The sequence below is a fragment of the Chelmon rostratus genome, chromosome 15 (assembly GCF_017976325.1).
Source record: "Chelmon rostratus isolate fCheRos1 chromosome 15, fCheRos1.pri, whole genome shotgun sequence".
NCBI lineage: Eukaryota > Metazoa > Chordata > Actinopteri > Chaetodontiformes > Chaetodontidae > Chelmon > Chelmon rostratus.
The window spans coordinates 13,238,015-13,343,419 of NC_055672.1; the positions used below are offsets into that span (position 1 = coordinate 13,238,015).

At 42.1% G+C, this 105,405-nt stretch overlaps 6 protein-coding genes and 1 long non-coding RNA gene across 10 annotated transcripts; 5 read left to right on the forward strand and 2 right to left on the reverse strand.

The window, feature by feature from the left end:
* Positions 1 to 10,688: 10,688 nt before the first annotated feature.
* Positions 10,689 to 13,900, forward strand: LOC121618049. The gene is made up of 3 exons (XR_006007430.1): positions 10,689 to 11,018; positions 12,459 to 12,564; positions 13,093 to 13,900. It is a non-coding gene; the product is annotated as an uncharacterized LOC121618049 (long non-coding RNA).
* A 5,121-nt stretch (positions 13,901 to 19,021) lies between these two features.
* On the forward strand, positions 19,022 to 34,617 carry grhl1 (grainyhead-like transcription factor 1). Of its 2 annotated transcripts, none has more exons than XM_041953296.1 (16): positions 19,022 to 19,198; positions 21,317 to 21,506; positions 21,793 to 21,866; positions 22,531 to 22,664; positions 22,751 to 22,986; positions 23,602 to 23,684; positions 23,979 to 24,132; positions 24,251 to 24,362; positions 24,778 to 24,872; positions 26,915 to 27,158; positions 28,086 to 28,213; positions 29,852 to 29,880; positions 30,104 to 30,189; positions 32,271 to 32,356; positions 32,818 to 32,882; positions 33,249 to 34,617. In XM_041953296.1, exons 1-16 carry the CDS (start codon positions 19,179 to 19,181, stop codon positions 33,361 to 33,363), a joined length of 1,851 nt encoding a protein of 616 aa, XP_041809230.1. In that variant the 5' UTR covers positions 19,022 to 19,178; the 3' UTR covers positions 33,364 to 34,617. The 2 variants fall into 2 exon arrangements, with proteins under 2 accessions (XP_041809230.1, XP_041809231.1); XM_041953297.1 differs by lacking the exon at positions 19,022 to 19,198 and adding an exon at positions 19,252 to 19,477.
* An 8,970-nt stretch (positions 34,618 to 43,587) lies between these two features.
* On the forward strand, positions 43,588 to 47,485 carry LOC121618303 (Krueppel-like factor 11). Its single transcript, XM_041953725.1, has 4 exons — positions 43,588 to 43,757; positions 44,656 to 44,919; positions 45,444 to 46,416; positions 46,666 to 47,485. Exons 1-4 carry the CDS (start codon positions 43,719 to 43,721, stop codon positions 46,965 to 46,967), a joined length of 1,578 nt encoding a protein of 525 aa, XP_041809659.1. The 5' UTR covers positions 43,588 to 43,718; the 3' UTR covers positions 46,968 to 47,485.
* A 2,080-nt stretch (positions 47,486 to 49,565) lies between these two features.
* Positions 49,566 to 52,036, forward strand: dnaaf2 (dynein axonemal assembly factor 2). Its single transcript, XM_041953724.1, has 2 exons — positions 49,566 to 51,522; positions 51,635 to 52,036. Exons 1-2 carry the CDS (start codon positions 49,675 to 49,677, stop codon positions 52,034 to 52,036), a joined length of 2,250 nt encoding a protein of 749 aa, XP_041809658.1. The 5' UTR covers positions 49,566 to 49,674.
* Positions 52,037 to 52,197: 161 nt separating this feature from the next.
* lrr1 (leucine rich repeat protein 1) lies at positions 52,198 to 58,128 on the reverse strand. Its single transcript, XM_041953726.1, has 5 exons — positions 57,599 to 58,128; positions 56,015 to 56,113; positions 54,460 to 54,712; positions 53,211 to 53,685; positions 52,198 to 53,108 (listed from the first exon to the last, which is right to left on the reverse strand). Exons 1-5 carry the CDS (start codon positions 57,779 to 57,781, stop codon positions 52,853 to 52,855), a joined length of 1,266 nt encoding a protein of 421 aa, XP_041809660.1. The 5' UTR covers positions 57,782 to 58,128; the 3' UTR covers positions 52,198 to 52,852.
* A 1,873-nt stretch (positions 58,129 to 60,001) lies between these two features.
* Positions 60,002 to 65,485, reverse strand: LOC121618739 (transmembrane protein 151B). 2 transcript variants are annotated; one of them, XM_041954312.1, is made up of 3 exons: positions 65,416 to 65,485; positions 64,783 to 65,268; positions 60,002 to 61,766 (listed from the first exon to the last, which is right to left on the reverse strand). In XM_041954312.1, the coding sequence occupies exons 2-3, from the start codon at positions 64,906 to 64,908 to the stop codon at positions 60,135 to 60,137; spliced, it is 1,758 nt and encodes a 585-aa protein (XP_041810246.1). In that variant the 5' UTR covers positions 64,909 to 65,268; positions 65,416 to 65,485; the 3' UTR covers positions 60,002 to 60,134. The 2 variants fall into 2 exon arrangements, with proteins under 2 accessions (XP_041810246.1, XP_041810247.1); XM_041954313.1 differs by having other exon boundaries at positions 64,783 to 65,433.
* A 64-nt stretch (positions 65,486 to 65,549) lies between these two features.
* Positions 65,550 to 79,422, forward strand: rpap1 (RNA polymerase II associated protein 1). Of its 2 annotated transcripts, none has more exons than XM_041953502.1 (27): positions 65,550 to 65,584; positions 66,355 to 66,554; positions 67,076 to 67,224; positions 67,477 to 67,569; positions 67,820 to 67,973; positions 68,103 to 68,267; positions 68,436 to 68,663; positions 69,808 to 69,923; positions 70,077 to 70,175; positions 70,431 to 70,532; positions 70,611 to 70,778; positions 70,993 to 71,172; positions 71,317 to 71,451; positions 71,777 to 71,947; positions 72,395 to 72,552; positions 72,817 to 72,987; positions 73,089 to 73,284; positions 73,583 to 73,692; positions 73,849 to 74,044; positions 74,351 to 74,497; positions 74,821 to 74,963; positions 75,296 to 75,728; positions 75,994 to 76,112; positions 76,207 to 76,438; positions 76,524 to 76,700; positions 77,371 to 77,427; positions 78,620 to 79,422. In XM_041953502.1, the coding sequence occupies exons 2-27, from the start codon at positions 66,359 to 66,361 to the stop codon at positions 78,767 to 78,769; spliced, it is 4,245 nt and encodes a 1,414-aa protein (XP_041809436.1). In that variant the 5' UTR covers positions 65,550 to 65,584; positions 66,355 to 66,358; the 3' UTR covers positions 78,770 to 79,422. The 2 variants fall into 2 exon arrangements, with proteins under 2 accessions (XP_041809436.1, XP_041809437.1); XM_041953503.1 differs by lacking the exon at positions 65,550 to 65,584 and adding an exon at positions 65,805 to 65,845.
* The last annotated feature ends 25,983 nt before the right edge of the window (positions 79,423 to 105,405 follow it).

The following is a 105,405-nucleotide window of genomic DNA, read 5'->3' on the forward strand; positions in this document are numbered from 1 at the left end:
ATTTGTGAGCCACTACGTTATGTCAAGCCCTCTGCTCAACCCAATACAGCACACCACCAGCAGGGCCGAGATCGCCCAGTCCTGGCCAGAGGGGCTTTTCCAATGCAGCGAGCAGTTTGGCTCCAGAGCCAGAGTGATGATGTCAGCTCACTGCATGCGGGTCACAAATTCAATTATTCACTAGCATGCCTCTTTTTCAGATCAATATATGGACAAATAGGTTTGAGGTATATTCCAGTGCAGCGGTTAAAGCTGTATAGTGCATTTGCTGTGCTGTTCTGGACCACAAGTGCTCTTCACATACATTATGTTTGTTTTCTTGTGCAAACACATCTTAGAGAGTTTCACTGTGGAGAAAAAACAGGTTTTTTCCATGACAAAAGGCGAAGGATTGTAAACTGTTTTCATAATTTGCATATTACCTACAAAGCCATAGCACAGTTGACTGGAAACCTAGTAAGCTGATGAACCAGACGTTCACACAGTACAGTGCCTCTGTAGCCATGGCATAATTAGTATGGGCCTCATGAAATGGTTTAGGGGTTGGTGTTAATTATTAAGCGGCGGAGTCAGTTCTAGAGCTTTGAGGGCAAACAGCAGCAGAAAGGTCAACCAGGAAGCAAGGCACTGAGCTAATTTCTAATGATTAAAAAGCACCCTGCTATCATTCCCATCTCATATTTTGATGCTTCTGTTCTGTGATGCAAATGGTCTGTCACACTTTAACCATCACACACACCCACATGCTCGCAAAACCACTCGCATACACGCACATTCTCGCCCACGGTTCTTTGTTCCGCAGTAGCTTACAGCCCTGGGCTGTAGCTCGTGTAAAACAGAGCAGGCCGTCACCCCCCCCCCCCCCCCCCCCCCCCCCCAACTATTCTAACTGACAGTGCACTCTGTCTTTTCTGGGTTGCCTCTGCATGCCTCTGGGGCACAGATTGGCACAGAGATAAACTTAGCGACAGCTAGCCAGGTCAGACTGCAGCCCTAATGGAGAGAGAATGAGGAAGAGTGAGCAGGGATACCGATTGTACCACAAAATATGAGACACAGCAGGTAAAACAGGTAATCTTTGATGCTAACGTTACAGTCTGGTTTGTTGGCTTATTAGCATTTTACTGAGAATAGCAATGGCTCAAATGTAAAAAGGCATAGGAATAGGCAGTTTGGGAAATTATTATCTACTCATTCATTGAGAGTTGGATGAGAAGAGCAGCTGGTTAGCTTAGCTCAGCACACACACTGAAAGCAGGGGGAAACTGTCCAAAGGTAACAAAGTCCACTTTGTCTAAAGCTCATGATCAACACACTTCGTGCAGTTTGTTCAAAAACCAAAGTGTAAAAACAACACTCTCTACAATGGCTGTTTTTAGGATGGATACAGAAACTTGCCAGGAAACCTCACAGTGACGTCAAGAAAGTTACTGCGTGCGGGCAGGATATAGCCACTGGTAAAAACATGTTTTTCTAACATCAGTTTTTGTACAACCTAAGCAAGCAAGATATAATCTTTTAATTTGTGAGCTTTAGTGCCATTTGCATTTTGTTACCTTTGAATAGAGCCACGCTAGCTGTTTCCAGTGTTTGCGCTAAGCTAACAAGCTGCTGCCTGCAGCTTCATCTGAGGGTCTTCTCAACTAGGGCTCAGCAAGAGTGAAAATAAGCATTTTTCTCAAAATGTCTGTTGTCTGTGTCTAATGTCTATTCCTTTAGCTCACCCGCTGTGTGCTTTTGCATGTACGTGTGTGTTTTTGTGTGTTTGTAGAAAGGCGCATTGCCACAGCAGTAGTAACACTAACCCACAAACTAAACACACATTCAAAAGAGATATTGGCATAGCTCCCGATCCAGCCTCACCTCTAAACTAAAAAAAAAAATGGCGTATTTAATACAATGAACTATTAATAAATAAAGGGCTGACCATGAGTGATACACCACAAAACAGGCAATAAATATAAATTCAAACCTTGAAAATAACAATAGTAAAAACACAACCCCTATCTCGTCAAACAAGCAAGTATCACGTCTTCCAAAAGTTCCAGCACTGTGGCCGCAAAAGACCTTCTACATTGTTCTGTGGGGCATCTTGGCATCCAAAACCAGTCACTCAACACACCGTTAGACTGCTAAAAACACCAAAGAGGGGATAATGTTCAAACTTGTTTCAAACTCTCCAAAATTGTCTCTTATGAATCAGAAGTCAAACCTGTTATAGAAGTTATAGAAACAGCCCTTTTAAAAAACAATAAATACTTAATCCTGTCCATGTCATTGGTGATATATGAATGCCACGCAGGCCTCCACCATACCATGGCCCTTTAGCTAAAGTGTTTGTTGTAGATACCGATGAGCTGCTGATGTGTCCTCCAACATTACACCTCCATTAGATATGATATGAGAGAGAGCTATGCCATACTGTGAGCATCTCTACCTCCATGGTTATGCATCTATTTCTACCACGGTTCAGTATCATTGTATTAATTAATCTGCTCTCTCTTCCCTCTCATGTCACAGACTCCTGCTCTTTTGGCTTTCTTACCTCCTGCTGTGGTCTTATCACCATAGTAATGTGAGCTGCCTGCCCACGCTTTCTGTCATCATTTAAAAAACAATGGCTCCATAGAACAGGATTGAAAACAGAGACAATATCCTGAGAGTCTAAAGTAAACTTTCAAACACCACTATAATCACACAGCTTCCCTCCTGTGTCACTACAGTTTACATATGATGAATTTGTGGTTGTTAAAGAAGAAGTCTGCTGAAAGCTCCTCACATTTCACTATTTCTATTAATCGGCCATGTTAAATGCAGTATATTTGGAAATGGGCATGGGGCCAGAACTGGTGTAAATATCCTGTGGCCACAAACACACAAAGGATATCCCTGGAGGAAGTACTGCCATACTGTCTGCTACAAACAATGCTTCAACAGGAAGTGATTTATCACCCAAATATGGAAAAACCAATAGAGGATGCTTAGTGCTTAGTGGTACTATATACATTTAATCAGTTTTAGAAAATTGCAATCATTCTGACTGTAAAATACATATTCACAGCAGTGCAACAGTAACAGCACTATGGTGTATGACAGTTTCGGTTAATTTAGTTTTTAACTTTAGGCTATCGTCTGCTCTGAGCTGATTATGCAAGACTATCAGAGTCACACAGATGGAGATGGTCTTCAGCTTCAACACTTGTGATGAATGATTTCCTTCCAGGCACAAAACTGTCGACACAATGGCTCTGTTTCACTGAGGGAATCTGGCTAAAAGGCTGAGAAGACGGCAGAGGAGAGAGAGAGAGAGACGGAGAGGGGGGGCCTCAATCTGTGTCCAGGCCTGAGGTCACGTTCTGCTCTGATGACGAGCACTCTGCTCTCGTTTCTATTTTCTCCTCTCCTCTCCTCTCCTTTCCTCTCCTCTCCTCTCCTCTCCTCTCCTCTCCTCTCCTCTCCTCTCCTCACCCAAGGTGACCCTATGTGATGATGCAGCAGAGAGCTTTTGAAAAATGGCTAATTTGCACCAAATTCTGCTCCTCTGCAGTGGTGGAAGAAGTATTCAGATACTTAGAAAGTAACCAATACCGCACTTCAAAAACACTCCTACGAGCAAGAGTCATGCATTCAAAGCCGTACTAAAGTATGTAAGTATTATCAGCGAAATGTATTGAAAGGATCAAAAATAAAAGGACTCATTCTACAGAAATGCTTTGTTAACACATGATGTTATCAGTTTATATTACTGCTGCATTCATGTGTATGTTACACTTTACTCCTGTAGATGGTTGAGCTAATTATAACTACTTTATATAGTACTGTGTAGTTTAATCTACAGCAATGCATCATATTCTAAAAAAGCATCATATACTTGTCTTGTTGCTGGCCATGGGAATCATGTATCTCACATTACGTTACAAGCTTTATGAAGGTAGGATTTATTGCATTTGTATTAGACTGTATTATGTCAGCTAGTTGTACCCAATAAACCGGCAGCTGAGTGTAAATTCATTGCTGTGGACGACTGTAGCAGCTTGTAAAGCTAATCTCTGCATTTCCTCGTGAAATCACACTCAGAGCCTTAAATGGTATGCATCCCGTCGTGATTAATGTCTACAAACCTGCCTCCCTCAGTGTCTCTTTTTCTCTCTCCCACTCCCTGACTTTGACTGTTGCCATGGAGACCAAGGGCAGTAAGAAATAATAATGATAAAAAAAAAAAAGGGTTAACATGCCCGCTGGCATCCCTGTGTGATCTCTGGGCAGTGAGGTCATGTGGTGCATTCAGCAGAGAGAGAGAGAGACAGAGAGAGAGAGAAAGAGACATATGAAGACACAGGCACAGTCAAACACAGGCAGAGACAGGCAGGATTTGGGTGAGGGGAGGCAGACAGAGGAAGGATGCCAGGAGAGTGTGTCATCGCCGACTGGTCAGTAATCTGGCTGGCACCTGGTACTACACACACACACAAAGAGAGAATGACAGAATAAAGGGTGAGTCTGTGTCTTCATTGTGGCTTCTTGTGTTAACAGTGGAGCTTTTTCTCTCTCTAGTCGTGAGTCTTGATGCAACTCCGTCAGTGCTGTTTACATTCCACCGTGACAGCTGTCCCAGGGCGTTAACTGGGCACCAGCAGAGACAATGAGACAAACCAGACAGAAACCACGGCCGCAGCATGTGTGTGACTGTGGGTGGGCAGGTGGGGTTAACAGAGAGTTTTTTCTATTCATGAATACATATAGTATCAAGTTAAATAGATGAAATTCTGTTAAAGAAACAAACAGAGGGAATACAGAGCCATGTGGTGGTCTACCTTAACAAAAAAGGCAGCAAATGGCATGAATACATGAAAACACCAAATGACACACAGGTCGTATGTGTTCTGACAGCTTTTCTGTTTGTGTGTGTAGAGAAAAATGAGAACATATATTATATATGTACTCATTTTTCTCTACTCTGATGCATTATATATTATGCATTATATAGTATATGTACTCTTTTTTTCTCTACACACACACACAAACAAATCTATATATACATATATATATTGTGTATGACAGTTCTCTGTCTTGGTTCAAATCAGAAAGGGCACAGGCGCTAACAGTGACGTGTTGTTTCTGTCAGTTTTTGTCATTTTTTTCTGTCATAGTGTGCATCATAGGCTGTGAGGCCGCCCTTTTAAAAATAGATTTTGACAAAAAAACACAACCTTTGACTCAAGATGCTCTGATTTCTTCAGAGCCCTCAATCTTTTCTCGACTAAGCAAAGACAGAGGAAGACCTTGATGTGAGAAACTCCAGAAAAAACTACTGTATGACTAATATTTCCAGGATAAAGAACGATGAGTATAATTTTTAATTTTACTGACCAAAGCAAGAGAAAATACTTTTACATAATTATGATGAAAATGTATCAGGTAGAATTTGTCCTTATCAGGCCTTATAAGGTCAAAGGACCCAAATACCATATTTTCCCAATTAAGAGAAGAAACAAAATAAAAATGGCAAATTCTCAAAGTAACAATCTATGGTTTTAACACATTTTGTTTTCAGTAGTTTCAGTAGTTCTGTTAAGTTATCACGAGAAAATTAATTTATTTATTGGATTTAGTTGATACAGATATAGAGATAAACATTGTTACAGTAAAAGGAGGATTGCAGCACATTTGTAATTTGCAATAAATGTAATGTGTTGATGGGAATCATACTTGGTTTGGCTTTTAAATTCAGGTTTTAACAACTAAGCAAGCAAATTAACTTAACAGAAGACGAGACTAGACTGTATAAAAACAGCCTTTGGCATGTGTATATACTGCAGGCCATTATTATGCATCAGAGTTGGCCGTCAGGACATAAGAAGCCAGCTGAGATTTTATACCTGGACTCAAACTTGTTGTGTGTACAGCAAAGTGGACTGCATCAGCCTTGTCATGGTGATGAATGCAGCCTCCTCCTTGCAGGAGGGACCGTCCCCATCTTCTTCGCAGTGTGATTCCTCTGGATGCGTTTTGAGGGGGTTGCCATGGTTGCCAGCAGTACACCAACGTCTTTCAAGTGCAGAGGTTTTGGGAGGGAGGGGAAGGACGTGGGAACATCTGTGTGTGTGGTGAGGAGGAGGAGAGGAACAGCAGGGGAGGGGTGATGTTTTTGCTGCACATCCTGTGTTGCCTTCCTGTTTTCTGTTACCTTTCCTGTCCATCCACCTCACCCCCCTTCTGTCTACTGTCTGTCATATATGTCCTACTGCCTTACCTGGAAACATGCAGCAGAGCGGGTTTCCTCTTTAAATAGAGGAATCATTTTCAGACACCAGAAGGTTTCAGGCTCCACAGAATAAGGAGAAAGCATGCACCACGGTGCTCCTGTTCAGGGGTGTAACCTGTGATACTAAACCCTTTCTTTTTTCTTTTTGTTGCTTTGACTCGGACACAAACAGATCAATACCAAGCCCCTTCCTCACACTCATCGAGATAATAGAAAGAGAGAGAGAGAGAGAGAGAGGAAAGAGGGGTTACAGAGAGGAGCAGCCAGCAGGAGCAAAACTCAGCAGGGGAAAGAAACGGGTGAAATATTCATGAGAGAGAGAGACAGGAGAGCAGGAAGGAAGGAGACAAAGAATCAGACACAGTGCAGCTCTGCATGCATGGCTGTGTGAGTGGAACAACACTCATAAGAGGCCAAACATCTTTCATCTGCAGCGGCGGTTGCAGCCACAAATTTCCATATCCAAGCGCCTCTATGCACACCGTCCTACAGGAAGACATTTGCATGAAAATAGAGGGGCCAGGAAAGGTTGAGAGCACATAAAGCCCTCTTCAGCTGTGTGAGAGTTGTGCCTCGCACGCGGCGGCGCAGATGTGCGCGCGCGAAGGTCAGCTCCTTCGCCGCGGGCGGAACAGAACAGCGGGCGTGTCGGAACAAACGTTCGAGAAAGATCAATGCTGCACAACCTGTTCCTTTGAGAAGGGAGGGGGAGGAGCGGGTTTCATTACTGTTCGTGTTGGTTTCACGTACATGTTATCGCATGCTGCCCTCTCCTGGCGTGTGGTGTGCACTGCTGCCTGCAGACAGGGGTCGATCATGCTGATGCGCCCAAAAACACGGTGTATCGTTTAGTATGGATCTCAGTACTCTCAGCTTCATCACCCTCTTCTGCGTCTCCCAGTATCTTCCTCTCTTCCCGTCTCATCTTCCCTTTATCGAACAGTTTATCAGACTTCTGAACCTTTTAATTGATCACCACTGATGCTGCATTCAGAGCTAATGAGTGGTGGGAGACATAGTCATAATTAATTACTTAATTACTTAATAATAATAATTATTATTATTCAAAAACGTTATTTATATAACACAATTCATGCATAAAACACAAAGTACTTAACATAAAACCAAATAATAATAATACTTGATAAAACAATAAAAATAAGGGAATTAAAAATTAAGTTAAATCAAATACAGTAGAATTAATACAGCAGGGTAAGACAAGATAAACCAGCTGTCAGGTAAAAAGAAAAGACACTTCAGGTTAAAAAGACATGTCTAAAGATTTTGTTTGAAGGTGTCCACAGATTTAGAAGCCCTCTCTGTGCCTTTTAGTTGTGGCCTTAGGAACAGTCAAGAGGTTTGGGTCAGATGATCTTAGTGACCGAGCAGCCACATATGTCTTAACCATGTCGGACAGGTGGGGATACGACTAAAGTAAAAGCAATTATACTATGGTTTGAAATGAAAATGTCTTGCATTAAAAACTTAAGTGTATAAAAACATTAGCATTAAAATATAATGAAAATACCAAAGGTAAAAGTGCAGAAAGGCCCATCCCAGAATAATTGATATGATATTACTGGATTATAATTGATTAATGCATTAATGTGTTCATCAATGTTGCAGCATGTAAAGGTGCGGCTCGTTTGAATTACTTGAAATACTGCTGGGTGTCTATAATAATCCAATAATCCAAACTGACTAAAAATGTCATATAAATCTATGTGAGTAAAAGCTATAATTTTTGCTTACTAAATGCAGTCAAAGAAAAGTATAAAGTAGCATAAAATGGAAATACTCAGGTGAAGTATCATTGTTTCCAATGAGGAAACGTTGCAAAAGTTCACCTCTTTTCACCTGTTTGCTCTCGTCTTTTTTGCCCAGTAGGTGACTTCATGAGCATGTTGGAAAAGTGCAAGCACACGCATGTAAACAAAGCAGATCTTCAAGGTTGACATTCATCATGCAATGTTAATTTTATTTTATCAATGAAACATGTGGCCCTTTTCTTCACATACAGCTGCATACGCCACAGGATCTGACATACATGAGCAGGAGGGATACATTTAGAGAAATACATATTTACTGTAGTCAGTGATCATTATCCTGGTGCATTTCCACTAAATATGTCCAATACAACTTGAAATTTATACATGTTAACAAGTTTCTAAATCTCCCACATGTCCCAGAATATGAGAGCTTGACCTCAGTGTCACGAATATATTTCTAAGATCAAATCAGAGCACACCCCACACTAAAACGAAACACCAAGGTGACGGTTTGCCTAACCCAACCTGGAAACCACAGTGATTTCTCTGCTCCGCCCTGGGATGGACCGAGGACAGAGGTGTTGCTGGTCTGACTGGTCTGAGGCTCAGTGAACAAAAGACGTCGATGTGAAGAAGTTTTTTTAGCAGCAGTTTCACTCCCTCTGACCCTCACACATCAAAGCCCGACACGTGATGTTGAGACAGCTGAAGAAAGTCAAGGTTAGAGCAGTTTTACTGATGCAAATCAACGACACAGACTGTAAAGATAGCAAAAACCTGATTTTATCAGTTACATATTAGAATTAATCATGACAAAATACTCCTCTTAGAAACACTGAGTCATGAAAGAAGCCCTCATCTTCCTGCAAACATCTCGATCTTAGTAACTTTAAAAAAAAGTTTTTAAAATGTTTATTTGTGCACAGTGTCCTTGATCAGGTCAGAATATATTTCATTTCCTTGTTATTCAGCACGGCTGCACTAATGAAGAAGTGGCTTCCATTATTGTGTCATATTACCACTAATCAACTCTATATATTCCTCACATAAATGTAATGTGTCAAGGAGTGTCATCACATCCTCGCCTGTTTCTCACCCCCCTCAGGCTCGGAGGTTTGGCCCCGGTTCAAGTGAAACTCCCCTGCGCTCTCCTGCTCTCTGTCGGGGCCTGATGTTAATTTATTTATTTACTTATTTTGTCTCGTCACTTGCTTCTAACCTCGCTTTTGGAGTTTCTCAAGGGGTTGGGATATGCAGGATGAGGCAAGGTCTGCTCGGTGTTGCACCATACTCTTTGCTTTTCCGTATTTTATTTGGGGGGGACAAACAGATTTCATCACAGCAGTTTCTTCCTAATATGAAGATCACAGTAATCGCCAAGAAGCAACGGTTGGCTTGAAGACAACAGAAACTCCTGCAGGTTTATGCATGCCCAGATTCTGCTTACTGTATAGCCTTAGTCTCTCTCCCTGTGTGTGTGTGTGTGTGTGTGTGTGTGTGTGTGTGTGTGTGTGTGTGTAATAAATCAAATCAATAATCCCTGAGTGAAACTTCTCCTCTGTCACTTGCTCGTCGCTCCTCTGTTTTTGTCTTCATATCTTTTGGTTACTGTGGTTTGATTTTCACTTTTTATGTGTAAAATGTCTCCTGGTTTCAAACAACTTCTTATTCTCCTGCATATAAACACGTCTTTAGAGGGATTTGACCTCTAATAACTACAAAATAATAGACTTTTTAAGGTTCAAGGTCAACCAACACAGATGACCAAAACATAAGACATACAGTAAATTACAATAAAACCAAAGATTAAAACAGCACACAACTCTGTTTCCAAAAAACCCCAAACACAGCGTTTCTTGACATATTCTCAAATGAAAACAGTACAAAGACAATAGATTTAATGTTTGACCTCATCAGCTTCTTTGATTTTTGTAAATATCTGCTTATTCTGAATTTGATGCAGCAACACATTTCAAACAAGTTGGGACAGGAGCAACAGAAGCCTCGTTAAGTTGTGGAATGCTCCAAAAACACCTGTTTGGAACATTCCACAGGTAAACAGGTTGATTGGTAACAGGTGATAGTATCATGATTGGGTATGAAAGGAGAATCCTGGAAAGGCTCAGTCATTCACAAGCAAGGATGGAGAGAGGTTCACCACTTTGTGAACACATAATAAAGGATGTTACTACATGGGACACTTTGTACGCATTCAGTTTGTTGCAAATGATTGCATTCTGTTCTTATTCATGTTTTACACATAATAATAATAAAACTGTCAAAACATCCATTCCAAAGCCAAAGCCAAAAAATAAAGTTTCTGTTTGGACTCTTGAATCTTCTGTGGGATCTTCAGGAGGAATCAGTGAAACAGAAAGAGGTACTGATGACACTCCTCTGTACTAACAGGCCGAAAAAAGAAAAAGACATCATGTGGGTACAAAGTCCCCTCAGTGAACTTGAACATTACTAATGGCGTGTAGTGTTCATGCATCAGGGCCTACACAGGGAGCGGTGTCATCCTGTCAGATGTGAAAGTAAAAAATAAAGACACAATTTATCTAAGAGGGCTCACACCGGAGCTCCAGCCAGTGAATGTCAACCTGCTGTTTCAGACCTCAGAACATTTTCCAGAAACAACCGAGGGTCTGCTTTGGTTTCCTGCTTCCTCTTGAAGACACATTTCAGGTTTGACAGCATATCTCTTGAAAAAGGATTGTTGAGGAAGGATTCCTCAACAGAGGCGTCAACAGGTGCGTCTCTCAGTGTGAACGCAAGTGTGTTTGTGTGTGTGGGTGAGAGCTAACATACGTGTGCATGCATACCTGCAGGTGACATCTCCCATATTTTAAACTTTTTCCTTCTCTCCTTCACCCTGTGATGGCTGGAAAAAGGCCAGCTCTCCTCTCTGTCTCTGGACTGAAACAACATTGCAGTATTACTGCAGTGTGGCAAAAAAGAAAGCACCTAAGTACTACGATGAGGTATTCTTACTTTACCAGAATATTTCAATTTTATGCTACTTTGCATATTTACAAATGAGCTTGTAAAAATGTATTGTATAGTTTTACCTGACAACATGACATATGTTTACTTATATATGTATTTTTAGAATTTCTTATCCTTTATATTTCTTTTTTCTGCATTTAACTGAATGTCTTGTATGTGCATGTGACAAAAACATAGGGTGCATTTTTAAACCAATAGATATCACCAAGTCCACAGTTTATTACTTATATTAAGACAATTATTTTTTCGTATTACAGGTTTTCTGAAATGTTATATTTAAATATGCACAAGATACATTATCTAATTAAATGTGCTCTTATTTACATACGTCTTCAGATCAGAAATCTGGACATGAAACAAGGTTAAAAATTCTTGTCTCATTTTGTTGACATATCAGATTCAAATGTTTTTTTTAGCACAAAGACAATTATTTTTGCATAACGGGTTTTTGAAATTGGATGCTTAAATATGTAAATGAGTCATTATTTATTAAATGTGTGATCATTTACATACGTTTCCAGGACAGAAATCTAAAATAAATTCTTGAACGTGTATTTTGGACATTTTTTTACCTGATAAGACACACCTGACTACTTTAGGTAAGTAAGTAAAATGTTGACTACAGGCCTGTCAGTTGCAGCGAAATATGCAAGTGAAATACACAAGTATACAAATGTTAATTCTATCTATTCTAATTTTACACTATAGTCTTGCTATTTTTACTGAAGTCGAACAACTGATCACTGCTTTTGTGCAATAGAAAGTGAGGCGGCAGTGATTGCTGCTCATGCAGGCGAGCTAGAGTCAATCACAACAGAAACAAAACTGGACTGGGAGGAATGGGAGGCTGCAGATTGTAAGTGGCAGAGCATGTTTCGCAGTCTCCCACGCTTTCTTCAACAATAACCGCCTTCAGTCAGAAGTCAGCTCACCTCCACCTCGCTATTCATCCTCCGTGTGAAAAATAAATAATGGCGCACATTGTTTCTGAGGGTGCCTGTAAGTCACAAGACCAAGATGAGTAAGCCTGAAGAATGATGAATGAATCAAGCAAAGAAAAGTTTTTTGTTTTTTATTTCTGATTATACTGAACCTTGGGTGCTTTAATAACTCAGGCAGTGCATGTAATCGATATTGTCAGACATGTAAGAGTTGTGAGCATCCAGCAAATCAAGCAGATCCTGACAAACCACTACCTTTGTTTGAGGCCCGATGAGAAGATTGAAGGATTTCAACCAATGAGATCTTGTCTGATCAGGATCTTACAGCGCTCACACTTGTTCACCTCTTTACTGAAGCACTTAAACAAGTGCAGAGTCCAACAATAGCAGAAAGGCTTTGCATCTAATAGTATCTAAAACTGAAAAATGTGATCGAAGATGATGATAACGAGCCGCCTTCTTTCTTTTCTGCAGGTAAATTCAAACAATTCTGTCATCGTATCTCATGACTTCCATCTGCTTTGCTCATGAAATTCCTCCGTTTGTACTTCAAATGAAGGTGACAACATTTCCCATGATGGTGAGTCTTAAAATAATGTGCCGAAGTGTCCACGATCACGCAGGAATGCTGTTTGTTCTGTTTGGCAGCGTTCCTCAAACAGCCAACACAAAGTCAGCCTGGCTGCTTGTAAAACGCTCACACTATGAATACAACAGCTTGTAAGGTGTCACTTTCTGTGGGATTAAACATACATCAAAATAGATCTTAGCTCAGGTGGTGCAGTGGTGCTTGGTCCAGCAGAGAGGAAAGTGAGCTGCGAAGATAAAACATGAATTTCCCTTGAATTCACAGTAATAGAATATGTTTTGAGTGTATTCTGGGTACATGCCGCCTACAAACATCCTTCTACACGTACCCATGGAGATGTCTGGGCCTGTAGAGCTGCTCCACAATACAGTGCTCAGGTTACTGTGAGTGTTTTTGTCTATCAGGTGGCTGAATCCCACGCTAACGGCTCACAGATCATCATCTCACCTCTGAAGGATTCGTTCGGTAAATGAAGCTGAATGATGTAAACATTCATTCTTCTTTTGTACAACACAACAGATCCCCTCCCAGATGAGAGCCTGGCCGACAGACAGGACTGTCAGTATGAACCTGAAGTGTGAAGTGTGTCACTTATGCTTACTGGATCGTCATTTTAGAGCAAAAAGAGCGGAAATGCATTGATATGTGAATATTATAAGCAAAGTTACCAGTGAGAATAAGAGTGATAACCTTTGCACTGGTGCTGGGTTCAAAAATATGGCACATTTTATGGGACGGGAAAAAATAACATATATTTTGAATGTTATCCATTTCACATTTCTAACATTTTTATGTACTGTAAGATAAGGTGCATCCGCTCCTGCATCATGCTTTAATAAATGTCATGCTATGCTTGGGTTGCGGTGGGAGTTTGGCTTTTTTAAAATGTATCAGTGTTTTTTATTTTTTGTTTCTGTTGGTGTCGATGTGGAAATGTACAAAAGCAACAGTGGGTGAAAATAAAGGGAAAGAAAGTGGTGCTTATATGCTGCTACAAGATATGTGATGGATGATGAGATGTTTATGTTCCTTGGAAAAGTTGGTTATAAAAAGATCCTCCCCTCCTTTTTTGCAAGCAGATGACACAGTATCTGTCAGCACACCATACCTCGAAGAAATTCAGTTTAAATTGATGGAAAAAGAGAGAAAAATCCTCACAATCGAGAAGCTGAAATGAGAGAATGTTTTGTGTTTTACTACTTCTGTCAATAGACCAATTGTTATTTGCACCATCTACTTGTGTCTGCGAATAATAACGGTCCCTTTAATCAGACTGAATGGTCAGTTATATCCACAGCTCAGGGCTAAAACATCAGCAGTGTTGTAAAGCAAAACACATGTACACACACACACACACACACAAACACTGCATCAAGAATCCCGGAATCCCATAACACCTGGAAAAAGTACTGACCTGTTTCCTTCTCAGTGTGTGTGTGCGTTAAGTGGTTTGGGAGTTGCGGAGCAGCATGCGGGTCTGCCGTGCCCTCAGTGTCTGTGACTGTTTTTACTGTCATCAGTGGGAACAGTGTGATACCATCTAACCCTGGCCTCAGCAAAACACTGAAAAACATCACGAAACCATCGAGCTGCTTGGATCAACCCTGAAACGCTTAAATATCCTCCAATTAAATCTCCTAAATTCATCTAAGACTGAGTGAGAAAGTCCTAACAGATGAGGCTGTAACAGCAAAAGCAAACCACAAGCAATCAGTTACACGGGAGCGATGACAATCCCACAATGTCAATAAATAATATTTGTGGATCAGCCTCATCTGTCACAGAGGTAGAGTTGAGCAGATGTAAACGATAGTTCCACACAGCTCACATCATTTCAAAGCTCTAGGATGTCTGTTAACATTCGGAGAGACAGCGGCATGATAATGATCATCAAACACATGACAACACTGTCTCATTGTTCATATAGACTCGCTCCCTGTTTACCCGAAAACAGCAAGCCTCACCGAACTTCAAGCCCGAGCTGACAGCGGTCCAGTGTGACTCAAACAGACCTCAATACGGTTACAAGCGCTCTCGGCTCAGACAAGTGCTCACATGCTAGAAAAGTGGGGATGGATTTGCATCTTATTTCCATCCCGGTTAGATGCCTGGAGTGAGGTGGGACGGCGTTAAAAACCAACTGTCTTCTAGGATGAGAGAGGTGGAAAAGAGGGATGAGAGAGAGGACGAGGGGGGCTTTATCCCACTAACTAAACTGCCAAATGACAGAAAGCATCCTGGAGGGTTTGAACCGTTGGAAACTGCTGGCATCGGCTCCACATGCATCTGGGCTGCACATTGGAAAGCACTCGTGGCACCTTTAAGATGTCCACTTGTCAGTGTTTCATTGCAGCGCTTTTCATTTTATGTGTGTGTCTCTCTGTCACTTTCAAACAGTCGTGAGATCATCCCTGTGCCTCAGGCTGTTTAACACCAGTAACTACAGCAAGCCTGGCCTGGGTGTTGGTTCCCTTCTGCCGGAGAGCAGGCTTTAATTAAAGTGACAGCAAAAAAAAAAAAAGGCTGAATGAATTCCCCCTTTGCTTTGACACTAAAGTGTTTCTACTAGACAGGAATTATTAAACTCATCTCTTTTTTAAGGGTTTAAAAACCTCTTTTTTTAAGCAATTAAGTATAACAGTACATAATATAACACCTGTCTAGATCACAAAGTGTTTCACAATTAAAAAACAAAAGAAGATACGAAACACAGACAAAATAAAAAAGTAATAAATAAAAGAGAGGGTTTTGAGCTGCTTTTGTCCGCAGGTCTTAAATTCAACAGGAGAGAGTTACAAGGTTTTAGAGCCACAACTTTGAGTCTGGAATAAGGGAAACCAATAAAACCTGATCAAAGGGACTAAGAGACCAAACGGGTGATATAAGGCTGGAATGGGTTTAAAAGTAATCACAAGAATCTAGTGTAGACACGCTAAACTAAAATAATGATTCATCATCTCCATTTCAGCTTCAGACACAACTTTAGAAAAGACTGGGAAAGTTGTGGAGTGTTCCAAAAACACCTGTTTGGAACTTTCCACAGGCACCAGTTAGTTTTAGAAAGCTCCACACTACCTGTCTGACCTGTTTTGCCAATATGAATTTATGATGTCAAGAAAATAAAATGTGCTGTATGAATAAAGCTTTGCTTGATAAGATATATCTCTAAAACATCTTAATGTTTGCACAAGGCAAAGAAGACGGGACCCAGGGCAGAACCCTGGGGTACACCACCAGACAGAGATGCACATGAGGATGAGGGAGGTAGAAACCACTCCAGGACTGATTCTGCTATACTGACCCAGTGTTTATCAGCTGAGGTCCACAGTATCTATCTACTCCACTATATTTCAGCTTGAAACACTGTCCTGTTTAATTTAAGACATTTATCTGACAGCTGTATAGTTACAAGTTACAGATTTAGATTCTACGTTTGATAAAACATGTTTGATTATAAAACACAAAGCTCTCTTAAAGATTAAACCTGCACTTTGCAGCCTTTTTGTGATCCCTTAAAGAAAATCAGTGTCTGTTTGGGATCTGTTGTCACGTTTCACATATTCCCCTCTAACCTTCACATGGTTTTTATTTAAATAACTGTTTTAGGTCCGAAGAGGTGAAGTTATGCAAAGCTTCGCAAAAATCAAAGATAAGAGAAAAGTCCAAACAGTAAATACAAATTTGTGTCACTAAGTATATAAAATAGTACCTTCACCTTGAGCAGCTACAACTGTAAAATGCTACATGGTCACTGACGCATCAGTATTAACAGTCTAATTATATATATATATATAGTCACAGGAGATGTTTTTCTGCCGAATTTGTACTTTTGCATTTTTTAAATTTTGTTGATTTTGAACTTTTTCTTCAGTAGGATCTTGAGTTCATGCAATGTAGTGCAACATTTTTTGCATTGATGTATTGGTGCTTTCTTTGTTGTCTGCTGTATGTTAATTCTACTGTATCTTCCCGAGAGTGAGCAGGTCTCTGATTTCTCTAATCCAATGCTTTGATCCATACTCTCTTTCTTTTGTCTGTTTTCCCCCATCATTTGGCCTCTCTGCTCTTTGTCTAGTCAGCATCTAACCAGACCCACCATCAGCAGCCCAGCCACATATTCCCAGTCTCTTCTCACACACACACACACACACACACACAGACACACACACACACACACAGACATCCTTGTATCCCTCCCTCACTGTATTATCCCATGTCCTCCATGCAAACACAAACAAGCTCCAGAAGAAGCAGGTGTCCTTCTACTGGGATAAATAAACAGTAAACCAGGATCCAGGAGCAGGAGGTTGTGTCTGTGTGTGTGTGTTGGTGTGTGTGGTACAGCGAGAGAGAGAGAGAGAGAGAGAGAGATGGGGGGAGGGGGGATTACTGTTAGTTTCTGTCTCAGTGTGTGTGTGTGTGAAGGGGGAAACTTTGAATATTGCTGATAGCATCTTTTAAGCCCCCTCTGTCTCTAAGCTGTTTGTTTTCACTCACTGTGTTTCTTTTCATTCTGTGTTTTTGGGTTTTAAGGTTTATTGCACATTTATGTTTATTTTATCACAATCAGCACAAAGCTTGTTGTAGATAGTTAAAAAGAATGGTTCAAGTACAGCATCTCAGAGAATCCCAAAACATATGACAGTTATTCCCACTGCTATTTTATATTCCACTTGTTTAAAGTTGGCAGGTAATTTTAGCTTTCTATGCCAGACTTCCATAGAAAAACAGTAATGAACGATTTTTTTGTTCCTGCTTCATGCTACTTGATTGTTAACCGTTAAGAGTACCGCCAACCTGATTTGGTTGCCATGCTAATTCAGCATTTCATTTGCACACTTGTAATGTTTTTTGAGGTTGCAGGCCTAAATTTGCCTGCTTCTCACCTCCAGCTGTGCAGGCTGATGCTAATCTGCCCTCCAGGACAATGTAAACAACTCTGTGTCATCATCCGGTAACAGTGACACAGGTGGGTGCACCTCTTCATGAAGTTTGACAAAGGTTTACTGATGGAGCTAGATGAAAAAAATGATTCTCATGTGAAGGAAAATGTTGCTTCACAGTGTCTTTAGATAAGTGGTTTTCTGAAAAATGTAGGGTTCAGACTCACGGCGTCTTCCAGGGATCAATTTACCTGCTTTTGCATTTTATTCCATTTGACTTCGTTTCATCATTTTGTTGTTTGAAATTAGTTTTCCCATGTTTTCAGGCTCACAGAAAACTCAAAGATGTAAATCCCATCCCAGCTGTGAATTGTTGCAATTACAAATGTTTAAATATCAATTTTTCTGTGGTGAGTTCACTATATATAAAGTCACTGATTGCCACCACAAACACTATAAATATCTACTATATACTCTACTCTATCTTCTAACAGTAAATAACATATTCATGTCCTTGCTCAGAAAGTTTCAGAGTTTGATATCAGGGCTGATACTGACCTTTTTAAACAGACTGAGTTTCACCCATCACATGACAGATCCACTAAAGGATGGGTTCAAATGACTGTAATTAAAGAAGATACTCACTTGATTTCTCTGCAAGTCAAACTGCTGATGCCTCATTTTAGCTTTAGATAAACTTTACGATGCATTTCTGCTGCGCAGAAGCAGGACTGTGGATTTTGTGGTTTATATTTTTCACTGGAATCACATCAGAAATGATTCCCTGAACAGGAAGGACGATCACAGCAAGTAAAACCTGTTTCAATGTGCATCTGATGATTATTTTAAGACAGAATCTAAACAGCTTCTTTGTCGGTGTCATTACAAACTGAGTCATTTTGGTGTCATCTCTGGTCTCCTGTTAAGTTACATGAAAATTATTTCAGTGACTTCTCGGATTTCACAATTGGAGACTTGATATCCGAACATACCGATTAGTTTTATAGCTTTTTGTTTCTCATTTGAGGGAAGTCATCCATCCATCCATCCAAACTACTGAACATAGAGCATTCATGTTTAACATATTACTGCTCAAGCACAATGCTGCAGTGACCATGCCCATAAGAAGGTCTTTCTTACTCCTCCAGTCCTAAAATTAGCTCCAAAACCGCTGGACTGTGTAAATCCATCAGTTCTGATTCATTTCCAATACTTCTTACATTTTTGGATCCTTTTTATTCTGTAATCACCTTTTTTCTTATTTTTTTTACTTTAACCTTTTTTTATTATTATTATTTTAAAGAATCACACATCACACTGCATAGGCTATCCAATTTTTTCACTATAACAAACCCTACATGATAAAATCACAGCTGTTAAACCCTGTTCTTCCACTAGTTCACCGTGAGTCCCTCCGCAGCTCCAGGTAAAGGCACCAGGCGAGCCAATCACAACCTCAGCGAGGGTAATTGACAGCGCGGCCCCGCCCCTGCCGTCCACCTGTAATCCAATCCGCGGTCCTGTCACAGGTAAAACCGGCCTCAATTTCTCAGCTTTGCCCCCAAAAAGCGAGAAAAGCCGACAAAACCCGTTCTCTCAGTAGGGGACACCTTGTTTGTGCCGCGGCCCTCATCCAGCGTTAGCGGCGCAGGTTTCCACCACAGCAAAGAAGACGGATCGGATTTTCAGTACCAACTAGAAAGTCCAGTTCGACCGACCGAGATGTCACAGGAGCATGACAAGTAAGTTGTCCTGACTCTCCACCTTTAGCCTACACAACGGGGGCAGCTTGACTCTATAAGCTTGTAATACTGACTCTAAATATTTTGTGGATTTTCACACTATTTTTGCACCTTTTTTTATTTTTTGAGTTCATGGCAAAGACGGATCTATAAAAGCTCGCTGTGGTCCACCTCTGACCTGCAGCTGCTGCCTGATATTTAAACAAAAAGAATATCCCTGTGATGTTTGTGTAGCATTTGAAGCGTTATTTTAGGATTATTATGGCTTCTCTTTTGAGGGTAAGTTTACTCTGAGACTGGCTGCCAAGCGGGAACGTGTATCACATAGTTTCCCATGGTGTAGCGCCGCTCACTCCACCTGTCATGTTCCAGCCTGCACAGGTGTATCTCCACCTGTCGTGCGAGCTGAGGCGCCTGTTAGAATAAAAACCGTCCCGTGATGGCGATGGGAGGTTTAGTGTTTGACTTTGCTTTAAGCTCCAACAGTTCTGCGGGCAGTCTTAATGATGTTTGTTCAGGAATAAACACGGAGCTCAGCAGGGAGCCGTCAGCTGAAGGGAAGCTGCCCCCGCTGACGGCTTTTTATGTGCAAGTAAGAGTTTTGATCAGCATCTTTAAAATAAAGATGAGTGTTTCTCATGCTGGTGGAAGGGCTCAGCCTATATTCTGTATGTTTTTGAGGGCAACGACAAGGAGACTTTTGAGGGGAGTGAAATTGTACACCTGCTAGGCGTTGGCCCGACTACTTACACAGACAATGTAAGCAAGCACAGGGCTATATGAGGTTATATATATATATTTTAACTTAAACAGCTCAAATGTCAAAAATAAAGACTCCGTGCACGCTTCTCTAGCAGAGAAGGATGTGTTTTTTTTTTCATGCTCCTGTGCATTAAAAAGTGACACGTCTGTGGATTCATGCTGCAAATACTGACTTTATTCCCTACAGGTAAAATCTAATTTAAATCTCTGAAAAAACAACTCTTTTTGTTGCTGTTGTAGTAATGGATTACATGTCCTCATTGTTTTATTGCTGGTTAATACAGCATCTTATCAGGTTGCCTTTTATGAACAGCACAATTAGATATAGGATTACTAATTATCACTTTGCTTTGACCACTGAGGGGAAAAGAGCTGTATTTGTTGTAGATACTCGACGTGGAAACTGGGCCAGTCCGTTTACACTTTATGATAATTGCTGTGTTGTGGCAGAAAATCAGCAGTTGGATTTGGTGGCAGGATGATTGAAGACGTGTCGTAGGGGTGTGTAGTTTCCAAAGTTTGACGAGGAAAGCTAATGAGCTACATGAAACTTTAATCACAAGAGCTTGACTTTACTTTGTTCTAGTCAAGGCATAACACGTCTCAGTAAATATAAGACGAGCAAACATTAAAATTGACTGTAAATAGGCAAGTTCAGTGTTGAAATGTTCAGTATGTTGTATTTTCATTCAGTAAACACATTAAGATGGCGACAAGCAGATGAGACACACGAAAATACAAGCTGCTGCGCTCTTATTGGTCCAACTCAGTCCTGTTTATGAAGCTATGACTCTCGAGGCCTCACGAGATGGAAGAGGAAGGAGAAAGACGCAGGCGATGACTGTGCATTACGACGTGCTTCTCATAAACAGGTTCTCTTACGAAAACAGCAGCACCGCGCTGCTTAAACACAGGAATGTCGCCGGGTCAGATGCGTCACTTGCGGTCACCTTCTCAGCCAATGAGAGATCCTCGAACCAGAGTCATCACACTGGACGAGCCTGTAGAGCATCTTTTCCTCCTCGGTGGTTCGATGGCTGAGATTTGTTGCATAATCACAGAAAAGCTTGAACAACTGGTCTCGCAGATTAAGAGCATTGACATGGTGGATCTCTCGCTCTTGTAACCTGTTTGTCAGTTTTGGCTGAGATTGCAGGCCTTGGCTTTCTGAACTCATGTGAAGTCAGTGAGGTGAAGTCTGTTGATCCTAGATTCTATATCCACTCTTATAAATGTCTTTCATTTGTGTCCAAACAGTATACTTGAAGTAACACCTCAGTCAGCCTACTTTTTTTTATTAACATCTTAATAAAATGTTTGTACACAGTCACTTATGAAACTCTTGTCCTCCCGCAGTAAGCGTGCAGTCCTGGTTCTCCAGAACGAGCCGGGTTATGGCGGCCAGCGCCGCTCCTTCACCACAGAAGACGAAGCTTGGAAATCATTTCTGGAGAACCCGCTGACAGCTGCCACCAAGGCCATGATGAGCATAAATGGAGACGAGGACAGTGCCGCAGCTCTGGGCCTGCTGTATGACTACTACAAGGTATCAGAAGAAACTCAGAAATCATGTGACCACACAGGAAAAAACAGTCCTGCAACTCTAAAATCAAAAGTGCAGAATCTCATGTCAGGGGATTAGTTACCAAATCCTTTCAGGTTTCACCTATATGATCTTTGTCCATGCTGACATCCGACCATTAACCAACATCTGCAAGGCAGAGCCAGCGTCATGTAACTGATCTAGCTGCATATATAGACAGCAGGATGACCCTGGTTGTTGGATGTGATGTGGTCAGACGCTGAGCGGCTGTGTTTGCACTCCCGTACAGGTGCCCAGGGAAAAGAGAACAATACCCCAGAGCAAGCCTGAAGCACTGGTCTGTGATGTGGATCCTAACAAAAGGTAAGCAGCAGCCCTCACCTAATACCACCCCGCTTTAAAAATAAAAGCACAGCAGAGGGGAACCACCGCATGAAGGGAATGGAGAGGTTCAATCTCTTGCACATTCTCTGAATTTAAGGGCTGCGTTTGCAAGTGCAAGAGCTGAACGCAGCACAGAGTGCAGCTCATTTGTTGAAATATATTTAAAACTGGAGGAGCACCTTGTTTCTCCAAAGGGTCAAAAAAAGCCTTGTTTTTAGAGTCTAACCCAACAGATTTGTTCTTTAGTTGGAGTAATAACACACGTTTCTCAAGGCTATGCTGACTATACTGACTAATTATAGTCAGTATAGTAATTAATTATCTAATGAGATAATGGGGTGTAGCACCTGAATCCAAGTTTAGCGCGTACGTATTAGTTACTTAAAAGTAATTAATCAGTCACTTTACTTGTCCCCAAAGGGCAATTGGTTGCGCAGCAGTGAAACAAAAAACACAGCATAAAAACATACAGCACATGAACTATGATAAAACTACGAAGACTCCTGTTCTGTAGTTAATAGATTTAAATGAGAGAAGAGACAGCAGAGCTTCACACTGGATGAATATCATCATGATAGTGATAGTATTTACAAAAACAGTCACACTTTAAGTCCAACATATGTGCTGTTTGTCTTTGTTGCAGACACCAGATCCAGGCGGGCCACCCCATTGCTCCACTTCAGGAAGCTGGTATGGAGAACAGGATCCAGGTCCTCAAGGGGCCCTTCAATATTCTTCAGCTGGCCCCAGACAAGAGGAGCCAGTTCCCCTCACCAGGTCTGTTCACCTTCAATAACACAAGCAAACAGGAGCGGCTCAAAAACACAAAACCTGATTGTCGGTTTTCTGATTTTACCTCTCAGACACGACCGTCACAGTTTCCATCGCCAGCGGGCCAAACTACCCCTCCATCAAGACGGAGGTGCCCGGCCACGGCTTCTCGGTGACCATCCCGAACAACTGCGCCGAAACCGACAGCCACGTGGGCGTCTTTGACCGCCAGCTCAACCACGGCGGGGTCCAATTCAGCCCCAGCACCCAGTCCCGCACGCCCCCCGACTCCACCTTCTCCGAGAGTTTCAAGGACGGTTCCCAGGAGGTGTGTGTTTCGATCCCCCTCTTTCTAAACCCCGCTACTGCTCTCCCTGCGACCGCCCCCCTCCTCCTCTCCTTCACCTTCCTCTCCTCTCAGATCTCTCCCATCAGACAATAGGATATTCACCTGATCCCATGGAGCCAGCGGTGGGCTCAGCCTTCCCTGGTTTTATTTGAACATGCCAAAATAGCAGCCAGTGTGTTATTATGCCATTGTCTCACCAACACAATAAAGTGCTGTACTGTTCTCCTACAATAGCCAAAGCCCTTTCTCTGTCCTCTCTCTCTATTTAACCTGGAGGGGAATTACTTTAGAAAAGAGTAACCCAACAAAACCCCTGTACAGGAGGGGGGGTGGGCAGGAGCAACATGATGGAAGATAATTAAACTACCATTTAAACACAAAGAAATTGGGGATGAAGGGGAAGAACAAATTAATTAAATCCACACAAAGTGGTGGAAGAAAAGAGGAAAAACAGCATTTCATGAAAATCATTCCTCTGGTGAATTATAGGAAGAGGCTGTTAGTATGAGTCCTTAAAAAGAAAAGGAGCTGTTTAATATCCTCTTTTTGCTGCACCTCACTTCACACGTTATCTGTCTTCTTTGTGTGCTGCAGGTGTTTTCCTTCCCAGGGGATCTCCAGTTACGTATGTCCTCCATGACGCCTGATGAGTACCCTCAGTTTGACACCGTGCCGGGGTAAGTCGCGCGGCCGCCGGCCTACCTCCCGACTTCCACCACCATTCAGCTTTTGACACAACACCGCAGAATGGCCTCTTTCATCACAGTCGCAGGGGAGACACCAGACTCCCCCTCTGTGTGAGAGAAAAGAGGCTGCACACACACACACAGGCGTTATCTGACAACACACTGATTTTAGGTCACGATTTAGCTGCGGCAGCTACATGAAGGTTTTTGAATGCTGTTGGTGCCACTTTCGATGTCTTATTCCTGATGTTTACTTAATTCTGCCACGATCTCATCGTATTTTAGGAATAACTTTGAGTACACCCTTGAGGCGTCCAAGTCTCTGCGTCAGAAGACAGGCGACGGCACGATGACATACCTCAACAAGGGCCAGTTTTACCCAATCACCCTCAGGGAGATTGACAACAAAGGCATGCAGCAACCCATCACCAAAGTCAGGGTAAGAGACAGAAAGAAACCTGAAACAAGCAACGGTTTAGGATTTATGGACTGTAACCACATGTTGAATATGTTTACAGCATGTTAAATTGACATTGTGCGTGTTAATCAATTGCCAGAGTGTGGTAATGGTGGTGTTTGGGGAAGAGAAGTGCAGAGATGATCAGCTGAAACACTGGAAGTACTGGCACTCCAGACAGCACACTGCCAAACAGAGGTGTCTGGACATTGGTAAGAAGTCTTTCATTTTTTAAACTCAACTGTCAGTTACATTAAAGGGAATATGTGCACTGTTTGGCAGAGCGAGAGTGCTGCAATAAAGGGTCAAATAAACCCAAGTGTGTCTGAGACACTGTTGGTGCACAGATGGAGGTTGATTTTAAAGCTGCAATGATTCATGCCGGCTTTATGATGGTTTGGGCTGATTAATCCTCCTGTGTCTGCACTGTTAAGTGGCTGGTTGAAAGGGCAGCTTAGCTGTAACGGACAGAAAAAGGCGTGTGCTTGTGCCGTCTCTAAAACCCAAGTGTGTCATACAGTAACAGTGAATGAAAATAAAGTTTTCTTGAGATTGCAGTCTGATTGCATTTCCTGGTTGGGCTCACCACTACTAAATTGCTGACTAAACTCTCGTTCGTTGTCACAGCTGACTACAAGGAGAGCTTCAACACCATTGGCAACATCGAGGAGATTTCCTACAACGCCATCTCCTTCACCTGGGACACCAATGAGGAGGCCAAAGTAAGACAATAAAAGAAACACCTACACACACATAATCAGACGTGCTTGTGCGAAAGCTACTGTTAAAACAGTGTTTGGCCCACAGGATCACTGGTGATCCGAGGTTTCCATACACTTCCTTGTCCTGAACTCTTAATATGAGCCTTGAACTTTTCACATCAACGCACTTAAGCCAAAAGTAGACAACTCCTTCTTCTTGAAGGTGCCGTGTGGTTTTTGCCACAGACCAGAATGAAGGTCTCAGGTGTTGACACCCCTTTGTCAGTGATCAGCAGCCACTTTGTTCGTTATGATCCTCCAAAACAGTTGTTAGTGAAAATAGGTGCTTGAATAGAAGAGCGAGGATGCCGTCACCTCCTCTTGTGCGTGCAGTCTTGTTGCGTAGAGACATGGAAACGTGTGTGTGTGTGTGTGTGCTAGTCTTCCTCCCTTGTGCGCATACATTCTTGACTGGTCCAACCAGCCTGTCACCCCTATTGTGATGCTGCTCGTTAAGGCATTTCTGCACAGCAGACAAAGAGCGCAGGAATGAGGAAACTCAGCAGGAGGGGGACGAGGACCGGATTGGACAGTTAACAAATTAAAATCCTGTTCAACGAGAAGGAGAGGTGACAGAAAGAAGGAGCTCCTGTCCCGTCGTCCAGTCTTGTTTTTTTTGTTTGTTGTCGACCCTCATCTGGCTGACTGGCAGTGATCCAGACGACCGATGGGCTGACAAACACATGAAGAGACTACATGGCACCTCGGCTCACCGGTAGCGTCTCGCTCTCTGTAGGCTACGCTTAACATGAATAAAGTCAGACGCACAAACTTCTCACTCGCTGGCTCGCACACACACACACACACACACACACACACACTCACACACACACACACCAGGATGTGGGTCTAACTGTCTCCTGACTCGAGGCCTGTGTCCATAGGATGTTCATCCTTGTGTGTGTTCATGACTTCGCTGCTTGTGTATTTTTGGAAGCCACGCCCTGCCACGCTGTTTGAGCGTCTCATCAATCATCAGTGATGATTGGTCTCATCGATCTGTTTATTGACAGATGAAGGTGTGTGTATGTATGTGTGTGTGTGAGCAGGTGTGTGTACGTATGCGTGGCTCGCCCCTGGGCTGATTGCTCTGCAGCATATACGTATTTGCGGTGTATTTGCAAAAGGCAGCCCCTCCCTTATGTTTGCCTGCTCTGGGGCAAGTTCATTAAAACATCTTTTGCTGACAATGGTTTTCTTTTGATGATTCCTCTTTGTTTAAAGGTGCCAGAAACTAAACATACAAGAAAAATGACACAGGCACTTTTAAAAATCTGGAATGTTGGAATAAAAATATAGATTTTATCCCACTTGTTCAATTCCTCATTCCGAAACAAATGAGATGATGTGTGAAAGCCCTACATCAGCACTTTTAACTGCTTCTCTCAGCTTGTCTCTGCAAGATATATAAATAAAGTTATGTTACTATAAATAAAGCAGAATGGATAGACTCCAGAGGGTTTTAAATGTTATGAAGTTATGCATCAATTCAAAGCACAAACAAATTCACATTCTTCCTTTTCTTTTGCCTTTTAATGATATTCATAATATCGGGGATATCTGCTGCTTTTCCCCTCAGATCCTCTTTGTAAGGTGTTTCAAAATGCTCTGTTATTATAGTGTGTTTTGTTGACACAATGATTACCAGTTTTCAATGCGAGCACCAGAAGGACAAAGGAGCCTGTGATTGCTAGCATTGACCAATAGAGGGCAGCACAGAACACTGAATGAGACACCTGCTGCAGGAAGTCTTCGGTGTTTCACAGTGATGCAAACTGACAATCAGAGTTTCTTCGTGATTTAAAAACACATTGAAAAGTTAGATTAACGCTAAAGTTAAAGTTAAAGTTGCTGTTGCCTTTAATGGACAAAGCTTGTTTTATGTTTCATTTCTCCAGCTTTATACAGGCAAAGTTGGAAACTTTCCCTTTGCTTTGAGCACAACTTTTTCCACCTTCTTTGTCTCATTTGTCATGTCTTCTCCCTCCATCCTCCCGCCGCAGATCTTCATCTCTGTCAACTGTCTGAGCACAGACTTCTCCTCTCAGAAGGGCGTGAAGGGTCTTCCTCTGAACCTGCAGATCGACACCTACAGCTACAACAACCGCAGCAACAAGCCCATCCACCGTGCCTACTGCCAGATCAAAGTCTTCTGTGACAAGGGAGCTGAGAGGAAGATCCGAGATGAGGAGCGGAAGCAGTCCCGCCGGAAAGGGAAGGTGGCTGAGCTCAACCCCGGCCTGGCCTGTGAGTCACTCAGCTCTTTACCTAACCTAACGTGCACAAGCAGGGGCTGAAACTACCGTACGTGCTGTAGCTAATCCCGGAGTTAAAGTGTATTAGTGTACAGTACAATCTGTTAAACTTCATAACAAAACAAAGTCAAAGTTAACTCGACAAGTTCAGACACAACTGCGCTGAGAAACTACAACTACAAAATGTAATTCCTCCCCCGGTCTCCATCTCACCCCAGATCACCTACACCAGAGTTATATGATGATCTCTTTTTGTCTTAAAGCTGCACCAATCAATTTTTTTTTTTACATGAACAATTCAATCAAACCACTGTGTAATGTGAAAGTGGACGCTCACAGCGTGAGCATGTACCCACACCGAAATATCACTCCCCCTCATCTCCGTGGAGCGTTTGAGCTCATTTCAGCTCATCGTTCTGTTTTTTGTTGCCCACGACTTTATGGCTCACTCACATCATGGTTGTCAACATCATCCTTCTGTCCAGGCACATTAGATGGTGTTTTCAGGAAAAAGCTCTGAAAACCCCACTCTAAGCTATCCGCCCAGCACCAAACAGCTATGTTAGCGTCTCTACAGTGGACATAGCAGAGCATTAAGTGGCTAAAGAGCCTCAGGAGCTACTTGAAACCCAAACAGAACTAAAAATAGAGTGAATATTGGTCTTACATTTGCCAGGTGCTCAGAAATGTGACTCTAAATAAATGCCAGTGTTGCTCAGTGTTCACTGGATGTGTAAATAGGCAACTTCTTGCTAATGTGTTTGCTGTAACAACTTTATAAGGTGATAATAAGTCAATGTTGTGTTTACGGCCTGTTTCGCTTCCCTGAAGTGGCTGTAAAAGCACATTAATGCAGGTGTAAAGACTTTAAAGATGTCCTCCTTATTAAACTGCTCCCTGCTGTGTCTTTTCCACCCAGTTGTGGATGTCAAAGTGCCCATTCTCCAGAAGCGTAATGACGTGACCATCTTCAAGATGATGACGGACTTCGAGACCCAGCCCGTCCTCTTCATTCCTGACATTCATTTCTCTTCCTTCCAGCGCCATGTGAGTGAGACCCAAAACCCTAAATACCCACCGCAGTTGTTTAGTACAGCATGTCTCGTCAGTCTTTTCTGACCATGAACATTGTTTTTGCTGCATTTATGTACCCTTTGCAGCGTCTTAGGTGGTCCATAAACAGTTTGTTGATTTCAGCTTCCACCCACTCGTCAGCCAGCTGGGTCGAGGTGACCTGCATGCTTAGCTGGCAGGAACAGAGAGTTCTAGTTTGCAGCTTTGATAGGAGTCCTACATACTGATGGCTGTATTTCAGACTGCTTACTCACAGGATGAATCATTTACCAGTGACTCAAAACAAACCGGGGTGGCTCAGAAAATAGTACCTGTGCTGCCACTTTAATTTGTTCATATGCTCCGAGGAACATAAAGAGGCAGATTTGGAGACAGAGAGAGGACTGCAGTGCTGTGAATGATGCGTAGGTGCTATATCAGGCGTTTGATAGCACACTTTAAGCATGCGTGCAGTTTGGCAGGTTTTTATCAGTGCTGGCTCGCAGCAGCCCTCCTCAGTGTGACTGAACTCTGAGCTTTGCATCTTCCAGTCAGGACCAACATGTCACATGACACTTACAGAGGCGTGTGTGCATGCACACCTGGCAAAAGAAGTCACTTCTGCATTTCAGGCACTTTTAACATTCTCTGCAACATTAGAAAAATGACTACATGAAAAGCGGTGAGAAATGTCTCTGGTTGTGAGTTTTGAGTGACCCCTGCTGGTCAAATCATGAGTGCAAGTGACAAAAGGTACTCTGTCACTTTCTCTCATTCTCACTGAGTTTACCTTGCTACTAGCGAAACTGAGGGAGGGACAGGAGGTTATTTTTGGTGCTGCAGATGACATTGAACCTGACTGAACCGCTGTCAATTTCTGATAAACTCTGGGTTTTACCCACCAGCTCAGAATAGATTTCTATTGACAGGAACGCCTGCAATCAATACAGTCACAGGGCAAAAGGCTCCAACCAAAAGCAGCTTTCCAAGAATTAGAAAAACAAGATGTACTATTTAAAATAAGTGATTTTCATACACTGTTATTTACTGTATAAGCAAACAGTGCCTCCACAGAGCAACTTACTGCAGTGTAACTGAGTAACAGAGTTTAAAATATCTATACATTTAATAGGTAACTATTAGGATCAAGAGGCCTGTTATTATTTGATTATTTGACAGATCAATATGTCAAGTCTCAAAAACATGTTTTTTCCTGTCATATAAGTGACTTTGTGACATCTGAAATGATTCTGTGACCAAACTGTGCAATCTTTGCTCCACATATAAAACTAGACGGCCGAGTGGCTGCTTTTTGTTGACCAGGCTCGTTTCTCAGTGATAAGGAGGCATAAAAGGGTCAACACTGGAAACTGTTTGGACTGGGTTGTTGACTTTTCCTTTGACCTGGTTGATTTAGCTGCCGACATGCAGAATTAGAACTGCTGCAGTTGCACAAGTTGCACATTTTAAACATTCACTTTCATTGCAGGATGTACACTGAAATCACATTTCATATGTATTATTGCCGTAGATGTTGGGTGCCCAATTTGAACACATCTGTAGCTGACACTAGTAGCAATTTAAGGTTATCTCAGTGATGGTTTAATTTCTCTATGTCTGTTTCTTCTGCAGCCCTTCGCGACAGAAGATGGAGAGGAGAGGTGAGCTAATGGGTGCCCTGATTTCACACTTGCTCTCTTCACATTTTCTTTTTAGAAGCCTTGAATTGAGACAACCTTTGGCACTTTCACAGTAAAAGGGATACAAGGTTGCTGTTTCTAGGAAATGCCTGTGCTTGTGTGTGTTTTAAAGCCTGTTAGCTTGTTGTTAAGGGCGTTAAAGCAGTGATTTGTGTGTGTTTGTGTGTGTGTGTGTCCACTGCAGCTCGGGCATGAAGAGATTACCCTTCAGTGATGATGAGTTCGCTGCGCCCCCAAACAAGATGGCGAGAGAGGAGGAACCAAAGAAAGGTAGCACATATGTGTGTGTGTGTGCGTTGCAGTAGTGTGATGCCTTTCCTGATCAGGGGTCTTTGAGTGATCTTAGGCAATAAATCGGTGCGTGCGCACATGCATGTGCATGAGGGTATGTTTGCTGTGATCAACCCCTGAAGACCGCCCCACCAACACACCCACACATACACACTCTCTCCGCGGGCCATGTGATTATTCCAGGTCTTTCAAAACACACACGTGCCCAAGGCCTCCACTGACCCAACAAAATACCAGTGATCACTACGTGCACACATGCAAACAAGCCTGTGCCCTTTACCCCACATCCCAGTCACAGGCCTACAGCTTGCTTTTTTCACGACTAAGATATGTAAATAAATGCTGTAAGATGTGTTACAGCTAGAAGAGGAAACTTTTAAAGAGCTGGACTTCACCTTGACATTTTAACACCACCAACAAAGATTTGCACCTGCAGTGAATTTTCAGGGGGGTTCTCAGAAAAATCTCTTCTTACACAAAATAATCTACATTTTTTCAGATTTTCTCAAATGTTAACTTATTTATTGTGAAATAGTGCTTCACCTCATCAGGCCTGTAAAAGTCCTTCAAAACAACAGTTTCACTCTTTGGCAGTCATTGAACTGCTCACATCTTATGTCACAGTATAGAACCTTCACCTGTGACAAGAGGTCACAAGCAGACATGACTACATTTTAACAGATCGCTTGCCAAACAAGACGGGATCTCGTGTTTTAAATGATGCTGCAGCTTGAAGCTGAATCTCGGAACTATTCAAAGTTATTGTTATATATTAAAAATGAAGCACGATTCAGCCAAAAAGCAAAGCCAACGTGCCACCTAAAATTTACTCCAGACTAAGTTCAGTTAAAGCTTCAGGTGGCGTTTCATGATCTTTCCACGACAGCTGTCGTGTTCTTTCCATTTGGACAATTGGCAGCCTTGTGATGGTTTGAATGGTATCGTGCTGACGTCCGACAGAGAAAACTGCGCATCATGTGCTGACGGGCCTCCTTTAAATGACTCACAGTTATCCATTGTAGCTCCCAACCACAATGAGCAAAACCGTGGCTATATACATGTACTGTAGCATCTTGAATCAGAACACCACCATTGAGAAAAGTACCATACTGTACTGTCTGACCTCTTTTCTGATAGAGTGCTGCATTAACAAGTCTTAAAATCCAGAAATGAGTGAGCATTGTTGTACTTCCTTTCCTTTCCTCATCTCAAAGTCAGTGGGTTTTTGGAATAGATTTTTGGTCAGATGCCTAAAATAAGGTGGTTAACACAAGCTTAAGAGTTTTTAGCATTCTGTTCCACGACCTAAAATACATCAGCGATTCACAGCGGTTGTAACAAGTGGCTAAGTGAGACGACAGGGGTTGTAAGGCACGTTAAACTTATTTGCATCAATCACAGAAACTCATCTACTCATTTGCAAAGACACTCTATAACAACAAGTTTACCCATTACAAGGTCTGCTGAAATCCAAACTCCAGTGGAAACATCCCATCAGCTTTTTGTCAAGAGAACCAGGGACCGTTGACCTACAAAAATCTATCTTCTTAAAATAGAAGGGTTCTTGACAACAGAAGGAGTATTTCTTGTATTTATATCACAATTCCTGCAACAGATAAGAAAACAATATGAAAAACTGTATTTAGAGAGTAATCTATTTTGAGAAGACTGAGTGTAGTGAATGAGAGTTGGGTCTGTCCTTCCATTTGTGTGTGTGTCTTTACGACAATGTAAGATGAGTGTGTTTTGTCTGGGCCCAGTCCACCTCTTTGAGTCTGGATGAGAGCCCATGCAGTCTGGCAGGGGGAGTATTAAATTAGAATTGCCTGCAGCGTTACACATATCTGTAATTGCACTAATGGATAAAGTATGTGTGTGCATGTGTTTGCATGTGTGCAGACCCACACACGCGAACCAAAACCATCATTCAAGCTGTTCAACCTGACCCAAATACGCGCTTTTAGGCTTGTGAGTGACTTTTGGGTTTTTCTGTCCAGTCCATTAACACACCTGTTTGCTTTGACACCTTCCTGTCTCTTCTTTCTCTTATCACCATGCAGTCCTGCTCTACGTGCGCAAGGAGGCAGAGGAGGTTTTTGATGCTCTCATGCTGAAGAATCCCACGCTGAAAGGCCTGGTGGAAGCTGTAAGTTGTCCTCAGTTAACTGGACTGATAATGGCTAGTATTGCACTAGCCATAATTAGGCTTATTAGCGACACTGACCTGGGAATGACGTAGGGAGGAATGAGAACAAGGAGGGGAATGGGCAAAGAGAGAGAGAGACAGGGTGTGTGGCACAGAGGGAAGGAATGGGATGAAAAGCTGTGGACAAGAGGAAGCATAGGCGTCCGGGGGAGAACGGCGAGGTGGAGAATGTAGGGAAATAATTCAAAGGGAAATAGAACAGAGAGGCAGGTGTAGGTTAATTTCGGGCCTGAAGGCAGACAGAGAACAAGGATCATGTACAGTAATTGCTGGAGAACCAACAGCAGAAATTCTGAGCTATAACAGGTGAACCAGGTGTCTGTAAAGGCTGAGCCGCAAAAGCAGACTGGTTTGTTCAAACGTTCAATAATTTAACACTGATTTGTGTTTTTTTCATCCAGATTTCAGAGAAGTATGAATTGCCTTTGGACAAAGTTGGAAAAGTCTACAAGAAGTGCAAGAAAGGGTGAGTATGAGTGTCTGTGAAGGACCAAATCCGTCATTAATGAACAACCAGATCAATTAATTCTACTCATGCGTTTGCTCTCATCCTGCTGATTAATTGGCATTTAGTTGGTAACTTATGCGTCAGTTGCGCATTAGCAATCATAGGAGCTGCTGCTTTGATGCACATCAGTCAATCATAAGATGTAAATATTTCTTTACAAGTAAAAGCTAAAACGATTACACAGTAGATAGATTTATCGGCTTCTGTGTGTGTTTATCAGTTGATTAGATCATTTCCAAATTAAGTTGAGATTTTAGTGTTTCGTGTTTTGGGGATGAGGGTGAAGGCAACAGGTCGCTAACAGCCACATCTGTCTTATAATAGGATTCTAGTCCACATGGATGACAACATCATCAAACACTACTCCAACGAAGACACCTTCCAGATCACCATGGAGGAGCTGGGCGGCATGTACAAACTCACCCTCACTGAAATCTGATTGGGCGGGAGGAGATGACATCATCAGCAGGATGCGGGATGAATCAAATGGAGCCGTCAGGAGTGGTGGTTTACACGTCTAGCTATGCAGCCATTATGGACTTGATGTGAAATGTAAATCATGTTGTCTTTGTGCTGCATTAACCGATTTTAAAAGTCCCACAAGAGGTATTGAAAAGGCCATAGCTCTTAATACACCACATTAGATATGTAAGTTATACATTTTGATTCATTTTAAAGCCTTTTTTGTGCATAGGAATCAACAAGTGAGGTCAGGTTGGATTGTTATGACACCCTTTATCTTGTATTTAGTGAGTTGCACCTCAAATATTTGTGCCTACTTTTGTACATCGTGCAGAGTGTTTGTGGTGCTGCTATACCTCATGCTATGCAAGCAGCAGTGTTTCTCATATGTTTGCATTTATGAGGAGAAACAGCTCCCTTCCTAAAGCCATAGCACTGACAATTACAATCTGTAAAGCTGGGTATTTAGTGCACAAAATGAAGACGGCAAATTATTGATGGAGCCCCAGTGGCTCAGTGTATTAATAGCAAACAGCGTGGCAGTATTTAGTGAGTAAAAACTTCTTCGTCTGTCGTACAATTAGGGGAGAATATTGTACAGTAAATGTTGTATTTTTTAGCATCGGATACATGTTGTTTGAGTGAAATGGCTTAAAAGATATTGTTTCCTAAATAATGGCCTCTTTGTAAGTATTAAATAGTTACTAAATATATTGAAAACAATGCGAAAACACAGCTACCACTCTCCTGTGGAGTCGTTCCCTGAATGTGGATGAAATAGGTCAAGAAAGTCCAGTACAGTCCAGGCAGGCTGTTCTGGAAGTGCAATATGGTATTTAGGTTCAGACACATCCAGAAAGAAAAAATCTCCTGTATTGCCATAACTACAGTATAAAATACATACTAACTGATAAAATGGCTTTTTTTAAAAAAAATGGAAATGTTGTATATATCCACTGAAAAAAGGATCAACATGATCCACCCTTTTTTATCTCAGTACTTATTGTGTATATATTTATTAAGAGAATGGATGTGGGTCATTGTTTTTTTTTACCATATATAACAAAATTTCTATTATTCCTAATAATATAATGTTTTTTTTCCTTTTTATATGAAGTTATTCTAATGTTACATGTCAAGGGACAGAAAGTTATTTACATGTCTTTAATTGATGCTGTTTTTTTGTAAAGGATTTGCTGCACAAGGTGCCCAATAAAGGCTCTCCAGTCTAGCTGTTCTCTGATGCTTTTTCTTTCTCACCACACTGTTGTCGCTTTTCAAACCTAGCCGACATATTTCAAGCTTTCCATCTTAGAAAAGATTTGTAATCTATGTGCATGGAATGGTTTCATTAAGCAGCAGGTCTGTCGGTGGTTGATGTTTTGGATCTGTAGCAGGGATCAACTGTGCCAGTGTTTTCTGTCCACGGTGACAGATGTCTGGGCATCAACCCTCACCCTGTGGACAGGAAACAGGTGCAGAGAGGGTGCTCTGTCGGAAACCTGGCCACAAATGTATTGATTTAGAAGCAGGCCCTCGATAGTATCTCAAGCTGTTGACTGTTCTCTAGGGATAGTGATGTCACCACTTTGGTCCAGACTGAAACATCTATGAGATGGATTGCCATGAAATGTCGACACAGACATTAATGCTCCCCAGAGGATGAATCTTAAAGACTTTGGTGATCCTGTGACTTTTCCTCCTGCGTCACCATGAGGGCGACTTTTGTGATTTTGACTGAAACAGCTATTGGGATGGGTTGCCCTGAATTTCAAGTCACCCTCATGATTAATTTTAACATCTTCAGTGATAACTTTGCATTTGGCGTCAACATCAGGTCAAACTTTACGTTTTTCTAATAATTTGTTTTAAGACCTCACAGAGCAACGCCCTCTTCTGTACACCACAATTCTATGAAATAGCCTATTAGGCTAAATTTGACCCCCGATGGACGAGTTCCATTATTTATGATGAATCTGAACAATGTTTTTGTTAACTTGGTCACTTCTAAAGCTCTAAAGTGTTCACATATTGCAGTTTTGCTCAAGAATAACACTGACAAGTTCCATTCCTCCCACTTCTGCCTCTAAAAAGCGATTGTGACAGCGTGAGTGCATTTCCTGTGCAGCACATGGGGCTGTGAAATCAGTACGATTGTTCTACAAGCAGCATCATAAAGCATCAGGCGTGCAGGTACAGAAGGGCCTGAAGAATCACTTAGTTATACTTTAACCGGCAAGCCACGCCAACGTTGCCACGCTGCCCTGACGCCTTTAAGTGTGAGGCCATCTGGTCCGTCTCCGTTTTGCCGTCTCCGTCGTTCCCCTTGTTGTTTTCTCAGGCTTATTCCTGAGATGTCCTCGTTTAAACCCGCAGTTGGTGTCAAGATGGAGCTTCTGTCCTCTGTTTAGATGACTCCGAGTGAGGGCAGAAAACTGGCCGGGCTCACAGCTCAGACATATGGTCTGTCTTTGTTTTCCATCCTGTTAACAGTGTGGTCAAATTGGGTAGAAACTTAATGATTCCAGTTGAGTGAATGATAATTATAAAGTAAAAAAAAAAAATAGAATTGTCCCAACATTGAAACTCTACTGATCTCTCCTGATCAGTCTGCTTGTTTATTTTTATTTGGACGATTTAGTGCTTTTTTTTCCTTTTAGGATTTATAACTGCAAAAAAAATAGAAAAGGTGCAGTGGGTGATGGTATCTTTTTATTCATGGCATTATTGTTTTGAAATCATTGCATTTGTTTGTATTAATCAAATGTTTCCTTTTTCTTAATCTCCCTAGCCTCCATTTTTGCAATCAATACATGCCCTAAAACTACCGAACCCTTGAGTATGATCTTGTGTCGGGGATACATGGCTGCTTTGCACTGCGGCTAATACCTGGAATGTCTGTACACAGAGGCAGTGGTATGTAATTAAGATAATGTGCAGATTCCACTCTATTTTGTGCTTAGTTATAATGCTTTCATGAGCGGACATACAAAAATGACTTTTCAAGATCATAATCTGGTGGATTTCTTTGTCTTGTTTTGATGTTTTGATGATGCAGCTCAGATCTCTGTAGCTGGAGACCTTTTCTAGTACCATTCAGTGGCTTTCTTGGAATCTTTTAATTTGCTGCAGGAAAAATCAGCCCAACACTGAAAATTCAGCTCTCTTAAACTGATCGTCGTTGATTCACTGTTGTGTCATGTAACATAGCTGGAGGAGAGTCGCGAAACATAACTGTGCCTACAGAACACAGTATGACATCACTCAGATTCAGATGAGGCTGATTCATCATTCAAACTGCCTGTAATTTCACATGTTTTCCACGAACAGAAGTGTTTTTTCACTGTCTCTGCAGTCTTGATGGTGTTACATGATATCCACATCTGACTCCCTTTAATTTGCGCTACAGTGTTTTCAGTAAAAACACATGACTCATTTTTAATGTCACTGCTGTCGAGATCTTAACATCTCTCCCTTTTCTGAGGTTAAATGCTGCACCACTTTTGGTTCTGCCCTGTCAAACTGTGCACTCTTATGACAGTATAGTCTAACCATGGCAGACTTTCATCTCAAACGAAGTTATTATGATACGGTACAGCTGGCGCCAGTGAGGAGAGTCCAAGAGGTGTGATTTATTGATTATATGAGAAAATACCTAAAGTCACACTTTATATATTTTGGAGTATGAATATACACAATCTGTGATTATATGAGAAAAATATTTTAATTTATAATAGAATTTATGTCAATATATTGCCCCATAAAAACCCTGCAGCTGGTGTCATTGTGTTTCTGATCAATGCTGCTTTGTGAATGATTAACTGATTGCTGTGCTCATTAATTCACGAGTGATGAATTTCAGTGTGACTTAGGGGAAATTGCTCCCGCTTGTGCTCTAAGTTTGTCAACTTGACATTTAGTTTTCACTCTTGACAAGTGACTTCCAGACCACAGTCAGAAACCACAGTGGGTATCCACATCTTACATACATTACTGAGCAATTTGCACAAAGTTTCAAGCAAAAATAAGAAAAGCAGCCCTGCAAAAGTAGAGTTACAGATGGCTCGATACAGATCTCAGATGCCTATCACACCAGGGAATATTGTGGCCATAGTAAACAAACATTCTGACAGAATCTCTGCAGCACAGTGGACATTAGCTGCTGGGACTTCTGACTCACTGGCCGATGTGATGCAGTCAGTCTCTGTAGCCGTCCTCAAAACTGTCATACCAAGACCTGAGGAACAGAAGTTGGGGAGTGCATCTCAGACTGTAATAAGTACAGGATTGAAGATCTACAACGCACAGCTGGGAAACTCACTCACTCACTCCCAGTTTTGCTGCCGCTCCTCACGTCCTATATGACGCCTTGCATGGTGAGAGTGGAGATACACTGACAAGACTGGTGGAGAGGGAGGTTTTTCACATAACTACATTTTATCTGTGATCATCAGGAGCCCTGATTGACCGGAGGATCCTGGTGTTTTTGTCAGTTCCTCCGTGTCCAACATAAGGTCTCTTCGTGGCATGGAGTGTCAGGCTACCACATGGAGACATCTAGGTAAAGTGAACCCCCAGAAATCTGAAATTTTCATATATATAACTGATGACCTACACATTGTTGACCTTGGAGAAGTTGTTAGATGGAAAGTAGAGTAGCAAAGTTTCCAAGACCCAAATCTGAGAATCGCAATTGGACCAGGAAGATATCACCCACCAGTGTAAGAAAGCAGAAGCCTTCACCACTAAAATTTGTAACTCAAAAATTAAAGTTAAACCTGACAGAGAAACCTGCAGCACATGCCAACATAAAATAGGAAAACATCATGTCCAGTCATGAGATCAAGAAGGAACTGACTGAAAAGATGCACGATGACTTGATGGTTAGAAAGACACAAGTGTTACCCTTGGTTTCATTAGGAAGAAGTTTCTCAGACTCATGAGTCTCTTTGAGCTGAGTCATCTCTCAGCTCAAGGAGAAGGAGGAGGATGGCACTAAGCAAAGCTTTTCTCCTGAAGTTCCGTGTCTCATATTAGAGGATTCAATAACAAAGTTTTGCAGCACTTGCTACTCTGGAGGGAGAAGAGGCCATCAGATAAACCAAGTGTTGCTGCCTATGAGAAGTTAACAGTATCAGATGACAGGAATGAATGAAGGGAAATGACCAGAGCTCTGGTGAAGGGTAATCTCAATCAAGCATCAGGAAACATTTGCATCATCAGTTGGAGGACGTCAGTGCTGTCAAACCTGGGGCTGGATGAGAGAGCTCTGTCTGCTGTCATAGAAGCTGAATACATGTTGGCTAAACTCGTCAAAAACACGGTTAAAGACCTAAAGCTGGGATTTGGCTCTTGAGAAGAAATGGATAAAAAGAAACAATCTCTAGACAATGCTATTAAGAGGTATCTAAAGATCCATCAGCAGCAATGGCAGAAGCTATAACCACCTGCTGCCTCTGTCATCTCATTCAGCGTTCTGACAGTGAGCACTTTCTCACTGGCCCCCTGCTTCTGTCAATTCTTGGAGCAGCTTTTCACACTATAGCCGCACAGCAATGCTCAGGGTTGGATTCCCAGCCTCCATCTTTGCTGTATGGAGTTTTTATACTCTGCTGGTTGATAGGGTTTACTCCGGGTGCTCCGGTTTAGCCTGCCTCTAGTTCCTCATGTTGCTAGGACAACAGACAGCGAGCTCGCAGCACAGGAGTCAGTGTCTCATAGCAACAGATTGGCTTTAGAATATCATTCTGACCAATCAGGAGCCAGATGCTTGGAGAGGAATTCCTGTTGTCACACCATTCTAGTGTGCAGGAGGAAAAGGGTGGGGCCACATGTGTTGTGTGGTACACAACGCATCCTTCAATGAAGACTTGACGATAAGACAGACTATATGACACACAATTTACTTCATCAAGGAAATTTTGTCATTCCAGCCACAAGCAGTCATTAATTATTTTCAATCCAATTAAATACATAACATATTTACAAAATACAGTTTGAGCAGGAACGGGAAATAAAAGCTTTTCTCATGTCTCTGGGCTCTTTCACAGTACAAAATTAAAATTACAATACGATCTGTTAACCCTTGGTAAAAGTCTAAACCTCCACTGACTGTGAAGTGTGGGTAGAAGTCCATTATTTACTTCTTCGTCTCTCTTATTTTTCTTATTAGTGATAGTTTGTAGTATTCACGTGTGACTTCGTTGTAAAATGTAGATAGAGATAGAGATAATGTGGTAAATGGATTTCTGATACATTTGATGGCCACTTTGCGTCTTTTAAAGGTGTACAAAGATAGATGTGTTGCTGTTTGGGAACTGAAGTAAAGGCTGAAGTTTTCCTTTAAAATTCCTTTTCATGCACTTCACTCCTGCAGTTCTGTATTACTCAAACAGAATACGCATACTTTCCACCCATGCATAATTAATACACTGAGGGCAAAAACAGCATTCTGACATACAGAAATTAGTGAGTCAACACTATAATATAAATATACACAAACTACACATTCTTTGGCTTGTCATTGAGTATACATACTTTTTTTAGACCACAACATGGTTTACCTTGACATTAGACGTCTACAATAGTAAAGCATTGTCGTTTTTCAGCCCAGTTGCCAGAATACATAAAATGTATACTTTTTTACTATACGTATCAACACATGATGTGATATATGATGTGAGTTTTTATCATTAGGATGAGGAGGGGGTGGTGGTGTGACAGCTAGGACCACTGCCAAGGAGCAAACTACTGTTCCTTCCACATTTGTCGCAAAAAGATCGGGTATTTTTCACGAAAAGTCAGGACATTTTCAAGCTGTGTGTTGATGTCAGGACATTTCGTGTTTGTGGCAACAAAACTGGGTATTTTAAGCTAAAACATGATCTTTTCCTAACCCTAACCAAGTGGTTTTGTGCCTAAACCTAACCCGGCTGTAACCATAGCGATGCCACAACGTAAAATTGACACATAAAAACCATACAATTTAAACATAAAAAAAAAAAAACATAAAGTTCCAACATATCTGTGCTGACAATGATTCTGGTGATTGGGTTGCTTTTTTTCTGTTAAGTGGTTCTTTATTAGATGTGACATTATTAAGCACAGAGCAGATTAAAAGTTTTCCTATAGGAAGAAAGGTATGAAGAAAGGAAGCATGAAGGATCCTTCTTTGAGGTTTTCCACACAGCCTGGGCTGAGATGTCTTTACTTGTTGTGTCCTTTCACCCAGATGCCAGCTTGCAGTGATGGTGGGGAGGAGCAACTGACTGACAGTGTTTTCCACAAGTTCAACAGGGACCACAAAGCATTCTGGATATTTGGAGAGCATTAGCTTGTGAATGAAAACTTATCCCCAAACCGTGTGATAAAGTAGTAAGAAACTACATTACCATCAACAATAATTTTAGCAAACAAAAACAATATACACTCCTTGATAAAAGAGCATCGAAACGATTACACAACACTACAGCATTACTCTTTCTGTTGCACTCAGGTGTTTCTTCATTTGTTCCTGTCCTAACAAATGTATAAAATTATCAGTTTTACTGTGATTATGATGGTAAAAAGCTTCAGTGAAGTTATTCCAGTGAACACAATATGTGTAAGATTATTTTGGATCAGTCAACCTTAAGGACCTGTTGAATAATCACATCTATAGCCCTTGTAATGATGGGGATGTGACTTTTTGGGAAAACTCAATGCAATTTCTGTAACTTTTAGCTTTATTATAAATATTATGTAACATAAAACCAGACATTAACAATCCTGTTTAAGTATGTCTTTTATGAATGTAAAACAGTTTATAAGAACATGGATTTATGAACAACTCAAGACCTCGTGGTACTCCTCTCAGCAATCCGAAGAACAATTTCAAGTAAATAGCAATACAAAACATTGTAATAGGTTATGGACAAATCTGCTATTTAACATAAAACATTTTAGATTTTGAGTGGACACCTGTACTTCCTGTGGAAGTGACAAACTTGTCTACATGACACTGCCCACGGCTGCCTGTCAGAGCTCAGGGGCTGATACTGAAATATCGTCCCTGGGTGGTATATTTAACCCTGCCGGGCAGCTCCCCCCGTTTTGAGTCCGCTCCCAGAGTTCCTGAGTTGGGGGAGTTGGCCGGACAGGGAGGTCTGCATGTGGAGGCCTAGATAGGGCCAGCGTAACCTTTCCTCCAGATTCCCTAACTAAGTTGAAGCGGCCTGCCCCACTTATATCACAAACAGGCTGCTGTACTTAGGGCCGGGCTGCCTGTCATGCCTGCGTTCAGCTCGTTTTCCCCGTAACTCCTCCCTCCTCTCTTCTCGCTAGCTGCTGGCACTGGAGCTGCACTGCCACAGCTCCATGCCCTCATTGCTGCCTGAGGTCATGCTTCTGTGAATCATACAGAGGCAGGGCCCCTGATAGCAGCCAGGTGCTGCCAGCGCAGGGCTGGCACACCTTCTACACTCCCTTCAGCTGCAGGCAAACTGCAAACACCAATTTACCAATGTGACACGAAGATTTTGTCATATAGAAGCAGGAAAGATTAACAGAATATGAAATATTATGGGTCTGACACGGTTTTTACCAAAGCATCTTGGTTATATTGAATTGGTAAGATTTCTGAAATCATGAAATCAGAGTCTTTTTCATAGCATGGCTTCCAGAAATCCGTTGGCTAATTTCTTTCTTTGTCCAAATGCAGTTGGTGATGTAACACCATATGTAGGTCAAGAGCAGTCTAAAATGTACTTGTGGGAATGATCTCATTGAACTGTTCAGACAATAGGCCACAGTAAAAAAAAAAACAGCACAATATACATTAGCATTTACGTAAAGTTAAAAACTATATTTAGCATCAGGGCAACAAAGCACAATATGATTTCCTCTGCACCAAGGACAATAGGCTATCAGTGCAGTTCATCTGTAGATTAGAACTATAGTAACAACTTTGAACACCTATGAAAAACATCTATTCAAATATAACAATAATAATGTAAATAAATAAAAAAAATCTAATGCACTCCAAATGGATATAAATGGGGCCTAGACAAAACAAGTGTCAAGACCATGAGGAATAATGGGGTACACCAGTAACGAGTTTAATAGGTGGCCTTATGCGTGATCTGATTCACTGTGAAAATACAAAATTAATGAAAAATCTGTTTTTGAAGGGATACAGATACATTTCCATACTGGTAACACCGTTAAGGAGTTACAGTGTCAACATAGATAAAACAAAGCACTTTCCTCAGTGTGTAGCTTTGTGCCTTTGTGTTCCTGTTACGAAATGTTAAAGTGATGACAGCTAAGCAACTGTTTTTCTCCCATTCTGTGAGAAAGCTGCACAAACAGCTCCAAGAAACAAGACAGAAACCTGCGCTTCATCTGGCACTCGTGTTGCATTAAAGTATTGTGGAAAAACTGTGACAATTTTGCAATGCAACATTGCAGACTGTGAAAAATGGGAAGAAATTATACAAAACCCCATATATGAGCACGCCACGTGTGTAAAATTAAATTAAATTTAGAACACAGAAAATTATTTGAAATACTGAACATTATGGAAGTTTACATGTAAACTTCTACTATACATTGTATACCTATTGAAATGTTTTATATCCTGTCCTGTCCAGTAAAATAATTTACATTAATCTCACTAAGACACGCAATTTAGTATTTTGTAATCCGAACTGTAGGAGCCACAAAACGTTCTGACAAGATAAAACAAATAGGTATATATATATATATGGCTATAATTGCAATGTCTCTTTATCAATGTGTCAGCAAAGCTGATTAAAAAAATAATGCATGACAAATAGATATGTTTATAAATCTAAGTTTCTTTCTGAATGACTTATGAAATGTTGCATCGAGCCGTCAAGAGGTTTCGGCAAGTTATTCCCACACCGCTTGAACGCAGCATAGACTGGATCGACCTTTCGCCCAGTTCAGCGGATAGCAGTTCATCGGGTTTACCCCGACACTGCTGACTCTCACGGCCACGCCCACCAACGGCCACGCACCCTATTTCCTCCAACAGTCCAGCGGGCACGCACTGTTCACGCGCTCTCTGTTCCACCATTGGCTGAAGCTCCGCACACACTCAATTGTGATAGGCCGAGTGTTGCCACCCGCCAGTGCGTGTTGTGAGTTTTGTTTTCCTTTTTTTCTCCTCCCCATGTTTTACACACACAGCTGAGAGAAAAGGGAGCTAGTCAGAGAAAAAAACGACCTCAACCCTACCCCGGTACAGGCAGTAGCACTGGCAACCGCCGTCTCTTTGTTCTAGACTGGCTTTGACAACAGAAAAGTGATATTTAGATATTTTATTCCTCCATGCCATCGCGAAAATATACAGAGATGGACTCAAACGGGGTAAGACAATTTTTTTTTAACTGTTACTTAAGCTTCAGCGCGACATTTATTTTGCAGTCCAGTAACATTCACTTGTTTACTGAGTGATTATGTTTTTTTTAGTAGCGTGAAGTTACTCAAGCTAAGTCATCCGCTAAGTTCAAAATTTAACAGTTACCGCTATGCTCAATTTTATTAATATTATTTTGTGTCACGTCAGCGTGCAGTGATACCAAATCGTCCACATTAAATGAAAATGTAAACACTTTTTTAATTACACATTTGTGTAGCAATCTTGCTTGTCATTGTGTCCTCGAAAGGTAAAACCCGATTTAACAATGATAATGTAAAACTATAATCTAATTTAATTTAAACATGTACGGAAGCCTGTCAGTGTCCACAAGTTGTTTCATCCGGTTGAGTTACTGTGGAGGAGCATTAATATGCTTTGTTTACTGTTAACATTTATCATAAAGTTGTAATGTAAGAAGCCCACTTCCTGATGCAAACCCGCTTTATGGGGATTTCACATGGCTCATCTCGGCAGCACGTCACTGTTTGGTCTATATTTGGCAATGGGAGGCGTCCTGGCTCTGAGCCAAAGGCAGTGCATGCTGGGCTGGGGTGTAGTCACCCACACCCCCTCTCCCTTATTGGCAGCATCTTGCGGTTTGGCCGGGAACATTAGATTGAGGAACAGTGACAGAGCAGATTGTAACTGGAAACATTTTTTTTTTCCATTCTGGTAAATAAGTATAAAAACCCTCCCATCGTTTGCATTTATGTCGTGGTCAGATCTCAATCGAAGTTGAATCACCATCATGTAGTTGAAAATAACCAAATAACCCAGTGATGTGGCAGAACTAAAGTACTTTCATTTTGCTTCCTCTGACTGATGTTTACCTATTGCTCCTTTCAGGCCGAGTTTACAGATCATTGTGGCTCCTACTCCAAGAGGAGGAGGCACGACAGCGAACTGTCTGTCTCCAGTGGAACCTCTGGCTTGGAGTACACAGACCTGGAGGCAGCTGAGGCGCTTGTGTGTATGAGTTCCTGGGGCCAGGGTCACAGGCCGAACCCCTGTAAGCCGAGACCTCTCACACCAGCTTCGGACTCCTGTGACTCACTCCTGCCACCAGAACTTCCAGAGCCCCCAAAGGACTTTGTGTCCCTCTCTTCCCTGGTAAGAGACTTATCACGCTGTAACGGCCAAACCATTGAATAATATGTGTGTCGGTTTTGCAACATTGACTTCAGTCCCATCTTGATAACAGAGCTGGAAGCAGGTACTGAAACCATACAGCTGTGAAACTATTGACACAACTGATGTTTGATTAGCACACATATTCCTGAGAGTTTGCATTAAACCCTTTGTCATGTTGATATGAATGTGCAAAGATAATCTGGGGTCATGGTTTATGATGTGAGACTGGGCCAGGTGAGAGGTGCTGCAGCAAGAAAAGCCTTGATACAGTAAGGTGGTCTGACCTTCACACAGAGTTCCTCCTCTCAGGGACAAGGTCATAAAAATCACAGTTTATAGCTCAGAGTGCTCATTATTGTTATGTGTAACTGTTTACCACCTGCGATACTTATCTGTGCAAACACTGTCCCATGTAACAGCGGAGAAGCACTCCATGTTATTACAGTGGTATTGGGATACACTGGCTAATTCTTCTAATGTTTTTCTCTTCCTTCTCTTTACAGTGTATGACTCCCCCTCACAGCCCCAGCTTTGTTGAGACTTCAACGCTCCACTCAAGCTCTGGCCTGGCTGTGTCCTCACAACACTGTGGTTCCGGGCTTCATCAACCTGTCCTGGCACCCATTGCTGAAAAGACCCCCTCCCTTCCCCGTCTGCCACAGCCCTGCAGAGCCATGGCGACCAGCGTCATCCGCCACACCGCAGACAGCAACCTCTGCCAACACCACATTCCAGTGGCCCCTAATTCAGAGAAAACTAGAGACACAGTAAGGGCCGCAGCGGTCTGCCAGCAGCAACAGCAGCAGCAGCAGCAACGCATTACAAAGACTGATCAGATAAGCACACCTCCATCCCCTCCTGCTCCTCTCACGCCCACATTACCTGCCTCAAAAATAGAGCAGCCCAGCAGCCCCTCAAAATCCTGTTTGGACAGTTTCTCCACCCCTACTCATGTCAATACCCAACCACAAAACAGCCCACCCACTCCCGCTGCTCCTACAGCCCTGTCCCCGCCTTCAGTCACCAGCCCTCAAATCATCTGCCAGATGTTCCCTGTCAGCAGCCAGTCAGGTATAATCTCAGCCTTCATCCCCGGCGCAGTTCAAACATCCAGCACAGGCATTCGGACCGCCACCACATCCATCCTCCCCCAGCCCGCCTCAGCTAACGGCGCCCCTGTCCAGCAGTCCCTCATTGTGGGCTCGGCAGTGCCCCAGGCCACTGTAATGCTGGTTCTCCCCCAGTCCTCTGTCTCTCAGGCCCCTCACTGCCCTCAGACTGTCATGACCCTGGGCAACACCAAGCTGCTACCTCTGGCCCCAGCACCGATGTATGTGCCAGCGGGGCCCAGCAGTGGTACAACAACCACAAAGATGGACTTTTCCCGCAGGAGAAACTATGTCTGCAACTTCCCAGGCTGCAGGAAGACATATTTTAAGAGCTCACACCTCAAGGCTCACCTAAGAACACACACAGGTGAGATTTTCTGCATATAGAAGTGATTGGTTGGGTACTCGAAAGGATGTGGAACAAAACGTGACCACAGATGAGTGTTTCATCCTGTTTGTAGAACATTTCTTGGCCTTGTTATCCTTGATGGGAAGAGAGTGAGCTCATTGTTGTACTATCTCAGACACGGCATGGTGTGGTGTGAGGTTTTTATGACTTCAATGTGACTCACTTGCTGACTCCTTACTCTGCCGTTTCTCTGTTTCCCTCTCTCAGGTGAGAAGCCTTTCAGCTGCAGCTGGGATGGCTGTGATAAGAGGTTTGCCCGCTCTGATGAACTCTCGCGCCACCGGCGAACACACACCGGCGAGAAGAAATTTGTGTGTCCCGTGTGCGACCGGCGGTTCATGCGCAGTGATCACCTCACCAAACACGCACGCCGTCACATGACCACAAAGAAAATTCCCTCCTGGCAGGCCGATGTTCGGAGCCTGAACAAAATGGCTGCTGGCAAAACACCTCCCTCAAAACCTGGCCTTGCCACGCTAGGCATGCTGGTGCCTGCCGGCTCAAAGTAGACAATGAACACTGCCATCCTACCCACTCCCAAGATACCACAGGGAGCAGCCAAGCACACAAGGCTGCTGCTATTTTACTCATGGGAATTAAAGAAAAAAACATGCACTGGACTCCTTTTTCCTTTAAACTGCTCATTAGTACATGTATTTTTCTCTAAAGGATTCTTTTGTTTATTATGATATAATTGATAATATGTATGCACTCTCACCAAAGCCTTTGTATGAAGTTTGTCTTATACATTTCATCTTCTCCACCCCTGCGACAACACTTTTGATCAGTATCATCACACTTTGGTTGTGTTGATAGTGATATATATATATATATTTCTCTATGTGAATTTATTGTTTTGTGTATTATGAAATGCATTTATTTGTCATATTTGGGAAAATGTTAACATGAAAAAACATGTAAATATGAATATTATTCATCAGTACTATGATTATACCATGATTATATCTCCCTGTCTAACTTTTTGTATTATTTAATACATATTTGTAATAAACAAAAGATTAAATGAGTCATTTTTTGTGCTTTTTATGACCTTTCCATTATCAAATCCCAAAAAAAACAAGGTGTGGGATATGAGTGTAGTCAGCAATCTTTCCCGGTAGTCTTATGTAGAAATGCAGTGAGTAGTGACTGCCCACATCCTGTGTGCATCACGCTGTTACCCCTCTACTCCCCCTCCACCACCCTCTTGGTCCACTGGCTGAATTAATTTCTTCTTTGGTGTTTGAAAAGCACTTTTGGTGAGACCATCTGGGGACATTGTGTTCTGTTCATTAGCTCAGAACCAGAGTGCCAGACGAGTTAGAGCGGACAAGACGAGATTTGTTTCCCTTGTGTTCAAGCTTATTAAGTGATCATTTGAGCCCAGTCACCTCTGTCACAAGGGAACAAGGAGGCACTGGGACAGTGATTCTTGTATAATGCACCACTGAGTCTTATTTATTCAAAAGTCTCTTATTGGTCTGGTGTGATTTATCAAACACCGCTTGTTCTTGTTGCAAATGAAAGTTGTTCATAAAGCATATCCTTGGGCATATAAATTAACATGCAGTGTGAGAAAGAAAATTATCAACTGGAGAAACTGGGAGGATGCATGTGGATGTTTTATTGAGTAAACAATAAAAATGAACCATTTAGATGCTGCTGAACAAAGAGCGGTTCTCTGTGCAGCCTCCATCCTCCCATTCTCACCTACACATTCATAAGCAGTGGTCCCATACCTAGTAACAGCGTACCCCTTCCAATCAGACAGTGAGAAATATGAACTGTTGGGGGTGCGACCAATCACTTCTCTTCCCTGCATACCCGCCCCTTTGCCTTACTGACCGACATATTCACTGGCCGTGTGCCACCTGAGCGGCGGTCTACAGCGACACCTAGTGGTGGATTTATGTCACTTCACCATTTACACTAACTTTAGGGAGCGTCTTAGTTTTTCACAGAAGATGTTTTGACATGTTTAGAGGAGTATAACAGCAAGATACTGCAGGTGATCATAATGCAATTCACTTTTGGTGATCATCGTCAAAAAAATGGTACTCCTTTTTGTATATTTTTGTATGGCCTTTGCCAACATTGCTTAAGGAACTCAAACTTCATTCACCTGCAATGAAATTTTGCTTGCTGTACTTAATGTAACAACAGAATAAAGCAGGGAGTTTGTAATTGCATATGAATTAAAAGGCATATAACAAGAAAGATATATAAAATCACAGTTAAATTCATGTGACATATGTCACTTGTTTTGTTCAAGTTTTTTGTGCATAAACTTATAGGGTTATTAAGTTATTAATGTCAAAAAACATACTGTGTGCATCCAAAGTCCATTATATTACCACAGACACATTACCCTCGATTCCTGTCAAAATGACCATTAGGGTAGTGGTTTTGACATAAAGCTTGTTTTCAAGACAGTTCACTGTCCTTGACTTTTTAATTACACTAATAAATAAGAACCCCAAAATTAATTGAAGGTGGTCTCAAAAATAATGCAAAATTTTGTATTATCTTTCATGAATAACCAATTTAACAATTTAATCGAGGGTTAGCATTAATCAAGGAGATATTAAAATAAACGTTTAATTCTAATAACAATAAAAAAATGTGACTGATAATAATAAAAAAAAATGTAACTGAGCTGCTTCCTGGTATTGGGCATGCTGGCTCACTTTCATGTTACTGGGTTACTTGAATCTGACATTTCAAACATCTTACAATTCACAGCGCCATAGATAAATTTGATCTATTAGATGTATAACAAAATTTAGCCACTGTAGAATTTTTTTATATATTCCTTTCGTTTGGTCATACGACATTATGTACATGTTTTGATTCTTGTTTTTATATTGATAAAAAATAAAATATTCTCATTTATTAGTCAAAACCTGACGGAACAAAGGCACGAAAAATGTTTCTCAGGGAAGTGTTTCCTTGTTGCACTGCACCGATAGCTCTCGCGTTGCTATGGTTACATCAACACAAGCCGGACGATTTGCTGCCAATTTGAGGTCCAAAACGAGCTAAGACACACATAAAAGTAGATAAAACGACCGCAAATTCAGCATTTTTGTTTTCGTCGAGGACAGCTTGTAACACCGTTTGAACTAAACGTCTCTCCTGAACTGTGTACGAAAGTTGTGTGGAAAATTGCGTCCGATAATTTCATCCGCCTGCTCAGTTCTCCTCGTACTCGTCAGCATGGAGGTCGGAGACAAACTGAAAGAACTGAACATGACAGTGGAGGAAATGGACAGGTTGACGAAAGCTTTGAAAGAGGAGAAATTCAGGGAAATGCTGTGCGATTACGCACAAGAATTATCAGACCCCGAGAACCAGAGAAGGTATGAAGAAGAGATCAAACTTTTGGAGCAGGAAAGAGGAAACATGATTGAATTTATTCACCCGGAACCATTTAGGGCCCTAAGGACGAGTGTGAACGGCAAGCACAAGTGTTTTGTCAATATCTGCGGCAATGAAAAAGTTGGAAAGCCTGCCAGTAAATGGGGGGTGTCGGAGGAGGGCCGCAGAGGACAGTGCTGGTCCCTGCCTCACAGTCTGCACCCAGGGAGGCAAGACACAGACCCAAAGGGGAACAAGATAATGATCTATGATGTTATTTTCCACCCTGACACTCTCCACATTGCAAGCAAAAACAAGGGATTCATGGATATGGTGGACAGCACAGCTATTCAGGGAATCCAGGATGGTTTTAACGTGACTCTGGATAAAAACAATGTGAGAGAGATGAGAACAAAATATAAAGGCACCCCACAGCCTTGTGTCATCCGAAAACCCATACCTGGATATAAAGCCAAGGAGCCCTCAGAGAAGCCTGACCCTCTTACATACCCATACCCAGATGACAAAAGACCTACCACATCCTCGCAAACCAAGCCTGCAGAATCACCTGTGACAAAAGGCAGCACCGATGCCGGGCCAAAAAGCTTCCAGATGCAGCCTCAGAAAACCAGAGAGCCAACCGAGCCAAACTACACAGTAAAATATCGATCCTTTATTGATCTACAGGACTTCAGGTGTTCCAGAGACTCAGCTCAAAGCCCCAGGCCCAAAGAGATAGTGGTTACCATTGATATGCCGCTTCTGAAGGCGGTCACGGACGCCAGCCTTGAGGTGAAAGAGAGAAGGCTGCTGCTGGAGTCTGACAAACCAGCATACAGACTGGAGCTGCTCTTAGCCTATCCTGTGGATGAAGATAAAGGGGAAGCAAAGTTCAACAAACAGAGAGGACAGCTTACAGTCACACTTCCTGTTCTTCCTTCTAATGATGCACTTGATTTTGCTGTAAGGCCTGCTCCAACTAGTGGTAGTGATGGTGAGAAGCAGGAGGAGAAAAGTGAGGTGGAAGAGGAGGATAAATGGAGGGGGAAGGAAGGCCAGAAAAGTAAGGAGGAGGAGCAAATAGTTGTTGAGGAAGAGAAGGAAGCAATGAAGGAGAGAGAGACCGAAGAGGAGGATTTGAAGCAGCAGAACAGGGTGGAGAAAGGTGAAGAGGAGGAAGAGAGAGGTCATGAGAAAGGAGAGAAGATGAAGGAAGGAGAAAATAGTGAAGAAGAGGCAAATTGTGTGGAGGAGGAGGCGGAATGGAAGAAGCAGATAGGAAAAGGTGGAGGAAGTGTGGAGGTGGAGAACGTGAAAGAACGGAAGCGGGAAAACGAGATAGAAGTTGGAAAACTAAACCTGCAGAAAAGACAGCCACACGAGGACACAGGAATAAGTAAGCATAACATATTGAGGGAGGATGGATTTGACAGAGCGGCAGAGAACAGGGACTCTGGAGTAACAAGTGTTCAGTGTGACAGTGTTGACCAATGCATGGACATTTCTCTTCAAGAAACAGACTCACGTGTGGCCGCAGCTGAAAGAGAAAACCAGCCTATTTTAATCACTCCCGAACATCCGTGTTGCATAGCAAAAGAGGGAGAGGAAAATCTGAGCTCTTGTTTGGCATCAACACTCAAAACGAAGACTTCAGACATCAAAGAGCAGACTGAAAAGACAAAAGAGACTCACAATGGAAATCTGAAGGTGAGATCGGTTCTGACAAACCTGAACCTGACTGTGGTGTCAAAGAGGAGGTACAAGTGTGTGTGTGTAATCAAACTAAGCTGTTGTTGTAACTTGTGTCTTCCTGTTCTAGGTGGAAACAGATGCTGCACTTCATCACAGATCTTCCATGCCAGCTGACACTCAAAGCCAGAGTGACATAAAGGTCTGTGGCATTTCCCAGGGGACCGAGGAGTCCAGCAAGATGCATGAAACAGATGACGCAAACAAGTCAAGCAGAGGGGGTTCAGGCAGCCGAGCTGGCCTCTGTTCCGAGGAACTTGCCACAGGCTCAGCAGAGGAGGAGAGGGAGAACATGGACGAAGATGACCTGCCGACAGAGCAAATCTTCCAAACTCCAGAGCATGACGATGACAAGCCTCCACCCGTGTTTTTACGGGAAATCGATAAAGACGGAAATGCAAAGGTCATCAGCAATCATTCCACATCTGCAGGGTTCATCTTCCAAAACTCCCTGATGTACGAGCTGGACTGAGTGCAAGAGTTCAGGGAAGGTTGAAAACAAAGGGATTTTGTTGTGTATTTCTTGTTATATCACTTAAAAAGTTTGTCGTGTGTTCAACAACATTAAATCTTTGCAAAACCTGACACTTCTCTTCGCTCAATTCAAACTCGTAACAAACATGACACAACTGATTTCAGCCTCCCACAATAACCTACTTAGGACAACATAATTCATACTTTTATTTTATTGAATTTTTCACATATATATAAAAGTTGTGGGTCATTAGCGCAGTAAAAACCAACTCCCTTTAACTCATGGACCCTGAGGCACTGTGTTTGGGGAAAAAAACTCCAATTTATCTAGTTTCTTTATTCCCCTGCTGAGCAGAAGTAGGTCAGAGGGGGAACCTGCAGTCTGATTTAAGAGACAGAAAGAGCAGAAAAGACTATGTGTGACACTTAGCAGCGGCACAGAAACTTCTGTGTCAGTACTGCTGTGAGTTATATAAAGTCAGTGTCACTCGGTTACATTGGAGCAGGTCCAAAAAGATATCTAAGCTCATCTCTTAGACGTTTTTTGATGTGTGGGAAGTGCATTATAAGTTGAATGCAAGTGTAAAAGAGGCAGCTTGAAGCACTTTTAAAAACAGAGCCTAACAGTGTCAATACTCTCCTTTCATTTTAGAGCATTAGCAGAAAATTGCACCACTGGGCTGTTTGCTACTGTTGATTCCTCTCGTCTCATCCGATACCCTCCTACTGTATCTCACAACTTGCAATCTATTGCAAAATCCACACAATGTCCAGCTGCCGGTGTTTCCCGTCAAACAAAAGAGTTCCGTCATCCTCATCTGATTCCTCTCTGGAGGGAGCTGTCTAAAAATTCGGAGTAGCAAGAGAGGGAGCAGAAGTGCTGCTGCACCGGAGCATCTGTGCCGCCCATGTCGTCCACCAGGACCACCGTGTGAGAGACTTGGTGCAGATTCATGCTGACCGCCGTCTTGATGTAGAAGTTGATGCAGATGCGGCCGCAGTCGCAGGTCTTGGCTACTTCGAGGTCCCGACACAAGTGGGCGGGGATAAGGTGAGGTCCGTATGGTATCCTGTGAGGTGAATCAGAAAGAATACAGTTAGGAGTTTGCTGTGAGAACGTATGAAGCATGGTGAGGTTACAGTATGATATACTGAGGATGATGAATTCTCACCTGAGGTTGGCCACAGCTCTGGAAGCCATCTCTTGAAGTGGAAGGGGGAATGTGAGTTTCATTGTGTGGTCCAGAGGGTTAGGTTGGATAAACGGATTTCCAAACAGGTCCAGGTTCTCCAGACTCAGCTTGCGGAAGTCACTGGGCAACACAGCCAGCTGGTTATGCGCTGCTGACAAGAACCTCAGCTTTGAGAGTCGGCCGACGTGGAATGGCAAACAGACAAGCTCATTGTCGTCCAGTTTGAGGTTCACTAGTTCTCTGAGCTGGCAGAACTGAGCTGGGAGGGACTGCAGGCGGTTCTGACTGAGGTCGAGGAGCTGGAGGGTCCGCTGCAGGGTGGACAGGCAGAGGGCCGTGCTGAAGGCTTCCAGGTGGTTGTTGTGGAGGACGAGCTCAGAGAGGCAGCTGAGGTCACCGATGGTGGCAGGGAGTTTCTTGATGTGGTTGTTGCTGAGGTCTAGCTTGCAGAGAGCTGTAAAAACAAAACCAAAGACAAATACTACCACTTAAAAGGGGTACTCCAGCTGTTTGCACTTCTATAAAACAGGGACTTGCAAGAGATACATTAAAAAAAAAACGGTCAAAATCGAAGCAGCAGATGTCGAGCCGTGCTGATTTTTCATCCCACACTCTTGAAACACTGGATCCTCTATTTCCCATCATGCAACTCATCAGGGCTGTTTTCTCAAACTCTGTAAAGCTCAGTCACAAGTTATGACAGAACTGCTTCCTCAGGTGCAGTGGTGGAATGTAACTACATTTAATCAAGTACTGCACTTGGGTACAAATTCAAGCTACTTGTACTTTACTTTATATTTATGCTCCACTACATCTCAGAGGCAAATACTGTACTTTTTACTCCACTATATCTGTCTTGACAGCTTTAGTTACTGGTTACTTTTCAGATTAAAATTTCCATACCCTTCATGCCCAGTGAAAACCATGCATCTCCGTATATGGTGATTTTGAATTTGAGTTTTCCTGATAAACTGAAGGATGGGTAGTAATAGTAAAACACTGACAGGGACTATTTTCTTCACAGTGTGGCATTACTACTTTAAAGGATCTGAATGTGTCTTCCACCACTGAGTAGAACTCCCCATGATGAATCAACTGACCTCCATGGAGTGCTCTTTAAACTTCTTAAACATTCCACTTATCGCCGCTCTGTAAACATGTCTATTAACATAAAAGAGAAACTCGAAATTTCAGTATGTAGCCAACAACCCCCATCAACTCACTCTACCTTTAAGGGACAGCATCCGCATGTCCACCCGAGACAGTTTGCAGTAGGAGACCTGCAGCTGCTCCAGAGAGTAGGGGAAGCTGGAGGTGAGGGGGTAGTCCTTCTTGGACACAATGGTGAGCTTCTTCTTGGGTTGCTCTACGTCCCTGGCGCGAACAGGAGTGAGCGTGGAGAGGGGAAGGCTGCTCGTGTCACTTCCTCTATCTGCCAAGCGAGCGGCTGACAAGAAGTTCTTTAAGCTGTTGGCATCGGCCTACAAATCAACAAATAAAAGTTAAAGGTGGATCCACAGATGAATCGGTAACAAAACCGGCAGACTAAAAGCATCTCCTCAGGTGGCTGCGTGTGACCGGATTCCTTGAAATATCTAACCTAAATTCACTGGCCTGGAATATCTTGACACACTTCCTTTGAATAAACATGATGAGCTTTTACTGTTGGGAATATAAATGTGAGAGACTAGGGATGTAAAGATTAAACCGAATTTTGTGAATACCTGTACAATCCAATATGGTCCAAAACCAAGCAAACAAACAAAAAAAATCCAGTCACTGAGGTGTTTATTCAAATTATGGGTATTTATCAGGCAGCAATTTCTTGCGGTGGTATCGTGTTCCACTCAAAAATGTATTTTTCCTCCTGTTCCTACTGAATAAATGTTTGAGCTTCACTGTGCAGAATGATGTATGCACAGAGTTTGACACTTGAAATCTGCCTTCAGTCATCTACTGTAAGTGAAAACCTTCCACTCTGTGCTCATTGGAAATCCAATTTTAAGGGGCATCACAACTAGTTTGGAAGCCAATTCTGCTCCAATACTCAACTTTACACAAGTGTGATGTGGAAACTTGAAGCCTTCAGTGCACACCCGCTGAGGATTGACTTTTCAGTAAAGTAGGAGACATCTTGTGTCCAGCCGTCAAACATTGGAAATGAAAAATAATTACATATTCCTAGATTCTGGGATTTAGATGAGGGAGAAGGAGTAGATGTCATTTTAAGAGAAGATGACTAAAACTTTTGTCATTGAAAAGTCCTATCAGAAACAAATTACTATTCAAAGCAGAGTCTTAAAACATCAGCAGATAGGATCCTGAATTGCGACCATGTCGGCTAACTGAATTTTGGTTTACACATTATTTTCCCTGTTTACCTGCCAAATGGTGGCGTTAGTCTGTTTGTGGGTGTGTGACTGCATTTCTGTCAACGCAACACGTTGAACTATGTTGGAAACTAGGTGAAAGGTTACCACTGACTCAAACCAGCCAGGAGGGTTTCACAGCAGCTGAAAACAATGAGGCTGCTATGGTGTCTGTCCAGGCATCCGCTGCAGTCAAAACAAGCCCATGTGTCTGTCTAGTTGATACACAAGTGAGTGGACAGCTTGACTCTTGTCTCAGAGTCTTGTGTGACAAATCTTTCACGGAAATAAGAATGAAGTTGCTTCATAATAAACCTGAAAATCATGTTCTGGGAAATAAAAAAACAACCAGTTTTTGCTTTTAAACACTTTTATATACTCAAGCTGTAATTTACACCATGTTGGATGTCGTACCTTGCTCAAACAAATGTCAACAGCGGGTTCCTTTAATCTTACAGTGGCCTTGCCTTCCTCCACAAACCAAGTGAAGAACTTCTCTATGTTGTCTTTTAGCTGCAAGAGAAAGTTGGCAAATGTCAGTGATGGAAAAATACATGACACAACATCAGGGCGGGTATGCGTCAGCATTCAACCAAGAGTGATTCACTCTCTCAACAAGTAAAGACAGGAATACTGAAAGCATGTGGACCTTTTTCGTTAGCATCTACAGCTGTGACCTTTTAAATCAGAAGTAGGCGCTTCTGAGGAGTACCTGAAGGCAGCATTTCAGACCGTGAAAACAATACTTTTTCCAATCCAGTGCTTTGATTATGATGAATAATTGAAGAAGTTGATTTTTTATGAGACTCAGGGGAGGGGAGAGGAGTTAATTGAAAAGCAAAAATACAGCCAATACAACTTGCTGCAATGATTGATACACTGTCAATTTTTAAAAGAAACTGTGGAAGCAGATCTGGATGTTTTGTTGACAAATGAATAACAAGAGCTCTCATTTTCTGCCTTACTTAACTAGAACTAAGAACAATGTAACAAGTAATTTGAATGTTTGACATCAACCTGAGCAAACCATATTGTGCATCACTGTTAAGTCAAAGTAAATTTCTTTGCATTGAGGTATTTTTTCTTTTTATGTGTACTTCAAAAAGAAAAAATACGAAATATTTTTTCTTGACAGTCACAACAGCACTTTATACAGCACTACAAACATTCACACCAATGGATGAGGAGAGAAGGAGGTATAGTAGTTCTCTTGCTTATGTTAATATGTTAATGTGTTAATGTCTGACTCTGACAGCAGGTCAGTAACTATATGAACAGGCTTCATGTCTTAATGGTTCTTTACTTTTCTTATCCCTCTTAAGTCCCTGTTAATGCACACTCTTAAAGTCAACCAGAGGGTCGTTTCAGGCTATTTTAGGCATTCTGTTTAAAATAGAAAAAAAAAATAGGGCTTTTTGGCACAAATGCACACTGGGATAGGATCCAGTCCCCTGCCTGGATGGATGAGTGACTGAAATATAAATAAATTCTACATCAACAGACCCTCAAAATGACAAAAGTTTAAAGACTTGTGAGAAATAATTGTAAAAGGAACTGTCACTTAAAACACATTATAGACTGTTAAATACATCTGCATGTTTTAGGACTAAATTTGGCATTATATTCAATATGCAGCTAGGGCTGCAAATAATGGTAATAACTCTTGATTAATCTGTTGATGATTTTCTTAACTGATTAATTTAATAGTTGACAACTAAAGGAATACATGTTTCATCTTTAAACTGTGTGCACTTTTTTATTTAAATAAAATTTAATCAGCTGTTCTTGTATCTGTATCTGATGGGTAGCATTTGATCTGCTGTTTTGCTGGCTTTGAAATACTGCGACCTACATTGTGATTAACTCAACTTCATCAGAAGCATCTTGCAATCGGGCTCATTTGGGGAAAAACAACAGAGGCTAAAGGATCCATCTCTGAAAAACAGGTCGTTAACGTTAAGACAAAGAGCAGCAATAATAACAACAACAGACACTGACCTTGTACTTTGAGCCTGCTCTGTCTTTGGCTGTGCAGATCATCATGTAAACGTTGCTGCGCTGACTCGTCTTGTCCAAATGCTTCCCGATGGAGAGCACCGCTCTCGTCCCTTTCCCTCGACTTTTCATCCCAAACGAGGGAAGCATCCGATTCACCACCTCGACATCACACTGCAGCTTCATGGCAACCAAATACTAAAGGGTGAAGTCCGGCTCAACGCCGAGTGAGAGCGAGCTAAGGGCTCGAATGCATACCAGAGAGGGAAACTTCCGCGAAAAAGTAACGCTAGCTAGTAAGTCAACGCGCCGGAGCTAGTGACACAACACACATCCGTGCTCGTCACGGATGTCAACAGAGCACACTTCTCTACATCTGAGCGGCTGGAGAGGACACTAAACACAATCTACAGCGGGTACCGTCACGCTTTAGTAGGCCACCGCGGTTAGCTTCACAGTATCTTGACAAGCCGTACAGGTCCTGGGTTGTTGTCAGTTATCAATTGGTCGGTTAGCTGCCCTTAGCATGATCTCGCGCGCGTGGGAAGTGACGTCGGTGAAGCGCTCGTTAACTCGGCCCGTGCGCACACTGAGCTGCAGGGGGACAGACCCCCGTTTGGACTCAACTTGCTTTTTAATGCGCAATATGTAATAAATGAAAGCCATGAGGTCGTCGTCCGACAAAAGTAATGATTAAAAACCATCGATGAGTCTTTAGTGATCTCCAACGCAGTCACATTTAAGAACAAAGAGGTCTTTGAGTCCACCCCACAAGCTGATAAAGTTTTGCAAAGGCCACCCGAAGATGTTTGTTCTGAACTCACGCTTCTTTTTTCGGAGCTTTCAACAAGCTTTCAGCATCCTTGTCATGGAGATGTTGCTCGTAGAGATGTCTCCATGACAACCAAGCAGAAAGCCCATCTGCTGAGGAAGACTGTGAGATTCTGCTGAAGCTCTGAAATAAATTAGTAATGGGATTTATTTATTTATTATTTAAACTTTAACTTTGGGAGGTGAGACTTTTACTTGTAATGCAGTATTTTTGAAGAACTGATTTTACATAAATAAAAGCTCTTCTTCCACCACTGATGAAATCGCTCTTGATGTTAAGTGAAGGTTCATGGCAAATATGTGAAGCAACCATGTCTAATATGAATCATTTCTATGTTTGGGTTTCTGTACAAATGTCAAGTTCATGTGTATTTTTAAATCTTTAAGGAAAACTAATGGCCTTACCTACATGATCATAGACTATATTGTTCCTATCTATAAAACAATGAAAGGTTGTATTTATGTGACCTTATTTAACTTGCTTCTCTTCGTCTGCTCTTTTTCTTTATTTACCTCCAGTATTTTGGCCGGTGTTGCCTCTCCAGTTCAAGCAACATGCTGAATTTAAACGCTGGTTTGCATAAACGGCTGATTTTCTGGCTTGCAGCCACAATGGAAAGTTGCTGGTTGAAGTCGGTGAATGCCAGCACAGTGTTTCTTCTCCTGTAGTTGTATTTGAGGACAGCAGAGGCACAAGTGAGTCTGAGAGTGTCTGACATCGTCACCTCAGATCAACATGATAGGAGAGCAACACACACAAGGAGGACTGTACATTTATTTGTGCAAATGGTTGCAAATAGGAGAGAATAAAACCACAATCCCATCCTGTTCGGTGGCTTCTCAAGCTACATTTATGCATTTCCACTTTGAAAAAAAAGTGGAAATGCAAGTAAACAGAGTTATATACCTAATAAGTCTCGCAGCTGATATTAAACACTGCTATGCAATAAAAATCCTTCAGAACTACTTTTATTGCATGCACTTGCACGCATGCACCTATGTTCTCCACTAAGCTCAACAATAGATGCTTTGTAGTGTTTCATAAAATTCTTTGGAGAGAAAAAAAAACAGAGCAAACTCTTTGGTTTCACCTTTCGGTCTATCTCACAACCAGAGGACAATACTTTTGGTTATAACATGCGACTTTCTGGTATTATTTTTACATATGTGGGCCAATTTTAGTAAGTCTCTCCACACATATAACAACACATCGATGGTTTTGTTTCCTGTGATTTTTGAAAAATAGGAGTGATGAAAAGAGCCAGATGCTGAGCCTGTGTAGTTTCCATGTATCAGTATTCATCATGTGATCAGACGTGACAGTTATTCTTGCCACTGCACACTCTCCTGTAGCTGACACACTGTTGCTGCCATGAGGAAAGTGTGACGATGCCAGAGCATCCAGATGCATTGACATGACAGTACATGCATGTTTGCCCCGCACCTGCAGCTGTTTTCACACAATTTAACTGTAATAAAATGGACACGTGCGATTCAATAGGAGGACCGTTTGGTGACTGTGTTAAAAAATTGGACAAAGTCTGCATTTAAGTTTCTTTTACTTCATATTTACACTGGAATTTCCTGAAAAGAGCACATTTTCTCCATATATCTTCATTAATGTCTTTCTTTCTATGGAGCAAATAGTGATCAACCCTACAATATCATCACTGATTTGAATCCATCTTGGCTCATCAATAGGTGTCCTTCACAGGGCCGTCTCCACGCACGACGAGCCTCTCCGTATATAATACCGCCTCACTTCCCTCCCGTCCTCGCCGCCGCGGCCCTCAGACCGGTGCACGATGAGGACTGGGAAGAACCGGGCGTCTCTGTAGGTGGGTGGACTGTCACTGAGCGCCAGCTGGCTGGAGTCGGAGCGGCAGCACTGCTCGTCCACGCAGCAGGGGTCTGTCAGGTTGCTGCTGCGGCTCCTCCACAGGGCCACGGTGCGGTGGGAGCCGTACATGCGGCACAGCGAGAAGCGGGACGTGTCTGAGGAGAGGTGGGAGTGGAACAGCGCTCCGCGGCAGGAGAAGATGGAGGAGCAGCTGGAGCTGGTGATGGTCCTCCTCCTGCCTCCTCCGTCAGCTCGTCCGTGGGGCTCGCTGCGTTGCTCGCCGCCGTCCTGGCTTTGGAGGGCGCCGTAGCTCTGAGCGGTCTGGCTGCTGTCCAGGAGGAAGCAGTTTGAGGACGAGGTGTATTCAGTGTCTTGGAGTGAGGTAGAGTCTGCGGTGCTCATGTTGATCAGCATGGCCTCGGAGTAGCTGGGAATCAACTGGCGGTTGCAGCGTATGTGCCACTCCATTTCAGTGCTGTCCAGCGTGTCTACTCTTGGGATAACACAACCAGTGTTGCTCCCCAAAGGTCTGTCTTCATCTTGAGGAGAGGGGCTGCTGTGGCTGTACTCCAACCCAAACAGTTTCTCTATGCGGTAGTGCACATAAGCAGTGCGGTACTCTATCAGCACTCTCAGAGGCCAGGACAACATCAGGAGAGCTGCCAGCCAGAAGGCGACCTGGGAGGTGTACCAAGGCATCCTATCTGGGTCTATGTAGGCTATCAGGTTTTCTCTGAAGTCAACGTTCTTCAGCTGCATCCCCTCCCTGGCCTCCATGTAATCGTCCAAACCCTCAATCTCAGAGAAGAACCTGGCTCTCTGGTTGAGGTAATCATTTTCTGGGCCGGCCTCGGTGAAGCTGAAACATTTGGTAAAGCGTAGGCGAGTTGCCGGATGTCCCTCCAAACCTCTGAGGTCACGTGACACGTCTTTCATCCCACAGTGGCTGTAGTCAAACTCCCCCTCAGCCACGTGGGTGTTCACCCTCTCATGGTACACCTGTGTGGTGGTGTAGGCGTCCCCGTTGCGGTACCGAGTGACTTGCCGTGTCCGTCTGACAAAATGGTAGCTGATGGCCTTCCACCATATGCAAGGCTGGGCCTGTTGCATCCGCAGCACGCGCTCATACACGCTGTCAACGTCCGCTTTGCACTGCAGCTCGCTCCTGGCTCTGCAGTGCCAGCACTCCACCATGTACAGGACGTATAGCATGAGCAGAAAGGCCAGAGGGATGTAGATGTAGCCGTCAGAGCAGGGGCTGTCGTGGTAGATCATTGAGTGTCCCCCGGCGCCCATCCCCGTGGACCCCCGCAGGGAGGAGGTGAAGGAGGCCGTGAAGGAGTTGGTGAGAGCCGTGTTGAAGCTGATCTTGGTGACCCGGGTCAGCCGGCACCAGGCCACCGCGCCCAGGCAGCTGTACATGAGCAGAGAGAGCAGCAGGCAGCGCCAGTGGGACTCCCGGCAGACACAAGCACCCAGGGACTGCTTCACTGGCCGCTGCTGCAGAGAGAGAGAGAGATAAGACAGAAAAGAAGGAGAGAGAGGGGGAGTAATGAGGAAAAGGCACTTAGGGCAATGAGCCCCTGAAACATGGCAGTGACGTTATGACTTGCAGCAGAAATGCAAATGAATGTAGCAGCACTATAAATTGCCAAGCTTCCCCGTACCTAAGCACAAAGTAAATCAAACCAAAGAAAGCTCAGTGGGATTCAATTAAACCATGCAGAGGCCGTGAGCAGCTGGCAGACTAAATATTAACCAATATGTTTTCACGCATCTATCTCTAAAATCAATTTCATTTATATTGCAGGAGGGCAAATGCGCTTGCTGGTAAAGTTGTCACATTAATATCAAAGGGTAGCGCTTGTGTATACGTGGACAAAATCCCCTCAAACATTAGAAATGGAGCCTGAGTGATGCTGGAGTTTTGAGGCAGACACCTGTATTAATATTAGAGAGCTGAAAATCTTATAGCAAAGTATTAGCCAGTATTAGTTTTTAACATAAACACACAACATTAATAAAACTAGTAAATAAACTTGAGTGCCGATCAGGTGGACATGATGTATTAATGGAGGCGTTGTTTCTAAATTATATCAAACATATCTCTGTACTGCAATTTCTTGTTACTTTCTAGCCCGGTGATAAATTATAATATAACATATGACATATAAATGTCAGTTGATTTTATCAGCAGGCCATATTATTAGTCAGGTCTCAAGTTAAAAGTGTCCAAACTGCATGAGGCTAAGCTTTAAATAGAGCCTGAGAGGCACCTTGAGCAGGAATCATGCTGAGCAGAGAATGACATAAGAATGATGTAAAAAAAAAAAGAAAAAAGAAAAAAAGTAAAAACTATGAAATCTTTAACTCAGGTCAAAAACCTGAGTTAAAGATTTGATTAATGATTTGAGCTTTGGCAACTTTCACTACTTTCTGAAATTTTGAAGCGATTAATTGATAAGGAAATAATTGTTAGTTGCAGCCCAAAGAGAAACACATTCATGCACTGTTCGAATAGAAGAGCATTTATTCATGTGCAGCACTTAAGAAAAAATTTGAAGCACTTGTGCTTTACTTAATCAAGGTAGTTATGCTTCTACTCCACCACATTTCAGACTGAAATTCTGGACTTTGTACTCCACTTCATTTACTATATGAAAGCTGTGTTACAAGCTACTTTAAAAACGATTAATTAACTAAAAACCATATCCGCAGCTGATAAAATATGACACACTGCCATACATTAAACTATGAAACACTGTATAAAATAGTTCAAGTAATCCTCACCTGGACCAGGTGCAACATTATAATGCTGCTCACATGTTAATGCATTAATAATAATAATGAAATTATATCAAATATAATAATATAACACTGGCAGGGGTCATTGTTTTGCGTAACTTATATGTAATACTTAACTGCACTGTAACACTTCTCCCTTCTCTCTGAATACTTCCCCCACTACTGCTTAAATACACGCACGCACACAGGCACGCACACACACACACACACACACACACACACACACACTTATCTGCTGAGTACTGGGTGGTTAGCTCAGGGCAGACAAACAGAAAGTGCTCACATTTGCAATACTGACCACAAGTCAAATTGTCCCAATCAGCAGAGACGCTGGCCTGAAGCTATTTCATCAGTTACACTAACAGTAAAAGAAACTAGAGCGTAACCCTTCATGCATAGAGAGACCAAGCTGGGACTGCAAAGTTTAATGTATGCATCTGCAAGGAGTTTCACGCATTGAAAATGAACCTGGTGCCATCTTATCAGTCACATGCATCGAGATTTCTGAATGACTTCATGGCATTTTCTAATATTTGTGTCTGGCTCTGGTGGTGACAATCATTCCCATGAGATCTTGTGTTCTTGTAGATTACCTCTGGTGTTTTATGGAGTGAAAGGATTTATGTTGACAACCAGCCCATCCATTACTGCACTGACACAGGGGTGGGGATGTCACTTTGCTGGTTCCACCTCAGTTATTTATGGAGCAAACAAGGATGCAGTTCTGGTGAGCCAGAGAGGACAGACTTTTCAGTCATCCCGTCCTCCTGACTGCAGACATTATGTACTATGGAATGATTTTTTTTCATGTTTTTATACTCTAATAATTTGCAAGATGTGCAAAATAAACCAAAAAACACCTTTATATACTTCTAAGGAAAATATTTAGCAAGGGTTATACCAATCAAAAAAATATAAGCCCTGACTCAGATGGGATACATCATTTTAGAAATAGTTTTCGAGCATCTAAACTCAATATATTGGCCGCAGATAAATAGGATGTTTGTAACTGAATTGTACTTTAATTTCCTCCACAGTATAAAATAAGAGTTAGCAGTTACATGGGCAATGGAACTGAGGTAAGACAACTCATGTCTTCTGTCCATGGCTGGCTGCACACAGCCAATCCCCCAGATTGAATCACAGTAATTACTTCATGACAGTAAAGATAAAGGGCATGGTGGAGCAAACACAAACATGCACGTACGCTTAAAGGACCGATCGGCACTTGAAATCATGGTCTGGCTTCGCAAAAATAATTGTTTGGTGTCTTAGCAACTCAGTTTGTCAGTGAGAGTAACTTTCCACATCACTGGATTCTACTATGTGAAATGGACTATTCTGACATTTCAGCAAGCAGAGAGGCTGTTTGGCTGCAGGTGGAAGCGGCTGCACTGTGATGGCACAGAGAGGATGTCAATATAGGATTTATTTTCCTGTGAGTCACTAGCACAGAAATCAAAATGCATGAGTTTTAGATCAATATTTTTTAGTTTAATAAAATAAGATGAGGAAACATCTGCATCTTAGAGTGGATGCCTTTGTACTGCATGACAAGAATGTTTTTTAATCACGATTGCTGTCATTCCTTATACTTTTCTAAAAGTAATTAAGTGATCAGAACTATCCTCTGCAAATTTTTCTTCATGTTTTTAATAGTTTTTTTTAAGCTAATAATAAGATAATGAATGGCTGGCATGTGTATACCAACCTCCTCCTCCAGGACATTACTCTCAGCCGGCGAGTCCTCCTCGTCCTCCTCCTGCACCTCTCCCTCAGCATCATTGGGAGCAGTGGCCGCCGTGTCCTCCGCAGAGTCCAGATCGGAGGAGGGCATGCTGCACTTTTCGCATGTCAGAGAGAGATTATAAGATCACTGTTTTTTCTATTCACTGGCTCTGCTCACTCCGTTTGCTCCCCCTTTTTGTTCCCCCTTCAGCCCCACAGCGTCTGGGCCGGAGCCAGCAGGCTGCTGCTGCTGCACGGAGCGGGGATCCCGCGGTGGTCCCGACTGGCCGGACGGAGGGGGGCGGGGTTGAGGGATTTCACCGCAGCAAAGGCAGCAGAGGTTAACCATGATGCAGTCAGTGAAGCTTGTTGTCAGTGTCCAGCGGTGGGCAGTTTGACTGACATAATAAAACCATATATTATTAAAAATAACTGTATTTATCCGGATGCCGCTGCGATGCCCAGTGTCCTGAAGGAAGGAGGAAGGATAACACGAGATGTAGCTTAAGTATGAGGTAAACCCTGGGCGTCCCACGGCATAAATCAGCGAAAATGCTTTAAAATATTCGCAATCTAGTCAGCTGAATAGAGTATGCATTCAAAGCCTATAAATTACCTAATCATTTTTGGGTGAAGCAGGGAGACGTAGTCGAAAAAAGTCGCAAGGCGTTCCACCCTGTTTATGCTGGCAAAGCTTTTATTTTGAAAGCGGAGTTTGGTGTCACATTAAAAATCTTCCGCGCGGTCTACTACGTGTTGTTTGTCCACGGATTCAGCAACAGCAGGTTAGCTAACACAGCAATTGCATATTTTCACGCGGAAAAGACAGACATATTGTTGCGATATCGTTTGATATTGTGTTGGATAGTATCAGCTCCAACTGAGTGAGGTTTGAGATTTTAAGGCTAACGTTAAGCTAACGTTACATTCGTCCCCGCCGGTGCGTGTCGGATGTAAACTTCACTACACGTGAAAACAAAAACAACCAAAAAATAGCTTTGATGTTGGCTAACGTTAAATGTGCCTGATTTATATGGTTCATTAGTGTAAGTTTGTCACTTTCCGTCCTTTGTTACACTTCGAAACAAACGTTAACTTATTAGGGTTTACGATTAGCCATGCTAACCAAATTCAGCCTTCATGCTTAAGCAGATGAGACATTCTGTTGAATTCACAGTATTTTTTTTTCTTATATTACGATGGCTTCCAGTTTGCCAGGTGTAGTTATCAGCTCAGCGCGGTATGATGAGTCAGAGGACAGCTTGAGAGTTTCAGCTCAGTTCAGTTAAAATGTCATCGTTCATTTGTTATCAGGGGCGTAACGGTTATTTTTGTGTGCCCCCAGCAGCTTTGGGCCCTTTCAGTCATCATAACCTTTCCCATACTCTTGTATCAAAGTCTGTTTCTTCATCAGTGGTGTTAGGCTTTAGGTCGTGGTCAGGTGTTGGAGAGATGGCTGCTTGGGTTCAGGTTGAAGCAAAGAGAGAGAGACAAACAGATAGGAAAAGAAAATTTAGACACACCAGTGTTATTCAATATCTCTTGCGTCCTTCAGAGGGATGTTGCGGCGTCCCAAGCCAACTGACTCTGAGGCAGACCTCCTGAGAGAGCAGGAGCAGTTTCTGACCTCCGGTGCCCTGTCTGCTGCCTGTGTGGTCCGCCGACCTGACAAGAGGAGAGGCGAGGCTGGAGGAGAAGGAGGGGAACCTAACGGGGAGGATGAAGGAAGACAGAGGGATGTTGTCACCATAGAAGGTAAATGACGTGTGTGTGTGTCTTTATTATTGAGAATTGACTCTTTGGCAGTTGACATTTTAAGCTCAACATGAGGCTGAGACAAGTTACACACTTCAAGGTCAAGTGTGTTGGATTTAGAGGCATCTATTGGCAGAATATGGCAGAAATGGAATATATTCTTTGTCAGTGTGTTTTCATTAGTGTATAATCACCTAAAAAATAAGAATCGTTGTGTCTTTATATCTACAGAGGGAGTGGGTGCTGTTACATATGGTCCATCATGTTGCACTGCCATGCTTCTGTAGTAGCCCAGAGCGGACAAACCAAACAGTGGCTCTAATGAGTACCTGTAGTGTTGCTGTAGATTTAGGTACACGCTTGGAAAGGTAGTGGTGATGTGAGGGGTATTCAGTTAGTTACAATCTGCAACCCCAACCCCACATGCCACTAAATCCTATATGTAACTGCTAATAGTGGCCCATATATATGTAAGATTATTTAAGATGGAAATCACAAATCCACTTTTGTGCTTGCTCTAGATCTTCCAGACCAGCTCCCGTCTCTGACGCCAGCCCCTCCGAAGAAGTCTCGTTTTAAAGCCAGCCGTGTCACTTTTGAGGATGAGGATGCTGAGGAGAGGCTGGACAGACATGACACTCACATCAGTGCTTTTCTCTCCAGGATCGTTGTAAGTGCCTGTTGTGAAATGTGACTTGAATCAATGACTGTCTGTCTGCTGAATCGAGTTGCTTATTTTCCCAGTTCGATCTCTCTCAACCTATACATGCATCAAGTGTGTCACTTAGATTTTGTTCAGCAGATTTTCTCAGTAATTGATGTTTGCTGGTATCGTGTTTAGCTTGGCATAATACACCAATTTTGTTTTGTGTTTCATTTTCATTTCACCAATCTGTAATATTCTTTTTCTTTATTTTTTAAGGAGAGAGATACCAGCTCTACTCCAATATCTCTACCAGCACTTACAGGATTGGCTTTCCCCAAAGTGTTGCACCGCTCAGAAACCAGCAGTCAGGTAAAAAGACATTAATGCCCATTCTTCATATATTGTATGTTTAAAAGTGTATAAACCCTTTCATTCTAAAAATGTTCATTTCCAGTGAAAAAAATAGCTTCTCTTCTCTTCTCTTCTTTTCTCTTCTTTTCTCTTCACTTTTTACTTTACTGTTTGTTCATTGTACTGTCACACTAATTTGGAGATGATTGAAAATAATTTTTAGTTTGCGTTCATCTTAGTTTTTGAAGTTTATCTTCCTCACGACCAGGTGCCACTGTCTTCAGTTGGTGGAAAGAAGAGTATCTTTGCGCGTCAGATTGCAGCTCAGAGACTTAAGGAGGGAAAGACAGGTTTACACTGTGCACCTGCAGCTGCTCAGACACCTGAGCCCAGTATGGATACAGACCAGTGTGATGCTGCAGGTAATCAAACGAAGACTAGAGCTCTATTATTCTAATTACCTCCTCTCTCTTTCACCACAGAGCCCCCTCTTCACGTCATTATGTTTGTCTCCCTTTCTCTTTGTCTGCACTCTCCTCTCCACTTACCAGAGCCATCTGAAGTCTCAGGTCCCAGACTGGTGTCTGGTCAGGGGCTTGAGGGCCCAGGAAGCTCAGAAGAGACCGCAAGGATCCACATGGAGAACCAGGCTAAGCTCCAGAGAATGTCTCAGTCTGAGATACTACAGGAGCAGAAGAAACTCTTATCTCAGCTTGGTAGGTAGTGATGTCGTCTACATGATTGGTAATTGGTATATAATACATGTTAAAATGAACACATGGTCTGTATAGAGTTTGTGTCCTAACTAGTAGATTACATCAAAACCTTTTTTTTTCCATTTGGTTGGTACCACTGCACATAACCCGATTATTTCTGCTTCCCAGATCCTAGACTGGTGGAGTTTGTTAGATCTCGCAAAGCCCAGAGCGTCCCGATCTCCGCCTCCCCATCTAAACACCCCCAGGGCAAAAGCAGCAAGGAAAACTTTACTCTTGAAAATGTGAGCAGAGAGTCAGACTCCTGCAGTGCTGCTGTGCTGTTTCAGAAACCCCAAGAAGTAGAAATGGAGGGAGACGAGGAGGAGGAACTGCCACCACCAGCTGCTGTGACAGGTTTGATGGATTCAAAATAAACCCTTTTATCACTTCCACCTTGTCAGTTGTTCCTGCTCTCTGCTGCTGCTGGAGATATGCATGAGTCAACAGAATTTAAATCATGGGGAGGACTATCCTTTATCATTATTTCACATTACTTTTAAATTGTAACCTCATTGCTAAGACTGTCGAGTTACATGAGACAGTTTGTCCAACACAAAGAAGACCATCACATGTGGCTGTCTGCCAGCTTTCTCTGCCTCCGCTCCTGCCTTTATCTCCCCCACCTGATCATTTTCCTCCCTGCTCTCTCTCTCTCTCATCCTCACTCTCCCAAACATCCATCCTCTAATTGTATAACTAATGTGGGATGCTTCTGCTGTATGGCTAAAATCCAGACATTAAGCTGATCGTTGACTTCACTTTGTGTGATGAGCAGAAAGGCCCAACCGAGCCAGAAGTAGCCACTCTCTGCAATTAAGTTCTTGCAGATCATTCAAAGAATACTGCCTGTCCTGAGAAAAGTGTTGCTAATGGATCATATGGAGACTGATCTTGCACTTCATGTATGCCTGTTTTCCAAAAAGCAGAGCTGTTTTTGTCATTTTGTTAGTCTGGGAAGTATTATTTATTGCCTCCTCTACCTTCCCTGTTAGAGAACACAACATATCTTTGCTTTCGGTTGAGAACAGATCGCCAGATATTTCCTCATCTTACAGAGCAGCTGTAAGCATAGCCATGGAGAGTAGTGGAGGGCCTCCAGGTGACTGGGATATATCATATTACAGCAAGATTTGTATATTAAAAGTATTGTGAGAAGCACAAGCTTTCCAGATGTTTTTTTATATATATATATTTTGCAAAATGTCTTTTAGTATTTTGTCTGTATTGATCTGTTGTGGCAGGCCAGATTCAGTCTCTCCAGCATGAACTAAAGTTTAAATGCATTTTTCAACCAACAGTAGCACTTAATAAGTTTGGTGCTGTCAGCTTGGTCATTTCCTAACTTTGCTAACATAACATTGCTGTCAAAGTGTGATTTACAGCACTGAAATGACCCCATGCTGCACTTTTTTTGCTATGTTAAGCTGTAACTGCTTAATACAAGCAATCATAAATTGTTACTAATGTTGTTTTTGCTCTTCTGCATGTGCGAATCCAGGGGACAAACTGCCGGTGAAGCCTCAGAAGGAATGGGTCCACATGAATAAGCTGGAGCGAGAGAAGCTGGAGTGGATCGGAGACCTGCCTGCACCCAGAAGGAAAGGAACTAAGAAGGTAGGGAGGTACCTCTTACAATACCAGTAGAACAAAAAGAAGCATTCAGTCTGTTCAGCACAAATGTCGCATTTCATTAAGTTTTTCTGCATTGAGGCCTTACAGACAGGTAAAACGATGTGTGTGCCAACACATTCTGTGGTTTCCTGATAGGCTATGCAGGCTCGGTTTGACTTTGCGGGGACCTTGATTCCACCCACTGAGGATCTGCCCACCCACTTAGGCCTGCATCACCATGGAGAGGAGCCTGAGGTCAGTAGGCAATACGTAAAAAACATTTAAGTTTTTTTTAAATTAATATTATTATTAAATGTTTTCCTTCAACAACTTCAGGTCAATTCTTCATGACTTTCTTTTGTATTCAGTAACTAACAAAGCACGTTTAACATAGTGATTGCAAACTAGGAAGTTGGATTCTGAAAAGAGATAGTCAGATTTTACCTGTTGTTTTAAATGTCATTCTAGCATCTCATTTTGTTGACATTGACATTAAGGATTTTCCTCCAGCGGGCAGGTTACTCCCTGCAGGAACTTTTCCTGCTGTCTCGGAGTCAAGTCAACCAACAGAGGAGTCTGGCCCTCAGCACTCTGGCCAACATCCTCTCAAAGGTACGCAAACAGACACAAACAGTGTGGCACATATCTGCAGAGGCACATGTCTGCAGTCACTCATTTCTCGCCCTGCAGGCACGTGCTGGTGAGTACCTGACTGTTCTGAAAGGCAGCGTGATGTCCACTCTGCTCGACGCCGGCCTGCTCTTCCTGCTCCGCTTTGCACTGGACGACGGCGTGGAGGGAGTGATGTCTGCAGCTGTGCATGCACTGAAAGCACTTCTTGTGTGTGCAGAGGATGAAGTAAGACAACTTGAAGTATTGCATTTAGACTTGATAGAAAAAACTGGTGAACAGTCTTTTGATCTCCGAAGACTCAAAAACTAAAGTTTGGTTATGAAGTGATTTGTTAAAGCACCGTACAGATTCACAGTTGCATTGATCGATTATCACAAAATTTGTCAGCAAAAAACAGCAGAGTCCCTCTGGTTCATATCCAATTTGTTTGTCCTCTCAGGATTGTTTGGACTGCACCTTCTCCTGGTTTCGTGGCCTGGCCTCCTTCCCCCTGCTGCCATCTGCTCAGGAGGAGGAAGATGAGGAGGATGAAGGGCTGCCCGAAATTATGAGGGAAACCGCTAAGGAGAAGGAAGAGAGGAAGACTGATCATGACGTGGCCAGCCAGGATGTTATCAAAGTAAACAAGCAGAATTCATTTAATGCACATTTTACTTCTTTTCCTTTGCTTTTTCAGAATTATAATGTAAGTATATACAGTAGTGAGGACTTTCTGTAGGTGAACATTAAATTATTAATGTTGCCTCTCTCGTCTGTGTTTCAGGGTCTGTTAAAGATGAAACTGCTCCCCAGGCTACGTTACATCCTTGAGGTGGTCCGACCTTCTCCTCGAGTGGTCCAGGACATCTTGGAGATCCTGACGCGTTTTGCAAGGCACTCGTCCTCTTCTGCCACTCAGGTAGCAACAATAACAGCCACAAGTCCAGTCACTTAATCGATGAACTACACTCACCGGCCACTTCATACAATCTAATGTGATCAAATACAACAGCTCTGCCAGACATTCTGCCACTACAAAGATAAAAATGTTCAGTTTGATTCAGGCATTAATTTAACTACATGTTGATTATTGACATTCTTTATGACCTTAGTAATGAACATAAAGTAGAGTTATTACCTTTCTGACAGTGTCAACGAAATATAATAGTAGAACTCACGGCAGAGCTGTTGCATTGGATTGCATTACATTACACATGACTCCTGAAATTGTATTTCGCTCTCAGGTGCTTGACTGTCCTCGCTTGATGGAGACAGTGTTGTCAGAGTTTCTTCCCACTTCCTGGACTGCGCCATCGCCGGCCCTTCCTCAGTCTGTTTACGGACTCCCACTGGCCAGCGCCATGAAGTTGTTGAGAGTATTGGCTACAGCTGGCAGACATGCCTGTGCCAGACTGGTAAGCGCTGCTGTGGAATTTGTCGGTGCCGGTGCTAGCAGCAGTGTTTCATAGCCTAATCATGTATTAGAATAACTGTGTGTTTCAGAGAGGTTTTTCCTTACTGGATAAACTGTGTTCATGTGGATGCTGCCTAGTATGAATGTATCTAGTGGCGTGTGAAGTATGCTGACGCCTTTCATTACTTCATTATTTTGTGCACAAAACTTCACGGGAATGTTATGCAACCTCTGGGGTTACTGACTGAGTGTAAAAGACAAAACATAAACTCTAAAAAGAGGCAAACGATCTCACGCTTGTATTTTGAAATACAAATATTTTAAAATTCCTCCTGATTTCTTTGCATATTTAACCTCTGCTCACAGTAAGTACTACAAATACATTAATCTGAACGACTCCATTATTCCCACATGTGTTATTTCTAATAGTGTATCTTTCTGTCTCCAGTTAAACTCTCTTGGAGTGAGGGAGCGTTTGTCTCATCTGCTGAGTGCTGAGCCCAGTGAGCTGCTGCTGGAGCCGACTGAGGCCGTGAGGATCACCACTGAGGCCTACAGGCTGTGGGCTGTAGCAGCCGGATATGGGCAGGCCTGCAAGTTATACACGTAAGTTAGCACATGCGTGCCAGGGGCAGAAAGATTTGTAAACAAAAAAACATGCCTAATAAAGAACACCTGTTTATAAAGTTATTTTCAATGTGTTAACAAACAGCTGCTTATGCACCGGTTGTCCTCCAGGATGTACACCCATGCAGAGAATGCTTTAGCTCACAGCATCACCATTTTAGTCTCTCCAAGAGCCGTCTAATTCTCTCCTCTTGTCTCGCACTGCTTGTCTTTTGTCGCTACACTGTCATTATTTTCCCACAGAGACCTGTATCCAGGCTTAGCAAAGGCCTTACAGTCAGTTCACAGAGTCCTGGACCCCTCAGATCCTCTGTTGCCTCTGCAGCTTCAGCGGGTCCTGGCTCTGCTTTCCCTGCTCACACAGGTCACACACACTGCTGGCTGCCATCAAGAGCTACAGGCCGGCCTGGTCAGGTACGGATGAGGGCTGAAGTGGTTTTATGAAACAATGCTACAAAATGAAGCGCCTCCACAACGCACCTGCATCCTTTGTAATCTACATGTTATCTTCTCAGCTCTCAGGGAGAAGAGTGCCCTCCTCCTCCTCCAGTGTCATGGGGTCATGTCACAGGGTTGCAGGCATCCCTGTTGGGGCAATTGAAGGGCTTTGTGAAGAGCCTTGATAATTCAGTCCAGAAAGAGAGCAGCCTCGCTGTGATACCAGCTTACTTGGTCTACCTAGAAGCTTACTACCATCAGCTCTCCAAGCAGGTACCGCTTCCTGTTGTGTGCTTCTAACCTGTGCACCTGTAGCAGCTAGGTCACATTTTTTGTAAAAATCCATTATCAGTTGTCTCACAAAGAAGACAGGATATTAGAATTTCAGGTGCAAAACATCCATGATCCAAATCCGTAATTCCATGATAATCCATGATGATCCATAATGAAGTGGGCAGGTAGAGTTGGCATGTGTTAGCTCTGGCTACATGTCATCAAAATGCAGAGAGTAGCTGTCAAATGCAAATAAATTCTTGAGCTAGAATTACTGCAGTGTGACTCTCGCCTTCAGAACTGTTTCAAGCCAGTAGAGACGCTTCAAGAACTGGAGGTGCTGACGTCTGAGGTTCTCCTCCCCCTGCTGTCCCACCATGTTGTTCAGGGCCTGATACAGAACCTAAAGTAAGTCTGATGGCAGTTGCCTCGGTTTTGTCTTTTTGGTTATGAAATATTGCTCTTGAAAATGTTTTGTCACGCTTTTTTTGTTATTATTGCTCGCCTCTTTCTCTCCTTATTCTTCTTCTTATTACTATTCTTCCTGCTATTATTTTACACCAGGTCCTCCTCAGTAGTGTGTAATGTCCAGTCTGGTCATCTGGGCCCAGAGACTACTCCCAGCCTCCCTGGTTTGGCCTGCTTAGGATGGAGGGACCGTCCGGGGTTGGTTGTTCCCAGCTCCCCCTTCCCTCTTCTCACAGGTCTAGGGCTCCTCCTGGGAACAATCACGGGCATCCACAAAGGTCTCAGCCGCAAGGTAGCTCTCACTGACGAGTTAAAATACTTTTAGGGAGTACTTGAGGACAGGAACAGACAATAACATGCCAAGGAATACAGAATCTGCAGGTTTTTCCATTAGGTCATATCACTGCTAAGCACACCTTCAGCCAAATGCGTGGAAGTAATCAGTAAAGTTGTGTTTTTTGGTGGCAGCCTCCTGGCGGTCCAGCATTGGCCTATCACTTAACTAGGAACACAGAAAGATGTAACTCTCTCCCATCCTGTGCTGACATACATAAAACCCAATATTTCAATTCCTCCCTTTCTCATGTTTGACCTCTAGTTCACTGGCCTCCTCCTGTCAGAAGCTGTGATTGGTTACCTGCGAAGTTGCAGTCAGGCTACGCCCACCCTATCTCACACCAGAGCCTGGCTTCTCCGTCATGAACACCACCTCCTTTACCTGCTGCTCCGGCTGGCGCACAGACTTGTAGGCTCCAGCTTCAGTCAAACACCAATGAACTATGTTCTGTTGACATGAAAAATACAGTGTGGGTTTTGTTTCATTCAGCAACATTATCTCCTCTTTCCAACTGATTTTATGATCAAATAACACATCCTGGTATGTAGTTTATTGCATTTTTAAAACCAGATCATTAGTAGACTTTTATGAACAGAAAGTACTGATCTTTAGACAGTTGTGTGTAAATTCAGGTTTCATCTGCAATACGATGATGTTTATTGGCTGCTACATGTGTCATCCTCATCAAGCTGCGTCTTTTCCCCATTTTTACTCCTTTTGCTTCTTTTCAGGTTCCTGTTGAGCCACAAGTAGCCAGGCATGCCTCTCTGTACCACCAGGTGGCGCTGGTGCTGCTGCCATGGTTATTACCAGGGAGTGAGTACCTGGCACATGAACTGCTGTCCACCATCATCTTCAACAAGGACTTTATATCGTGAGTTTAGATTTACTTTAACAAGTTTAATGTGGGATTAATTGCCACTTAGTGCCAAATAATCAACCTTAAGATCCCAAAATGTTATTTCTGTTTGTTTTGCTTTGGTGAGTGCATGATATGCATTATTTCTAATGATAGTTGCTTAGATTTCTGTTTGGTCTGATGACCATAATCTAATTTCTTAATTTATATTCTCTTCCAAATTACATTTCTTTGAAACTAGATCAAATTAGCCGCTGACCCATTTCCACCAAAAGTGATGCTCCACATTCTTCGTTTCCACTTTATTCCAGTATTACTCAGTTAATGCTCATGTGTTTGCTTTCCAGGGAGGCCCACAGTGGAGGGCCTGAGGCTGTAGAACTGGGAGAGCTGAAACTCCAAGAGAAAACGCAACACCCCACCTCCCCCTCTCTCCAGACCGTTGGAGCGCTCCTGAGAGAAGCCTGCGTCCAGCTGGCGTCCATACGAGGCTGCTTCCTAACTCACCTGGCCCACCTGGAGCCATCCGTGCTGACGTCCCGAGACGCTCTGCTCGGCCGCAACCCCTGGATCAACTCCCATCTCCTCCCAGAGCTCACTGGGCCCACCGTGCCGTCAGATTGGTCTTTCCTCCCGCTCGTCAGCCTGTATGAGCGATCGGGAGTGTCTGACGGTGGAGGGTTGGCGGTGGAGGAGCTCCCACAGGGGGCTCTGCAGGCGGTGACCCACTGTCTGCAATGGCTGCTGCTGCTGGAGGTCTGGAGGGAGGAAGCACTAAAGGTACAGAGACAAGGCAGGCCAATTCTATTAGTTTAGCACAAATTGCCTCAAAGGGCTTTACAGAGACAACATCCCCTTTCCTGAGACCCTGACAACAGTCAGAGATGAAACAGTTATCTAATTTATTGATTAATAATGACAATAATAATAATAAACTTCTCTTCTAGTGTATCTCTGTCAGGGAATGTAACATATATATATAATGATATTAAATAGATACACTCGTTGTTGTAACTAACATCCGGAACATTTTGTTCCCTTCTAGGTGATCCTTCCCGTTGCCAAGCTCGCCCGCCTGTCCTGTGCGTTCCTGTGTTCCAGTGACTTGTTCCTGGAGAGGCCTGTTCAGAGGCTGACCTGGGGTCTGTTCAGGCTGCTAACCAGGTCTGAAAATAGTTGATATCTTTCTTCTTATAGTGCAAAATCTAAACTGAGCACAGAGAGAGGTGGCTAAGCTCCAGTTACATCTCATTCATAGGCAATCCCGGCTGGACTCTTTGGATCTGAACGTCCCTCCTCCAGGTCTAGCCTCTTTCCAGGACTTGTACTCTGCTCTTTTGACCCAGTATGAAGCTGTGTCCTTTGGAGATCGTCTGTTTGGCTGCTGGGTCCTCTTACCCCTGCAGAGGAGGTACAGCGCCAGCATGAGGCTGGCTGTGTTTGGAGAACATGTGGGGATACTGAGGTCACTGGGAGTCACTGTGGAACAGGTAATGATGAGGATGTTACTACTTTTTATGGTCATCATGAAACACCTGATTGAATCCATTTATTATCTCTGTGTCCTGTACGAAGCTCTCCATCCCAATCGAGCGCTTCACGTCTCCCCCTGAAGACTCCCTCCCTCTCCTACGCCTCTATTTCCGCTCTTTGGTAACGGGGACCCTGAAGCCTCGCTGGTGTCCTGTCCTATATGTGGTTGCCTTGTCTCACGTGAACTCCTTCATCTTCTCGCAGGACGCTGCAGCACAGGTACAGCACTGCATGACACACACACACTGACTACGCATGGAGGACTGTAAAAGAAACGTGATATGGGATATGTGATTTCTGTCTCCACTGGGAGTCTTTTTCAGATTTACGAGAAGGGCTCCCCGAAGGCTTCAGGAAATGAATCCAAGCCTGTCCTGAAGAAGCGTTTTGTGTTGCATTCATGTTAAGATTGTGCTTTGTGGCTTTTTAAATCAGCCACAGTGAAACCTAAGACAAGCAGCCACATATGTAACGGTTAAAGAAATCCAGAAGGTGCTGCAGCTGCACTAAATAGGAGGCTAGGTTTGTGAGAAGTACTCTGTGGTTTTACGGGGGCACACACACATTTTCTATGCCAAACATGAGCTCATTGGATGCAAAATCTTTAAGAGTTTTTTGTGCCTACAAAGCCGTTCCTCATGTTATTGATTAACTGTGAATGGAGGAGCCTCAAATTCATCCCTCCTATTAATTGATTAAAGTTGTGCTATGTGACTTTTATTGAACTGTGAGGTTTGGGGTTAATGTCCTATCACATTAAGCAACTTCAGCTTGTTTACTTCGTCCACAAAGACATTATTTGAGAGCAGTGGAGCTGAAAACATTCACACATGTGGGTGAGGTGTGATGAGTCAGTACTTTGATCTTTAATTTTCTCGTCCTTTTCCAGGAGGTTGAAGCAGCTCGAATCAGCATGCTGAGGAAAATCTACTACCTGAGTGACGAGGTACTACTTTCTCTCTCTCTGATCTTTACACGCTGTGAGGTGTTTATTGATTGTGACAACCCTTCTCCTTCGGCTCTCATGAAACTTTCTGATTATGTTTTCATTCCTCAGCCTGTTTCTTGCTGTTTTTTCATCTCCGCCATCCAAGTCACTGTTATCCTACTGGGCGCCTTCTGGGCGCCTTTTCTTACAATCCATTCTTACTTTTTTCATTTGTTCCAAATCTTCCACATTTTTCTGATTTTTATGTCTTAGGGCTAGCTGTGTATGTGCCAATCCTCTCATCTGTATTCCTTTATGTAATCAGTTCAACATCTAAGAGCATCAGTTTCTCCATGGTGTCTTTTAACACCTAGTTGTTGTCTTAATTCCATGTTTTCTGTAATTTTCGTCATCATCTTGCTCCCTTATTATCATTTTCTTTCATCTTCCATCAGTATCATCTTTACTCTTTACTTGAAGGCTTTGTATCCACCAGCAGTTCACAACCCCTGCAGATCACATTACCCCATTATTGACATCAAGTTATGTTCTTAATATGTTCATTAGAATTATTTTATCCTGGATGCTGTTTAATACTTTTCATTATACAAAAGTGATTGTTGTTACAGTGATTCTTTTATATGGTTGAACTCTAAATGTTTAGGTTAGTCTGATCCAGTTTGCATTTGTATTGTGACCACTTGAAGAGGCAGAATGTGGACACATCTATTACTTAAAGCTGTCTGTTTCAGCAGTTTAAGTGTATCCACTATCTTAAGCTACTTATTAAAACCTTATATATATTGAAAACAGTTATTATTCATTTTTAAAGCTATTTCAGCCCCTGCTGACCACATATTTAAAACCCTTACCTTTAACGGAGCTCACTAAATAAGCTACCTATTTCAATCCCTTTTCTGTTTTTTTGGCTTTTTGGCTGTTTGCTGACTAATTGGTTTTCATGCACTCTTCATTTCCAAAACGTGGAATTTAAACAGTTTAAAATCAAATCAGTCTTTCTGTTTTTTCAAATCAGTTGAGCTACTCTACAATATTTCCACAGACCCCTCTATGGCAGCCGGTACTTCTGCAGCTGCCAGGAGCTATTGTCTAGTCATGCCTGGTTGCTGAGGTAGAATCACTGGCTTAAGGGGTGGTCCCTTCTGCTGCGCCTCTCACCTCCTTCTCACTGTCTTTGTGTCATTTCCAGGTGTTGAGGAACCACTTGCTGCTCTTCCGTCTACCACAACAGCATTCAGAGTTTGGTTTCGATAAGTATGATCAGTTGCCACCCATTAGGGCGAAACGTTTGGAGAGTGTCCTGAGACTGCAGGACAGCAGTGTTGACAAAGGAGACTGAAGGCAGCAGGGAGGGGACAAATAAAGTTTAGTGAGCCAAAAACACAGGATACAGAGGAGGGACTGTATGGGACTGAGAGCAAAGAGAGGTTGGCAGTGAGAGACAAAGTGAGACATTCATTTCAACTTCCAAATGTGTCTCATCAAGATCAGCCTCGGATCAACAGCCATCATGGTCCCAAGAATATGTTTCTGGCCTCTTTTCTTAAAGGAAACTCAACCTGAGGTAGATCTGCCCAACCCTCAATAAAGAAGCATTCGTAATTTTTTTCTGCACTTATTTGAACTTGCTTCAAGCAAAGTAAAGGTAGAGTTTTCATTCTAACATTCTAAATGTTTTACAAACTATCAGTGGAAATGATCTCTGGTTTTCTGAGGTGGCTTGAACCTGCCTGAACTGAGACACAGCCAGCCAGACCAACCCAAAGGTTAAATACAAATAGTAAAAACTGAGAACAAATGCAGTGGAGCACAGGTCCCTCAAATGTTTCCTGTAGGCAAACAGGAGAAATTCAGTGTTTTCACTGGTATTTGTGTCTGATGAACTCGAAAAACAGACCAGGACAAGTTTTGGTATCTCAAAGTAAAGACAAATGACTTTACAAGTGCCTGTAATTGTCTTTTTTGTGTGTCAATAAAAAATGATTTCAAGTATGTGTTACCTTAATGTGTTTATTCTTTAATCACTGAGTCAGCAAGTATAGCCCACAAAAAGCGTATAACTGAGCATAGCTGAGTTTGTAGGGCGCCACCGCAGATATAAACACACACTATGTGATTAAAACAGTGCAGCACACATGTTGTTTTCAGGGGTTTTAACAAATTAAAACGTGGTTAAAAACACATTTCCATTCAGAATGTCTTTCTCTGGATTATCCAGATTAGCACATTGTGTTGTTCTCTCTGTGTGCGATTGATCAATAACACTCACTCTGAAGTCCTTCAAAGGCCCTAATTTCATTTCCATTAAAACTGTTGCCAGTGTGAAAACAGATTTGGAAAATGCCCATAAGGGAACAGTTTTTTTTTTTTTTCTCTCTGCATGTGCTTGTACTCAGTTAGGTAACAAGTTGTGGGAATGGATCGAGCCCACCTGCACCACATTAACAACTAATCATGTACTGATGAAGTGAAACTTCTTATTTCATGGACTGAATATTCCACTTGGATTTGGCTGTTTTTAGATGGCTTGTGTAGGTGAATATAGTTTTTCTTTTACTTATGCATCATATAAATATTATGAAACAGTTATAGTCGTTTACCAGAAAAATCTGTTTTTTTTTGTGATTTTCATTTAGAAGCACAGAAATTCCAGCCTACGTCAGGAATGTCAAGATTATCTTGATTTATTAATTCAGTTGCACATAATTGCAAATAATAGTAGTAATAAGATTGCAAATAAACCCCGAACAGTGACTGATTTAGCAGTTAAAACCTTCCAGGGTTGCAGAATCAAAGCATGTTGCTGCTAGGCTGGAGGGATCACTCTCCAATCACAATAACTAACATAGCCAACATCATCTTAAAGATTAATGAGAGCAATTCTTTAAATAAGATGGAAACCACAACCAGGTTATTCGTTTGCATTTTTCTGGCATGTTTTCACCCATTAAAAGCCATGTGCAACTTGGGAAATGTTTTTAGAGTGAGGTCAGTCTATTTGATGCATCTTCAGAGGGCACACATAGAGTAAATTACCTGGTTTTGATGTCCTGTGTCCTGAGTGTATGGGTGGAGTTCAGTAGATCTCTGAAACACGTGGAGTCCATCTTTGTCAAAGCGAGCAGGATGTTTTTTGGTTAAACTACAAACTCCTGTAGGCTCCAGGGAGGCAGGGAGGGAGATTATGTATGAAATAATAGCAATATGATCTGACTTCAAAGGCCGCACATCAACATCACAACCAACTGCTTATGAACCGAACCGCTTATAAAACGTTCACCTTGTGGCCTGTTTGTGTTTATCTTTACATCAATTGTGCAATAATATTGTTGCAGAGGTGGGTTTCTGCATCTGATTGAAGTCTCACCGTTGTCCAGATTTTCCAGTGGTGGAAAGAGTACTCAGATCTTTTACTTAAGTAAAAGTAGAAATACCACAGTCTGAAAATACTCCATTACAAGTGAAAGTCCTGAATTCAAAATGTTAGCCAATGTAAGCAAAAGAACGAGGTATTATCAGCAACCAGCAAGATGTATTTAAAGTATTAGAAGTGAAAGTACTCATTTCACTCACAGCATAAAGTACTTCAGTACTTCAGAAGTACTTCAAAATTGTACTTAAGTACTTGTCAGATCATGGGCTGGCACCTTGGTTCGTCTCTCTGCTGAACTACACTGACCTGATTTAAAGTCGACTGATTTATTGGCTGCTCTTGATTATTGTTTTGCTGTGAAATATCTTGGCATGTGATTTGCTGTTGAAAGACAATGGCACCTGGGTACTAATACTGGTCACATGGTTCACTCCACATCTGGTCTGTATTTGCTCTCATTCATGGGCAAATGTGCCGAATTGTTCCACTATAAAGAAAGGAATCTGCTAACAGCCCCACTTGAACCTAATCGTTAAATTGAGCAACGTGATTTGACAGTAAATTATTTACAGAGAAACTGCACTTGGACTTCTTTATAAAATGGCAAAAGCTACAACTGTGTTTTATATATTTACCTTAAAGATACTCAGATCAGTAAAAAGGTTTGATTAAAAAAAGGAGGAGAAGACAACAATCCTCGTAAGTCCTGTAACTGTGAAGCCTCTTCTGAGCTTTTCCACTATACAAAAAAACGCTATGTAAATAAACTTTTACATGAACTGTTTTCTGGATCCACAGTCGAGGCCAGCAGCGTGTTATCCCTCCTGTATTGATTGCACTGGATGAATAATGAATGCTGAACCTTGGGGACTGTTTAAAGATAACATTTCTTGGCTCACGTTAGCCATAGAACCACTGGAGGTAACTGCTGATGTGTCGGCTCGCAAAATCAAAAGTTAGTTCATCAAACTACTAACTTTTAACTAATTTAACTGCTTTTTCTGAAAAAAAAAAAAAAACTTCAGAGGAAAAGCTTTTCTTGAAAGGCACTTTTTCACTTTCTGGCTGATTTTACGAAGCTACAGCAACCTGTTAGCTTATCTTAGCACAAAGACTGGAAACGGGGGAAAAGCTAGCAAGGCTCTGTCAGGAGTTTGCTAATTAACACGTTACATATCATTTGTTTAATGCACACTTAAAAAAATCAAAGTGTAAGAAGAACAAGTTGTGGTAGCTTTGGACAGAGCCAGACTAGCTCTCCTGTTTCCAGTTGTTATGCTAAGCTAAGCTAACCTGCTGCTGGCTGAAGCTTCATATTTGCACTTATACATGAGAGTGGTGTCTTCTCATGTTTCTCTCTGACAACATCCTCTGATAAACCCTGTTTCCCTCAACTGCTATAACACAGGAAGGAGGCAGGAGAAAACATTCAAATAAAGAGGCTGAATAACGGCAAATGAGCGGGGGCATAGTTTTTATTTCTGCTTTTAGAGAAGCATCCTGTAATGCGCGATGGTTTCAATATCCTGGGTAGTTACCGCTCTAATAAAAATCCAGCTTTAAAGTTCTTCTCAGATCTGAAAACCACAGCCAATAAATTGATTGTAAACTCTAATTTAGAACAGTTTGACCATGTTTTTCCACTAATCTTGGTTAATCCAGCCATCACCTACCAACTGGGTCAGCTCTGCAGACACAGTAGATCCAGGTGGGGCGTCACGCAACGAGCGCACTGGCAAGGAAGTTGAGGAGCAATGCGTGCAGGGAAGTGTAATGCAAGTTCAGGCTTGGAAAGATCCAGTTATTTCCAAAGAGTGGCGTCCATGAGGAGACGTATGCTGTCCAAACACACAGGTAAGTAACTTTACTCATGAGCTGTACTTAAGCACAATTTTGAGTTGCAATTACTTGAGCATTTCCATTTTCATCTACTTTACACCTCTAATCTACATCTCACAGATCAAATAAATAATATGGTTCACTCCGCCTTTACCAGCTGTAACATTAAAGTGAAGAGCACATTAATGCATCAATGCATCAATAATTAGAATTAGTAATAATCGTTTAACTTTTGCTAACTCAGTTATATTTTGATGCTTACTTTAGTTCTTATGCACAATTTTGAATGCAGGACTTTTACTTGGAACAGGGTATTTCTATACTGTGGTATTGCTACTTTTATTTAAGTAGAAGATCAGAGTACTTCTTCCACTACTCTGCATTGCCATATTGTGTGTATACAACATAAATATCCTTTTTAGTACTGTGATATTGATTTTAACCTGCATCGCTGTTTGCATTTTCTCCACATCCGACAGTGCACCTCACTTGCTGTCAGCATACACATTGTCAGTGATTGTCTGCTGCTGTCATTTAATGCATTCCTCCACTTTCAGTTGTAAAGTCAGTATGATAGAGTTAATAATTAATACACCAGGGCAGCTCCCAGAGGAGCTTTCAAAGAAGTCAAAGTCAAAGAAAACGGACCACTTTACATATTAAAGGCAATATCAACTATTCCACCTAGCCCTTCATTCTTGTCTTTGCTCGTCAATAGGAGTGTGTTTAGAAGTGGTCTGAAGTGACTGCAAAGTAAAAAAGGTAAAAAGGATGATCAGGTGTTGAAAATCTGCCTATTATTTCTGAGCGAGGTGTTGCCTGCTACATGACTCAGCTGCAAAAGCAGAATAATAATACAAGTATGTGTGTTCATGTGTGAATCATCACAGCCTTGAGCTCAGCATTGTTCACAGTTTTCTTTTTGTTGCTGACGTCAATAGAAGTGAGCTGCAGATGAATACGAACTTGTCTAACGCTGAGTCCTCATCAGTAACCAGGTTGCATTCGGAGCAGCTTCAAGGGCCTTGAACCCTGTGTTTATCATGCGAGGAGCAAATAGTATGCGTTAATCAGAGAATTAAGTGCAGCTCAGGTATGAATAAATAATGACAGCAATCGATTTAGCTTCTGTTTATGTATTCTTAATCTGAAATTGGTGCTGAAGTTAGAACAACTTCTTTTGGCTCCCTTTATTTCTTGGTTCAAATTAACCTCCTGAGTTTTAACGACACAGTGCTAACGATGCTGAGTTCATTTCGGACGTTTTATGTGGGGCACAGCTGGGTTTTTTTTTTTTTTTTGTATTTCTGAACTTGTAAAAACTTTAGTGTTCCTCCTGATCCTTAGGAACAGTTGTTGGGTCGGTCCAGTCCTTGGGAGAGCTGTCGGTTTAGTGAAACTTTGTGCAGATAAAACAGAGGATGACATGACACTTTACATCATGCATCCATAGCTGATTACAGCTCCTTACAAAAGACTGCGCTCCGTGCGCTCAGTGCGCAGCCACTGGCTGCGAGCACAGCTGCAGCTGCTCTGCCTCACTGTGGGTTGAATTATGGTTGACCCTGTAACTGAGGACATGATTATGGGCTACAGCTGCTGTTGTGGTTGTTTCTATGATGCTATATGGCTACAGTAGCTGTACTGTGACTATTCTTTTTTTCTCCAATTAGCCAAGAAAGAAGAAGATCGTAAAGCCACTTGGATCTGGACCCAGCGCTTCTATCGCATACGAGAGATGTGTTGCCAATGGACCACAAGGAATAGCTTCACCACAACAGTCAGCCTGCACAGCCAGGCCAGTGTCACGCTCTTTAAAAGTGTCACAGCCATGGCCACAGCCATAAACACAGCAACAGCAATGACCACAGCTAGCCGTCCCATGGCTATGAACACTGGCTAATTATAGCTACAGCCAGTCATAACATAATGTAGAGAATACAGGCTGTATAGCCACTGTGAAGCTCAGTGACATCTTAGTGATGTCTGACCCTGCTAAACTCCCAGCTAATTCAACAATGGACAAAGAGATGGAGCGTGGGTGGAGCTGTGGCGGGCCAAGTGAAGGGTGTTTGCCAAAACATGCTTATCTTAAATAAGCTTGAACGTATTTTAAGTTAGTGAGTTGTTTAAAAGGTTCTCATGAGCAGGGAAATTAGCTATAAAAAACGTTTTTTTTTTTGTTCCAGGCTGTAAGCATGTTTATTTCTCCTTAATATGGAGGTCAATGTGGATTGAGCCAGCCCCAAGTGGCCGTTTGTGGAACTGCAGTTTTTGGCTTAAAATTCAGCCTCAGAGCTTGGAGCTGGGTCCCCCTGCGCTGCGGTCACAACCAGCTGGGGTCTGAAGTTCCCACTGTGACCTTAAAAGAGCTTCACATGAACCAATTAGTCAATAGACAGAAAGTTAATTGCCAACTATGCTAGCATGATGTTAACTAAGCTAACAATGTTAGCAATTAGTTGTAAAGCACAGCTGTGCCTGATTACAGCCTCAGAAAGCTGCTTGCACGCCTGTAGACTCGTCTTTGTTTCCTTAATATAATTGTTAAATCAACAGGAAGATTTCAGGAAAGTATCTTTTCATCTTTCTACAACGATGCTGTGGTTGTAGCTTCTTATTCGTGTTCAGACAGAAAAGTCGAACATTTGCTGGTTCCAGATACTTAAATGTTAATTTGCAGCATTTCCCTGTCTTACCTTTTAGTAAAACTGAATATGTTTGTTTTTGGACTGTTCTGAATATGTCACCTTGTGCTCTGGAAAATTCTCCACATTTTTACAGATCAAATGATTGGTAGCAGAAATAATCATTAGATTAATTCATAGTGATAAATAGTCATCTGTTAAAGTCCAAGTGTGGAGGCAAAGCAAGAGCACTCCTCTGTCTCTGAAGTTTCTGATTCAGATTTGCATTTTGGACAAATATGTTAAATTTTGAATCTGACAAAATGGAGCTCAACTCACTTAAACTCCTTAAAAATCCCCTTCAGACAGATTATCGGAGCTAAAGATCCCGAAGGTGCCTCAAGACGAGATAAGAGAGATCCTCTTTGAAGAATTTGACAGATTTGGAGTGCAGATTTTTCAGTGTGAGGACTCCTCATTGTAATTCTGCCGTCTCACCAGGCAGCAGTGCTGTTTGGACAGCTGTCACTCTTTTAGCTCCCTGCTCCAGCTCTCTAGAATCTGAGACATGCAAGGACTTAAGTGGACTCAATGAGTGTCACCAGGTCCTAATGCCATTAGATGCTGTTGTAATTCACTGATTATATTAGAGGGGGGTCATGATGCACTCACGATATGCCACTAACAAAGCCTGCCTTCAGGCAGCTGCTCCTCTCATGGCAGACTGAAAAACAAGGAGACAGACACATGGAGTAAGAGGCGACGAAGCTTGAGAAGCAAATCTGACTTTGCAAAGCTGCTGGTTTGAACCTTTTTCAAAGGGTTATGTGTGGCATATGCAGTTTGAACTCACAAAAAGCTCCACATGCCTGCATTTGACTGTGTTAATGCATGCTTATTTTTGTGTGTATTATGTAAATTAACTGCATTTTTTAAATACATCACAGAAAAGCTTTATTTGTGAATATAGATTTGTACACCAGGCATCACTGAGTTTAGCGTTTGAAAGAGATGATAGCGCTGAATGCATTAATGTTAATGTTGAGGAGCTGATGCAAGTGTGTGTTTGTGTGTGCGTGCTGATGTGTATTACTCATGTATATTTGTTTGCACAGTCACACTGTGAGGTCTTGCCTTCCTTATGGGGACAAAACGCCCAAGTCCCCACAACATAAATCAAGACATTTAGGGTGAAGACTCGTTAAGACTCCAAGAATGTGTAATGTCCCCTGAAGGGATGGAAACACAACTCATGTGTGTGTGTGTGTGTGTGTGTGTGTTCTAAACTTCAAAAATGCCAATAGCCTGTTCTCTCTGGGGTGTTTCATTAAAAAGGATAAAAGAAACCAGACAGAAAGAGGACAGAAAGTAAACATATAATTCTTGATTTTCCCTATAAAGCTGACTTTGTGTGCAAAAACATTCTCAAACTACGTCATCTGCTGGGTACGAGTTCAACGCACAACACAGTGTTTGCGTCAAGTTTACTGCACGTTTTTCTTCTTTCTCTTTCTTGCCCACTGTTTCGCTCTCTGTAGTTTGGGGAGCGTTAAATATTTAACACTCAGCTAATGAGGGCCGTGCCTCTCGAGCCTGGTGGAGATGTGTAAAGCTGAGGGAGCCGTGTGTCCTGGCATGCGGGATTCAGAATATTACTCTTCCAAAAGCCCAGGCAAGTGATGGGGAGCTCATTTTAAGAGAGATGAGTTTTTTGGCTTGAGGCCACTTGGGAATTCCTCCACTTCCGCTGTCTGTGATGTGTTCGTTTGGTCATGTGTGTGTGTAGGAAATAAAAAACAGATGAAGAAGCAGAGGGAGAGGAAAAGAAAGGGCGTTTCACCAGAGCAATCCGGATTTGGCTCTGGGGTTATGTATGTTCCTTTTTTGTCTCATCAGGTGAATGCTGTGAACCCAAATGCAAATGCCAGGCACAGTACTGATTGTCAGTGAGGGCTGGAACCATACATGTTGTGCATGTGCACCTGCAACCACTTAAATGCATTTTTCAAGGTGAAGCTCACAGTGGCGAACCCACAGAGGATTATCACCCGATTCGTCTGTTCCACCTCAGGACTCAGAGGGTTTTGGCATCTCAGTGGTGGAAGGCTGCTGTTTTCAGCCAAAAAAGTTTTAAAAACCCACTGTACACTACCCCTTCAGCACCAAAACATAACTTATATTCATCAGGTGGACACAAACATGACTGCAAACCAAAGCCTGGCTGTGTGGCCAATGTGTAAACAACCAATTGTTTGCTGACATGCTCACCATATATATTATGATATTTATATTTATAATCTATGAATACAGACTGCAACAGGGCTAAATCTGGGAGTACCAAAGTACTCGGTGATTACGAATGTCTTTATAATAAGTTAAGCTGACACTGACATTCATTTAGAGTCATATTTCTGGCCAAACAAACAAATGCAAGTCCAAACTTCACCCTCCTATTTGCTCTGTTTTGGTCTCCACCAACTCCTGAGGGGATATCACATTTTAGTATATACTCAGCTGTTCTTGGTATATTTTTATTGTCTTAATATTTTTTTTTTTCTGGTATATTTGTATTGCATTTACGCATATTTTTACTGCATGTTGGTTTAATTTATTCGACTATCTTTATTTTATTTTATTATCTTTCTTATTATCTTTGTTTCTAACACAGGGATTGCAATGCAAATTTCGTTGACATGTCCATGCCCAATGACAATAAAGGCAATCTTGAATCTTGACATTTCTGTCACTTCAGATACTACATGCTCCTCATTCACCAGCTAGTTATTAACTTTATCTGTCTTTTGGTGCAGGACAAAAAACCCACCGCTGTTTGCTGCTGCTGTGAATAAGGTTGATGAGAGTGAACCAGAACAGCAAAGATGCAGATTTTACAACAGAGCAATTAGCTGAAACATGCAACAAAGACCCGAGAGGAACTGTAGAGTCCAGTGATAATTCGCTGTGGGTTCGTCAAGTGACACCTTTCGCATTACATGCAGTCATTTGATCCATTGTTGGTATGAAAATATTGATTATTGCAGCTGTAAGTAATTTGGCCACATTCCCAGTTCTCAGTCATTCTTACCACTAGCAGAGATATGCTCGCAGACTGAGTCACACTCTAAAATAACAGAGCATTCGTCCTCTTACAACCTCTGTAAGTTATCTTCTATCAGCACCTCAAGTGCTTTTAAGTATCTTTGATAATACTTCATGTTTGACAGAGTGGATCCTTGTGGATTCCTCCTGTGTGAGTTTCATTCATGACTCCTCTGGGTTAATGAGGGTGGCTTGACAGAGTTGTCCCTGGAGTCAATATGCCCACATACACGAAGCTCCATGAAGACCCAGTTCACTCCGGCACACATGGATGATCTAAATGTGCACATGTGCTCAATGATTCATTAACTTTCACCTCATTGTTAAAAGTAAGTGACCTGATGCTGAGCAAAGGCTTCGTCTGTCAAGTGCACATATATCAAATTAATCAAGATGAGCTTTTGAATTCTTATGAGCGACTGTGTCAATAAATTGAGACAGATTCCTTTTAAGACGGGCCACACGTCAGAACTGTTGAGTTATGAATATTTGGGTGTGATGACTGATGGGACCGACTTGGACCGGGTCTGTTCCAGTCTGGGTCAGTTGGTGTTGACAGGCGACAGATAAACTCATATAGTCTTTGATTTGTCAAGATCCCTTTTTGTTTGATATTTGCAACATCGGTGGTGTGTCGCCCGAATGAGTTGTGCCAGTAAATTAACAGCTTTACCTGAAGTTACCTTTGTTTTATAGAGTTCAGACACGGTCCACGCTGCCCACACCTCTCCATGCAAGAGCTCACCCAAACTCTGCATGTTTTTCCTCCTTTTAAACGCAACATGTTTTATTATTGACTCAGTCGTAAGGTTTATGCTTCTTTCTGACTGTCAGATACCTAAAAATTCTGTGCATGTTGGTAGGAACAGTCCAGTCTTGTAGCCCGAGGAAACTTCTTTGATGGGGGGAACCTTTTTTCTTTCAAGCAGTCATTAGTCATTACAAATGCTAATGAGAAATAATAATAATGTCATTGAAATTAATCTCACAAGTTTTATATATTAATTAATGGATGGAATTCAGGGAGAAATTGATGAAACTGATTTAATTTAATAATACGCTGTTGGGTCATCATTATCCTTTTGCAGGATTGACAATAATTTTCTGTTACAATGTGATTTTCTTAAGTTATGCAGGCAATGCATTTGTAATGCAGCCAGAGCATTACACTTTTGTGTAAAAGACTTTCATAATGCACTTGCAACACTCTAAATCACATCTTGGCGGTGCAATATGACGTTTGGTCGGTAAAAAATATGACAGTCTGAAAACAGCATAGTTAAGAAATGTAGGTACTTCAGCCATCAGTATAATGACACTGACAGCACAGAGTCATCACTCATGACAAAACCACATTTTGTAAGTGCTGCTGTTGTTTGAAAACTGCATTTGAACTATATTTAGCTCATGCTGGAGAGGCTGTCTGAATCCGGTCCAAACCTTCCTGCCACAGCAGATCGACAGACCTACAGACAAGACAAGATATTACAGGAAACCATCTGGAAAGCTTGTGCTGCTCGCAAAAATTAAAGACAGTGCATGGAACAGGGACTGGGAGAGGCGGGGTGTAGCGTGGCAGCAAAAAAACCCAAACACATAATATACCTCACCCATATGGAGGTGGGGGTGGTGCCCCGGTGGGGAACTGCCCATTGTTCCGACGGCCAATTATTCTGAAAGCCAAATAGTCCCATTAAACAGCACATTATCCTGAAAACAAAAGTCCACTGACCTAAAAATGCACACTCTCCCTGGAGTTTTTGCCCTTAATATCTTAGTGTATTTGGACCTGCAGGAAAGGCCAAAGTCAGGTGGCCTACGTCAGATGACCATTGTCATCATAGTAACAATAATAAACATGTGGTTACATCGTTAAATGGTTGCAGTTTGGTTAAGATTATGCACAAAGGCCACTTGGTGAGGTGTAGGAAAAGATGTTTGGGTTACAAGTTAGTTACGTCAGCTAAGTTACGCATGGAAGTTGGTGATTGCAAAGTGTGTATTTTTGTAACAACGGGCCTTTGGTGCCATGGCCGTTTGTTTTCAGAATAACAGGCTTTTGGTCCATTGGACATTTTCAGACTACTGGGGTTTCGGAATAATGTGCCGTTGGAATAACGGCACTTGTGGTTTGTTCACGTTGTTGGTTTCAGCCAGTCTTCAGGTTTGTCTGAATATGAAGGTTATGGTGTATTAAAATTCGACTTTGTGATAGCTGTTTCAACAGCAAATATTTGTGTATATCAGAAATAAGATTCTGTTATTGTTCTGCACTGATGTTTTCATATTTGAAATGTTTAACTGGATCCTTATGCATCCACCCAGAGATGATCAGTCCTGTGAGACTGAATGTTTTCTTTTTTCAGTCGTATCTGAACATTTACTCTAAAATACATCATTGTGAAATCAGCTGAAGGCGTGACTGGGAAGCACTAAACTGATCCAAAATGAACAAAAATATCCTAATTTCAGTGAATTGTGGTAAGAACTGGGCGGTTTGGTTTTGTTGTTGCGTCATGTTGCAAGTTACTTGTTCAAGAGTTACTAAACTTTGGTTTATTTTTTAGAATTTGAAACAGATTGCGATCAAACCATCAAACAACAAAGATAAAACGCCGTCAGTAAGCCATCAAAGCTTGTTGTAGCTTCCTCCTCTGTGGTGTTTAGGTGAAATGAAGCAGAGGCAGAAAAGGGATTTGATGCTGTCAGACTTGTTGCCTGTCTGAAATACACACAGCAACAAGAGAAGGTAGAGCCTTATTGACGAGGTCTCATAATGCAAACAATATGTGTCATATTGCATTAGGTCAATCGTTTCATTTCTGCAGGTTCATTTAAATTCTCTTTGTCAAAGAAATCTGTTGTCAAGAAATTTGTGGTTAAAATAACAAATTATTTATGTATATTTTAATCCATAACCAATCCAAGTTACAAACCAAGTGATTTAGCCTCTTTGCAGCAATGTTCTTTTTCCCAAGTTGCTTTTAAAGTGGTGATTATCGAATTGCTGATTGTAAAGCCTCTTTTGTAGCTGATAAAGGCTGCTGATTGCCATCATTTTCATTTACATGGCATATGAAGCTTTTCATTACTTTGTGAAGTAACCATCTGAAAATTGGGGACACAAAGACATTATTACAGATAATCTGATCAAGGCATCAGGGATGAGATCTTATTTTATGTCTGAGGCTCACATGGAAGCAATGTGTCAAACATCCTGACCTCTGAATTTGTTATGACGGTACTGCAGATGACCCTGTTTACCTGACCCACAACAGTGTTTAAAAAGACATTAACATCCACGTAAATGGAAAAGGCGGAAATGTAAATGAAGCTTTTCCATTACCGCAGTTAACCTACAATAAGAGCAGCAATGCTGTGAAAGAACCGGAGTCAGAGTGAATGAGTCAGCCCACACTAATTAATTAGACTGAAGAGCACTGTGTGTGTGTGCGTGTGTGTGTGAGGGGCAGTATGGATGTACTTATAAACACATTAAAACCGTCAATACTGAAACGAGCACTTTGCACAAGCTTAGTGTTAATCATTATCTCTTAAACATCCTCAGTGTGATGAGATACACACACACACGCACACACTGTCAAACACACACAGATATTGATCGTGCGAGTGTGTGCAGGATGTGCGGGATGATCATACTTTAGAATTTAGTCGACCCAGTCAGTGACCCAGCCAAGCCCTGGGCTGTAGGTGTGTGTGTGTGTGTGTGTGTGTGAGGTCACTATGCAGACTTTTGGAAACATCCAAAATACACAGTTGACTGAGTGAGGACTTTTTGCTCGCTGATTTTAAAAATGTATGAAACCAACCTTCTGCATGAAGCCCATTTAAAGGGTTAGTTCACCCAAAATTTACACAAAAACAAAACAAAACTCACCTTTTTGTCATGATGCAGACAACTTGGATTTTATTTCACCATTTATTTCCATGTTGTACCAATACAACAGATATGAATGTTTTGTGATTGTCAGAGCATTTAAAAATTACATTAAAAGCATCTTCTGGATCAGTTTTCTTCGGAGCGTAACTTAATTTTTTTCTGAAGAAAAAAAATCCCCATGAAAACTGATGACTGCATGTTCTGTGGACTTTCCAGAGCTGCGGTTCCCATGCTGGGGCGTGCACAAGAAAGATGTCGAGTTTTTCCACAGCAGACACTTTCATCTCTCAAACCCAGGTGTAACTCATGAGAAAACTGGTTTTGCATTGCATGACAATAATTGCTGGAACAGAGCCATCATTAAGGTCATTAGTTTCTTCTGTGTGCTGGATTTTTATAGTACAAGTGAAGCTGAATCTGCCTACTGAATTTCGATCTCTTTCAAAAAACGTGCAGTCGAAACCACCCTGATCACATCATGAAGCGTGTTTTTTTGAAACGTTGGAAAGCCGCAGAAGACATTATACTGCTGCATTCCTTGTGACAAGTAAACTAAACTTCATGTGTTAAATTGGCAGATGCTCTTTTACTTGTTAAGACCTTCTGTGCCTGCTTGAACTCCCTAAGAAAGAAACAAGCTAGAAACAGTGACACCTTACATATCACCTTTTAAGTTAGCAAACAGTGGCTTATTTACACATCAGGCATATAGCAGCATTGTCATTCATTTGGAGTCATGTTTACATTGACCTGATGAATATAAGTCAAATATTTGCTCTTCTTTTAACTCTGTTTTTTGTCTCTACCAACTCCTGAAAGTCATATCTGGCTCTCAAGTTGCAAATTGCTTGTCTGTGTGCTGTTTGGTGCTGGGCAGGCAGTCCACAGTGGAGTTTCAGAGTGTTTTGCTGCCCGTTGAGTCTGGAACAACAGCAACTCTGAGAGCAGTGAGAGTCAACCAAAACAATAAAGCTGCAGGCCAGAAATCCCTAAAGACTCTACAAGAAGCTATAAAGCTCCGTCGAGCTGAGGGAGTCTGGTGTTAATTTTCTGTAGTTTGCTGCGATGAGTCACCCCCATCTCAATCATGTGATGTGTTGTTAACATAAAAATATTCGTTATAGTTGCTTTAACTCATACCCTCGAACTTCGACCCTCAAAGAAAGTCCTAATCTGAAACTGGCCCCTTAAAGACGTGTCTGCCTCCTCCTCTGAAAGCTTTTCTACAACTGTCTTCTCTTCTGAGCACATTTGGTTTGCATATGTACGGAGGTATGACAGCACACAAACAGACATGATGTCCCTGTTTGCTCGAACAACTGCAGATTATGTACACTTTGCACTCGAGCTCCCCTGCTGCAGGCTGCAGGCAGCTCATGCTGTTTGCGACAGCGGAGAAATCTGGAATCGAACTTCCTTACCCCCAAGATGGCTATTTAGTTCTCACACGGTTTGCTGTGATTCATTTTGAGAATTTAATTTGGTGTCAATTTGGAAGATTTCAAACCGCTGTGGATCAGATTGATACAGTATTCCAGACACATGTTTTTGATGGGGTACACAGCGGTGGGCGGTCTCCCCTGCTGCTTTGGTTTTCTCTGGCAGATCGAGCCATATTAGTTCTGGTGACTTGTGTGTGTCTGTGACATGTGTGCGTGCTGCTGTGTTGACATTCTATATGTGCAGACGCCCGTGACATTCCTGGCTGTGTTAGAGCCGTATCATATTCACCCTGTAATGTCCGCAGATATTCTCACTGGAAAGCTCCTCCAGCAGTCAGAGTAAACATTTCCCAGAACAGATTCCACTGTATTTTGGAGCTGAATGTTTTTTTCTGAGCTGTGTGTGTGTGTGCGTGTGTGTGTGTGTGCGTGTGTGTGTATGTCATGGATTGGTGAATAGGAAGCCTAGAATATGACAGAAAAGAATATGACAGTCTTTAGATGTGGTGAGATCGTCAGGGATGTCTGCTGCTGCTCTGTACCCTCTCACACAGACGTATTGAAGCCCTTATTGCAGTATTTTGAATTTCCGCTGTCACCACTTTATATTGATTTTCCGATGCCGGCAGCAGTGTTGGTCGCTCAGTCTAAATAACATCTGGATGGATTGCCACCATGAGGTTCACATTTGTGCTTTTGAGTGAAATGTCTCAACAAATATTGGATTGCTATGAAACCTGGAACAGACATTGATGTTCTTCTCAGGATGAATTGTAATAACTGCACTTTCACACGCCGCAGGTTAGCAAGCTGATGTTAGTATTTAGCTCTAAGTAACGCTGTGCTGCCTCACAGAGCCACAAGCATGACTTGTTTGATTGCATGACTTGTTCATTTTACAATATTTTGACAAGTTCTCCTCATACGTCCTTTGGGTTTTTTCTCCTGTTTGCTTTCCCCTTATCTTTTACATTATCTTTAGAAAGGGCTCGGCCTCCTCTTCGTGGACTTTGAAAGCCCACCGGGATTTGTTATCAGCCGACAGAAATAAATCTAACTTGACTTGAAGAAGATTTAACAGGTCACCTAAGAGTGGAGGAGATACTGATAGGGTGTCAGATTAATGGCTGACATTGCTCAAAATGACTCATGACCAAAAATCCGTGGCTGGAGTTCTTCTCAGCCCACATACCGCTTTCACATTCATCGAGGATTTTTCCAGAACCGAAGAGAGCATAAATTATCTCTGAACAAGTTATCCCCAGACTCTGAGTGACAACTGGACCTGAAGAAGAACTACATGTGCTTGTATATCACTGTACTCATCCATCAGCCTCCAATACACATTAGATGTTAGAGAGTTGCACGGTCATTAATAACAACAGCTGCAGCATTACTGTCAGGCCCATGTACAAAATACAGCCGAGGATATTCTTTTAATGAACCCCTCTGAGTGCAGGTTCTCGGGTCAGGGGAGCTCTGTGAGATTCTTTGTTTCCTGTTGGAAGGAAACCCTCCCCTTCAACCTCCTGACACGAAGCTGACACAGCGAGGCATGGCACTGTGCTGGATATTTATATAGCTTGCTCCGTCTGATTAACCCACTGACAGCTACAGTGGCCAGAGTGTATACGCTTCCTGGGATTTATTTCCTCCCCTCTGTGTGCTGATGCAGGTACTGTGGAGTCCACGGGAGAAAACATCTGTTAGGAATGGAGCGCCGGCTTGATGAAGTTATGCCTAAAATCTGCTCCATGTGTGCAGCGCATATGGAGAAAGCTCGGCAGTTTCTGGCCGTTCCAGCTCAGAGAGTGAATTCGTTGAGGAATTTAATTGTTTCCTCTCGAGTCAGAGTCAGAGTCCCACTTTTTAATGTCGCCATGAAAACTGGGTTAGTGGATGTGACCTGAAATATGATGGGATGAGTGATTGGAGTGTGTAGCGAGTGTGTGTATTTGTGAGTATGTATTAAGTTTCTTTGAAGTGTGTTTATAGTCCTCCAAGGCAGTTATTTCCCTCAGGGGGTACATCTGCTGCTTCCTGCAGGTGAAATGAGTAGCACAGCTAATTTAAAAAAAACAGGCAGAGTTAGGCAGTGATGCACTTCTTACAATGAGAAATTCAGCGATTACACTCACAGTTATTTATTCCTGTAACATGGCTACTTTAACATTTGTGGGTCAGCTTGTTCTCTGTCCTACTAGGAGTGCGATGCAGGGTTCAGTTTCATGAAGACTCTGGTCTGGGACTGTCACTGTTCATGACCTCAACATGGTTGCATTCAGGTAAACAGTCCTTTGGAGCAAAAGGCACCTTTGAGCTGTACTGAGTAATTAAAGCATTGTAATGCCGTTGAGTAATTAGCTTTTAAGTTAGAAGTTTTTTGAATGGAATGGGATGAATACATTAATCAAATGTCACTAAATGCATTTAATAAGATAAATGGAACTTACCCAACACTGAAAACACGCAAAGAGCTGTAACCAGTAAACTGCCACTAAACCTGAGATAACTGCACGACACATGTATCCCACTGACCTGAGCCAGTTGTGATAACAGTTGTAGCACCAGCTGCATTTGAGAGTTTGTGACAATAAGTTAACAGAGAAATAAAATGGTAAAAACTTCCATTCCTGCCACCTATGAAATAAAGCAGCCTAGCATGAACATCAACAATTCCAGGATCAATATGCCTAGTAGGAAAAATAATTGTAGCAATGTTGACTTTTATATAACTAACAGTGTTAAATAACACCCACATGGAACACGATGATGATGCTCTTAGAGGGTAACTGGGATACACAAAAAAAGATGTTTTCCTCCTCAGAGCTGAGACAGGAAATGTTTCTCATCTGTTCTATTATTGCCTCAGTTTTTCTAATCAAAGTTTCTTTGTTAGTTGTGTAACATAAACTTTCAGCGTGTGATTTTTAATCTTCCCTGCTTCGGCGTGACGATTGATTTGGACTTCAAAAATGCTCAGACGTGTGGGTATTGAAGCAAACCAGTGGGGCTTCAAGTCTTTTTTCTGCTGTCAGATTAAAAGCATGGATGAGAGAGTGGAAGGCCTGTGGAGGAGCAACCTTTACACTGGAGCACAAAGACTGTAAGATCAAATCTGTAGAGTTTTAAATAACTTTGGCTGCTCATTACATGATTGAGCCAGTGGTACTGTACAACCCAGACAGGTGGGATGCTGTGAAAAACACAAATAAAGCAGAATGTGATAATTTACTGATTGCTTTTGACATATATTCACTTGAAAACAGTACAAAGACAGTATATTTACTGTTTGACCTTATCAGCTTCATTTTTGATTTTTGTAAATATCTGCTTATTCTGAATTTGATGCAGCAACACGTTTCAAACAAGTTGGGGCAGGAGCAACAAAAGACTGGGAGAGTTGTGGAACGCTCCAAAAACACCTGTTTGGATCATTCCACAGGTAAACAGGTTGATTGGTAACAGGTGATAGCATCATGATGGGGTGTGAAAGGAGCATCCTCAGTCGTTCACAAGCGAAGATGGAGAGAGGTTCACCACTTTGTGAACACATGATTGTTTAAAGGATGTTACTGCATGCAACGCTTTGTAAATCTGTTGTTGGTACACACCATTTGTTTTCAAATGATTGCTTCTGCTTTTACTTTTTACATAGCGTCACATCTTTGTTTAGAAACAGGGTTGTTTAAAGTCATTAAAGATGACAGCAGAGTTTCTTATATCATCAGGTCATCCCTGTATACTTAAACTTATGCTTATTATACACAAAAATCCGCTGACCGATTGCAAATGCAAACATAATGTGAAAAAACAATATTCATTTGACTCCCCAGCATCTGCTCTTTTGTAATGGCATAAACAGACCACATCAAATGCAAAACTTTAGTTAACCGCTCACAACAAAACAAATCATTACCACACATCGGTCCTGTGTGACATGGTTTATTGGTCGCAAAGCATGTCGTTAGTTTGGTTTTAGGGGGATTAATTAATCCAGTGTGTATAGAGGGGGAGTGAATCCATGAGATCAAACGCAATAATCTACGACTTGAAAAATGAATCAGCGCTATCCCAGCAGGTATATGTATCATATATCAGCAGCTGCAGCATATTTGATGGGTTAACATCAAACTGTTGCTGCTTCTGCTCTGTTCAAAAGAATCCTGGAGAAGAGCACGAGGTCGGCAAGGTAAAGAACAAACAGGTCGCTCTCTCAGCCTGCATTCAGTGCTGTCGTTATCTTTCCCATTACCACATCACTTCCTTAGAAAATAACACTTTGCTCCTTGTTACGCTGCACTCTTTTGGCCCCACATTGCTGAAAGTCGGATACTATTCTGCTGTCTTAGATAATAAACCAAACTCAAGTAAGGAATAGTTTGACATTTTGGGATCTTGCTGAGAATTATGTGAGAAGATACCACTGTCAAGACGGTTTAATTATGAACCAGCTAATTATGTAGCCGGTTAGCTTAGCTTGCATGTAACCCTGCTTGAAACCAAACATTGTGTAAATAAGCAACCTGCACTTTCTCCTGCAACGTACAAGCAGCACTTCATGTTTGTTTGAATCTCAGACGGTCTAACAGAGATCTTCTCCACAGATGTTCGTCCACTGCAAACACTCTGTCCCACCACTGTGACCTTTTTCTTTGCCAGTTTTTAAGCAGATCACTGCAGTTTCCAGTAAAATGCCATTTGCGTCAGTTTGCATCAGAATTAGCAAATAAACGTGTTTCCTAAGATGTCAAACTGTTCCTTTAAAGATGCATATGAATGAATAAACACATGTAAGTTGCCAAATGAAAGTCACCTACATGATTGAGACTTTTGCATATTTCATTTCAGAATGACAACCCGTGTCTAAACACTGCTGCTCCTCACAGCCGCACTCCACTGCTCTCATTACATGTTTATGAACTCTGTGTTAGTTTCAACAACAGTGGCCTAATTATTAACATCTTTTCCTTTTAAGCTGTTTGTTTTCAGTCATTAAAAAACATTGGGTGACTACAGTTTTAGGACTGCTAGTAAATCATCAGTGGCCCTTGTGAGGAAACATTAGGCTCACATTGCAGCTCTCTGGAGTTTACGCTGCAGTGGTTGAGATACTGATGGTGTACCCCAGTCAGGTCCACTCGCCTCACAACATATTAATAAATTCAGAAAATGTGCGTGTCTAAGGCCCAGTTCGTCCTTTGAGGGATAACTGATTAGCTTACCGACCTCTGGCAACAAGCCAAAAATCAGAAAATTCCAATTTACCCACTCCACAGAATCAGATTCTGATCCAACTCCATCCTCTCCACTCCGTGGACCCACCATCAAACCTCACAGCTCCCAGGCAGCAGTGAGCTGACCGTACTACTGGAGTTACTTTCGAGGCTGACAGAGAATCAATGAGCTTGTCTATTAGACGCAAGAGGCATCACTTGTGTGTATTTACGCTGGTCAACAGTTGTATTGAGTCTCAGACTGACAACTTTTGTTTGCTTCCTGGAATCCTGAAGAGGAGTTCTTAGTTGAGATAAAGGCTCGTTCATTAGATGAACAGTGGTTTTGTACTGAACACTGACTGCATCTTTGGTAGAGGTCTGAAAACATGGATTTTCCATGTTTTTAGGAGTCTGTTCACACTGATATAAACTCAGAAAAATAACATTAACATATCAAACAATAATAGGCCAATTAGGCCTAAATAAGTACAATTTTTAAAAATTTGAAAGTCCACAGTGTCTGCTTCGAGAAATTCAGTCCCTTGGTCAGATGCAGTTGAGGACCCCTGGTTTACACATTGTCTGTTGGAAGTGTTTTGAGTCTGCTGCTGAAAGCAACATCATGTCTCTTACCATATTTATATTATATTTCTCTCCCTGAGCTTTCAAGCATTTTGACCCCATCTCCATTCTGTGAAACAGGGGCCTCCTGATCCCCTCGCAACACACAATGGCAACACATTCTGACACAAAATCACACTTTTCATTCCCCTTCTTTTTGGGTTGTTGCAGTCAAGTAATTGATGTGGCTGAAATATTTTCATTGTTCCCTCACACTGTCATAATTACTCCAGCAAACAAGCCTCTTTCACGCAAAAAACACTAACACCCACTAACAGCTGGCTTTTGTCTTCAGAGGGAAAGGTTAAAATCATTCAAATGACTCTTCTATAGTCATGGGTACGTGTCAGCTCCAGCTCCGGTTGGCAGTGAGAGAAACAGTTTTTTAGCCTTTTCCCTTTGATGATGATCTTCCAGATGTTAGTGCATAAATAGGCTATCGCCTGATATCAGACTGAATTGTCAACTTGCTGCACTCTGTTTCATCTCATCATCATCATCATCATCATCATGTCATAAAAGTAACCACCATTACTTTGTAAGTGGCCTCCAAACTGCTTTCACGTTTGTGATGTTAAACATGACACACCAGACAAAAAACACAGAGGCAAACTCATCTACTGACAATGGCAAAGGAGTCAATCACCTATTTTGAACAGGTTTGAAAAACCTGTATATAACATAGCATAACAATCAACTACTGCATTAGCAGCTCTCTGAAGCTGGACACTGTTTGACTTTTTTCCACAACTTGGCTTAATAACACTCGTCTTTTATTATGTAGTAAATGTGTTTTTCATGCATTGTATTTCCGGTCTCTGTGGTAGAAAAGTGTTTTTGCTTGTGCTGCACAGCTGAAGCCACACTGATGTGGTTAAAAGCACCTTAATGAAGCACTGAAGCGCCTGCATGGCTCCCCATTGATGTTTTAATGGGGCTGTTTGTTGCAAATTGCGGAGGCTCTAACAGGTCAGTGGGCTTATTTGACCCGTTTTAAATTATGGCAATCATGTGAAAAGCTGGCTGCTAACAGAAGTCGGTTACCTATTGACCATGAAGCACGTTGTCAGTTTGTGAATCTGGTAAACAGGGGTTACTGGTTTCAAGTCTGTAGAGAGGCGAAAGCAGGAGCGAAACAAAAAAAAAAATCCAAGCTATGTGCTGCTGTTTTTCAAGTTGAAGGTACTGGATAATCATGATATATTCAGTTTGACTTTTCAGAGCTGCAGTGTGTCCAGACATAAAACCTTGTCATCAAGTTACTTACAGAAACTGCAGTAAGAATTCATTTTTCTGATCTGCAGGTCAGAACATACCCAGAGGTCAAGGTTAAACCAGTGCTTTTGAAAAGTCTAAATGTATTTAGACATATCTTGCACCTTTTTTCCCCTTTTAAACCAGTTTATACTGTCTAGATGTGTCCACCTGCAAATCATAGACATTTCATGCTTAGCGGGCGGTTTGATGTTTTTTATTGACACAGATGTCAAGCACAGCAGTTTTACACAGCAGTAACTCACTGTGTCTCCCACCCCTGTTTTTTTCCTATTTTGATGTATTTCACAGGGCATGCTGAATCACTTGAGATGGAGATAACATCACCCAAAATCTACTGTGGTTATGGTGGGAAAGATGCTCTACATCAGATCATGAAACATTCCTCAAAGCAGAGAAGGCTGTGTAGACTGAGCTCATCTGTTTTAATTCAGTTATGCTCCATAATGGCAAGCTTTAACAAATGATGCCAAACCAAATCTTTAAAAATTGAAATTAATACCGCTGTGGACATAATCGTTGCTTCAGCTGTGGTTGAATGACTATCCACTGGTTTATACGGGGAGATTTATTGCACAAATGGCAGAACTGCTGTTCTAATAATGAAGAGAATAACACATGGGTCCTTTGTTGTGTATTAAGACAACACTCGAGTTTCACAGCGCTCGCCGGCCTGTCTGCGTCACCACTGTGTTACTCTCTCATCATTCTTCCAATCCTTCATTATCTCACGTTCATTTTCATCTGCCGACCTGCAGTGTACTTTATCTGAGGCAGCCTGTGTTAAAGTGAGCCAAATGGAGCTTGAAGTGAAGCCTGGCCTGAGATCAGTAAAGCTGCTGGTTTGGACTCTATGTGGCCCTTCAGATCAGTTAGACACAGTAACCCTGTCTGAACAACTGGATCATGACCGTGACGTTTTTCTTCCCTGACAGTCTCCCCTGCTGCTGGTTAGTGTCAGGAATGGAAAGGTCATTTTCTGTGTTTTTTGACACCTGGATGTGCTCAGTGTGAGACCCGCATTTTACACCTGGCTGTGGCAGGGATCAAGGTGAGATGAGGTAGTTCCACTCTAGAAGTCCTTCATTCACACCCTCAACTTGGGGATTGTGCAAGTGTGACGGATGGAATAATGTGCATTACCAGCGTTAAGTCAGATAAAGAAATAGAGTGACATTTAATCGCCTCACGTTAAGTGTTTTTCATGTTATGATGTTTGAGTATTTTCACATTATATCATATCTTATGGTTCATGTTAGTTGCAGACGTTGGAGTACAGTATGTTAATGTTTTCTTATGTTTCATGTCTGTAATGTCATCCTAACACCGTCAGTAGTAAGAGTAGGAATAGTTACCAGAGGGCTCCAGCAGGGGGAGCATAGAGCTGTTGAGTTACGTAAAGAGAGGAATGCCTGTATGCACAAATAGAAAACTATTTGTAACATGGTATGAGTGTATATTGTGAAGTACTGACATTAATTATGTGATGCGATTAAGGTAGCCACATTAACCTCTTGCAATGTTAACTGCACCATCATCTATGGAGTAGTGATACCTTGTAGCCATTGAAAAACAGTAATGATAATGTGCGGGCTATTTCTGCATTTATGTTTTCCACACGTTTCTGAGTGAGTGTGACTGTTGTCACCGTAACAAGTATAATAAGTGGACAAAGCTTCCAGGTCTGAAAAGTGAAGCCAATGAGGCAGTGCCTTAAACCTGCATTATTTCTAATGGCCAGCAACTGGCTGCAAAATAGAGGTTTTCTCACGTCATGAACCCAAAAAGACGCAGAAATGTGCTGCCAAGAACCAACCCGGACAGTCTATTTCTTGAAAGCTGGGACTGAGACCTATGCAGAACTGAGAAATGTCGGACTTGGACCTAGCAGGTAGACACAGATCTGATCAGCACTAATTTAACAGCTGATTGCTATTAACAAGTGAACGTTAATTTAGTTGTCACAAAAAATCTTTGTGTCTTACCTAATGTACTATTTATAGCCTTCTCTAAGTCAGGCTGCAGAATCCATCCTCCTTGCCAAGAAAATTAGGAATGTACATCCAACTTATATTTTCTTCTCTTGAAGCAGCATGAATTGTTATTTGAGTTTGAAAGACCACTTGCTGTCACAGTGATGGATGACAACAGGTTGCCCTTTTGACCAATAATAACAATTGCATGTTTGCTGCCACGAATGCTAATGTTAGCATTGCTAATTTGCTATCATCTGTGCTCTCTGAGCTAAGTCTGTTGTGGCTCTTGTGTTTTTTTCACCTTTTTTCCTGTGTGCATTTTCTCTGCCTAATGTTCCTTCCTGGGTGCACTGAAGTATCACACATAATGCTGCACAGACCCACGACCGATCTGTTTAACATGGCTACCTTGTGGCTTCGTGGCCTCCTTCTGATTGACAAGAGGCAACTCGAGTTTTCAGTCAGGTCCAATCAGGATAGAGGTGTAGCAATCCATATCCATGGCAACTCCAGCCTCTTCTACAACTAAAGTCACTTATTTGGGTCAACTGAAATTGCCACTAATAATATAATAACCATTAATGTCTTCTTTTCATTTTGTCCATGTGTTTTGTCTAACCAATTAAGATTGAACTTGACTAAGGACACATGTGTGGCATTGCAGTTTTTAAGAACATCGGATGAATGATCAAAGAAAACGTCCTTCGCATTTGATGATCTATGCAGTACAATTACAACAAACTACATCAGGAGAAAGTGTGATGATAACTGCAGGGATTTCAGTTTGTTTACACTGAATGTCTCTCTTAACATTAATCATAATCCAGTCTCCCTTACTACATTCTCAATCTCGCCTTTAAGTATTGTAACCTGGTAGAGTAACGACACCTGGCGGAGCTGTTGGCGGTAACACAAGTAATCAAGATTAGAGTTTGTTAACAATTGCTCAAGTTGTCCAGTCTTTGATTCCTGCTGTTTAGATGTTTCCACAGAAGTCCCCCTGAGGTTTCACCTCCAGAGTACTTTGGCTTCCAGCTGTTAATAGTTGATGTGTAGCATCGTCCAAATTAATTACAGAGTTTAGAACATAATAACCTTGCGCTTTAGAAACATCCAAATGAGGGAAGGAATGTAAATCGCTGCTTTCGAGACAGTGGATCCATGTGTAGCAGAGCTGCTTTGGATACGTCATCTCACATTTGCTGCCAACCTCCAGGCCCAGAGTTAAGATGAATATCCCTGCTAAAGCTTCATCTTCCAGGGGGAGAAGCTCCCTTCCCATCAATGGAATGAAACTGATGTTGGAAGACAGCTCAGCCATTATTTAAAACTGTGGAATACAAGGTGTATTGGCTCCATGAGAGAGTAGCGATCTCTCTTGGCATCTCAACACGATGAGACCATGAACAGAGTGTGAACCAGATGCTCCACAGGAAGGGGATTGGTAACCATCAACAGATACAGTGTTACTCTTGTTTCCATTGAGTGAGGGGACCCTTATATCAATTGTGTCCTTTCAATAAAGAGAAGAGGCTGATGGCTTTAGAAAAAGTGAGAAAGCAGCAATAACCAACATGTCCCACTACAGTTATATCATAGTACTGTACATTTATCCGGAGCGCACACGATCTGAGGAAAGTTTGTGTCCATGCATCTGTCATGCAAATGCTCCTCTTGTCTCCCATAACACACTGAAGGTTCCTTTACCGTGCAGAAACAGACACATCTCACTCTTTTCCGTGATAGGGGTTTGTCCCTGCTTTATTGCCATCATGAAGTGAAAAATAAAATTGAACAAATGAAGCTTTGTCATCACAACATACAATATGAAGCACATGTTTTTCCTTTCCGCTCTACCCTCATGAGACTATAAATGATCAGAGCGTCCGTGAGTTCAAAATGCTGCAGCGTTCAAGCCTGCAGTTTCTCCAGAGGGGGAAAAACACATAGATGGACTGAATTATCATCAGTCAGAAAAAATAGGGCTGCAAACAATTATTTTCATTATGGATTAGTCTGTTGGTTATTTTCTCTCTATATTAAATGCCAGAAAATGATGAAAAATATTCATCACAATAATCCTTTTGACATGTCATGGTATAAAAAGCACAGGTGCAGACTTTTTGTCCTCCTGTGACAAGTGAAAATTTCTGATAAAGAAAAGCGGAAAATCATTTTTTTTGTCAAAGTAGTCATATGCAATGTTATGCCAATTGCCTTTACTTGTTTAGCTGCATGAAACGCACAGCAAACTGAATAAACAGGACTATTGGCACCTTTTCAACCAGCGTCCTTGCTTAAAGGAGTCACTTTGGCTGTTGGAAGTTTTGTTTTACTTTCATTTTATACCTGGATCAGGTATATCAGTTAGACATTATTATTATGTGTGTGTATATATATATTCAACATATCCAAATCTCTTTGTTTTGAATCTTAAGTCTGATTTTTTAACATTGTAACATTATACTCTTTGTGTTTTGTGTCTAAACTGATATTGTGCCTGTGGATACTATTGTTTTGTTAATCTAACAGCTTGGCAAGTTTCCCTCCTGAGACAACAAAGATTCATATGAATTTGACTCAGAAATATTTCACTCTGTTAG

What these genes read in the sequence shown, in the direction of transcription:
- lrr1 (XM_041953726.1), bottom strand. Translation starts at nt 57,781, where the DNA reads ATGAAGCTGCAGTGTGATGTCGAGGTGGTGAATCGGATGCTTCCCTCG. An exon ending in TTGACATTTGTTTGAGCAAG is followed by an intron (nt 54,713 to 56,014) that starts GTACGACATCCA and finishes GTTGATTTGTAG; the next exon opens with GCCGATGCCAACAGCTTAAA. An exon ending in GCGGATGCTGTCCCTTAAAG is followed by an intron (nt 53,686 to 54,459) that starts GTAGAGTGAGTT and finishes TTGTTTTTACAG; the next exon opens with CTCTCTGCAAGCTAGACCTC.
- dnaaf2 (XM_041953724.1), top strand. Translation starts at nt 49,675, where the DNA reads ATGGAGGTCGGAGACAAACTGAAAGAACTGAACATGACAGTGGAGGAA. An exon ending in CTCACAATGGAAATCTGAAG is followed by an intron (nt 51,523 to 51,634) that starts GTGAGATCGGTT and finishes TTCCTGTTCTAG; the next exon opens with GTGGAAACAGATGCTGCACT.
- LOC121618303 (XM_041953725.1), top strand. Translation starts at nt 43,719, where the DNA reads ATGCCATCGCGAAAATATACAGAGATGGACTCAAACGGG. An exon ending in CAGAGATGGACTCAAACGGG is followed by an intron (nt 43,758 to 44,655) that starts GTAAGACAATTT and finishes TGCTCCTTTCAG; the next exon opens with GCCGAGTTTACAGATCATTG. An exon ending in TCACCTAAGAACACACACAG is followed by an intron (nt 46,417 to 46,665) that starts GTGAGATTTTCT and finishes TCCCTCTCTCAG; the next exon opens with GTGAGAAGCCTTTCAGCTGC.
- LOC121618739 (XM_041954312.1), bottom strand. Translation starts at nt 64,908, where the DNA reads ATGCCCTCCTCCGATCTGGACTCTGCGGAGGACACGGCGGCCACTGCT. An exon ending in GTAATGTCCTGGAGGAGGAG is followed by an intron (nt 61,767 to 64,782) that starts GTTGGTATACAC and finishes CTCTCTCTGCAG; the next exon opens with CAGCGGCCAGTGAAGCAGTC.
- rpap1 (XM_041953502.1), top strand. Translation starts at nt 66,359, where the DNA reads ATGTTGCGGCGTCCCAAGCCAACTGACTCTGAGGCAGACCTCCTGAGA. An exon ending in GAAACTCTTATCTCAGCTTG is followed by an intron (nt 68,268 to 68,435) that starts GTAGGTAGTGAT and finishes TCTGCTTCCCAG; the next exon opens with ATCCTAGACTGGTGGAGTTT. An exon ending in GAAGGAAAGGAACTAAGAAG is followed by an intron (nt 69,924 to 70,076) that starts GTAGGGAGGTAC and finishes GTTTCCTGATAG; the next exon opens with GCTATGCAGGCTCGGTTTGA.
- grhl1 (XM_041953296.1), top strand. Translation starts at nt 19,179, where the DNA reads ATGTCACAGGAGCATGACAA. An exon ending in GAGCCAGTTCCCCTCACCAG is followed by an intron (nt 22,665 to 22,750) that starts GTCTGTTCACCT and finishes TTTACCTCTCAG; the next exon opens with ACACGACCGTCACAGTTTCC. An exon ending in TCAAGGACGGTTCCCAGGAG is followed by an intron (nt 22,987 to 23,601) that starts GTGTGTGTTTCG and finishes TGTGTGCTGCAG; the next exon opens with GTGTTTTCCTTCCCAGGGGA.